This window comes from Eurosta solidaginis, chromosome 1 (assembly GCF_040869045.1).
Source record: "Eurosta solidaginis isolate ZX-2024a chromosome 1, ASM4086904v1, whole genome shotgun sequence".
In the NCBI taxonomy this organism is placed as follows: domain Eukaryota; kingdom Metazoa; phylum Arthropoda; class Insecta; order Diptera; family Tephritidae; genus Eurosta; species Eurosta solidaginis.
In genome coordinates this window covers 38,109,926-38,232,464 of record NC_090319.1, presented here as the reverse complement: position 1 = coordinate 38,232,464, position 122,539 = coordinate 38,109,926, and the positions used below count along the sequence as shown (strand labels likewise).

Sequence of the window (122,539 nt, the reverse complement as noted above, 5' to 3'; positions counted from 1 at the left end):
GGCCAGGACGCAATTGCTGTTGTGGCCTTGGGACTGGGCGCCCTTGGGCAAGCATTGGGGTACCCGGATGATTTGGTTTTGCGACCTGGCAACATGGCGCGATGAAACCCGTCGGGGGGTTGCCGTCGCGGAGACCAGAACATTTAGGAAAGTGGCACCACCCAAGGCAGGAGCTGCATTGGGCGGATGTCGCAAACCTATATATTCTGTGCTGGCAGACGGTGCAAACGGAGGCAGGGACTAAGAGTCTGTTTCCCTGACCTGCACGAATGCTGCCAGAAAAGAGGGGGGGAGAAGAAGACGGGGGCAGGGGCTGATGCTCAGCATTGCAACCAGCTCTACTACGAAGGTAGTAGTTATGAGTGGTATCAGCTGTTTGAGTTGTTGGCGCCGTGGGGCGCGAGCAGCAGCGGGTACTTGTTGTGGCTTGCTGAGCAGCGAAGCTGCTGGAAGGTAGTGGGGATACGCTTAGGCGTAGACTACGGGACGCCCTTGGGCGTGAGCAGCAAGGAGCCACAAAAGATTTATAAAAGTTACGTGGACGTCGGGTTTTGGGATCAAGCCCAGAACAACCTGTCCGATGCAACCATCCCTTGCACGAGACACACTGAACAGAGTATGACCGTCCTAAAAAGATTCTTTTCTGGCAAATGCAGCAAAACCATTTCTCATGACCGGGGTCAGGAGACGGACCCGGATTGGGTTCGATACCTTCCCGGAGTAAGAGAATATGTAGCAGTCCTGCTGCAAGGAGCTGCTGGGAGGATGACAATTTGTGGGAGGGACGAAACAAATTAAATGGGGTCACACTGAAATGACAGTCCTTGGTCGGGAAAAACCCCGAGTCGCTCCGGTACATAGAACCGACTGCCTTGGGAAGCGTAGTGCCATCGACGTGGATGTTCAACATGGTCGACGTCCATGTTGTAAATAAGGTCGCGAAGGATTTAGTCGGTGATAATGTCAGGTTTCGCGAGGCGAAAAAACTGGAGAGATCAAGGAGGTAGCCGTTTATTTTATTGCATAGCGCATCGATCTTTGGGCCTGGGCCTGTGACCATTATTGTGCAGTCATCGGCGTAGGAAACGATAGTAATTCCTTCTGGTGGCGAAGGTAGCTTAGATATGTAGAAATTAAACAAAAGTGGGGATAGGACACCACCCTGTGGCACCCCTTGTTTTATTCTTCTTGGTTTTGGTGTTTCATTTCTAAATTGCGCCGATGCCTGCCGACCACCCAGATAATTTGCGGTCCACCTTTTAAGACATGGGGGAAGGGTAGACCCTTCCAGGTCTTGCAGTAACGTGGCATGGCTGACCGTATCAAAATCTTTTGATAGGTCTAGCGCAACGAGTACTGTTCTATGGTGGGGGTTTTGATTTAAACCGAAATTTATCTGAGTGCTGATGGAATTTAGCGCGGTGATGGTGCTATGGAGTTTTCTGAAGCCATGCTTATGACAGGCTAGCTGCAAATTTTCTTTTAAGTAGGGGAGCAAAATGGCTTCAAGCGTCTTTGCTACTGGCGATAGGAGAGATATCGGGCGATATGACTCTCCTATGTTAGCTGGTTTCCCAGGCTTTAGTAGCGGGACCTTGGCCATTTTCCATTTTTCAGGTATGACAAAGGTGGAAAGAGACAGGTTGAAGACATGTGCTAAATATTTGAAACCCTCTTTCCCTAGACTTTTAAGCATCGGCATGGCTATGCCGTCTGGGCCTACTGCTTTGGATGGTTTAGCATGACCGATGGCATCCTCAACCTCTTTGGCGGTGATGGTAATTGGTGACGCGCTGAATTTATGTTTATGTGCGTGCCTGTTAGCCCTCCGTCTATCTTTGTCGACCGTAGAATGCATTATATATTGTCGGCAGAAAGCGCTCGCGCATTTTTTCGCATCCGACAGCACTTTATCGCCAAAGGCGATGGAAACTTTGTCATTATGCCTAGACGGATTCGATAGGGACTTTACGGTGGACCAAAGTTTACCTACACCGGCAGAGAGGTTACAACCGCTTAGGTGCTCCTCCCATTTCGCCCGCTTGATCCAGCTGTCTTATAAGGTCACGTTCTCTCGCTAAATTTGGGCCTCCGCCGGGAAGTGGGCCGAATTTCGGGAATTCTACCGGCGAGAATGAAACGTGCCGAGGCGGATTCAATTACCTTGCGGAGAGCACGCTCCCCTTGGTGGGCATCAGTCGGGATAGGGGGGGGGGGGGGGGGGGGGGCAGCAAAGCGTTTGTCTGTAAAGGATTTGTATTCGTCCCACTTTCCTTTTTTAAAGTTTATGAAAGTGCGTTTTTCTGTGACGATGAAGACGGCGGTACGCTCGAGCGAAATAAGTATAGGCAGGTGGTCGGATGCCAATGTTACCATCGGCTGCCAGTTGACGCAGTTTACGAGTTCTGCGCTCACGATTGAAATATCCGGCGAACTGTGACAGCTTCCTACCATACGTGTGGGGGCGTCTCCATTTATTGTGCAGAACGTCGTTTTTTCTATTTGATCCGCCAACATCTCACCCCTACTGTCCGCCGCAAGTTTGAACGCCATATATCGTGATGGGCATTGAAATCGCCTAAGATAATGCGATTGTTGCCAGTGAGTAAGGCGCTGATATTAAGGCGGTATCCACTGGGGCAACAGGTGGCAGGAGGGATGTATATGTTCATGATTTCTAGGTTTGCATCGCCTGACCGGACAGATAAGCCTTGACGTTCTAAGACTCTCCCTGCGGTGGATGCCGGGATCAAATATATGATATTGCACAGAGTGGTGTATGATAAATGCGAGGCCGCCTCCATTTCCGCTCTCGCGATATTTTCTGTGGACATTATAACCAGAACAGGTTTGCAGTGCAGATCTTGCTGATAGTTTAGTCTCTTGAATCGTAGCAATGCGGATGTTGTGCCGCTTCATGAAATCGACTATCTCCGTGATCTTCCCAGTTAATCCATTACAGTTTAACTGCAGAATTCTGAAGTGCATAGGGGGAGACGTCGCCACTCTGGGAGTAAGTGACGTGTGACTACGCCTGGGTTGTGGAAGGCTAGGACGCAACTGCTGTTGTGGCCCTGGGACTGGACGTCCTTGGGTAAGCATTGGGGTACCCGGTGTATATGGGTATGCGGCCTGGCAACATGGCGCAATGAAACGCGTCGAGGGGTTGCCGTCGCGGAAACCAGAACATCTAGGAAAGTGGCACCGTCCATGGAGCTGCATTGGGCGGATGTCGCAAACATATATATTTTGTGCTAGCAAACGGTGCAAAGGGAGGTAGGGACTAAGAGTCTGTTTCCCTGACCTACACAATTGCTGCCGGAAAAGAGGGGGGGGGGGGGGGAGAATACGGGGGCAGGGGCTGATGCTCGGCATTGTTCCCGACTCTACTACGGAGATTGTAGGTATGAGTGGGAGCAGCCGTATGAGTTGGGGCGCCGTGGGGCGCGAGCAGCAGCGGGTACTTGTTGTGCCGCAAAAGATTTATAGAAGTTACGTGGACGTTTGGTTTTGGGATCTAGCCCAGAACAACCTGTCCGATGCAACCATCCCATACACGAGACACACTGACAAGAGTATGACCGTCCTAAAAAGGTTCTTTTCCGGCAGCAAAACCATTTCTCCGGACCGGAGTCAGGAGACGGACCCGGATTGGGTTCGATAACTTCCCGGAGCAAGAGAATATGGAGCAGTCCCGCTGCAAGGAGCTGCTGGGAGGATGACAATTTGTGGGAGGAACGCTACAAATTAAAAGGGGTTACACTGAAATGGAAGTCCTTGGTCGGGAAAAATCCCGAGTCGCTCCGGTACATAGAACCGACGGCCTTGGGAAGCGAGGTATGCCTGTCGTAAGAGGTGACTAAAATACCAGATTCAAGGGGTTATGTAGCGCAACTCTTTCAGGTTGCCAGGGCAATATATAGCTTCTCCAAATCCAATTGTCAACCTCACCTGTCCGTGGCGAATCCTGTTTCGTTAACAAGCGAGGCTCTGCCGACCACGAACTCCTCATGGATCTAGGGGTGGGAGGGCGGTATGGCCAAGAAGGTCGCATTTGGTCATAACAAATCATTCTGGAGATGGTCGGGCTTGGTAGCGGAACGTACCGGATCTGCATTAAACTAAAGTAAAGTGCTTTAACCCTTAAAAAAACTTTTGAATACATTTTAATACTTTCCCGATCGAGTTGTTAGGCAAACTCCAAGCAAGCTGCTGCGTCGGACAAGTTTTAGCAGTCATGTTACCCGGGCATCAATTTCATGTTTCTACAAAATATTCTCAACTATAGTTTCATAGAAGAACGAATGCTAAGACTCCAGGAAGCTGAACCTACATTTCACTGCTAATTTTATCGATAGATCGATAACCGACCGGATCATTGCATAGGGCGAAATAATGCAATAAACGAAAGGCTCTATTGTAAGCAACAACTATGGTTGTCAGTGAACTTAGACAGGCGCTAAATGAGCGAGCTACGCTATGTACAACCTAAGGGCACCTGTCCATGACGACATTCCTGAGACTGTGATAAAAACGATCTACACAAAATAGCAATATACCATAGGATCGACACCAGCTCTATGTATTCCTTTGTCTACCTGTAACCATATCGAACTCACATTCACTGAACAGATGTACCCTACAGTCGCATCGGCTGTTGCTGTTGTAGTAGTAGTGGTACCCCTGCCATTTGGTCAAAAGCAACTTGGTGGAGGACTTCCCCTACTGGCAAATTCGGGTATAGTTCGTCAAAACTCGCCGTTGGTAATACGTGAAGGACTATACATTTTTCAGTGAACTTTTCTGTCGAATACTCTATTTGTGATATAAACCGTATTTCTAGCAATTTTTGAAAAGTGCGCAGTGCCCCCCGGGATTGTATTCGGGCCCAATTCTGGTATATTATCGAGAGTCTGGATTACTTTGAACAGTATCCGAATCATTTCGGTATTGTTTTCGGCTTCCATTCGGAGTCATATCGTCACTATCTCTAGATTATTTCGGGATTGTTTTCAGAATTCTTTTGATTTATTTCAGGATTGTTTTCGGGATCCTTTCGAAACTATTCCTGAACAATTTTTGGTTCATCTCCGGATCATTTTGGGATTGTTTTCTTGATAACATACCAAACGCACAGTTGAGTATTTTTGTACCACTCAACGATTTGGATTTTAACTCAAATGACTGAGCAAAATGTAATTCCGCTACAGTCACTCAACGTGTGTATTTGACTGCTTCTGCTTCTTTGACAGTGTTGGTTACGAATAAAATTTTTCCTCTTGATATTATAGTGAAGTGTAAAAAATATTTATAAAAATTCCTTTTTCTCAGAATTTAAGAATAATTATTTCGTCTCGCAGTTGGTTCAACTCGACGTTCATAAAACAAAATTTCATTCATTCAACTAACGGAAACATGTTTTCATAACGCCCAATAAATCGGCAGTGAGATTTTCTTAGGACACTTACTTGTTTCTCTCCCTAAATGACAGTTTTCCAGTGAGAGAAATAAATCTCTATAATAACACCTGGCAATTTTTATACTCAGCTGAGCAGAGCTCACAGAGTATATTAACTTTGTTCGCATAACTATACCCCGTAACGGCATAAACTAATCAAGATAGATATAGATTTCTATATATCAAAATGATCTGGGCGAAAAAAGAAATTCATTTTGCCATGTCCGTCCGTCCGTCCGTCCGTCTGTCCATAAACACGATAACTTGAGTAAATTTTGAGGTATCCTGATGAAATTTGGTATGTAGGTTCCTGGGCACTCGTCTCAGATCGCTATTTAAAAAGAACGAAATCGGACTATAACCACGCCCATTTTTTCGATATCGAAAATTTCGAAAAACCGGAAAAGTGCGATAAATTATTACCAAAGACGTATAAAGCGATAAAACTTGGTAGGTGGGTTGACCTTATGACGCATAATAGAAAATTAGTAAAATTTTGGACAATGGGCGTGGCAAGCTGTAATTTGGCAGTCCTTGAGGATATCATGATGAAATTTGCAGGAACGTTACTCCTATTACTATATGTGTGCTAAATAAAAATTTGCAAAATCGTATGACAAACACGCCCACTTAAAAAAAAAAATTTTAAGTCAAATTTTAACAAAAAATTTAATATCTTTACAGTATATAAGTAAATTATGTCAACATTTATCTCCAGTAATGATATGGTGCAACAAAATACAGAAATCAAAGAAAATTTCAAAATGGGCGTGGCTCCGCCCCTTTTCAGTTAATTTGTCTAGAATACTTTTAATGCCGTAAGTCGAACAAAAATTTACCAATCCTTGTGAAATTTGGTAAGGGAATAGTTTCTATGACGATAACGGTTGAAGCCACGCCCAGTTTTTATACACAGTCGAACGGCTGTCCTTCCGCTCGGCCGTTAACACGATAACTTGAACAAAAATCGATATATCTTTACTAAACTTCGTTTACGTACTTATCTGAACTCACTTTATCTTGGTAATAAAAATGGGCGAAATCGGACTATGGACACGCCCACTTTTTCGATATCGAAAATTTCGAAAAATAAAAAAAAATGCCATAATTCTATACCAAATACGAAAAAAGGGATGAAAAGTGGTGATTGGATTGGTTTTTGACGCAAAATATAACCTCAGAAAAAACTTTGTAAAATGGGTGTGACACCTACCATATTAAGTAGAAGAAAATTAAAAAAGTTCTGCAGGGCGAAATCAAAAGCCCTTGGAATCATGGTATTACATATGTATATAAATAAATTAGCGGTACCCGACAGATGATGTTCTTGGTCACCATGGTCCACATTTTGTTCGCTTGGGGCTATTTCCTTTTAAAATACACATTAACACCTTTTTCTTTTGATACCTATATCGTACAAACGCATTCTAGAGTCACCCCTGGTCCACCTTTATGGCGATACCCCTAAATGGCGTCCATCTATAGAACTATGGCCCACTCCCTTTTAATATACTCTTTAATACCTTCCATTTGATACCCATGTCATACAAATACATTCCAGGGTTACCCTAGGCTCATTTTCTTACATGGTTATTTTCCCTTAGTTTGTCTCCAAAGCTCTCAGCTGAGTATGTAATGATCGGTTACACCCCAACTTAGCCTTTCTTACTTGTTAAACGTTATAAACTCTCGGGTAACTTATATTTTGGATCCCTGCTTAATTTAGAGTACCATTTGTATCGAACACCTCACCCAATGTAAGGGCGTCCCTCATTTGGAGAGCAGCCACCTTCAACTTAATGGATATCCTAAATACCTTCCGTTTAATCTAGTTCGAAATACTCAATGTTGAGTGGTATATTATTTTTAAAACTTTTTATTACATATTAAAACCATTATTAAAAATAATTAAAAATACAAATATGATTATTTAAACGAGTAGGAAAAAGTAGTAGAGTAATTTCGAAAATTTACTAATTTTCTATTTTCTATGTACTTATTTAATATTTAAAGTAATGAACATATTTTTTTATATAGCAGATAATTGTAGTTTATAAATAAATATGTACATAGTTCAAGGGTAATAGTGATGTGCTGTTTCGAGCGTTTTTAGAATCGATTCTAATGCATTTGGTTACCGTTGTAGACAACTAAATCTCAGGCTCTTAATTTAATGCAATATACAAAATAAAATAAATAAATGTAAGACGCGATAACCTCCGAAGAGATCTAAAGCCGAGCTTCTCTTCCAATTTGCGTCGTGCTCCTATTTTTTTCCCTACAAATTGGCGGGGTGGGACCTACTTGTTTAATGCCGACTACGAACGGCATCTGCAAGGCGGATGAGTTTTCACTGAGAGCTTTTCATGACAGAAATACAATCGGAGTGCTTGTCAAACACTGCCGAGAGGCGACCCTGCTTAGAACAAATGTCTTCTAATTGAAAAGACTTGTTTCTAAAGTTTTTGATGTTGCATTTTCCGGGGCGTGAACCCCTGGATCTTCGGTGTGGTAGGCGGAGCACGCTACCATCACACCACGGCGGCCGCAATTGCAATATACAAACTGCAAATTGAAGCAGAAGTTGTGACTGTCGGCGGACTTAGTGAGAGGACGCAAAGTATGGATTTTCTCAGCTTCTCGTGATCATATGAGTTCCTAGTCCCATGGACATTAAGGGGAAACAAGAAGGGAGACAAACTCGCAAAGGCAGTGGTTTTGTTGCATGCATCATCCACCGACATCAAACAAAAGAGGCATACATATCAGATTCCAGGCTATAACTGTGTCCAACTGGTACTTATCGGACACCTGTAGGATATGCAAACACACATGTCTGACTCATGATAAAAGAGAGTAAAGAACCTGCTTAACGAGTCAAGAAAAAAAATTACTTAGAGAACGTACAAATACGATATTTGGGACCATTTGGAAAACTTAGATTTTTTCTTAGATTACTGCTGCAGTAATGTGGCAGTGATTCAAGCTCTATCAAGTACCCGCTAGTCCAAGCGAGAATTCGAATTGTATTAGAGTTCCACAAAAGATAGCGAAATGTGCCAATCTTTCACTGAGAAATGGATTGTGGTAGTCCTCCATACAAATAAAGAAATATGCTTGTTTTCAGCGCGTATAGTCAATCGTACTTCCTCCATGGAACCGAAGGTAGCATTTAAAATAGGAAGACTTCTTGAAGTGCCTTGAGGGACGGGATTACGCTTAAATTTTAAGGCCGACGTTTTTATACACAAGTACATACGACAGCTGGGCCAGATATCACATTAACGGCGTAGTTTCGGAACTGTTTTCAAAAACAAATTATCTCAGTTTTTGTTTTTTGAATAATGCGCTATTTAGTTGAAAACCACGGTTTTCCTTAGAATATGTTTTCGGAAAGGGCATTGTTTCGACAGAATGCTGAATCAGCGCGTTTTTTTTAAATAAGTTGTGAAAATAGGATGTTTTCAAACTGTCAGCTGAAATGGCCACTCCCCTGTCGACATCGTCGGCTAGGTCGAGTATCACCCTCTCTCGGTTTTTGCCACGAAAACGTTCTACTTTGTCGAAATTTTGAAGTAAGCCACATATTAAAATTTGTTTCTCTGAAGCACCCTGTTTCAGAAATTGAATAGTTTTTAAGGTAAGGTAGAAGGTTTTCGAGACATATTCTGAGATGAGACATTTTTTGAAAACAATTGGGATACTATGCTTTCGAACCGGCAGCCAAAACAGGGTAGCTTTCCACTCAGCTAACGAAATGTACGTATGCGTTGTTTATAAAGTGGAAGATCTCTTTTTTTTATTAATGTTAAAAATAAACAGTTAAATTATTTTCCGATGAACCCATTGTCTCCGTTGCAGATAAAAGATTTGAGCCGCCCACAGCGCTTCGATCGAAATTCGTTATTGATGCAACTCCTCGATGGGGACTTGGATTTGAAGCTTCCCAAGCTTGCTTCTTATTGTTGTTCTCTGCTTGATTTGAAAGCGAATCATTTTCGATTTCATCCTCCTCATACAACTGCCCATTCGCAGAGGCGCGTGAGACTATACCTGGAAGCATTACTAATCATAATTTTTGTCAACAATAATAGAATAAAACCCCATTTGGACTTACTTCTCACAGTCGCTGCATAACTTTCACGTTCACGATTCTCACCAACACCAACACGATCTTGTGCACGTTTAGCTTCGCGTTCTAAGTTCGTAGCCAACATTTTCGAGTTACTGCCAATGCTGACACCAGTAGCTTGATTGAGTCCACTACTGATGGGATTTGACATTGTTATATTACCGTCATGTTTCATATGAAGCACGGAAACACCACTTGCACCGCTCGTTACTATAGTGCCATTACCATTGCCCGAGAGCTTTTCATGTGTAACCAAGTTTGCAGATGACACCGTACTGTGGGCGTGGCTATGTACACGATTCCTTCCTAAAGGTGGGCTACCATTTTGTCCTTTACTCTTGGCGCGTAGTACGAAGCAGATAATAAATAATACAAAAATTATGAATATAAATATAACCATGGCTAAAGTGCCAATTAGGCTCGGCCTCCATGATGTTTGCGCAAGAGCGATGCCTTCCATTGTTACCGTAACAGGTACAGAGGTACTGCGTGGTGGTACACCGGAATCTGTAGCTATTGCTATTAAATGCACTGTAGACTCGTTAAGCGTTTGTAGCTGCTCTGGACGCATGTAGATGCTACCTTTAGAGTCGATTTCAAATAGGCCAGCATGTTGCCCTCGCAACGATAGCTCGAGCTTATCATTTCGATCGCCATCAGCTGCTTCGACTTTGCCAACCATAATGCCATCAAATGTATCCTTTTGTGAATGGATAGACTGTAAAAAAATAAAAATAAAATTAGGGAGTTCTAATACAGACCGTTGTTGTTGTTGTTGCAACCGTATAAACTACGGGAAGTAGGGTCTGCGGTATAATGTGCTTAATAAACAGATTTTACGAGCTGGCAGATCACAACATTGTTTCCAGGGGGAGGTATTAGTAGTAGTAGTTGTACATGATCGAACAAGCAGGAATGGCGTGGTTCGTCCTACGCGTGGGCCTGTAAAGTGTCGAAGATTGTGTGCAGGTCTTACGGCCTTAGACTAACAAAGTTACTATTATCACTAAAAAAAGGTGTCCCCCAGCGGGTTAGGGGGACAGAATATACCCGCGGTAGGTATGCCTGTCGTAAGAGGCGACTAAAATACCAGATTCAAGGGGCTGTGTAGCGCAACCCTTTCAGGTTGCCAGCGCAATATATAGCTTCTCCAAACCCAATTGTCAACCTCACCTATCCATGGCGAATCCTATTTCACTAACAGACTAGGCTCTGGTGACCCCAAGCTCCTCATGGAACTTAGGGGTGGGGAGGGAGGGATGGCCTGAAGGTTTAATGTGGCCACATAAATCGTTCCCGAGATGGTCGGGCTAGCACCTTAATGGTGCTGTGTTACCGAAGCGTACCGGATCTGTATCCGGCAAAGGACCATCACATCGATAACACTCCCCAAAGCCTTCGGGGAGAAACTTTATCGCTACAACAACAACAACGTGGTTCATCTCACGCGTGGGCCTGTAAAGTGTCGAAGATTGTGTGCAGGTCTTACGACCTTAGACTAACAAATTTATTATTATCAAAAAGAGCGAACTGAAGGTCCATGACTGGGCCTAAAAGCCCAGTGATTTTAAATTAGGTGTCGTCAGTGAAAGCAGATGTAGGAAGTAAGGTTTGCAGAAGGAAACGAACGAGCATGTTTTTCGCTCAGACTAAGACTCCAGCTATTAGAAGTCATACAGCTATCACGTCTAAAATCAGCAAATAGCATAGGTCCTAAAAAGCTTCTAGTATTTGTCAATGGGACGGAGTCAAGCAAACTTTTGGTAACTATGGGTATATTCAGTCTATGTGAGGTCCCTCGCGTACCGCCCAGTTAGGTTGAACTTACCTCAAATAAACTACCCGAAAGTTTCTTCTGGTGCTAGGGAACATTTTTTTGACCTCTCGAATTTTAGGATCAGTGGAGAGGCCGCACCCGATTGGCGCAAAAGGTGAAATTTTTTTGCACTTTCTCCTGGAACCAATTTAAGGTTTGACTGTCGCAGGGAAATAGGGGACTGCTTTTTGTGCTTGGGAAATACAAACTCAGGTTGTTAAACGAATGAAGAGTGCGATGTTTAGTTGTTCGAAGAAGACCCCTGCACTAACATCGCAGTTCATTTTGAACCTATCTGTGTAGAGTGAGATCATGTTCTCCTTAAAGTTCTTCTCCTCACAGGCAAGCTGGTTAAGGATATCAGGTATGTAGTGATTTTGGTGCCGGATAATTGCACGGAGATTAGAATACAATATCTTGTGTCGCAGCTGCAATCTTACACGGATCGAGTAAAAGGAAGAGCGCCTACTGTGCGATTGTCTAGCAGGCTGTCGAAGTTAAATGAAGTTTCATGGAAACCCTTTTTTCGAGAGCCTCCCAGAACTCAAAGCAGTTGGGCATGACAGGATTTCCATCGAAAGGGTGCTCGATAAACTTACCAAAAAAAACTGAACTGCAGTCGTCCCTAAAAAAGGGGCTCTTACGAAATCACATTGTAGCATCTATCCTTATGGCTGCTACCATCAGTTAGGAGCCTGATAATATTTCGAATCAATAAACTTAAGGAGGGAGACCCAAATTAAAAAAGAAACTAGTTCAGTTCTTATTTATGCGGAGCCATGTTTTGTCTAACAACTTACATGTGGGTTACAGTATCCATTTCGCACGAACTTTCTCAATGAAAACATGCTCGAGCAAGTTTTTATACGAAGCGGGTTTCAATCGGGGTTTCGGTTTAGTTCGCGGCGGCTAAAGGGTTTAACGTGGTTCCTTAATGGTACTTCTTACTAGAGCGTGTCGGATGTATATCCGGTAAATGCCCATCGACACCGATAAGACTTCCCAGAACCGATATCATCGTTAAAACAACAACAACAAAAACACCATGCACTAAGGTCTTTGAGAATGGGCGCGAACTTATTCGAGCCGAAGTGTGGAGCGCCCTCCCCACCTAACCTTACCTACTTTTGCATTCACACAATCTACTAGCATACCTATCAGAAGGTGGGTTAAATGCAAAAAGCATTAAATACTTACTCTTTTAGGTACTAAAAACTCATAATGCGTTTCTCGAAATCTGGGCTCCCAATCATTTACATCAATCACCTCCATTGTTATATCAGCTGTAATATTTGTCACACCATCTGTAGCCATTACTTGAAATTCATGTTTTGTCATTTTTTCATAATCCAATGGTTTTACCAAAATGACTTCGCCTAAAGAGCCCACGCTAAAGAATTTAGAGTTTATGGGATCTAATATTGTATATTTCAAATGTTTTCCTGGTTTATTGGTGGGCAGTGCTAGAATACGATTTCCTACTGCCATATCTTCGCGAATGCGCATATGAAACTTTTTCTGTACAAACGATAGAGTTGTGGTCAAATCACCATGCGTTCCACCTGGCCGTGTCAACATAACCGTAGTCAGTGCATAACGATCTGGATTGTCTATTTGTGTTGCTTTCACCACTAGCGTGACACCATTGACTAGATCTCCATAACTGATGGGTGTTAAAAGCGTGATAACACCACTATGAGGATGAATACGAAAATATTTAGCATCCTGTGATTGTACAATTGTATATTGAATTGGCGCACATATTCCCTCATCTTGATCGAGCGCTTTGATGGGTTCGGGCCGTAGCCTTAATTCACCTGTTCGACCATCGCTTGGAAGCTCACCCGTATAGGATTCATATTGAAATTTTGGATTTTGATCATCTGCATCTGTGATAACGACGCGTAGTGTTGTATCTGTGTATTTTGGCGGATTACCCTGATCTTGGGCTCTTAGTTTAATTGTGAAATTTTGCATTGTTTCGTAATCTAATGATTTCTTTAGTACTAAAGTGCCTTCTAATGGATTGAGGAATTGTACAAAGCCATAATATTGGCCAGGCAGTATTTGATATTCAACCGTAGAAAATGGACCCGGCTGATCGGCATCTTCCGCGTGTGCGCCTTGTAGTATGCGTGTGCCAGGTACAGTTACCTCGGAGAGTGTAAGCGTATAAGGTGCCCCAATCCAGATTGGAGCATTGTCATTGACATCAATTACGCGTACATTTACAGGTATCACAAAGCTCTGAAATGGAAATAAAAGAAATTATATGAACAAGAGTTAAGTAATGAAAATGTAAGTATACAAAACGTAGTGCCCTGATAGAATGAAATGTTCGGGAAGTTAAAGAAGCAAGCCACTTTTGCAGCAGCTGGTGTCTTATCTGGAGAGGCAAAACAAGCAAGTCTTTGTAAATGAAGTCAAGGCCAAGTACTCACTGTCATCCAAAAAAGAAAAACGCGTTCGCCGCTTGGAAACCACGTCGGATATAAATTTGAAGTTGTGAAGAGTTCGTCTATCTGGGAACAAGTCTTAACAGCGACAACAGCGTGTCAGCTTAGAAATCATATTGATATTAATTCTTGGCAAAAAGTGCTTCTTTGCACTGCGTAGCCAATTGAAAAGTAAATACTCTCTGGAGGGATATAAAGGTTTTCTATGGACACCCATATTTGGAAGCAGATGATAGGGGATAACTCCACTTAGTCGAGAGAGGCGGGCAGAAGAAGAATTTGCGTCAGTTATTGGCTTAACAAAACTAAATGCCTTTAAAGAAGCAACTGCCCCCCTATTCTGATAAAGAAAGAGGAGGTGTGGCCTCCTGGTGCTTTCTGATTTCAATATGTTAGGATCGGTAATATGACGAGGCATATATGTAAGACGCGAAAAACTCCGAAGAGATTTTAGGCCGAGCTTCTTTTCCAATTTGTGTCGTGCTCCTTGGAATTTCTCCTACAAATTGGCGCGACGGGATCTACTTGTTTTATGCCGACTCCGAGCGGCATCTGCAAGGCAGATGAGTTTTCACTGAGAGCTTTTCATGGCAGAAATACACTCGCAGTGCTTGCCAAACACTGATGAGGCGACCTAGCTTACAAAAATTTTCTTCTAATTGAAAAAACGTGTTTCTAAAATTTTGATGTTGCTCTGCTTGGGGCGTGAACCCATGATCTTCGGTGTGATAGGCGGAACACGATACCACGGCGGCCATATATAGATAATAAAAAAATATATGAAAGTACTCATATTGGAATAACGGGTTGCAATAGCTCCTAAGCTCAGAATATCGTAAGACTTTGAGCAGGCCACTTTCGACCAGTTGCTCAAGAAAACAGCCAATATTGACTCTGACACGAAGGTTTGATACACGGGTGGATGAAATAAATTTGAACGTTTCTAAATTAGTTATATTTTTGGGTTTTTTGAATTAGTTTTTTCCCTTTCTGAAAAACATTGGATTTTTCTGTATTAGATTTGAATATTTCTGGAATATATTTGACTTTATCTGGAACACATTTGAGCTTTTCTGAAATAAGGTAGAGGTATTCGAAAATACTATTGAAATATCTGAAATACATTTAAACAATTCTGAAAAATATTTGGAGAGTACGCCACCAACATACCACGGTGACCGCATTGGAGAAAAGCTCAAATGTATTTCAGAAAAAGTCAAAAGTATTTCAGATTTTCTATCTGAATGTCAGAAAATATTTGAGGGTTTTTGAAATACAGTTGAATAAGGTGTATTTTATATCATCTCTAAAGGGACTTCCGAAAGGTTTTTAGGAGTTGTTAAATGTCTTTTGCCGGATACTGATTCGATATGTTACGGAAAATTGCCCCATTAAGGTACTAGCATGACTCGGGAATGATTTGATATGGCTGGCTCATGTTTTTTTAGTAGGTACTACGATCTGGGTGGGGATCAGTGAGTTGCAATTATTCATCTTTTAAGGTTATTAGTGGACTAACCAAAAAATTAGTATTAGTGCGTATACAAACAAAGAATATCAAGCACTTATATCCGCTAACACACATTTACATAGTCATGCTTCGTAAAATGAATAACCGCTCATAAGCCACGGAGCCGTTCAGTACTCAATTGTTTTATTGAGCAAAAACACTAATTGGAATAAGTAAGACTAACAGAGCAATAAAATGAATAAAGTCATATCAGTCTTCTAACGCTAGCAACACAACGATACGAAACTAAACTGAATACAGCGCTAAAGAAAAACCGATAATAAACGAGGTACACATTGTGCACACGAAACCAACGTGCTACTGAGTTAAAGCGACTATGATTTCAGTTTATACTCAACAATATATGTATGAGACATATGTGACACGGGGCACTCGTATGTATTTCCTATTTTATGTGCTAATCACTCATAGCATTTTTCTGTACTTGACTAAGTACACATTTAGACACAATTTTTTGGCTCATGATTAAGTGCACTAATTTTTTAGTACTCAAAGCAGTTCTCTGGTGGGGATCCGTTTTAATTTTTGATGCACCCTTAAAATTTTTTGGGGATTGTGGGAATCTAAAAGTTTTTTGCCGCATGTGCGATACTCAATGCATTTTGTAATTGTATTTGACGTAAATTCTTAAGATAGCAAAAATGCGATTCCACTCAGGCAAATTCCATGAAATTTCGAATTGAAGCACGTCGGCTCCTACTTACAAACTTCATTTCATTTGCCCGTCAAGAAATTTATTACTAATGATAGGAGTTTTTAAATTTAATTTGGAATTTCAACAGTAAACATAAGAAGAGTCGTTGGACATTAACTGTGTTAATATACATATTATTTTAAATTATATCCACACATAACTATACACATACACGTATTTACAGTGAGACCTCGATATGAAGAATTTGATGGAACTACACTTTTGAACTGTTTTTCAGCATAGTTCGTATGAATCTCAAAAGTTATTTTTTGCCCATTTTATAAATATACGTTTTATTGAGGTTTCACTGTATATGAAAGGATTAGGTATTGTACAAATAAATGTTTATGCGATCGTTCTGCTAAATTAACTTTATTAAAACAATAAAAAAAACTACGTGCTTTCACTGCATTGTTTAGATTTTGGAGGAACAAAAAAAAAAAGTGAAACAATTTATAAAATTAAAAACTCAAAACATTGAACAGCTAGTCGTAGCTGTATTAAGCATCAAAGTTTGTAAGAGTGCCAACAGCCCATTCATTAATTGCTTGCATGTCGGTAAACTTATCACATACATATATACTTACTTATGTATGGAAGTGAGCTTAAGCTGGTAAGTAGCTGTGTTAGTAGGTACACATGTATGTATCCATACTCATACCTCACATATGTATGTGTAGGTGTGTTTAGGTTTGTACGATACCAAATGGTCGAGTAACAAATTTGCAATTGCGGTAAGTTATGGACTTTGAATTGAACGGATTTTGCCTTCTTACACGACCCAATGTTTGTAGGTTGTATTTATATTGTAACGAATTTAGGGAAATTCCGCTTATTTGAAACCTTCTGCTAACGTTCGAATCGCCAAACTGTTGAATAAATCACTCCAATATTCAGTATTGCAAACTGGTCTTTATTTAGATTACTTTGGGAGTATTACTTCACAATTATACTTCACAACCAATAACGTGTTTAAATCAAAAATGATTACTGATTCCTCAGCTTGCGCTGGTTTTATACTCTCCGTTGCTTCGTTCGCATATTTCTCCTAAGGTCTAGACGTTTCACCTTTTAGAACTCTTGTATCTCCTGCTTGGTAATTAGTTATATGTGTGCATGCGTTTTTGTAGTTTATAGCCATATGCGTGTGTATGTGTGAGTAACTACTTCGGCTGATGATTACATGTGTTTGTGAGATATCTCTTCGTTGCCTTGTATGTATGTGTGTAAATGATGATTGATCTGTTCATGTACACAAGAGTGGCAGCTTGCTTTATTGTTGTTCTGCCTTTATTTACCAACAACATAGTGATGTTAAAATTCGCCACAATATGTAACTAACACAGATGGGCACTTTCCATTATCACTAAAATAGGCACCTTACACATAAATTTGAGTGCGGAATGATAACTTCACTCAAAAATAAAATGGTAGTGCTTGTGAAAATGAATTTCAGTAAGCCTTAGTTGGTTACTGTAATGTTTACTGCACTCAAAAATCAATGTAATCTGCCCATGTATGACACATATTCGTGTCCCAACGGCTTTAACTCAGCCCGGTGGGAGGCACTTTAAGGTAACGAAATATCTGTTAGATATCTTCACGGACTACCTAAGACATCGGTATATAACGTACGAAACGATTCTCTGTCAAAGAAAGGATAAGATAACAAGCGGAGTAGCCAAGCCTCTAGAATGTTCCTTACGATAAACTTATTTTATTGAAAAAGCTGGAAAGCTCCTTGCCCATCGTTTTCGAACACAATGTGGCAGCTCAGATAACCGAATGACGATATCCCCACAAACAGGAGGATTCCACTATCATTAATATGAACTCAACGAAATAAGTATAAGAAAATTGCTCGCAGCAGCCTTGGGTTCTATGAACTCACACGGTGCAGACATTTGGGCGGATGCAATGAAAAACCGGAAACACTGAATAGGCCCCATTCAACGCTATGAATCGCCTCAGCTAACGGCACTGTTTCCGCAGAAGCTGCCGGGGTCATTGCTGGAACTATACCAGTATTTTTTTTTTCGCGGCCACCATGGTATGATGGTAGCCTGCTCCGCCTGCCACACCGTATGCATCAAAATTTTAGAAATAAATTTTTTCAATTAGGAGATTAGCGGGATCGCCCCTCGGCAGTGTTTGGCAATCGCTCCGGGTGTATTTCTGCCATGAAAAGCTCTCAGTGAAAACTTAGCTGCCTTGCAGATGCCGTTCGGAGTCGGCATAAAACATGTAGGTCCCTTCCGGCCAATTTGTATGGAAAATCAAGAGGAGCACGACGCAAATTGGAAGAGAAGCTCGGCCTTAGATCTCTTCGGAGGTTATCGCGCCTTACATTTATTTTTTTATTTAAGGAAAGAAAAGGAATGGGTTAAATATCCACAAAGCGATTAAAGATGTTGTTGGCATACAAGCACGAATAGTGGCGACGTTGGCAACAACAGTCGAACAGTAATGTTTCTGAAAAAAGGACCAAGGGATTAATTCTCGAATTGAGACCATGGTTGAAATGGTTACATGGAGTGATCGAAGTCTATTTAACAAAATTTTTAATCGGACTCGTTTAATTCCGCAAATCTCTGCACAGTATGAAAATGTTTTGAGTTTGAACGAGGTAACTTCACTTGAAAGCGAAGAAGGACACATGAGACAATCGGTTGAGGCGCTAGAGGTAATGCTTAGTGCAATCCATACGGAGAATTGTGTGGACTATGAAAGATTTGTTTTTAGGGCATAGCCCTTCAAAGGAGGAAGGCTTAAAAATAAGGGTGCAGAGCATAAAGCATTTCTCTTTGTTGGCGGAAAAAATTGCTTGATAAATTGAATTGAATTGAAATTAATCAGAATTTTGAACCCCCTACGGATACCAAAAGTACTATGGGTAAAAAAAATAATTCGCGAGGTATTCGGGCCCACAAGGAATTGGCATCGGAACGTGCCGGATTCTTATTCGGCAAAGGCTGCCCATATCTGTAACACTCCGCCTTACCTTCGGGGAGTATTTTTTGCGGTTACTGAAACAACAACAGGATCCGGAAAATTCTGCTTATTCTTACAAGTACAACCAAAAGTTGTTTTTGAGTTAAGCTAAGCTCGGCAAAGTTATAGACCTTAGCGGGGTATGGGGCTAAGAATATACACACCGTAAGACGTTTCTTTAGTAACATGCAATTTTAAGCCAGAGGCTAGAATGTTCGAAAGGTTAAAAAGATCATTCCAGTGGCAATTTGGTTAGTAATGAAGAGTACCTGACTCATATCGGGCGAAGGAACGTCCATATCCGTTTCACTCCTCTAAACCTTTTGGAAGTTTAAAAGTCAAATTAGTCAAGCAATTTAACCCATACGGTCCTTGTCACATTTTTTAATCTTGTTTCCCTTCTTCATGTTACTCAACTGGAATATTACGGGGATATCCATCCGTTGAATATTGTTACCATTAGGTTAGTTTGAACTGGCGAGTCGGTGCGGACCTCACATAGACTGCACGAGTATATAGTGTCACCATAAGTGTGCTCCACGACCAAACAGAAAAATCCCATCAAAAAGCAGGATAAATGTATGTTATAAAATATCTCCGTGCATCTTGCTATTTATAGATCCGATAGCTGTGTTGCCCTAATAGCAGAAGTCCTAGTCTGGCGAAATCAAGACACGAGCACAATCTGCCCTGTTTTCACCTGTACTCATTGATGGGCCCTAATTTGAAAGCATGTGACGTCAGAAGGCAGCGTCCAATTAAAATACGCATCATGAGGCTACAGTAATTTTTTTTATTGATAAAAGCAATCTTGTTAGTCTGAGTTTGTAAGATCTGCAATTGATCTTCTACACTTTGCAGTTCCGTGTTTGGTTTCATGCCTTTCCTGCTTGGTCGATCATATACAATTCTCGCCCAATCTGATTGGTGATTGATGAGCTAGTGCAGGGAATAAAAGCACAAAGGCTTTGTCGGCCAAGTCATGACACTCCGTCTAAGAAAGTACTTTAATCCAAACAGCAGTTTTGAAACAGAGGAAGTGGGAGACCACTACTTAGTTAGAAGAGGCAGATGAAGGAAGACTTGCCCTCCCAATCTGCGTCAGTTATCATGAGATAAGATTTCTTTTATATTTTCATAATTATTACACTTACCGGATCTGTCGATCGACGACGCGTACAAATAACATTTACATAAATTGATGATGGTCCGCCTACACCTTCTTTGTCCAATTCCACAGCTAATGATAGTTCTTTAGTTCCTGGTATTATCTCAATAGGCGCGTCTTTTTCACGCAATGACAAATCAATATCGCCTTCTTCTGTATCAGGATTTCCATTGATACGTAATGTTCCAATAATTGCACCAACTTTGAGATCTTCGTTAGCTAAGAAACTTTCTGCTGAGCCACCGCCTTCAAGATAGCAACGCGAATCCAAAATAGCACCATTCACAGCTGAAATTGTAAAAAAAAAAATTATACAAAGAAAACCTTAATTAATCAATTATAAATTTGTTGAATTAAAATGATTAAAAATAGGAAACGAACGTGGAAACAAATAAAAAATTCGAATATTGCAAGCCTATACCGCCAAATAACATGAACGATAAGTAATTTATCTTATACGAGAGAGTTTTTTACCTGGCTGTACTTGATGTGACATCTCGTGAAAAAAAACAACTTGCTAAATAACGAACACCCTAATGTGCTATATAAATGTAGATTTGTATGTAAATATATCAATTTCAAAATTAATTTGTGTATTTTTGCTGACATTAAACACAAATTAAGGCGTAGACAATATTGACAACTAAACAAGACAAAGTCGAAGTGGTCTACTGCTCAGATCTTAAATGCATATATGGCCAATTGCGAATGCAGTGATTCGAAACTCTCCTACGATATGCTCTACTAAACAAAGCTACTTCAATCTTTTCGAAAACTTCAACTTGCACTCAATTTTTTTGTGTTATTCATTGAATGCTTATTTGCTTTTTCGATCCACAAAATCAGTTACGCCACAATGAATGGGGGAATATTCTTTCATCATCTTTGCATATATTTACATTAGGGTTGTCTTTATATATTAATGTTTCGATTTATATCAGTGTCACCCTTGCAAACAATAATACCAAGGTAAAAATATCACAATTATCGTCCCGTTGGGCGAGGATTAAAGGGTGCCACATATGAATCAAAGTTAAGATTTCTCTATGAGACTAAACAAATTTTAATTAATCAATTTTGGTCCTGATCGGAACCGGTTAAGGCTTGTTGCACAGGGATTACAGTTCAGATTATTCTATGAAGACTCAATATATTAAAATATGAACTTTAACCACTGTGCGATACCTCTTAATCGATTCCAATCAGTACCAAAATTTATATGTGATAACTGTGTGTGTGTGTGTCTATTTTCGAACGTTAATTATTTATATACAGTAAATTTTTCAAACCGGTTATTTCATTTTAACTGGCTACTTTTATGGAACCGGTTTTTCGGAACAGCTAACATTTTCTGGACCTTTTTATTGTAACTGTGGAGTTATCTACTTTATTTAAATATACTTCATTTTTGTAAATTATTTTTTTAATTACTTTATTTTTGAATATTATTTCAAAAGGAAAATTTTAGTGTCAGTGTATTTATAAATTTTCAATGTTAATATTAATATTTTAAAATAAAAATAAATAAAATTTTAAAAAATATATAGTTGTGTTATCAACTATATAATGGCGATCCTAGCAACGGACCTAAATTTATCTAAGTCTGAAGACTTTTTAATATGACTTTCAAAGAAATTTTAAAAATTAAATTCGGTGCGTGTTCATACAACTAAAACAACCACTAAAATTTAAATAAAAGTGCTAATACTAAAAACTAAATTAAATTTTGTGAAATTTACAATTATTTGATTTATACCATGATGTAATAATAAAGGTGATGTCAACAACATAACTTCAATTTTCGGCAGCTCTAAATGCCAGTATTTACGTGTATTTCAAAAGTAATAAGTTTGGATTGCTTAATTTTTCGTACAAATTCTTCAAATAAATTAGTTTTCTGCAAAATTTTGTTTATATTCTGTTAGGGAATACAAAGTTACGTTAAGCTTTTTGGCTAAACAATTCTAGTAACGGCTTCGGTAGTATAGTAAAATCTACAAAGATCGTAGTAGAACTCAAAGGCAGTTCTGTATGATAGACAACCCTCTAAATTATGCATACCGAACTTGGCAGAATAAGGGAAAACGTCAACGGGATGAGAACACCTGAATATTAATTTCATCATAAATCATGATCACAATCTATTACAAACAAAAATCCAAATTAACAAGATAAAATAATACTAAGAACAATGTGTTTGTGCCATAATTTTAGTCATATTTAAAATAAAAGACATTTTTCATTATGGAAATGACATCCGATAGCAGTGATGAAGACTTACTTCCAACGAATTATCATTTGGTACGTTTCAAATGGATGCTATGGGTGGATTATTGCAAACATTGGAATAAACGTTAACAATTTCTATTTGTAATACTAATGCCTACGATTTTGAGTTTCATTATTATTCTTATGCCAGTCGAAATATTAGCGGAACATATTACAACTACAACGTATCCAACTTCTGATCTTCAAAAAGCATGGAGAAAATTACTATATATATTCAAAGACCGTCAAAATATACTTGAGGATTATTTTGGAACAATAAGTTTCTTCTATTAAAAATAAAAACATTCAAGCCCAATATCAATTTATGTTTTTAACTCCATCATCTACCTACCCTCAACTTTTGGTGAGCTATTTTGTTCAAAATTTAATTTTTTAATTTATTTAATAAATAGTACGTATTTTTTTAATAAAAGTTCGTTGTCTAAATCTTTCATTGAACCAATTTAAAAACAAAATGTTCAATTTATATTTTAATAAAAATCATTGATAAAATTATTAAATATATATAAAAGTGTAATTCATTTTTCTAAATTATAGTTTAATTACGTACATTTGAATTATTCTCCAGTTTATATTCAAGAATATTTCTCATCTACACATATAAGATATTTTACAACAACAGACATACAAACTCAGCAATACAATTAAATTCATATTCAATTCGAAAGTAACACAATACACTACAAAAAAAAAAAAAAAGAAATAACTTTGATTTTTAAAAATCAAACAAATTTCTACAATTTTAATAAAATAATAACAACAACTAAAAACAGGTAAGGAAGGCTAAGTTCGGTTGTAACCGAACATTACATACTCAGTTGAGAGATATGGAGACAAAATAAGGGAAAATCACCATGAAGGAAAATGAACCTAGGGTAATCCTGGAATGTGTTTGTATAACATGTGTATCAAATAGAAGGTATTAAAGAGTATTTTAAGAGGGAGTGAGCCATAGTTCTATGGGTGGACGCCTTTTCGAGATATCGCCATAAAGGTGGACCAGGGGTGACTCTAGAATTTGTTTGTACGATATGGGTATCAAATTAAAGGTTAATGAGGGTTTTAAAAGGTAGTGGTGTTAGTTGTATATGTGAAGGCGTTTTCGAGATATCGACCAAAATGAGGACCAGGGTGACCCAGAAAATCATCTGTCGGGTACCGCTAATTTATTTATATATGTAATACCACGAACAGTATTCCTGCCAAGATTCCAAAGGCTTTTCATTTCGCCTTGCAGAACTTTTTCATTTTCTTCTGCTTAATATGGTAGGTGTCACACCCATTTTACAAAGTTTTTTTCTAAAGTTATATTTTGCGTCAATAAACCAATCCAATTACCATGTTTCAGCCCTTTCTTCATGTTTGGTATAGAATTATGGCATTTTTTCATTTTTCCTAATTTTCGATATCGAAAAAGGGGGCGTGTTCATAGTCGGATTTCGGCCATCTTTATATCAATACAAAGTGAGTTGAGATAAGTACGTGAGCTGAGTTTAGTAAAGATATATCGATTTTTGCTCAAGTTATTCTGTTAACGGCCGAGCGGAAGGACAGACGGTCGACTGTGTATAAAAACTGGGCGTGGCTTTAACCGATTTCGGCCTTTTTCACAGAAAACAGTTAACGTCCTAGAATCTAAGCCCCTACCAAATTTCACAAGGATTGGTAAATTTTTGTTCGACTTATGGCATTAAAAGTATCCTAGACAAATTAAATGAAAAATGGTGGAGCCACGCCCATTTTGAAATATTCTTTTATTTTTGTATTTTGTTGAACCATATAATTACTGGAGTTGAATGTTGACATAATTTACGTATATAATGTAAAGATATTAACTTTTTTTTAAATTTGACTTTAAAAATAAATTTTTTTTTAAAGTGGGCGTGGTCGTTCTCCGATTTTGCTAATTTTTATTAGGCATATATATAGTAATAGAAGTAACGTTCCTGCCAAATTTCATCATGATATCTTCAACGACCTGCCAAATTACAGCTTGCAAAACTACTAAATTACTTTCTTTTAAAAGTGGGCGGTGCCACGCACACTGTCCAAAATTTTACTAATTTTCTATTCTGCGCCATAAGTTCAACTCACACACCAAGTTTCATCGCTTTATCCGTATTTGGTAATGAATTATCGCACTTTTTCGATTTTTCGAAAATTTCGATATCGAAAAAGTGATCGTGGTTATAGTCCGATATCGTTAATTTTAAATAGCGATCTGAGACGAGTGCCCAGGAACCTACATACTAAATTTCATCAAGATACCTCAAAATTTACTCAAGTTATCGTGTTAACGGACGGACGGACATGGCTCAATCAAATTTTGTTTCGATACTGATGATTTTGATATATGGAAGTCTATATCTATATCGATTCCTTTATTCCTGTACAAGCAACTGTTATCCAATCAAAGTTAATATACTCTGTGAGCTCTGCTCAACTGAGTATAATAAGCTATCATGTACATCAAATCATCAAAAGATTGGGTACTTACATCAATACTAACGTAAGCTTTTAACGCAATTAACACATAATTCAAATGTTTTTCAAACTATAACACAAAATTCTTACAGTACTTAATATACACTGTAAATTAATATTAAAAATTAAATTTTTCGTTTCACTGGAGGGGGAGTAAATGTGGAGTTATCTACTTTATTTAAATATACTTTATTTTTGTAAATTATTTTTTGAATTACTTTATTTTTGAATATAATTTCAAAAAGAAAATTTTAGTGTCAGTGTATTTATAAATTTTCAATGTTAATATTAATATTTTAAAAGAAAAATGAATAAAATTTTAAAAAATATATAGTTTTATTATCAGCTATATAGTAACCACTTACTATTGGAGCCATTTACTTTATGGTAACCGTTAACATGTTGAAACCGGTAACTTAACTGTAACCGTTTACTTTTCATTTTGTATTCGATTACCTTATTATCACCATTTTGTTTTTTAGAGACGGTTAATTTGTTGGAGGCCGTTACTTTTTTGTAACCGATTACCCGTTTTGGAACCGGTTGCTTTGTTGTTACCTTGTTTGAACCGGATACTTTGCTATAAACGTTTATTTTCTTAAATCGGTTAAGTTGTTTGAAGCGAATACCTTTTACTTTTTTGAAATCAGCAAGTTTTATCGGTTACTTTTTCGGTGCTGTACTCAATGGTATCGCATTTAAAGTAAATTTATGCTTGAATTGTCACGGTCGATAATACCTCTATTATCGTAGAATGATCTTAAAAACACCGTGGCGGCCAGCGTGGTGTGATGGTAGCGTGCTCCGCCTACCATACCGGATGCCCTGGGTTCAAACCCCGGGCAAAGCAACATCAAAAATTTTAGAAATAAGGTTTTTCAATTAGAAGAAAATTTTTCTAAGCGGGGTCGCCCCTCGGCAGTGTTTGGCAAGCGCTCCGGGTGCATTTCTGCCATGAAAGGCTCTCAGTGAAAACTCATCTGCCTTGTAGATGCCGTTCGGAGTCGGCATAAAATCACGTAGGTCCCGTCCGGCCAATTTGTAGGGAAAATCAAGAGGAGCACGACACAAATTGGAAGAGAAGCTCGGCCTTAGATCTCTTCGGAGGTTATCGCGCCTTATATTTATTTATTTTATTTTTTTATCTTAAAAACAATCTTTCTTCAACAGGTCCCGAAAAAATATAGAAATGTCCCAAACAGTAATCTCGAAGACAATAGCGAACTATTTTATTCTCGAAGCCTTTCCGAAGAGATTTATTATTGATCCTATGAATGGGTCGAAATCATTCCGAAAACAACTCGAACTTACATAACAGTCCCAAAGTCAATCCGAAAAGAGCCGAAACTTATATCGCAACAGAAAACATTCAAAAAACATACTGAAGAAGTCATAAAAAAAGATCTAAAAACTACAAGGTGCCTTCGAAGAGATTTAGGCCGAGCCTCTTTTTAATTTTTCTTGAAAAATTGGCTGGACACGACCTACATATTTTTTGCCGACTCGGAACGGCATTTGCAAGCATATCAATTTTCGCTGAGAAGCTTTTGGTACACTCGAAATGTTTTCCAACCCACTGCCATTGAGCAGCACTGGTTTGAAAATTTTGTACTAATTGAAAGGACTTGTTATACTCAGTTGAGCAGAGCTCATAGAGTATATTAACTTTGATTGGATAACGGTTGGTTGTACAGGTATAAAGGAATCGAGATAGATATAGACTTCCATATATCAAAATCATCAGTATCGAAAAAAAAATTGATTGAGCCATGTCCGTCCGTCCGTCCGTTAACACGATAACTTGAGTAAATTATGAGGTATCTTGATGAAATTTGGTATGTAGGTTCCTGGGCACTCATCACAGATCACTATTTAAAATGAACGATATCGGACTATAGCCACGCCCACTCTTTCGATATCGAAAATTACGAAAAATCGAAAGGGCGATAATTCATTACCAAAGACGGATAAAGCGATGAAACTTGGTAGGTGAGTTGAATTTATGACGCAGAATGGAAAATTTGTAAAATTTTGGACAATGGGCGTGGAACCGCCCACTTATAAACGAAGGTAATTTAGAAGTTTTGCAAGCTGTAATTTGTCAGTCGTTGAAGATATCATGATGAAATATGGCAGGAACGTTACTGCTATTTCTATATGTATGCTTAATAAAAATGAGCAAAATCGGAGAACGACCACGCCCACTTAAAAAAAAAAAAATTTAAAGTCAAATTTAAAAAAAAAAGTTAATATCTTTACAGAATATAAGTAAATTATGTCAACATTCAACCCCAGTAATGATATGGTGCAACAAAATACAAAAATAAAAGAAATTTTCAAAATGGGCGTGGCTGCGCCCTTTTTCATTTAATTTGTCTAGGATACTTTTAATGCCATAAGTCGAACAAAAATTTACCGATCCTTGTGAAATTTGGTAGGAGATTAGACTCTAGGACGATAACGGGTTTCTGTGAAAAAGGGCGAAATCGGTTGAAGCCACGCCGAGTTTTTATACACAGTCGACCGTCTGTCCTTCCGCTCGGCCGTTGACACGATAACTTGAGCAAAAATCGATATATCTTTACTAAACTCAGTTCACGTAATTATCTGAACTCACTTTGTATTGGTATCAAAAATGGCCGAAATCCGCCTATGACCACGCCCACTTTTTCGATATCGAAAATTACGAAAAATGAAAAAAATGCCATAATTCTATACCAAATACGAAAAAAGGGATGAAACATGGTAATTGGATTGGTTTTTTGACGCAAAATATAACTTTAGAAAAAAACTTTGTAAAATGGGTGTGCCACCTTCCATAATAAGGAAAATAAAATGAAAAAGTTCTGTAGGGCGAGATCAAAAGCCCTTGGAATCTTGGCAGGTATACTGTTCGTGGTATTACATATATAAATAAATTAGCGGTACCCGACAGATGATGGTCTGGGTCACCCTGGTCCACATTTTTGTCGATATCTCGAAAACGCCTTCACATATACAACTACCACCAATCCCTTTTAAAACCCTCATTAATACCTTTAATTTGATACCCATATCGTACGAACACATTATAGAGTCACCCCTGGCCCACCTTTATGGCGATATCTCGAAAAGGCGTCCACCTGTAGAACTAAGGCCCACTCCCTTTTAAAATACTCATTAATACCTCATTAACACTTCCGATATCGTACAAATTCTAGTCACCCCTGGTCCACCTTTATGGCGATATCTCGAAAAGGCGCCCCCCTATAGAACTAAGGCCCACTCCCTTTTAAAATACTCATTAACACCTTTCATTTGATACCCATATTGTACAAACACATTCTAGAGTCACCCCTGGTCCACCTTTATGGCGATATCTCGAAAAGAAGTCCACCTATAGAACTAAGGCCCACTCCCTTTTAAAATACTTATTAACACCTTTCATTTGATACCCATATTGTACAAACACATTCTAGAGTCACCCCTGGTCCACCTTTATGGCGATATCTCGAAAATAAGTCCACCTATAGAACTAAGGCCCACACCCTTTTAAAATACTCATAAACACCTTTAATTTGATACCCATATCGTACAAACATATTCTAGAGTCAGCCCTGGTCCACCATTATGGCTATATCCCTAAATGGCGTCCACATATAGAACCATGGCCCTCTTAAAATTCTCTTTAATACCATCCATTTGATACACATGCCATACAAACACATTCCAGGGTTCATTTTCCTACATGGTGATTTTCCCTTACTTTGTCTCCATAGTTCTCAACTGAGCATGTAATGTTCGGTTACACCCCAACTTAGCCTTCCTTACTTGATTTTTTTTTAAGAATAAGACTTTTTCCTATGCCTTGAACCCAGCACCATGGCGGGTTCACAAACTATTACTAAAATTATTAAAAAATATAGGCCCGAATATAATCCTAAAATTTTAACTGTCAATAAGAAGAAATAACCCCGAACTATCCCGACAGTTTTGTATCAAACTAAGCTGAAATTCCAGCAATACATATTTTCGGGTTTCTCGAACTTACGCAACCCCACACACAATCAAAATGACACCCGTCTTACTCGCACCTAACCAATACGAGACAAAAATACTATTTTATGTCGAAAAAAACGTCCATTTTTGAAGCATTTTACTCAATAATAACATCGTTTTGGATCCACATTCAGTATCAAGGAATGATTTTAAAGTCTGAAGCTAATATCACAGCGGCCTGGAGAGTCACAAACTTTTATGCACGTCAGTATCATCGTCGGTCTGATATAATTGCAGTCATATTTGTTTGGTTATCGGAAAGGCGTTTTCTATTTGCGCGCCTGCTCTTTTAAGTTCAATTGGAATTCAGTTTTCGTTGCGACCAAGGGAATATATGTGGTGCAGTCCCTTGTGTTGGTACCACTCTTGTAGAAATCGGCAGTATGGTTTGCTCAGATTCTAGTACCTTCGAGGAAATCACTGGCCACGCCAAACCTTCCCCGTTGCCTACTTTATTCATCTACTTTCGAAGAAGATGTTCGAAACTAACATTCCCACCTCACTTTACGAAAGGGCCTGCTAGGAGGTGATAGGCATCAGCCAAAGAGCTGCACTTCACTACCCTTTGCACCACAAATCCAAGGCGTATTGCAACATAAAGTAACTGTATACTCTTGTCTTATTCTCTATTAGGAAACTGCTAATTGTTACACATGTATGAAAATGTTTTATTATCTTCTTGCGCAGTTGTTCCTGCCTATGGCTTGTGCCGTTTTCGAATGTCATCTATGCGGACAATTGTTTTTTTTTTTTACAAAATGTTCTGTACGCCAGTAAAAATAGAAAAAGTTACATCAACTAAAAGGGTTAAAATAATTAATTGTTGCAGAAAATATTTAACCCAAAAAGTCGTCTGCTAAGAGTGTGAGCTGGCGGTACCTACATATAGCAGTGGTGCACAGCGGCGACAGAGTCTTCAAAGAGTATTTTCCCTTGCACATTTAAATAATTTCAGGTGTTAAAAAAAATCGGTTACACATAAATGTCAAAACAATTATAACGATGTTTTCTAACTTTTTGATGTGTAAACATCTTTGCTCACGGTATGGTTGAATGCTGAATGTAAGCGTTTATTGTAAGCGTAAGCGTAGTATGCTATAAGGCGGATATACGTAGAATGTAAATACAGGCGTAATGTGTGGTTTTGATATACTGTTTGAAGTACTACAGAATGTGTAAGCTTAGGCGTAATGTGTGGTGCTGTTATAGTGTTAAGGGTACTAGAGAATAATACAGAATGTAAGCGTAAGTGTGGGCACTACAACGTGGTAGAGCTGATATGAGCGAAATCAGACAGCAAATCAAGGCAAGACAAGGCAATAAAAGGGAAGGAAAAGAACGAAAAAGAATATAACGGCTATCAATTAGTTACCGACTTTTCATATATAAGTTATCGGTTAGTTATCGAAAAAATATCCATTGTGATTAATATGCAACCAAGTGATTAATATACAACCAAATAGCTGTAGATTTTTTATCGTTATCGGAGTGTTTGCAATTTGTTATCGGCGTCTCATCGAAAAGTTTTAGATAGATTAATAGATTTTGTTCGAAACGTCATCAATTTCTTATCGGTTTTTTATCAATTTACTGTCGGAAGCTTACGGATTATGTATTAAAATTTATTGATTTTTTGCCGAAAAGTTAACGATATGCTATGAAAAAGTTTTGGATTGCGATCGGGTTGTTCCCACTTTGTTATCGGTAAGAGATTTTCTTAATAGTTATCGAAAATCTATCTACCAAATCGTTAACTAAAGTTATATGTATATATATAGATAAAGCTATCGATTTGTTATCGAATTGTTATCGAGTTATCATCGAAGTGTTACCAATTTAATATTGATGCATATCGGTGGTAGTAAGCCAATAACGAACTGATAACAATTCGCTAACGATAAAAAACTGATAATAAAACAATAACTTGCCGCTATTGGTTGTTACCCACAAAAAACCAACGAAGCCTTTCTCAAAAACTACGAAATTATTGTTATTTTGTATTTCTGGAAAAGTTATATATGTTCCAGTTTTTAACTTAATCCCGTGGGTGAGCTATAGTTAATTGAAAAAACAATAATTTTCTAGACGTCCACCTGTATGTTTTCACATCGATCTTTACGAGTACGTGGTACTCACACTGTTTTAGTTAGTCGATAAGCGCTAGAACTTTGCGAACGAGTATGAAATTGGATCTATGACATATTAAGCTCTTACTGGTGCAGGGAAGAGGTACACATCTTTCTTAATCTATAACAGAAAACACGAAAAAATCTTTTTGGAAGGGACATACATAACTATGTCTGTGGAATTCTCAGAAGAAGAGTCAACCAAAAATTTAGGGGGCGTTTCGTAAAACAAGCCAACATAGACACCATCAGTACTTAGATTCCGATTCCGACATGTCAAAAACCCCGAATGGTTTTGACGTCCGATTCTAAAAGTTTATCTGTAAACATCTTCCTTTCAATTTGGCTCAGAAAAATCGATAATTTTTAACTAATTTTTTCACTTCATTTTCCTACTAATTCTCATTCAGTTACCAATTGGAACACTGATTTAAACGTTAAATAAATTATATCGTTTATATATAGTTTTGCACTCTGCGTCCTCTTTCGGTTCCTATTCCGCTTCCGGTAAACACACTTGCGTCAAATCACTTATATGTACATATATTTACTTGTATTGAAACATTTGTGCTTGTCTAACTACGTAAAAGCTGACTGGCTTCGGAGGTTCCTGTGTGCACCACTTCTTGATGGTTCAGAATCTTCTACTTTCTGGTTCTTGTTAATATTTATGTCTAAAAACATAGTTAAAGTAGAGTGGCTGATACTATGTTACTGTAATGTACGAACGTACGTGAATTAGTTCACTGTCGCAGATCACCTGGCGTTTACTACTAGCTAATAAGAATGATGACAGAGTAATAAGCGGTTGGTAATAAATTTCAAAACACTCACATGTATGTATATGTATATACAATTACTTCTTTTTTAGGCCAGAAAGCGATACATACGTAGATATAATTAAATATATCCATGATGCGAGTGTACCATGTAAGAGAGTTGTAGATTAGCGGGTCTAGTTATATAAACAAAGAGGTAAAAATATTCCTCCGAGGTTGGAATAATTAGCTTGTGAGAACTTGAAAAGCGAAACTTTTTTCCTTTTTTCATAGCTTGGAGAAATTGGGAGCATATTTTAAGGCCCTACAATTTGGTTTGCAGACAGAACTAACTACCTATGTGAAAACGACTTCAGAGCTCAAAATGAAACTTAAAAGACTCATTTTGTTTTGTTGACTTTTCTACAGGGTGTGTAATTGGTGTATATTGTATTGTAGCATCTTCAGTGTAATTTTTCTTTCGAACCAAAAGTGACACTGAAGATGGCATAACTCCGAAACCGGTTTGTGTCCAAATCAAATTTGACAAGAGATGAGGGAAAATCATTCCGAATACATCAGAAATTTAAAAGAGTTGTTTAGCTTTTCTTAACGAAAGTAATGATTTTTTATTATGATTAGTGATTTCAGCAATATTTAGAAGGATAAAAATACATTTATTTCGCGACCCTCTCAAAATAAGCCTCAAATATTGTAGTTGTTTTCGGGATAGTTTTGGGATTATTTTGGACCATTTTATGAAAATCTAAGATCGTCTTCGTCATAACTTCCGGACATTACAAGACAAATACGGAAAGGTTTTCGGTATAATTTCGATGCTTCGTAACTACTTCACGATGATTAAGAATTTTCCGGAAACTTTTTAGAACTATTCCTTATGGAATTACTATATGACTCTTAAAAACTCGGGGTTAAAAAAAAAAAACAAAATTATATACATACAAGGCGCGAAAATTTCGGTGCTTTGTTGGAACAGATTCAGGTCTGTTTTTAGAATAAGTTTCGAATAATTTTGAGACAGTTTTGGGATAGTATTTTTCAAGGATATTCTAAAGTGATTATTTCCGGTCTGTTTTTGGGAATTTCAGAATCATTTCGGGATAATTTCGGTATGGTTTTGGGATATTTCAAGAAATATTTCGCAATTGTTTCCAAAATACAAACGGGACGATTTTTCAATGGCGGAAGCAATGCTGTGGTGGTAGCGTGTGTTCCGCCGGCCGGTTTCAAGTTCCGGGCAAAGCAACATTTAGAGAACAGTTTTTTTTTTCAATTAGGAAAAAATTGCCTAAGCAGGGGAGGGGCGACCCTCGGCAGTAGTTTGCAAGCACTCCGAGTGTATTTCTGCCTTAAAAAGCATGAAACATGTAGGTCCCGTCTGAACGACGGAAATTATAAGAGAATCTCGGAGGTAAATCGCTCCAAGTATTAATTTCTTATTTAAATTTATTTTTTATAACCGGGTCATTTCAGAACTTTTTCGGAAATACTCCTGGGCTATTCAGCACCTCTATGTTATAATTTAAAATTTGTTTTCGGAATTCCATCGTAATCGTTTCGGGGTTGAGTTCGGGATAGTTTTGGAACTGAAGCAAGATTATTTGTGAATAGTTTATTGATTAATTTCGGAATTACTTCGGGATTGCGTCGGGATATTTTTGGAATAATTTCGGGATTTTTTTAAGGATGTTCGAAGATGATTATTTCGACACAATTTAAGGATAATTTGGGTCGCTGTCAAGAAAGTTTTAGAATTACCTAAGGATCATTTGGAAAAAATTATGGGTTTGAGGTAAGTGATAATTCATTGACTATCTCGAGATTGTTTCAAATAAAGTGACTTTTAAAGATTATTTTAGGTATAATTTCAGAAGTATCTTCCAACCATTATATGACTATCTCCGAAATATTGCCCAACTGTTTCTATTATCATATGTCGATTGTTTGGGATTACTTCGGAATTATTTCCGAATTCTTTTTGAATCAATCTGTATTGTTTTATGACTATTTCTACACTCTAGTTCTAAATCTAAGTATTTTGTTAAAAACTTACCATTGAATTTAGAAAACGTCAAAAGTACGCCAAAAAAATTAATTATCCATTGATAATTTATCCGCATTTTCCAATCCAACTAAGATCGAGTGCAATCACGGCAGTCATGAATTCATAAATATTTTGAAAAAAACAATCATCCAAAGAACACATTTTATTTACACATTCCAGTCGATGTAACGTAGCTTTATTTGCTGAATTAATTCGTTTGTGATAAATTGAATGTAAAATTTGCTAAAGTTCCATGTGAAAACTTTTTTTAAATGCATTTTTGAGCAATTGTTGATAAATTTTTACGCAAATATTAATTATTAACTATTTTCTTTTAATTAAATAGATTTGAATGTAGTAATTTCATAATTTTCACTTTTTCTCTCATTCATCTGCAATTTAAATTCAATTAATGCCCCTATTACCGTTTACAACTCAACTCTGGTTGGGTTGAAATTTCGCAATTTGGTATTACAGATTACAACTCAACCTGTCAAAAAAAAATTTCGGTTGAGTTGTCTAGCCTTACAACTTTTTGTGGCATTGCCGTTTACAACCTTGTGTTGGTGTAGTTGTCAAAGACGTCAAAATCTTACAACTGCTTACTAGCAGTTGTCTCATACAATTTTGCAGTTGTTTTGAAAAAAATGTTACGTTTTAGAAGACGGTTCACCACCTAATTTTTAACAAAAATTTTCAAGGTCAAAAGACACGTTTCGACCTCCGATTTAAGAATCCGAAAACAAAAATTGTAATTCTTTACGACAGCATGACACTGCTAATACGCGTCCAAAAATATCGAGAGAGGTTCCAAAAGACGCGTATTAATCTCGAGAACCGAAGGCGGAAAATAAACATTTTATCTCTGTCCGGAGATATTTTCAGTTGAAGTTGGCGATTTTCATGTGGTTGTTGTAATGTTGTTGTCTTTTTTCGGTTTGTGTTTAATATCTTTTGAACGAGTTAAAATTTGTATTTTCCGCCTTCGGATTATTAATACTGATGTCAAGACGCGTCGTTTAATACCTCTCTCGATATTTTTGGACACGTATTAGCAGTGTCATGCTGTCGTAAAGAATTACCACAAAAATTAATTCTAATAAAATCTAATTTCATGTGGTTGTTGTGTTTTGCCAGATTTTTTGTACACAGCAATGCAGAAAGGTGGTGGACCCAACCAGGATTATTTTTACGAATCGCGGCCAAAGGCCGCCAACGCAGAAAGATGTTCTGTGCAAAAAAACTGTGGACCGGGCCTCATATTTCGGACCCTCTCGGGCCATTTTGTGGGTCTTTGTAAATATCTTTCGAAAGAAATAAAATTTTCGCTTTCGAATCCTAAAAACGGAGATGGAAACCCGTCTTTTGATACCACCTTTGATAAGAGTTAGATGGTACACGGGCTTATAAAACGTTACCAAAAAAAAAAAACAAAAAATGTAAAGCCGGTAGTTAAACCTTTGTTAATCAAACAATAATCAACAATTTTGTACACATTTCTAGAAAAACCAACGTTTAAACGAATTACATTGAATAACTTTTTGACTTTATGTAGCGGCATTCCATAGTTGGACGAGGCTGGTCGCAGTTCGGATGCAGCCAAAATAGGTGAAATTATGCGAGTACCATTGATACTAATCCCTACTCCTGGGAATCCTATTTGAGTAAAATACAGTTTTTTCTGTTAGGGTTTTAATCTACTTCGCACAAATACGCTCCTCAATTATATCTAAAACCAGTCCAACACCAAAATCATTTCCACAGCATATTTGATAGCTGCCGTCAGCAAGGAATCGGATGTGGCGCATAATTTTAAAATACGAACGCGTATGCGGAAATGGTCCTTAATTTTGTTTAGCACTGAGTAAAATGCTTCCTTTCCAATCTGCAAAATAACTTCATATGAAGCTCATTATTTGCCACTTAAACATTTTCTTACTTGGTGCTTGGTAGTTCCAAGGGATCGGAATGATCACGCGAATGTTTTCCATATTCGCAACATGTCAATAACCAACATTTTCGCCATTATAAAATAGATTTCATATAACATTAATAAAAAAATCACATTTGAAAATGCTTAAATTTCTGCCACAAATTGATCAGCTGTTCATTTATCTGTCAAATCATCACTTTCTTAGCTTGGCAGCACCAATTCAACTTCAACTGAAATAAGTTGTAATTCGTAATACCAAACAGGAGTTGAGTTGTCTGAAAGTTGAGTTGTTTTAATTACAACCCAACCAAGTTGAGTTGTGTACCGTAATAGGCCCTTAATTTTTGATTTATTTTTCCACACCACACACATTCAAAACAAAATCAACTTTTTATTACTGCAATCGAGCTTGGTGGTCGTTGATTTTTTGACAATAAGTTTTTTAAATTTTTGAATCGAAACATTCTTTTTTAAAGTAATTTTTTCATTTTTCGAAATTAGAATAAGCATTTTCATACTTAAATTTCATTTTATCGCATGTCGATTACGCGAAAGTGTAAGGTAAGGTGTGTGGTAAGTTTTTCGAAAAAATATTTTGAAAAAAATTCTTTTATTTACGAAAAGTCGTGATTGAAAATCAATTTCCAAATAGTATATTTATCGATAATTGTACGATATTTTTATTACATTTTGGCAGGTGTTTGAAAAGATATTAGAAAAATAACAATTTTTATGAGGCACCCCAATGTGCATACAGTTGTGAACGCGAAAATAACGGCAATAATTATTGAAAAATTGTAACATATAATTTTATGAAGTTTTGTAGTTCAATTCATTTAGGTAGTACAACTTTGTCAAAATTCGCATGGATTTTGAAATGTTTTTTTCAGAAGTGTGTTTTACATTCTTTAGTGTTAAACTTCAAACAACGGTGACTGTACAGCCAATATCGCGCCAATCTACTACCAAAAACAGTCAATGCTCCATTTCGAATTTGGGCCATGTTTTTTTCTTTACTTTTAAAATAACTTCACTTTTAGGTACACATGGAACACATCCACACTTTAAGAAAATGTAATGACTTAAATCAAAGCTAGACTACCTCATACATATGAGGCATTCCATGCGAATTCATCCTACCAATGAATTTTTCAAAACGGATTTAACTGAATTTTGAAATTCTCTTTGTACCTCTTGCAAAAGGTTTCTTCTAGGAATGTGCGATTTATCAATTAAGCCAACAAGTTAATTATAGAAAATTTATCATTTATGATAAAAAATGGTTTATTTCTCTTATAATCACATTGTGATTACTTATAATATAACTAATTCGGTTACGTGATTAATATAAACAATCACAAACATATTAACCATCATTGACAGCAAGACCACATATCTGCGCTAATTAAACATTATTTGATTAATTAATCCTTTTGAACTAATCAAAAATATGATTATTTATATTTTTTTTAAGATTAGTTGCATATCCCTATATTCCTCTTCTTTTAATTTTTGTTGCCAACTAATCAAAATATATGAAGTTTTGAAAATTAATTGTTGTTTTTTGGCATAAAAAATTTGGATATGTTGGTTTTTATATCAAAGTTAAAAGAACTTGAAATATTGATCTGAAGATTGTGATTTTTTTTTATAAAGTTCATAAAAAAACCACAGGAATTATAAAAGTGGAACAATTTTTGAACAGTTATTGAAAAATATTTCTCCGGAAGGAAGAATTTTGCAGAAAGTACATGAAAAAACAGTTAATTGAAAAAGGCCTAAGTGAAAAAATTTTTCTCCAAGTGAAAATTAAAAAAAAAATCCTTAAAAATTTTAATCTAAAACATTTAAGGAAAGGTCATGGAAATGTATTTCGATGACTATTTAAAAAGTTTTCAAAAAATTCATAAAAAGGATATTTCAGCAAATTTATAAATAATATGAATTAAAAAGATTTGGAAAAAAGCAAATTTTTTTTGAACTCATTATTAGTTATTATAAAAAAATTTTTAAATCTCAAAAACTGAAATTTAGGAATAAATTTGAAGAAATGTCGTTTTTTATGATTTTTCAGATTTAATTAAGAAGATTTGGAAAAGACGAATTGTTCTAAGTTCGGTGAGATTTTGGGAAAAATTCAGAAAAGAACCATTTAATTCAAAAAAGATTCACGTATATATAGCTATTGTAAAAATTAAAAAAAAAAAAAATTAAATTTCATAAAAAATGATTTTTCAGTAAATTCATAAAAAAATATTTTTTAGTAAATTTATAAAAAAAAATTATAACAAAATTAAAAAAGAAAATGTGTTGTGAATTCGGCATGATTTCGCAGAAAATTCAAAAATAAAACAGAGCAATTTTTCGTAAAGTTATTAAAAGAAATTAAAAAAAAAATTTAAATAAAACGTGAAAGAAAATATAAAAAAAAGTCATCATAAGTACAGTTACAGTAATTTTTCAGAAACTTAAAAAATACATAAATTTTAATTAAAAAGATTGGAAAAACTAATTTTGTTTTGAATTATTTTCGTCATGATTTTTTCCGAAAATTCATTAAATAAAAATTGAGTTACAAAATAAATGACCTAAACCGAAAAATTTTTCACCAACTTACAAATGATTCAAGAAAATATAAAAGTTTAAAAAATTAAAAGGTATTTGGCTTGAAGACAAAATAAAAATAAAATCATAAAAACAGTTTTCTATGATGTAACAAAAGTATATCCTTAAAAAATAAATCGAAAAATATTTGAAATCAAAGTTTTTCCGAATTATTTTCGGCATTCTTTTTTCAGATATTTCATCAAAAAGTAAAAAAACCAAAAAAAAAAAACTCTCATCTTCCGATGACTTTTTGAAAAATGCGATATAAAAAATATTTCATGGTTTTTGAGAAAATTCATTAAAAACATAACAAAGTCGATAAATTTTCATCAAATAATAGAAAAAATTCGAAAAAATTTTAATTTTTGAAATTTGGTTTTTAGGAAAAGCAATGTTTTCTTGTACTTTTTATTTAGATAATTCAGCAAAAAACAAAGTATTGAAACACATTAAAAAATAAATAAATTTAAACGAACTCTTTTCGCCAAAATTTTTTCAAAGAATTTCATAACGAAACAGAAAATTAAGGAAAAGTTTATCAAATCGAATAATTTTATGAAAAAGATTAAAAAAATCAAAAAATTCATATCTTCCGATTAGCTGACAAACAAATTTTGAAAAAACATGGAAACCTTTTCCGAAGGTTACTCAAACGAAATTTCAGCAATATCGGTGTAGCGAAATCCACCGGTGGAATGAGTTGGCATGGAATGCGCCATATGCATGCTCGAAAGTATCACTAGGTACGCCACATATCCAAAAGACACATACAGACATATATATATCTAAGCTTAAAAGTATTTCAAACTGCACTTAAAAATGCCCACAACAAATTGAATAAAACTTATATATTACTGAAGTATGTACATATGTGTGTAAGTATATTATTTTTGGACACCTTTCAACAAACTCTTCCTTTGCATATATTTTAATAGTTTTGCACAATAATTCACCGAAAACCATTTGAAGTCGTTTGAACGTATTTGAAACTTTTTATGTCTGCACATATGTATGTATGTATGTATGTGTGTAAGAGTATAAAACTTTAGCATATTTCTTCTTCAGTTGTTAGTGGTTATTTCTTTTGTGGTTACAATTCTTTGCATGTTCATACATATATGTATGTATGTGTGTATATGTGTTTGTTTGTTGTATACATTTGAACTCAGGTTAACACTTATTGTACGTTGTCGTGACGAAAGCCATAGGGTGGCTTGACCGGAAGCCGGTAGTATTCACAAGAGTCATTCACCTGGAACACTTTGAACATTTAGTGGAGGCTTAAATAACACTGACCAAAGCGCGCCAATCAATTGTGACACACAAACTCTTTAATTTTTGTTATTGTAAATTTTTGAATAAAGCGTCACAGCGCTACCACCCGTCCTCATATTTTTAGTTTGTTGCATTCACTCACTACTTTTGGCCATAACAACAACTAACAATTTCGGTGAATAACAATTACAAGAAATGTTGTGTTTACTAATGCATTTTTTTAGTTTAGCACACATATATAAACGTAAATATATATAAACATATTTATTAACTTTTCGTTGCAAAAATGCATGTACATATGTAATGCATATTAAATAAATTTAGCTCACACAATACGCACTCATATTTAAAATTTATAAATTTTTTCTTATTATTTTAAATAAATTTTTGGTATATCATCACTTTAAAATTTATTTTTTTCGAATCATAAAGCTGTCGTTTTCACCGTTTACTAAGCGCACTTTAGTTACCGTTGTTATACCGTTGCTCAGAAAAGACAGACTGAATTCAAAGTATTTCAACTTAGCAGAGAATATCCCCTTGGATTTCAAAAATGGCTTGGCAGTTACGGCTGAATGCGTAAGCTTGTGTATGTATGCACATTGGGGTGTTTAACGAATAAACAATATTTTTAGTATAGCTCACTAGATTACGACTTCGGCTACGAACATACACGTATCTATGTTATTTTACGCTTTTACGGTAATACGCCTGCGCGCTAATATGTTTTTACGCCAGCGGTTACTTACGCTAGTTCACTTAGCGTTATGATGACTTTAACATGCTACGCTTTTACGCTTGCGCGTTTTACGCTCGTATGTTTATACCCTAGTCGTTTTATGGCTGAAATGCTTTTACACTAGTAAAAGGTAGTAGTTGAGCTACTACGCTTTTCCGCTTATACGCTTTTTCATTTTTATACTTTTTTATGCTTGAACTCTTTGGTATTGTAACGAATTTATGGAAATTCCGCTTATTTGCAACCTTCTGCTTACGTTCGTATCGCTAAACTGTTGAATAAAACACGTCAATATTCTGCATTACAAAATGGTCTTTATTATACTACTTTGAAAGTACTTCACAATTAAACTTCACTTCGCAACTGATAGCTTGCTTAAATCAAACTGATTACAGATTACTCAGCTTTCGCTGCTTTTATACTCTGTGCCCAAAATATCTAGACGTTTCTTCTGCTAGAATATTCTACTTGGTTACCAGCTATTCGCTACCAGCTATAAACTACAGATACACGTTTATAGCCTCTCGCATAGCCATATGCGCGTGTATATGTGAGTAATACTTTCACCGATGACTACATCTGTATGTGAGTTATCTCTTCGTTGCCTTGTATGTATGTGGGTAAATGATGATTAATGTGTTTATGTAGCTTGCTTAATGATTCTGTTATTGTGCTTTTATTTAATAACCTTAGAGATGGTAATATTCGTCACAGTATGAATTCACGCTATTACACAAGAAAACTTCCACGCCAGTGTAAATGTACGCCAACAACTCAAGCTTACACGCTTTTACGCTGTTAGATTTTGCGCTGGTACGCATACACGCTATTCGTTTTGTTGCTGAAACCATTATACGCTACTACGCTACTCGTTTTATTAGCGCCATGCTTTGGTGCTAGTTAACTTTTAAGCAAATACACTACGTGCATACGTTTTCACTTATACACTTTTTAAGCTTTTCCGTTAGTTTGAATTCAAGTTTTTGCACACTAGTGCGAATTTACGCTAGTAATTAAGACTTTCACGCTTTAACGATGTCACGCTAATACGTCCTTACGTTATGATGTTATATATTCTACTGCTACCATGCTTTGAAGCTAATATGAATTTTATATAATTACTGCAGCACACTAATGTACTAACATGTCAGTATAAGCGACGTTGTAGCAAGTAGGAAATTTTAAATGTTATTAAACAAGAAACATTTAACTTTTAGTGCTTATAACCCTCTAATACAGGGTGTCAAGCGCCACCCTCGCTAGTTCTTCCCCATTCAGATTTTTTAAGCTTGCAAAAATCGGTGAGTCAGAACATCCTCATGAAAAAACTTCCCTGCAGTCATCGAATGCTCGCGAAATAGCAAAATTAGGAAAACTCTAATCTAGATGTGAAATAGGTCAAAACGGCATCGGGAAATACTGAGGAGGAGCCAATGAATAGTAATCATTATCCGATTTTGGGGCTAGTAGCGCTGGGGTTGGTGATAAATACCAAAATCGTGTGATAGGTAGAAACTTTACTCGATTGGAATCATCGGGTCCAGATGGAGTATTTCTTGTCATGTAACAATTTTCGGGGAGAACGATCAAACAATGGCTGTAAATAATCTTTCATTGATGGACGAAGCAGAAACTTATAGAGTAGACGTCCCAATCAGATTAGGTGAGATTCCCCCAGCGTGTTAGGGGGTCGGAATATACCCGCGGTAGGTATGCCTGTCGTAAGAGGCGACTAAAATACCAGATTCAAAGGGTTGTATAGCGCAACCCTCTCAGGTTGCCAGCGCAATATATAGCTTCTCAAAACACAATTGTTACCTCACCGATCCTTAGCGATTCCTGTTTCATTAACGCCGAGGCTTTGGCGACCACGAACTCCTCATGGATTTAGAGGGTGGGATGGCGGGATGGCCAAGAAGGTCGCATGTGCTCATAACAAATCGTTTCCGAGATGATCGGGCTTGGTACCGGAACGTACCGGATCTGCATCTGGCAAAGGACCATCAATATCGATAACACTCCCCAAGGCCTTCGGGGAGTGTACTTATCGCTACAACAAGAACAAAAACTGGATTAGGTGAGATAAGATTAGTTAAGAGTTGCACATTAAAAGAACGATGTGGACCCGAGTCAAAAAGTATATGAATATGATAGCCATTTGAATACAAAAGTGTGTTTTATAACTAAGAAGGAAGGACTGCAAGCTCATGATGGACTTTTACAGAAGGCGCTGATTTTTGGCATTATACGTACATATATTAGGTCTGACCACTGACAGTAGATGTAAAAAGCGCAGGCTACGGGATGAAATGGCTGAGAACGTTTCGAGTTCTTGTTCGGCGCTAGTTAGAGCATAAGAAATTTCCAAACTAGAAGCAGCAAGTTGGTTGGGTCTTTCAAAAATGTTATGGTTTTTCTACAGAACAGAGTTTTTTTTTAAAAAAAAGCTGGTGGAGCTTTTCAGTTTGGCTATCGATCAAGATTTTAATAAAACTTTGGACGCATTTAGTTAGTACTAGGCCCTGAGGGCGGGTTAGTTTAACCTACCCTATTTCGATGATACTACAACATACGATTATACATATTGCAATGAATTTACTGCAATTCTTCTTATTTGCAACCTTCTGCTAATTTCGAATCACTAAACTGTTGAATAAATAACTCCAATATTGAATAATGCAATAATCGTCTTTATTAGACTACTTGAAAATAACATAATTCGCAACTGGTATCTTGATAAACGAAACCGATGTTCAAAATAATACTGCTATTGCTCGCTAGATAGCGTCTTAAATCCAACTGATTCTCGAGCCTCTACTGTTGCTGCCTCTTATAGAGTTTGGTTTCTTCGTTCACATTTCTAGGCGGTTCTGTTCTAGAATCTACTAGTTGGTTATCTACTATAATTATAACTACAGATGTACGTGTATAGCTCTCATATGCGCGTGTGTTTGTGAGTGACACTTTCACAATTATAATTGCATATCTCAGATAAAATATCTGCATGTGTTTGTGCGTTGCTTCTCCGCTGCGTGTACGTACATATGTGTAGATGGATTAGAGATGACAGTACCCCTTAGTGTTGCTAATATTCGTAACAATATCAACGCTGAAGTGGGCAAAAACGCTGTTGCAGAAGTTAGTTGAAGAACGCCCATTGTTTTTTTGTTTCTGTAGCGGAGAGGGTTTGAGGAGGCCTAACGCGTCTGTTGTGCTGGCAAATGGTTTAGACAAAGTTTTAGAAAATAGTGAACGGCTAACAAAGTTCTTTTGAAATTGATCTAAGAGCATAAGGTTCCATTTCCGGCAGGGAATACACACACCAACATAAACATGTATGTATGTATATATTTGGAGGAGTTGTTGTGCTTTATGCGAAAATCAACTGAACAGACAACAAACTCTTTCTATGAGCAAATTTTAGTTATTCCATTGTCACTCTGGTGATATAAACGTACATACATATCTACATGTATACATCTAAGCCTATAGATAGCTATGTATGTAGTACATTTCTATAAGCTTTTCAAAAAAACAACCTGTTTCACTTTTGCAGTTTTCACTTTCAGACTCAACAACATACGTAGATAACTTTAAGGATTCAAATTTAGTTTCATATACATATCTTCTATAAATTTTACGTTTAAGTCCTTTCTGAATTGTGGGAAAGGATTAAAGCTTCATATTTACCTTCTAAAATATATTAAATAGATTTTATTAGTTGAAATCGGAACATTTGCACATATATGGTTTTGCCAAGAGAGTGACGAAATGTATATACCTATGCGCATATATGATTTTTCAAATTTCTTTTAAATTTCGTCGTGGCCGAAGTTATTTTTTGTTCCTGTAGCTTGTGTGTATGTTTTTTGTTGGAAATGTTTCCACATAACTCCTCAAGCGTTTCAAAATTTTCTACACTTTTATTTGTTGTCTACAGTGGTTAATGAAGAAATAATTATCTATGCATGTGGGTAGGTATCATCATAATATGGTTTGTCTGTCTGTTGAAACGGCGCACGCGCGAATGTTTACCTCAACAACTTTTTGATAATGCACTTCAATTCTGCGTGTAGTGTAAGCTTGTTGTTAATATGTAGTAAAAAAAAATTAGATCTGCATACATACATACATGCTTACGCACATACTACATATGTACATACGTAAGTATAATGGCAAATATAAATAATAAAGGAAATTTAATTATACAAATACATTCATACGTACAAAATGGTAAATTACGCTGAATTAGTTTTAAAAAAGTAAAAAAAAAACACTAAATAAGAAAGAAATATAAAAAAAATTAAAGAGTAAAAAAATTAATTAAAAAATTATAACAAAAACAAAATAAAAAAGAAACACCAAAAAGTGAAAAAATTGTATAGAAGAAAACAAAAAATGTTTAAAAAAAATACGAAATTAAAAAACGGAGTACTAAAAATATAATATAATATGTATAAATATATAAAATAAATTAAAAGAAAAAAGATAAATATTTACAAAAGCCAAAATTAAAATAGGAATATGGAAAAGAACATAAACATAAATATATTAAAACAGAAAATATATAAAAACAGAAAAGATTTTTAAATATACTATAATAATATGAAAAAAATAATATAAAAGATAAAAAAAATGCAATGAAAAAAAAAACACAAAAGATGTAAAAATCTTAAAAGAATGTAAAAAAAATATTATAAAATAAAATGCAAAAAATAAAACTGTGTAAAGAAATATAGGAAAAAAGTTAAAATAAAAATTAAATAAGTAAGACAATAATAATACAAAAAAAAAAAAAAAAACATATAGAAAAACAATTTATATTAAAATATAAAAAAAAGATAATAAATCTGAAATTAAGTAAAACGAGAATATGCGAAAAATATAAAATATATTAACAAATAATGCAAAAAAAGTTTAAAATAAAATATAGATAAAATATAACAAAAACGACTAAATACAAAATAAAAATAAATCTTCGAGAATATAAAAAATAGAAAAAGAATACACGACAAAAAAATTTAAATAATGTAATTTAATTATACTATAATAATATGAAAAAAAATATAAAAAATTGAAAAATAAAATTAAAAAAATACAAAAGATTTAAAATAAAAACATCTTAAAAATATGTACAAAAAAATGTATAATAAAATAAAATGCAAAAATTAAAACCGGAAATGAATATAGAAAAAAATTTAAATAAAAATGAAATAGGTAAAACAATAATAATAAAAAAAAACAGATATAGAAAAAGAATTTATATTAAAATATAAAAAACGATAAAAAAACCTAAAATTAATTAAAACGAGAATATACGATATATTAAAAAATAATGCAAAAAAAAAAAAAAAAAAATATAAAAGTAAAAAAAGAAATACCAAAAAAAAGTTAAAAATAAAATATAACAAAAACGATTAAATGCAAAATAAAAAAAAATCTCCTAGAATATAAAAAATAGAAAAAGAATTCACAAAAAAATTTTAATTGCGTAATTTATATGCGCATATACAAAAGATTTAAAATAAAAAATTTTAAAAATACGTACAAAAAAATTATAATAAAACAAAATGTAAAAAATAAAACTGCGGAAAGGAATATAGAAAAAAAAATTTTAATAAAAATGAAATAGGTAAAGCAATAGTAATATAAAAAAATTATATAGAAAACAATTTCTATTACAATTAAAAGCTAAAAAAAACCCAAAATTAAGTGAAACGAGAATATACGAAAATATAAAAAAATCAATGAAAAAAAAAAATAAACAAAGAAATACCAAATAAAAGTAAAAAATAAAATATATTAAAAATGATTAAACACAAAATAAAAAAGAAATGGCCTAGAATATAAAAAATAGAAAAAGAATGCACAAAAAATGTAAACAATGTAACACTCAATGGTAAAAAAATGTTAAAAAGTTCAATACAAAAAAAAGTTAAATAAGGAATATGAGGCAAAAATTAAAGATAATTGAAAATAGTATAAGTTAAATTTAAAAAATTAAATGAAAAATAATAAAATAAAAACAACCTCGAAAACTGTAGTAAAATATTTTGGTAATTAAAAATAAAAAGAATATATGGAAAAATTTAAAATAAATTAAACATTTATACTAGAAACAAAATGTAAAAAAGTAAATAGAATAATGTACAACAAAAATAAATTCAAAATAAAATAAAAAAACGAAGAAGAAATATATCGTAAAATAAAAACTTTAATAAAAAAAAATAAACATGAAATAGGAAACGAACATACACAAAAAATAAATTGGTAGGTAGGTAGGTGAAATGGCTGCGACCCTGGTCGCCCAAGTAGCTATTTAAAGCCGTTTTGATGCCATGTAACTCGTCTAAAACCTACGGAATGTTGTTGTTAAATTAAGAATATTCGGGCTTGCTATCACATATAAACCTCTGAGGTCTCCAGAAACGGAGTTCCAAGGAACCTTGGTAGGGCTCTAGCTAGAGCCGGGCATTTACACATAAAGTGTACTACTGTCTCCCTGGCATTTGGATCTTTGCAGCTTCTGCAATAGTCGTTATACGGAATGCCCATCTTTTCCGCATGCATACCTGCCGCCCAATGACCGGTGCAGACTGCTATCAGTTTGCGTGTGTTGGCCCTGGATTTGTTCAGAAGACTTCTGGTCCTCTTTCTATCATAGTTTGGCCAAATAGATTTTGATATTGCACAGGTGGTGATGTTATTCCACTTTGTTTGTGTTTTCTTTAAGTAGAAGCTTTGGATATTCCCCTTGCTAAGGTTATGCCTACTTCGACACTGGTTAGTTCATCGCTCATCTCAGGCTTGCCAAATCGCGAGGATTTCTGCTTGAAACACGCTGCAGTGCGAGAGGAGTCTGAATTATGCAAACAAATCTAGGGACTCAGAGTAGACTCCGGCCCCCACTCCCGATTCCATCTTGGAGCCGTCAGTGTAGATTCGACGATCCTTAGGCCCGGGTTTCTTTTCCAATCGTTCCTGCTTGGAATGGCGGTATTTCTCAAACTTCAGTTTGCGAGGGTAGTAATCTGTCTCGGTACTACATGTACCATCTGGAAGTTTCTTTAGGATACTACTATGCCCTTGCTGAGTATCCTTCCAACACCCAGACTCTCTGAGTCTCAGTGCGGTTTGTGACGATGTACAAAGTATATGCAAGTCGATCGGAAGCAGGTGCAAAATGGGGTCTAAAGCAGCTGTGGGGCAAGTGCGTCCGGCCCCTATGGCACCAACACACGCAGTGCGCTGGACTTTTTGCAGGCTGGTGAGATTGTAGATCTTACTTAGAGCTTCCCACCAGACTATGGAACCATAGTTAAGCACCGGTCGCACCACCGCCTTGTACATCCAAAGTACCATGCTTGACTTGAGTCCCCATTTCTTACCAAACATTGATTTGCAGGCATAGATGCAGGCCTTCCGTACCCGCTCTTCAATGCATATTCTCCAATTCAACTTGCAGTCAATTGTTAGTTCCAGATACTTGGTACTCGATGACAGGGATAGTTGCTGGCCGTTTAAGAATGGTAGTCTGAAGGCAGGTGGCTTGTACTTCCTCGTAAAGGGAAGCAGGTCCGTCTTGTCGGGATTTTACCTAAGGCCATATCCCTGTGCCCACCTGCTGAGTTTAGCCAAGGCCCTTTCCATTATTTCGTTCATTACGGAGGGAAAGGACCAGAAACCAAGATCGCCACGTCGTCGGCATACGCCACGATCTTAACTTCTTTCTGAGTATTCTGCAGCATAATAGGTAGAATACCATTCACGCCCGGCGATTTATATGGAGAACAGCTTTCTATTGCCCAGGTAATTTTCTTCTCCGCTAAAAGGTTGTCTATGAGGCCAACAGGTACTTCCTGATGTGCCGTCTCTGTATCGCGTACTCCCTCTCCCGATCCATCCGGGAAGTGATCATCTACAAGGATGTTTAGAGTCTCAGCCGCGGATTCTGCCCATGTGCCATCGGCGCGCTTGACAAATGTGTTGTTTGAATGACTATTGGCAAGAATCTTTCCCGGCCTGGCTGAGTCCTTCGTGGACTGAATCGACACGCAGTGTTCCCGCCAGGAGCTTGATTTTGCTATCCATATGGCTTTCTTATACTCCCACAGAGCCGTCTTTTTGTTCCTCGAAATTGGATAGGCGACTTTAAAGGCAACCTGAAAACTTTTCTCCAGAGATCGGACTCGGTCGTCAAGACTGTCTGTAGATTGAATAGGCGTCCTACTTCTATGGAGCCTATCACTGACTATCTTGTCAAATAGGCTCCAGGACGTCCGTTTAGGGTTTCTGTGTGGCTGACTTATTTCTTTTTCCCAGTCTATGTTGAAAAGGATCAACCGGTGATCCGACAGGGAAAGTTTTTTCGACACCTCCCAGTTTCTTACCGTAAATTGGTAACAAATAATAAAAAAGAAAATAAAATAAAATGGGAGTTTGCAAAAAAAAAAATAACGCAATTAAAATAAAACATAATGAAGAAGAAGGGAACGCAAAGAGAAACAAGTTTATTTAACAAAGTTTTAGATGAAAAAAGTTAAATGGAAAAATTAATAAAATAAAAATTTTGAAACGAAGAAATTAGAGAATCAAAAAAAGTTTTAAACAACATGATGAAAATATAAAAAATGCAAATAATAAAAAACGTAAAAAAGTATACACAAAACAAAGCAAAAACAAAAGTAAATAACGAATATAAAGGTAAAAATTCAAAATAAAATTGAAAAGAAACAAAAAATAAATTTTTAAAAACAAAATATACCATAACAAAATTCACATAAAATAATATAAAAAACCAATTAACAAAAATAAAATTATAAAAAAATATTATAAAAAAATGTTAAATACATGAACAGTTAAAAGAAATAGACATACAAAAAAACAACAACTAATCGATTAAAAAAGCCAAACTAAAAAAAAAATAAAATAATATAAGAAAGTTACTTAAAAAAAATAATAATAATAACTCAAATAAAATAAAACATAATAAAGAAGTATACACAAATAGCATAACATATAATAAAAATAAAATGGGAATGCTGTATGCAAAAAATTTATAATACAAAAAATAAATCGAATGAAAAAAAAAAATAACTAGACTAAAAAATTTTGAAGTTTAAAAATAAAATGAAAATATTATATAAAAAAATTTAAATAATTGAATATAAAAAAGTACAAAAAAAATAAGTTAAAATCAAAATAAAAATGAAATGAAATACAAAAGGAATGTAAAAATAAGGAGAATAATGCTAATAAAATGAAAAATAATATGAAAAATATTAAGAACAAAAGTATTAATAATATAAGTAAGATCACCGAGAAACGATTGACCGAGACTAATAACCGCCTTTTACTTTGGGACGGGCAGTAACAATGTGTGTGCTGCGCACGCACCTTCCGCCTCCTTAATACATCTGGAACTGTGACAGTAATCGTTGGAGTTTTGATACACCCCGTAGTAGCGTGTGTCAAGTGAGAACCCTTACCAGGGATATAAGGACTATGAATCTTATTATGTATTGTACACAGAAAGCACATTTTTGGCCGAATTGTGCTTGCAAGGAGCCGAAAAGAGGCCACAGCATAGTTGGGGGTATTGAACCAAATTTTGATTGCATTACACTTTCATTAGCATTACACTAGTTATGTATGATTAAATGAACTTTCCATCGTCAAGGGTTAGGTTAAACGGAGTAGACCGAAAAATAAATTTTTCAACCTGACACCAATGAGCCTACTGCGATTCCCTAAACGGTTTTTAACCCTTGCTGTGGGTCAAATTATCTCGAGGAGTCAATAGGTTTTTCTATCGCCCTATCAAACCAAGGATACCACAGTAAGATCACCGAGAAACGATTGACTGAGAATAATAACCGCCTTTTACTTAGAGGCAGGCAGTAACAATGTGGGTGCTGCGCACCTTCCGCCCCCTCAATACATCTGGAACTGTGACAGTAATCGTTGGGGTTACGATATACTCCGTAGTGGCGTGTTTCAAGTGAGCACCCTTACCAGGGATATAAGGACTATGAATCTTATTATGAATTGCACATAGAAAGCACACTTTTGCCCGAATTTTGCTTGCAAGGAGCTGAAAAGATGTTATAGCATTAAGCTGGGTCGATTTATTAACCTATATCGCGCCATCGATTTTTCGATAGGTTTTGGGCTCAGGAAAAAAAAATTCCACTACGCATACCCAAAAAAATAATTTTCGAGCCTGCAAAATTTGAGTTTTTTGACTTTTTTTCTTTGATTTTTAAGGTTTTTTTCATGACCTACTTAAAAAATTTTCATTTGATTTTAAAATTTTCACGTATACCCTGTCCGACTCAAAAACTCCGCTAAAAACTTTGGCGATAACAGTTTTTCGAAAAAAAAAAAACATTTTCTGGGTTTTGAGGAGTGTTTTTGTGAAAAAATTTATTTTTCGCCATTTTTTTTTTAAGGTTTTCTTCAGAAACGTGCAAGTGTTGCCGATGAAAACGAATTTGTCTCATGGTTCCTATCCCACTTAAAATTATGCGATAAAAACGTTGGCATTAACAGTTTTAAAAAAAAAATTTTTTTTGGTTTTTGAGACTTGTTTTGGTCGAAATCGATTTTTTTCATTTTCAAGACTCCAAATCATTTTTTTGTATATGTTTCCGTTAGACCCACCAATAAGTATGCCAAAATGATCAGGGGACGAGCTGAGTTGATTTAGCCATGTCCGTCTGTCCGTTTGTTTGAACGCAAACTAGTCCCTCAATTTTTGCGATATCTTGATGAAATTTGGTAAGCAGGCATATTTTGATGGGGGATTTGACATCTGTCGGAATTGACCGGATCGGACCACTATAGCATATCGAGCCTTTACCGCCAAATTGGTGTAAGGGACAAATAATAAATTATACAGGGGGGTTTTTTTTAATTATCTCTGTTAATAAGCAAAGAATTTGAACTAAATTTTGTACACGGCCCTAGTTGTGCTCTAAGTACATAACGCAATCAATTTCAGTAGCTAAAATAAGTCGTAGTTGTGTTTTTTGTTACTTACATCAATTTCGCTGGCACATCAAAATAATCATAAGGTTTTTTCACATATAAACTTTTATTTCATTTAAAGAACGTTACAGTATATTTTATAAAATTAAGAATAGTTCATTAAACGTAATTTAAGCATATCAGGGACCGTAAATAACAATTGCTAGCCAAAATTAAACCAAAAATCCGAAATTCACAAATTAATTTATTATTTGTTATTTAAAACCTAAAATGTATCTTCCTCAGTCAGTTTCAGGTAACTCACCTGTAACTCATCTGTAATTGTTGCGCTTTGTTGCATATTTAAAAACTCATTGTGAAACTGTTTTGGTATAGCGCCTTTTTCGCAAAGTTTTTTTAAATAGTTAAACTTTTTTAAAGAAATTTTCAAGGGCTTATCATACAGAGAAAGGGGTCCTTCGTTTCTAATGGAAATATTGCGTTTGGATTGACGCATTGAAGCTAGAATGTATTCTTTTATCTGTGAGTTATTGCAGTATCCATGCTTTAAAGTCATAAGAGAGAAATCTTTTTGGAACATAGCAGATCGAAGAGAGTTAAATTCTATTTTGGTGAAGGTAGGGAAAGTTTTTCCAGTCTTTGAAATCGGAATATTCCATTATTATACACTCGTAATTTTTTGGCTTAGTTCTCGCATTGGAAATAACGGTATACCATTCGCTGGGAGCCCAAATATTTCTTTGGCGCGTAAATGACTCTATCCTACTATGAATAGAGTCGACTGGCATCATGGTATGGCCGGGTAACAGAAAGGTTATTTTTAGGGTTTTTATATTTGTACAGGATTTAAAAAAAAGCGAACATAGCAAGCATGGCTCTTTTTCGATTTTGTCGTGCACAACTGTCACAGTAAAGGCTAATATAATATAATAATAAAAAAGGCCTTTTTTATCAAGGAGTTTTAAGTACTTAAAAATTACTGTGCATATCTCATTACATCCCCGTTTTCCGTCCTTTTTGCCCCACAAAAAGCAATAACCATTTCTTGTAACACTTTCATAAATGCTTTCATTGTAGTAGGCGTATTTTCTCGAGTAAAACAAATTTACACTTTTTGAATGGGGCGTATTAAGAACCTTTTGTAAATCAAAGCTCGCACATAAGAATGAATAATTTGTTCGACCTTGCTCATTTAAAAATACTTGTTTTGACGTTTCTTTATCCTTAAAGTGCTTTTGAAATTCTTCAGTTTGCCTTAAAAGAATCTGAGTTTCACTGTCCGAGTTCTTAAATTTTTCACATAAAGCACATTTATATTTTTTGGGAAGCCAATGTGAAAGTCGGTATTAAAAATTTTTCTAAACACTCTTAAAGATAACTTAGATGATTCCTTACTAATGTGACTTAAATGACTTAAATAATACTTATACAGAGTTGATATGTTTTGGAATTCTGATGGTAAATAAAGTTTACTGCTTTTATTACGACAGTAATGTGAAGGTACAGCAGGCAACTGGGTAATAAAAGATTCCAAAAGTGCTACTTTATTTTCATCAGACTTATTGAGTGGTTTTAATTTTTTGTTAGCTTCTTTGGTTGTTTGTAGACACTGTGCATTATTTCTAGTATAGATTAGCATGTTTTGAGATACATTGAGAGTGTGAAGCAAAAACTTTTGGCATACTTTTGCTTTTATATTATTAAAACTTATTGTGTACTCAAAACTCCACTTCCTTTTACTACTTTCGGATTTTCTTCTTTTAATACACTTACGTGTCGTACATGAAAATATCCAGTCCCGCTGCCTTATTTTATTCCCCATACCCCAGAAGTGCTCGTTTATTGCCACACGATCTGATTCCGTAAATTTATCCGCACATGAGTTTCCACAATTTTTATTCAAACAGGGGTTCGGTTTAACGCCAGTGGAATCACTTTCACTATAGGGGACGAGAGCATGTATCTTTGGAAACTAAAGAAAACAACGATAAACTCATTTATTACTAAGCCCTAAATAGAAAGGTATAATTTTTCCTATTGCTTGCAGCCAAAATAATTACCTCTGGTTCAAAAGCTTCCATTATTCGCACAAAGAACTATTTATTATGTTATTTTATATATAACTTATCTCCGTGAAGCGCATTTAGTTTATTAGAATTAAATATTTTTTTCTGCAAGCAACAAAGCACACTAGATATTTTTGATGTAAGTAACAATGTGCGGTCATGGAAAAATATAAACAAAGTGTATTGCGTATTTACACCAAAATTGTTTCTGCTATAACTTTATAACGGTAAAACATAGAACTATGAAATTTTCGGAGATGACAGATCAGGACAAACACTATCGACTTCGATAATAAAAAAAAATCGATATTTTGTCCCTTACACCAATTCGGCGGTTAAAGCTCGATATACCTCCCACACAACCGATTGTTCAATAAGAGGGTTTTCGCCATTTCTGCCACATTTCTGCATTTTAACAGCTAGCAACATCAAATTTTACCACAAGCTTACGTATTGGGCATAGATGGTTGTCTGAAAAAATCGTCAAGATCGGACATATTTATAATATTGTAACGAATTTTCTGCAAATCTTATTTGCAATCCTCTGCTAAGTTCGAATCACTAAACTGTTGAATAAATAACTCCAATATTGAATAATGGAAAAATGGCCTTTATTAGAGTACTTCACAATAACACTTATACTTTGCTACTCGCTGGCTTAATAACCAAACTGATTGATAACTCAAATCAAACACTACTATTGGCCGCCAGATCGCGTGCTTAATCAATAACTCATTGATTGCTCAACTCAAACTGAATTACAGCGCCTCCACATCTGTTGCCTTTTATACCCTTTGGTTTCCTCGTTCGCATTCTTCCAGAATGTACTAGCATTGTCCATGAGCTCTCCAACTTCTCAGCTATATGCATGTGTTTGCGCATTGACTCTCCGCTGCTCGTATTCGTACATGGTACATATGTGTAGACGCAATTATTTATTCGTTTATTTAGATACATAAAGATTGAATTATTGATGTGAATGTTTGTAGTTTACAGTCTCTCGCGCGCACATAGGCGTATAAGTAAATGCATCTGTGTGTGACATCTCTCTGGGCTGCCTTATATATGTGTATACTTGATTTGATTATTAACGTAAATACTGCTTGGCATGGCCTTAGCATCGCCTTAGTGATGGTATAGCTTAGTGATGCTAATATCCGTGACACTGCCCTCCACCTAAGTCTGATCGTCCCGATCAGACAAATCTCCCGATCTAACTGCCGCTAGCATCTCCAAATGTACCACTCTTCTAACCCGTGGTTTCCCAGTGGTTTGTATGCGGTAGATGGTATCACTGATCTTCTTCACAACTTTGTACGGGCCTTCCCAACTGCACCGAAATTTAGCTGAAACACCTTTCCGCCGGTGAGGGCTGTTTAACAGTACCAAATCTCCCGCCAAGAAACCTTCCGAATTAAAGTTCTTGTCAGGCCAGTGTTTCATCTTACTACTCATTATCCTGGGCCGTTCCTTCACACTCTGTTGTTTGGTCAATGAACCACTTCGTAGAGCTTGCGCTGGACGAATTTTCTTTGCATAATCGGTATCGTTCCCACATTTTACAACAGTAGTGCGCTCCGGCTTGAAACTACCCTCGCATTCTTTCTCGGAAATTCGTTGCTTCGTTTTCCTGCGTCTTTTAGGTTTTGTCAATGCCAGTGTTTCTCTCGCAGGTACTTTTGATTTTGATTTATTTGACCCATTCGATCTATCAACCTTTACCTTTGAATTTCGTGGCCTTCGTCGAGTATTCTCCATCAGTACCCGATTACTGCTGAACCCTTTTTCCAAACTAAAGTTAAGTGGCACATCTTGGTTCTCATAACGCATCACCCTTCTCTGCATATCGATCTTGATGTCATGGTCAACCAAGAAATCCACTCCCAATATAACTTCATCAACAATCTCCGCCACAACAAATTTGTGTAGAACCATGACATATCACTTCTCCCTGAACTTGGTTATACTCGCCAGTGACCGTACGCAACTTTGCTCCAGGTAACGGTTTTACTCTCCTGTTGACCAAGTCAGATCGGATCAAGGAATGAGATGCGCCCGTATCTACAGTCAGTACTCGTTCTTTGCCATCCACATTCCCTCTGACGGTAAGACTGCTCGATTTTCTACCAATTTGCGACACAGATATCACAGGGCATTCAATAGCTGGATCTAGCTCTCTACCTCTTACTCGCTCTTGCTCATCTCCTCCAGCTTTGCGTTTACGCCCACCCACATTGTTGGAACTATTAAGGCCAAGATCGCAATGACGTGCAATGTGACCGGACTTCCCGCATTTGAAGCATTTGATAACTTTTTCACTCCGCTTTTGCGATCCTTTCAGCGCCTCCAATATTGCGTCTACCCACTCTGGCCTTTCTACTTCCACACGGCGTGCTTTGAAAACTGGCTTACACAGAAGCGACGCTGTTTCCTGAATCAGGGCTTGTGACACCGTTTCTGCGAATGTTGGCTTTGGGTTTGCGTATGTAGCCCGCTTCGTTTCCACATCTCGTATGCCATTTATGAAGCTCTGGATTTTTACCCTTTCAGTGTATTCCACGGGTGCGTCCGCATTCGCTAAATGTGCTAGCCTTTCAATATCCGACGCAAACTCTTGCAATGTTTCACCAGGCCTCTGGAAGCGGTTCAGCAACTCTATTTGAAATATCTGTTTCCTGTGTTCGCTTCCGTATCGCCGTTCTACAGCAGCCATCAATTCGTCATAACTGTTCCGTTCGTACTCTGGAATAGTCTGTAAGATTTCGGCAGCTGGTCCTTTCAATGCTATGAAGAGTGCGGCAACTTTATCTTCCACATTCCAGTTGTTCACTGCTGCGGTCTTCTCAAACTGTAGCTTAAAGACCTGGAAAGGAACAGAACCGTCAAAGGATGGTGTTTTTACCTTTGGATTACTCGCTGAAACTGCTGGACGATTTAATTGTAACTGCTCCATACGACCCTTCAAATCATCGACTTCTGCCTGAAATTGAGCGATTTTTGCATCCTGCGCTTCCAGCTTTGATGTTACCCTTGCTTCCTGTGCTTCTAACTGTGAAGACATTTGTGCCACCTGCAATGATAAGCGCTCCTCTTGTTCTTCCATCTTTGATGTTATGCGTGTCTCTTGCGATTCCAGTTGGGATGCCATATATGTCTTCTGTTCTTCCAATTGCGTTTCCATCTTGGATGTAATCTGTGTCGACATTTCTGACATTCGCGTTTCTTGTGCTTCAATCTTCGATGTTATTCGTGTCTCTTGGGATTCCATCTGTGATGACATATACGTTTTCTGTTCTTCCATCTTGGATGTTAAACGTGTCTCCTGCGATTCCAGCTGAGATGCCACTGTCGATGTTTGAGCAGTTATTGCAGCCAATATCATGTTCAAGTCTGTGCTGCTAACCGTCTGCGATGTTTCGTTTTTCTCTTCAATTTTCGTTGTCTCCTCGCCATCAAGATGAAAGACATACTCTTCCACATCAATTCCTTCTGCTTCCATTGCCTCTCGTAGCCGTGCCTGAAGTTCAAGTTTAACGCCACTTGTATTCAATCCACGGCTCTCCAACTCCTTCTTCAGTTGCTGGATCTTCAATTCACTGAACTTTGCCATGTCCTTGTTGTCCTCTGGAATTTATCCAACAATTCCTCTTCTGACACCAATCGTAACGAATTTTCTGCAAATCCTCTTATTTGCAATCCTCTGCTAAGTTCGAATCACTAAACTGTTGAATAAATAACTCCAATATTGAATAATGGCCTTTATTAAAGTACTTTACAATAACACTTATACTTTGCTACTCGCTGGCTTAAAAACCAAACTGATTGATAACTCAAATTAAACTCTACTATTCGCCGCCAGATCGCGTGCTTAATCAATAACTCATTGATTCCTCAACTCAAACTGAATTACAGCGCCTCTACATCTGTTGCCTTTTATACCCTTTGGTTTCCTCGTTCGCATTTTTCCAGAATGTACTAGCATTGTCCATGAGCTCTCAAACTTCTCAGCTATATGCATGTGTTTGCGCATTGACTCTCCGCTGCTCGTATTCGTACATGGTACATATGTGTAGACGCAATTATTTATTCGTTTATGTAGATACATAAAGATTGAATTATTGATGTGAATGTTTGTAGTTTACAGTCTCTCGCGCGCACATAGGCGTATAAGTAAATGCATCTGTGTGTGACATCTCTCTGGGCTGCCTTATATATGTGTATACTTGATTTGATTATTAACGTAAATACTGCTTGGCATGGCCTTAGCATCGCCTTAGTGATGGTATAGCTTAGTGATGCTAATATCCGTGACAATATATATCCCATACAACCGACTGTTCAGGTAAGAGGATTTTCATCATTTTTGTCGAAATCGATTTTTAGTCCGACGAAACGTATACGCGTGTAAAAAAACACGGCTAATATGAAAAATACCAGAAAGAAAAGTCATAATAAAATAAAATCTAAAAAGATGATTGAATGAACTTTCAATCCTCAAGGGTTAGGTTAAACGGAGTAGACTGAAAAATAAATTTTCCAGCCTGACACTCAGGCTACCAATGAGCCCACTGTGATTCCCTAAACGGTTTTTAACCTCTGCTGTGGGTCGAGGAGTCAATAAGTTTATCTATCGCCCTCTCAAGCCAATGTTACCACAGTAAGATCACTGAGAAACGGTTGACCGAGAATAATAACCGCCTTTTACTTAGGGCCGGGCAGTAACAATGTGGGTGCTGCGCATCACGATACACCCCGTAGTGGCGTGTGTCAAGTGAGAACCCTTACCAGTGATATAAGGCCTATGAATCTTATTATGTATTGCACATAGAAAGCACATTTGTCCGAATTGTGCTTGCAAAGCGCTAAAAAGAGGTCATAACATAGTTGGGGGTATTGCATCAAATTTTGATTGCATTACACTATGTACATAGTTATATTGGTAAAATTTGAGTGCGCATTATTTTTTTCCAAGCCTTTTTCTACTACGACAAAAAAATGTATTGCTGCCATTATATTTTTTCACTACGACTCGGCTGAGTAAAAAAAAAAATATATAAAATTATTATTACTGAAATGAGTGAAGAAAAATTTGTGTGCACTAAGCTGAAGCTGAAAATATTTTCGCTACCAGCTTTTAAACTTTAGTGAAGCATTTTTCAGTTTTACTACCACTATAACCCCCCAAGCGGTTAGGTGGCTTAGAATATACACGCGGCAGGTATGCTTGTCATAAGAGGCGACTAAAATACCCAAATGATTGGGGTTGTGTAGCGCAACCTTCAAGTGGTTGCTAACGCAATTTATAGCTTCTCCAGCCCAATTGTCAAGCTCACCTTCCCGTAGCGAATCGTGGCTCTTTAACATCCGAGGCTCTGGCGACCCCAAATTCCGCATGAAACTAGGGGTGGTGGCGGAATGGCCTAGATTGTTCAATGTGGTAATATAAAATCGTTCACAAGATGGACCGAACTACACCTTAATGTTAAAGGACCATTAACATCAATAACACTCCTCAAAACCTTCGGGGAGTGTCTTAATCACTACAACAACAAGTGATATATTGTGACGAATATGAGTGACACCAGGTGATACTCACATCCCTAGTCTGATGCTAAGTAAATGAAGTCACAACAACAATAAAGCAGACAGTCACTTGTATCTACATAAACGAATAAAACATTATGTCTACACATATGTACGTATACGCAGCAGAGAAGAGATGCTCCCAAAAGTATGCAATTGTAATTGTTGAAGTGTCGCTCACAAATACACGCATATGAGAAGCTATATACGTGCATCTGTAGTTATAATTATATGGCGGCAACTAAGTAAATTCTGGAAGCGCCTAGAAGATGCCACGAGGAAATCAAAGAGTACAAAAGCACCAGCGGTAGAGGTGCTATAATCAGTTTCGATTAAGACGATATCTAGCGAGCAATAGCAGTATTATTTTGAAAGTCAGTTTCATTTAAGCTATCAGTTTGGTTATTAAGCCAGCTAATTGCAAAGTATAAGTGTTATTGTGAAGAACTTTAATAAAGGCAATTTTTCCATTATTCAATATTGGAGTTATTTATTCAACAGTTTAGTGATACGAACTTAGCAAAAAGGCAAATAAGAGGATTTGCAAGCAAATTCGTTACAATATATTGCATTACCATTCAACTGTGAGTGAAGGCTGGTGCACTAACCCCAACTCTAGGTCATAGTTATGAAGCTACGGAATCATTTTCTGGAAGAACTATGTCTAGGTACCCATTTAAGCCAGCTAGTGATTTGCTAGGCCAATTGATTAAGAGGTCTTCTGTATTAGGTGATCGACTTTGCGATGTCATCTTTTGTACTTTCTGGGCCATCCCATCCAGAGCTTCGACTGCTAAATATGTGCCATATTTGTAACAATTCCTCCTGACTACAAAATATCGATCGGACAACGAGCAACAAAACGGGCGCATAAATACAGTAAACCCATGACATTGCAATCACGACCACAGTAGTCCACGAAATATTAATAATCCGAAACCGGAAAATACAAATTTTAACTCGTTTAAAAGATATTAACGGAAAACCGAAAAATAACCCGGGGGTCCCTCCGAAACCGGGGGTGGGATCTATAGTATTTTTGCGCAGAACACCTTTCTGCATTAGCGGCCTTCGGCCGCGCTTATAAAAATTTACCCTGGGTGGGTCCAACACCGGGTTGGAGACCAAAACTATATCCGCGCAAAACACTTTTACATACATTTTTTTTTGTGGGTACAACAAAATCATCAAAATTACAACCACATGAAAATTTTCAATTTTGTTTGCAAATATCTCAGGAAGGAAATAAAATTTTTAATTTCCGCTTTCGGATTCGTTATCCTGGGTTCATAACGCGTCTTTTGACACTTCTCCCGATATTTTTGAATGAGTAAAAAATTACCATAACTCCATAACTTTTACTTGCACACTTGCATGCTCAATCCATGCCTGCCATACCAAGTATGTACATATATTAAAATAAAAAGAACTTACCTAAATTAAGGGTGGGGATTGAACCAGCCTTTAAATACTTTGAAGATCTGGAACTTTCGTCGAAATGAAGGTTGCAGACAAATGAGTTCTGGCGAGGAAGTTCTGCATCATTTGGGATGTGGAGATTATCCCTCCACCTTTGCTCCTCCTCCTTACGCCGGGGAAAAGAAAAAAACGAACGTTTTTGAATGTACTATTAATAGTACAACCGCGAACACGACATTTCCGAATTTTTGGCATTTTTAAATTAGTTTGTTTAAACAAAAGAAAAACAGAATTTAGCAAAAAGCAAAATCGACTGAATCAAATTTTCACTTCAAAAGATGGCCGTTGGAAATTCATAGTTATTTTCTCGCATTTTTTGTTTTGCTTCTGTTATTCTGTATTCGTTATTAGTTTGCATTTTATGGATGTGGCTATGGAACACTTGATGTCGCCATGCTCGCTTTCATATCAGGTGTGAAAAACAACAGAACAGTTTGTACTCATATACAGCGCCCGCTAGATGGCATCGAATTGTCAGTCTGTTCGTTTGTTTAATTCCATTTACGGATAACAGCAATTCTCGATAGGTGCCGCGGTCAGCATTATGCTGGGCATCGTATTGTAGACAGAAACATGAAAGATAATTCGAATTATTACCCAATAAGAATCCAAGTGAAGCTCATGCAAACTTGCCATTTCCTATTGACGTCAATTGCATCTTAAAATAGTGTTAAAATAAAATCGAAAAAAAATTTAAGAAATTGCTAACAAATTGCACGAGTAATAAATCGCCTGCTTAAAATGTACATATCTAAAACTAAAAATTAAATATGCTTAAAGTGAATAAATTAGTCTACTCAAAAAATTATAGGTTATGGATATGGCGGAAAACCAAATACCAATTGGTTGGCTATGGTAATCGATATTGAATAGCATAAGATTGGTTAAAGTAGCTCTTTTATATGGACATGGTTATGTCACGATTTACTGGGCTCTAAAGGAACATAGGTAGGCAGCCCGCTTGCATGAAAGCCTCTACAAACCTCAGTAAACCCATAAGCTGAGTATTGTGAGGGGACCAGGAACCGATTTATAAGAAAAAAAAATTTTTTTGATGGTTCTAATGCGGAGAAAAGAGTGCAATGGATGGTGGAACGGAGAAACAGGAAAATAAATACAGGGGTGGGTGTAAAATATGTGTAAAATGGAACCCTTGGAACTTCTTTGAAATAATGCAGTTACCCCAAGGACAACGCCAATCCGGTCAATTAAAAAAAAAGTGAAAATAAATAAGAAAAAAAAAAAAAAAAAAAAACTAGTTCAGGGGTGGAAAAAAATCTGAGTATTTTTTCGAATTAATTTTGGAAAAATGGGCAGTGTCGTGTTTCCTACTAGGACATGGTCAAGTTCTTTATATTTCTGCTAATATTTGAAGCTGCTATCGAATATTTGGATCAGAGATCTTAATCATGAGAAGATTTGGATGAGAGAGGAGCGGAAAAGTGAAATTGAGGGAATGGAAAAGACGGCGGAATAATAAAAATAACTTGGCGTTGTATATCTCTTATAAGATTTTGGCCGAGCTTCTCTTCCCATTTGCGTGAGGCTCCTGTTTTATTTTTCCTACAAATTGTAAAGCATATGTAGGGCAGATACATTTTGGGTGACGAGCTTTTCGTAGCAGAAATGCACTCGAAGAGTTTACAAAACCACAGCCGAAGGGCGATTCATTTAGAAAATGTTATCTTAAGTATTTCGATGTGTGTAATACGGGAGCCGTCTATGGAAACAGAGGAAGAGAGCAGCCTCCGCATTGCTGGGAGGGCCAGCTGGAAAGCGATTTAAATTCGATTTGACACTGATGATGGAACTATGCCGAAACCGATTTAAATTCCTTGATGACTGTCGTGTGACCAATTTACGCCAGTTAACCCAACGAAGAAGCGAGTAGCGCGTCTTATTGGACGACCATAACCGTTTAAACGGTTAAGCGCCAATTAAGTAAGTAATGCGAGAGCACGCTATCTCCACACTACGGCGTCCACCAGGATTGGAAGAGGAGAGAAAAATGGAAGATAAAATAGAAAAGAGCTGAAGAGCTTTAAAAAAATTAAAGAAAAAAAAAATTTTTTTTTTCAAATAAGCTTTTATTATTGGTTAATAAAATTAACTAAAAAGTAGAAAATAAATTGACTGTAAAGAAATATAACACTTTATAAGTTCATTGTAACCTTTAACGATAATTAGGCTTCTTCGTCTGCCACAAAAAAATTCCATATTTTACATAATTATATAGTTTTAACATTAAAACTTTACACCTAAATTATAAAAACTTACAGTTTATATCACAGTCCTAATTGTTCTTATAAAAAACGTGTTAAATTTTGATGCTATTGTAATGAATTTCAGGGAAATTCCGCTTATTCCAAATCTTCTGCTAACGTTCGAATCACTAAACTGTTGAATAAATAACTCCAATATTCAATAATGCAAAAATGGTCTTTATTAGACTACTTGAAAGTACTTCACAATAACACTTCACAACCAATAGCGTGATTAAATCAAACTGATTGCCCATGCTTCAGCTGGTGCTGCTTTTATACTCTTCGGTTTCCTCGTCGGCATACTTCTAGGCGTTTCTCCTTCTGGAATTTACTACTTGTTTACCAGCTATAAACTCACCAGCTATAAACAACAGATGCACGTTTATAGCTTCTCATATGCGCGTGTATATGTTAGTTATACTTCGACCGATGAATGCATACTTTTGTGAGCATCTCAGATATATGCATGTGTTTGTGCTCTCCGCTGCTTGTATGGACATACGTATAGACATAATGATTGACTTGTTGATGTGCATACAAGTCACTGCTTAGTATTGGCTTAGAGATGATAGTATCCCTTAGCGTTGCTAATATTCGTCACAATATACATATTTACTTATTTTAGCGGAGATGCAATTGAGTTAATAAAACACACTTTTCGTCGTCCACAATCAATTTATCTTTCATAACCGGAAGTCGACCATCTTATTCTTCTTCTTCTTTTGTATATCCTTTTACAGAGTTGCCTTAATCTTCAATATCGTACATTTCTTAATCTAATAACGTACCTAATCTAATACAATTCGCTATTTTTTCAGAGTTACCATCTTACAAACTTAATTAGCGATATCTCGAAAAATAACAGATTCATGACAATATTTTAAGAAGAAATATGTAGGTCAAAAAAGTTCTTAAATAATGTACCTACTCATAATTATGATTTAAAAAAGGCGTGGCAGTGATCAAATCCCGCCCATTTTTTGGTCAGAGTTTTAAGGGGCGGGGGGGGGGGGGGGGAGGGGAGTCCCAGATTTGGTTGATTTTTGGCCGCAGAACATGGTCATTTAAGCCATAGTACAGTCGTCGGTTTGCGAATTCAAATCTTCATAGCCTGTTTTTCGATATTTGATTTTTAAATTTAAGTCGTTCTTTACGTAAATCAACGGAAACAATAATAAAATCGCCTTTGTCACTTTCGCACCATGAACATTATTTATTTAGTTTTATTAATCGCCTGATAAGCAATAACTGTTATTGATATGAACTTTTTAAAATATGTAGGTAAATAATGGAATTTTTTTTGTTGCTTAGAATCACATTTTATATTGCAAGATAACAACAAAAACTAAAAAGAATTAAATACAATTTGGTATTCAATGCACTTAATTTTGTGTTTATCAATAATTAAGAATTCATTTAAATGGGGTCTAGACATTGGTTCATCGTCCAAAAAGTAAGTAAAGTACGTTGTTGTTTTCTTTTTGAGCAAATATTTACTAGAATTTGCTGCGCATCTTCGATTTGTTGAACAAAAAACGTTTGTCATTAAGCCTCATTTCCCATTATCAATCCGCCTGAATTGTAAATAGTGGACTGTTATTTAGATTTAAATTCTTTTTTTTACACATTTCTTTGTTTCAAAATAGATAATCCGTTTTTGTTTTGCATGTAGCCATTAGTAGATACTTAAAAAGACATTAAAGATGTGTGAAACAAAGGCGTTCCAAGGTCAATGCTTAACCCGTTCGCAATACATAAAAAACGCATAAATTTTAAATATGAATAAAGGAAGTACATACCTGTTTTCTATTCGTGTCCCTGAAATGTGTGAATTTCGTTGAATTTGGTATAACATTCATAATTCAGATTAGTTGAAATTAGTTTGTATAACCAGTAGTGTTAGCTCATGAACAGCTACACAAAAGTCCGCAAACTTATTACGGTCTGCTACTTTGGACAAGGTAGCCAATTGAAAATTAAAGTCCCTTTCGGGAAACGAAAATCATGCTCTACAAGTCATTTATCGTACCCGTCGAAGCATGGGCAAGTTTCCTTGGACTCCCGTTAGAGGATATTGATGACAATTTGTGTTCGGTCGCACCTATTAAGTGGGTAGAAGCACTGCTACAACAATAACAACAACATGAAGCGGCTCTGGAAGTGTATGAGAAAAACGGTCTTCGAAAGATATGCGGACCTGTACGCGTTGTCGACGGTGAGTGTCGAAGAATATTCCAAGACGAGTTGTACAAGCTTTACGCAGACGTCAACATAGTCCATCGAATTAAAATGCAGCGGCTACGCTAGCTAGGCCATGTTATACGTATGTAAGTGATGATTCGGCTAAGAAAGTACTTTTATCGGAACCCGCTTATGGAAGCAGAGGAAGAGGGCGGCCTCCACTCCGCTGGAAGGAACAGGTGGAGAACGATTTAAATTCTCTTGGTCTGACCATTTGACACCATGTTGGACGGCCATATTGGTGCGGACTTAAGTTTTACAAAAAACAAAAAAACTAAACTAACTAAAACCTAATAGCAAGTAAGGAAGTCTAAGTTCTGGTAAAACCGAACATTACATACCCACCTGTACATGCTGTTGTTGTTTGTTTTGTGTGCTTAATAGTGTTACAAGGCTGCGCAATAATACATATAGATATGGTTCCATTCTGAACTAATTTTTTTTCAAGTTATGGCTCCCGAGACATAGAAAATTGCTTAGTCATAAAAGAGGCGGTGCCATGCCCATTTTTTAAATTTGAAGTTTTTCCTATTTATTGTTATAAATCTACTTGGGAAATGGAATACCATTGATATAAAGCTCTTTTTTTGCAAAGATATAGCTTATTTCGGCGGCCACCGTGGTGTGATGGTAGCGTGCTCCGCCTACCACACCGGATGCCCTGGGTTCAAACCCCGGGCAAAGCAACATCAAAAATTTTAGAAATAAGGTTTTTCAATTAGAAGAAAATTTTTCTAAGCGGGGTCGCCCCTCGGCAGTGTTTGGCAAGCGCTCCGGGTGTATTTCTGCCATGAAAAGCTCTCAGTGAAAACTCATCTGCCTTGCAGATACCGTTCGGGGTCGGCATAAAATCATGTAGGTCCCGTCCGGCCAATTTGTAGGGAAAATCAAGAGAAGCACGACGCAAATTGGAAGAGAAGCTCGGCCTTAGATCTCTTCGGAGGTTATCGCGCCTTATATTTATTTTTATTTTTATTTTTTATAGCTTATTTCATTCGTCGACGACCCTTTTAAAAATCTTTTATATAAAAGTAGTCGTGGTCCTTCACCGATTTCGTAAATTTTTCTTCAAAGCATTCTTTATTGTAAAGGCAACCTCTCTGCCGAATTTTATTACAATAGGTTTAACGATTTTTGAATTATGATTAATTATATTTGTAAAATTGATTTTATCACAAGTGGGCGGTGCCACGTCCATTTAAAATTTTTTTTTCAAATTTTTATCAAGAGTCAATATCAGTCCACATGTCAAATTTCAACATTCTAGGTGTGTTATTTACTAAATAATCAGTTTTTTTGTGTTTTCCAAAATGTTATACATATAAAAAGTGGGCGTGGTTATCATCCGATTTCGCTCATTTTCAATACCAATCTATTCTGGGTCCAGATAGGCTCGTATATCTCAATATTTACTCAAGTTATCGTGTTAGCGGACAGACGGACGAACGGACGATCCAACGGACGGATGGACATGGCTCAATCAAATTTTTTTTCAATACTGATGATTTTGATATATGGAAGTCTATGTCTATCTCGATTCCTTTATACCTGTACAACCAACCGTTATCCAATCAAAGTTATAATACCCTGTGTACAAGTACAGCTGGGTATAAAAATTAAAATAATAAATATTTTTCAGTATTGATTTCTATTGTGAATTGAGAAAAATTGACTAAATTTCCTTTTTCTAACTTATTAACTCAAATCTGTGACTTGCCACGAAGCGATTAGCTTTGCACGATCAGTTGTATAAGATATATATTATAGAGAGATCATATATTAGCGATTTGGGACGCAACTGAAATATTTACGAAATTGATTGGTGACACCTTGAATTAAAGCGAAAGCGCTCCCGGGAAGCGCGACAACTCCAAAGGATACATGTTTTTTAGTCCCCGGACACGCAGTTGTACCGCAAAGGCGGCAATTAAGTGTGCTGCATTAGGCATCCCCAGTCAAAAAACCACCCCGGAGTAATTTTTCTGACAAAGAAACAAAAGCACACACAGCCAAGATACAGGTCCAGGTTAACATACACAATAAGCAAAGTATGGGCTTTCTACTTGGCTCTTACTTCTGTTCCCTGAGAACGTTATAACCAAGCAATGAGATAAAATTTTCCATTATTCAAGGGTTTGCCTGCGCAATTTATTCTTCAATCCAATTGGCAATCTGACGTTACCATGGCGAAGCCTATTTCTATAGCAGGCGAGACACTGGCGACCCCAAGTTTCTCATGGAACTAGGGTTCCCGAGGACCATTAACATCGATAACGCTCACCAAAACCTTTCGGGAGTGACTGGAACACCTACAACAACAGCATCATATTTTTCCTCAGCCCCTGGAGGCATTATAGGAAGTCCAACTGGTACGATAAGATATGTCGCAGAGCGTAGGTAGGTTTATAAAGCTCTTGTGTTTGGAAATGTCAGTTTAAATAGCCCTATATACGTTTTGTGATTTTTATGAATAAAAGGGTAAATATATTGCTAGCAGAAAATAAACGTAACTCACAATTTTCCATGGAATGCTTGGTATATGCACATATAAAAAGTGGCTAAATTCATATAAAAACTGATTATGAAAATATTTAATTAAGTACGTAAGGAAGTTTATATAGTTAATTTGTAAAATATATATATATATGTACATATGTATATACAGCATACATAAATGAAATAAAATGCATTAAAGTTAAAGAGAAAAAGTAAGGAAGGGCAAATTCGGGTGTAAGCGAACATTACATACTCAGCTGAGAGCTTTGGAGACAAAATTGTCTTTTTCATGGATACATACAAATGGTAATACTAAAAAGTGGAGCAGCTTGCCTTTGCTATATTTCTTCAGCTATCAATTCCCTTTATTTGAATATTTTTTTAAATATGAAAATCTGGTTTAATTTCTTTCTAATTTCTTTATAATATTTTTTTAAATCACCCCTGAAATATTTTCGAAGCGCTCTTAATTATGAGTCCGAAGTTGTAGACCAAGGGTGACGTTTTTTGGAACGATTTTCCTTCATCCTTTGTCAAATAAGGGAAAATCACCATGTACGAAAATGAACCTAGAGTAACCCTGGAACGTATTTGTATGACATGGGTATCAAATGAAAGGTGTTAATGATTATTTTAAAAGGGAGTGGCTCTTAGTTCTATAGGTGGACGCCTTTTAGAGATATCGGCAAAAAGGTGGACCATTTAATAATTTATTTATATATCGTCCGTCCAATGCCAAAATCACGAATGTGCATATTTGATGTGTTGAGAAAAACGCGTAAGACATTGTTAAAAACAGAGATTTAGTTAATGGAGATTTAATTTTGTATTTTTCAACCACTATTGGAAGGTTTACTTTTGTAAACCACTAAGTAATGTTAATTGAAAAATGAGTTTAAAAATTTTTTTTCAAAAAAATGAACTTTTTTTGTTTTGGCTTTTACAAAATTTGACATATATAATATTTCGTTTAAACAAAAATGGCACATTCGTGACTTTGGCATTGTACCGACGATATGTAATACCACGAATAGTATTCCTGCCATGATTCCAAGGGCTTTTCATTTCGCTCTGCAGAACTTTTTCATTTTCTTCTACTTAATATGGTAGATGTTACACCCATTTTACAAAGATTTTTCTAAAGTTATATTTTGCGTCAAAAAACCACTCCAAAACCAATCCAATTACCATGTTTCATCCCTTTTTTCGTATTTGGTATAGACCTATGGCATTTTTTTCATTTTTCGAAATTTTCGATATCGAAAAAGTGGGCGTGGTCATAGTCGGTTTTCGCCCATTTTTAATACCAAGATAAAGGGAGTTCAGATAAGCACGTGAAGTAAGTTTATTAAAGATATTTCGATTTTTGCACAAGTTATCGTGTTAACGGCCAAGCGGAAGGACAGACGGTTGACTGTGTATAAAAACTGGGCGTGGCTTCAACCGATTTCGCCCATTTTCACAGAAAACAGTTAACGTCATAGAAGCTATGCCCTTGCCAAATTTCACAAGGATTGGTAAATTTTTGCTCGACTTATGGCATTAAAAGTATTCTAGACAACTTAAATGAAAAGGGCGGAGCCACGCCCATTTTGAAGTTTTCTTTTATTTTTGTATTTTGTTGCATCATATCATTACTGGAGTTGAATGTTGACATAATTTACTTATATACTGTAAAGATATTCTATTTTTTGTTAAAATTTGACTTAAATTTTTTTTTTTAAAGTGTTCCTCATCCGATTTTGCTAATTTTTATTTAGAACACATATAGTACTAGGAATAACGTTTTTGGCAAATTTCATCATTACGTTTTCAACGACTGCCAAATTACAGCTTGCAAAACTTTTAAATTACCTTCTTTTGAAAGTGACCGGTGCCACGCCCACAGTCCAAAATTTTACTAATTTTCTGTTCTATGTCATAAGGTCAACTTACCTAACAAGTTTCATCGCTTCATCCATCTTTGATAATGAATTATCGTAATTTTTCGGTTTTTCGAAATTTTCGATATCGAAAAAGTGGGCGTGGTTATAGGCCGATTGCGTTTATTTTAAATAGCGATCTGAGATGAGTGCCCGTGAACTTACATACCAAATTTCATTAAGATACCTCAAAATTTACTCAAGTTATCGTGTTCACGGACAGACGGACGGACGAACATGGCTAAATGAATTTCTTTTTTCGCCCAGATTATTTTGATATATAGAAGTCTATATTTATCTCGATTAGTTTATGCCGTTACGGGGTACCGTTATGCGAACAAAATTAATATACTCTGTGAGCTCTGCTCAGCTGAGTATAAAAAAGCCTAATTGATGGCGCTTGAACGATTGAAAAACAGGGGTGCTTGAACACATTTACATAGTATATGTATATGTATGTATGTAGATATGTATTTACAGTCATACATAATTCAGCTATACAAAACACAACAAACGATGAGGTTTTTTGGGCATAATTTTTTGTGCATTCTCATCCCCATTTGATTTGTTTAAACCACCCTTGTTTTCATAATGTTTTTCGGCAATTCGCTCAAACCTTTTTGTTATTTACCACCCACCACCCGACTTTCAACATAGGTATGAACGTGCATTCAATTTTTGTTTTATGTATATATGTATGTGTGTATTAATGTATATAGGATTGTTAATATTGATACATACATATGAACAACCATACAAAGGTATCCGAATTTGTGTTGCCATTTTGATTATGGTTTTTGGTTTATGGATGGCCAGTTTTTGAACGGCGATGAAATTTTAAATAAAAAAATAACTAAGTGCACTATGCAACAATTTCGGTGCCACAGGCTGTAGGCGGTATGATTTCAACTCAGGATGCAAGGCATCATTACTGGGAGGAGAATTTTTCTAAAATATTTTACCTCTATTCGACTCTCCCAAAAACTTGACTTAAAACTAGCTTTTTATGAAAATGCGAATGGTTTAAAATACTTAAACAAAATAATTTTTATTAAGGCGTCACCTGGCTCCGTTAACTGCAATGAGTCAAGTTATGGCACTCAAAGGCCACCCTTCATAGCACCACAGTCGAGGTCGGAGCCCTGATTGCGCTTGGCTATTTGTGTAAGTATAAAACACGGATCTTCGTTCTTCACCACAATTGCGTTCTCATTGCGTATGCGAAAGGGCAATCATTTTAAATATTTGGAGACCCATGGCATAAAATTCTCAAATCGTAGAAGCACTGAATAGAATTCTATCAACGGCATTCTTATTCGCGAAGAATTTCATTTGGAAGACACCATAGTTTCGGGAAGGTTGAACTTATGGCTTTCATCGGGCTGCTAAGTGAAAACCCCATCCGTGAACGAACCACTCACAAGTTGCGCCTCAGTCCATTCTATTCTCGAAAGACTAAAGGTGTTGAATCTTGCCCAGAGGGCAGTTTTCGGCGCACAATAGTATGGCATGCCTGTCGTAAGTGGCGACTAAAATAACAATTTGATTCAACTGGTTTTGTAGCGTAACCCTCTCAAAGGGTTGCCAGCGCAATATATAGATTATCCAACCCAATTGTCAACCTCACCTACCCGTGGCGAATACTGTTTCATTAACAGCAGAGGCTCTAGCGACCCCGAACTCGTGATGGATGTAGGAGGTAGGAGAGCGGCTTGGCCTAGATCACAGGACCACCAACATCGATAACACTCCCCAAGGCCTTCGAGAAGTTGGTGGAAGCCGAAGAGAAGTTGGTAAATAAATTCAACCAGGAAGCCTAGACTTATAAAATAACCACCATTATATCGATGGTTCCAGCAAAGCCCTCGTTTAATCCCCTGTTGGATACCTAGATAAACAGACACATCAAATTATATTCCCGGAACCCCTCCATTTTGTATTTCCATCAAATGAAAAGCTGCTTATGTTAACGGGCCCTTACAAGAATAATTTTGCGTTGCGGACAGTAGCCCCATGGAATCGTCTCCCGAATGTACAGCTCAATCAGGTGAAGAGAATGAAGAGCATTAAAGTTAAGTGAGAATAATGCCATATGGCTTCCCGCAAGACCATGACAGTGCGAATAATTGCCTGCAACGTAGTTGTGCAGCCCCGAAATCAGGAAAATGATTGCCTATCAGAAGATTTAATGATTCCCCGCTACTTATCGCCCAGTCACCATTCACATCCCCAAATACTCTGTAAGGGCAGGATTCCTCGAGAGAATTTCCAGACTCGTTTACATCATTCACGTTTTCACAAAAGCTTCTACATGACCCCGCTTCGCATTCCTGCTATCCCAATTGTATTTCTCTAATCCATGCTCTAATAAAGAACCGTCAACTGGAAGCTCTTGAGATAATCCTTTCGCCATGGGGGTCTAACTTTCCCCTAATAAGTTTTCAAAGGGCAGCACTTTTTAAAGCGCTATAGCTTGTGGGGGTAAAACTTTTTCACGAGAACGTCTACTGCTCCTCTATCGTCTATCGTTCCTCCAAATTCCCACAATACAGTTACCGGTTCATGCTTTCAGTACTTCTAAAAGACATCCCACTAGGGCCTACTTCATTAACTGAATAAAACGGTAATCTAAGTGCTAGGAAATAACCTTTCACCCCGATACTTAATTCTTCAGTTCCCTACCAACCATAGTAAGCTCCTCAACCTTCTCCCTCATATAAAGCTGCTGAAATGGAAAATAAATTTTGCAGCTCAAATGAGAACAACAACAAAGGAGGGTGCAACACTCGCTGAGTCGACGATAAACGTCCCAATTCGTTTGCGAGAAAACAAAAGGAGACAGGAGTTGCATATGATCCATCAAGCAGGAAAGGCGTGGACAAAAGTGTGAGGCTGTAAAATTTCTAAGATCATGTGCAAAGCCTACGATATTAGATTCACAAAGTGGCTTATATCTCTGTAGAGAAAAGACTTAAGGCTCACAATAGGCATACTGACTGGCGTCACATGCTTATAAGTTAGGTCTCGTCAGTAACATTAGCTGCAGGAAGAAACGGTTGAGCACGTTCTGTGTTCGTGTCATGCGCTCGACGGGCCAAGGCTCCAGCTATTAGAGGCGGCAGAGTTGCTCGAGGCAGCAATTAAGCTGGGTCTTAGAAAACTGCTAGTATTTGCCAAGAGGACGGCATTTCTCTATAACATATGTCCTGGCACCTGATTGGGGTTCATCCGTTTGGTCGTCAAACAAATTCTGGTAACACTATGGACACATTCAGTCTATGTGAGGACTTTATTGACTGGCCAGTTCAACCTTACAAAGTTGTTACCACCTCCTTTATTTCCAAAACGGTGAGTGATCTCCCAGGCTCGTCCTTATATGCTTCGATGTTTAAAAATGAGAGCAATTCTTTCTTTATAACTGAAATTCGTTTTGAACATTGCCAACCAACGCGCCATTATTCCTTTTTTTTTAGACGTATACTCAGCCATCCCTGTGAGGGACTTATACATACATACATATGTATATACCTATGGACACACATACGTATAAAGCTTTCTATACAGAAATGTCGCGAATTTTTTTTAGTCAAATTATTATTTCCTTTATTTTTCGTTATTCATACTTTTTCCCCCCAATAAACATTCCTTTTTATGAAGTTCTTTTATCAGCTGCTACATATTCAAAGCCTAAAATGCTTATCTCCCACTCCTTTGTCTGTGATGGGAGTTGGACATACACAAACTACAAAAGCATAAGTAAAATGGGACATAAAAGCCGGTGATGAATTTTAGTATCATATTTTCGGTTTAATGTTTTATTACGCATATTTTTGCGTGAACCATATTGGGGTTTTGTTATTTCCGCAATATTTTTATTTTTGTTTGCCGTCAGCTAAATAACAAATACATATGAGAAAGTAGAAATGTTCCATATGAAGTTAGTGACCATGTAGTGAAATTAACTGGCTCTAATGTTTGCCTTGTGACTCAAGCAAACCAGTCACAGGTTTGGATTTAATTTGGCAGACCGCTAGCTGATAGGGGCGTTACGAAAAAATTATGAGAGTGAAATGTATGCCCCTATTACGGTTTACAACTCAACTTAGTTGGGTTGTAATTAAAACAACTCAACTTTAATGCGGCAGTTACCCACCGACGTGTGCCGCACGTACGGACGTTTGTCGTACGAAGCCCGTTTGACCGAACTTTCAAGCCCGTAGGAATCAATGTGTGCGTCTGTGTACATGTACATAACATATTTGTGTGTGTATTGTTTACAACAAAGCACTGTTGCCATTGGCCAGTTTGCATGCATGCTTATGGATACATCAACTTTTTCCAATTTAATTTTTGATATTGTAAAAGGCCGGAATACATATTAAATAAGTATAAATAGAATACATATTTATAATCAGGACTTTTACATAATTATTTCGAATTATTTTCACAATTTTTCAAACTTTAATTAGGTGTTTTTGCATAAAATTGCAAACGGTCAAAAATTAGCGCACAAAAGTTTAGTATGCAACTCTGTCTAGTGAGAGGGCGATCAGCTGACACGTTCTTACGGAAAAAATCAAAATTGTTTTGATTTCTACGTTCCGGGCTACGTACGTACGGGCGTTGCACGTCGGTGAGTTTTCGTTTACATCGCACACTCATAAGATAGGTCGTGTCAGCTGACACGTTTTTGGTACGTACGTTCGTGAGTAACTGCCGCATAAGACAACTCAACTCCTGTTTGGTATTACGAATTACAAGTTATTTCAGTTGAAGTTGAATTGATGTTGCCAACCCAAAAAAGTAATGATTTGACAGATAAATGAACATCTGTAGCGCTATTCGCTAACTTTTAACGTATCTACATACGAAATTTTTAACATAAACACATTCGTTTGTTATATCACACATGCGATTCATTAACTTAGTTTTAACCAGGCATGCTTAACCAACGAAACGATATCATTTCGTTACGATAATCAACGTCAATAAACGAAACGAAGTCATTTCGTTTCGTTTATTAACGTTAAGATCGTCAAATTAACGAAATGATTTCGTTTCGTTTTCTGCCATATCAAAACGAAATCAAATCGTTTATGTTGATTATTAATTTCAAACTATGCTGGCAAAGCTGATTGATGGCGGAGTCATTAAAGGTGAAAGCATTAGCCAAGCTGATTGCAACTTTTCTCATGAATTTTGACAGTACGAACATTTCTCAGAGTATTTTTGACATTACCACCAACGAATTACACAAACAAATTACATAGAGTTTGTGTGTGTATGTGCGCTCGTTGTTGCCACCTTATGGCTTCACCATGGCTATAGCATTGCCAGCACAATTCAAGCATAAAGTATCACGTTTTCGTTAACGTTTTTAACCTTAACGAAAGCTTTTCGTTTCGGTTAAAAACGAGATACAATTTATCTTGATAATTTCTTTATCGATAATATTTCGAAGTGTTTCAACGGAAACGGTGGAAATTTTTTGATAAACGATTAGCTTAACGTTAAGGTGCATCCCTGGTTTTAACAACACTTGTTAACTATCATTTCGATGTGGCAATGCTGGTAGTGAAATGTCAAAATTTACGAAAAGTTCAAAAAGGAATCGAAAAAAAAAACAATAAATTTTTTGTACGCGCCAATAATTTTATGCAGCTATTTTAGCAAAGGGAAGTATTTTTGATATATATTTTATATTTAGACCATTTACTGCTTTTATTTCTCATTTTATATTTCAGAATGGCACCAAAAACTGCATCATCCACAAAACGAAGCCGAGCAACAGCAGAGCAGATAAGAATGATGGTGGACCTGCTTGAAGAGGTCCCTGGGTTAGCGTCCGGCAGATTCCAACGGATGCACGGCAAGTTGGAGCAGCACAAGCAGTGGAACAAGCTAGCGGGCAAGCTAGCGGGCAAGCTCAACGCCGTTGGAGGAGCTTCACAGAGTGCAGAGCAATGGCTTACGGTAAGTACTGATGAAAAAAGGTGGTAAATTTTAGGGTTCTGAAAATCCGTTTTTAATTAACTTCCCGGTGACCTAGGGACTCCAAAATCGCCACATAGTTTGGGGCGTAGTTATACTACAACTTGTAGAAAATAAAATTGAGTTAGGTGATGCAGGGACCGAGACATCTAGAAAATTAGTTTTCCTATAATATATGTTTCCTGTGGGATATACTATATGTTTTAGTGATGTGATGCCCAGAGTTCAAATAAAAAAAAAATAAGGTTCACCCTAATAGTTCATACTTTTTTACAGGTCTGGCGCGATCTAAAAAATCGCACGAGCAATCGAGTGAATGACATAAATAACCAGCGGGCCCAAACGGGAAATAGTTCGATCTCGGTGGCGCCTTTGACCGATACAGAGAAGCGCATCGTGGAGCTAATTGGGGACCGATATGTTGAAGGCGCAGGCATATGTAGGGACAGTGTGCCTATGGATGAGGTCAGTATATAGTTGTACAGCTATACCTATTATCATTATTAACTTATTGATGCATTCTATTTTAAATTTTTAGGAAATGTATTTGGTGATAGAGGAGGATGAAGGAGCAGTGGAGTACCTTGAGGAGCTAGATGCCAGTAGCGAGGTGCAATCCCAAGGCGAGGGTGAAGAGCAGCCAACCACATCTTCTGCTGCCATTGTAGTAACGAAAAGATGTGCTGAAACCACCCCTACAACACCTGCAATTCACCCTAGAACTCCCACAACCACCCAAAGTACTTCTGCACAAACTCCTTGCAGGTCCTCGAGAACGAAATTCAACGACGAGGAGGTCGAGCTCCAAAACAGGTTTTTGGCGATTGCTGAGAAACAGGCAGATATTATGAGGGTAAGAAATAATTGAAAGTTCAATATATTTTACAATATATAAAATCCATAGTTAAATTAAAAAATGCCAACAGTGTCCTTACAAATTTAAAATATAAACTTTCTCATCCTCTAGATGCTGGCCGAAAACCAAATAAAGTTGGCTGAAAATCAAGAAAGGCAGACGGAGGCAACGTTTGCAATGGCCAAGGCAATTGAAATAATGGGAAAAGGGTTGGAAGTTTGTGCCGAAGCTTTTTTATTAAATAAAATGTTATTAAATATTTTTTTAAATAAAATGTAATTTTGCACAAACCAAACGAAAGTAAACAATGATTTAAAAGCTTACACAAAATCTGCGTTAAAATAACACATGCCAAATCGACTACGTTAAATTATCGGATTTGGAGTTGGCAAAAAGTTAGTGAATCGAAAAAGTGTTAAAATTTATGTTAAGCTAATTTAACATCTCCAAATGTTGTTAAAAAAGTTAGTGAATAGCGCTACTGATCAATTTGTTGGGGAAGTTCAAGGATTTGCAAAAGTGATTTTTTTAGTAATAGCAAAATTATATCAAATAAATAATATTAAATTTATTTTATAACGACGAAAATTTTGGTGACAAAATTGACATGTTGCGAAAACGGAAAAAAATTCGCATGGTTACTCCTAGTTGTTTTGCAGATTTGTAAGTTATTTTTGGTTAAGTGAGGAAGAATAATGCTCGAGGGATGGTTGTACCCCTATTTTAAAACTACACTCCTTGCTGACGGCAGCTATTAAAAATGCTGTGGAAATGATTTTAGTGTTGGACTGGACAACATCTACAGTTAATAAAGAGGTTTTAGATATTGAGGAGTGTCTAAGTTTGGCGATTCGACGGGCGAATAGTTGTTTTGTTATTATATTATTTCTTTTTTTTTGTGGACTGTATATTATGTTATTATTTTTAGAGAGAGGTCGCTATGCACCTGTTACACCTTGTATTTAATCATTGGGGGCGAGCACTGGGGGCTCCAAGGTATTGGCTGCGGGTTGAGCCACCATGTTTTGCTTTGAAAAACCCCGCTTTGGGATAAAAAATTAAACTATGTATTTAGAATATTTCACTAACCAGTAGAGAATTACAAGCACACTCAATGGCTAATGAAACAAACGAACGAAAAATGTTCATAGTTTAAGTCACTTAAACAAGGAGCATATTTGTTCGAAGTGGATTAAAACCCATATGACTCCAGGACTCCAGAACAAAGCGCTACAAAAACTGCATTTTACCCTAAAACAGGATTCCCAGGAGTAGTGGGTAGTGGGTAGTATCTGTAATATAATTTCACCTATTTTGGCTGCATCCGAGTTTCGCCCTGCCTCGTCCTACTTCGGGATGTCACTCCAGAAGGTCAATGTAATCCTTGGTTGAAAACTTGTTTTTTCTATAAATGTGTACAAAATTGCTGATTATAAAGTTTAAATTAATTTTAAGAAAGGCTTAATTACTCGTTTTCAATTTTTTTTTCGGCAACGTTTTACAAGAAGGTGACTCATCTAATTTTTTTCAAAAAGTATCAAAGGTGGTATCAAAAGATACGTTTCGACATCCGTTTAAAGAATCCGAAAGCAGAAATTGAAGATTTTATTTTTATCGAAAGATATTTACAAAAACCCATAAAATGGCCCCGAGAGGGTCCGGAAAATTGAGGCCCGATCCATAGTTTTTTTTGCACAGATCACCTTTCTGGGTTGGGGGCCTTCGGCCGCGATTTATAAAAATAACCCTGGGTGGGTCCAACATCTTTCTGCATTGGTGTGTACAAAAAATATAACAACCACAAGAAAATTTGAACCGAAATGATATGACAGAAATGAATTTTTTAATTTTTGCTTTCGTATTCTAAAAACGGAGGTCGAAAGGTGTCTTTTGATACCAATTTTGAAATTTTTTGTTGAAAATTAGGTGGTGAACCGTCTTGTAACACGTTACCTTTTTTCCAAACAACTGCAAAATTGTACCAGACAACTGCTAGTAATCAGTTGTCAGATTCTGATGTCTTTGACAACTACACCAACACAAAGTTGTAAACGGTAATGCCACAAAAAGTTGTAAGACTAGACAACTTCAACCGACATTTTTTTGACAGGTTGAGTTGTAATCTGTAATACCAAATTGCAAAATTTCAACTGAAACAGAGTTGAGTTGTAAACGGTAATAGCGGCATTAAAAAAATGTGACACAAAAGACACAGTGCAATTCGTGTATATTTTTGCTGTGAGTTGTACGAGCGAACTTGCTTTGGGTGGGATGCATGATGAAATTAATATTCAGGTGTTCTCATCCCGTTGACGTTTTCCCTTATTCTGACAAGCTCGCCATGCATATTTAAGAGGGTTGTCTATCATACATAACTGCCTTTGAATTCTACTACGAGGGGAGTAGATTTTCCTATACAATCAGAGAAAAAATCGTTCTAAAACGAACGAAACAAGTTCAAAATTTAGAACATTCGTTGACAAAAGTCTGTTAAGTACGTTTTTTCTTAACTCATGACCGATGGGATTGTTTTAAGAACAGTTTTTCCAAACACACCGTTCGTATTTTATGACGAGTTTGGTATTGATGTGCGAACCTTCTGTGCTCATTTCAAGCACTACTTGGGCTTCATTTAAGATTTTTCGTTCTCACGCTTCGAGAACGATTTATGGACGATTTAACATTTTTCGGTTTCAATTCATAGCTTGTGACAAATGTTGTATTTAACTTTGTTATGCAAACGAATTGTACCGTTTCTTTTTTCTTGAACTTAATTTAAGAACATCGTTCTCATTAATAAAAAAATTGTTCATATTTTAAGACCAGCTGTTCTCTTTTCAAGAAAATGGTGTAAGTTCAAGAACAAGGTTGATGTTTTAAGAAGAGGTCGTTCGCTTTTCAAGAACAAAAAAGTAAGAACATGAAAAGTTTGAATTGAGTCCGGTGGTGCTGGATTTTAGAACGGCGTTTTTCTCTGAGTGTACGTTTAGAAATATAATAACCATATAAGAAGCTATCTGAAATTTTAAGACAAAAATATTTACGTAATCTTATATTCCCCAAAGGAATATAGAAACAATTTTGAAGAAAACTGTTTTTTTTTTGAGGAAATTTGTACGAAAAATTAAGCAATCTAAACTTAATACTTTCGTAATACAAGAAAATACCGGCAAATAGAGCTGCCGAAAAAGTGAGGTTATGTTGCTGACATCACCTTTATTATTGCATTATGGGTGGTATGTATGTCTATGGATGTACATATGTATTTATTCGAAAAAAGCCAATTCTCATGAAATTTTATGAGTATATTGAGTAGGCTTAAGAATCAGAGCTTATGGAATGGAGAGGTGGGCATCTCTTAACTAAACCAATATTATCTCTTAAGGAGATTATATATGTACATAGCTCGAGACCCAAGTTACCTGAGATAATTAGTTCTACGAAACTTTATGTTACAACTAAAATAAGTCTTCTAGAGTTCTTTAAAAGCTATACATATTTGTTATGATACCACGTCGTGGTTATTTGTTGTGTGGCGATAAAGACACTGGCCTAAGCTGTCGTGGAGTACTATCGATATTAATAGTCCTTTGCCAAATGTAAAACGGGCAAGCTATGGAAACAGCTTCTAACATACTTACCTGCCTAAATTAGCAATGATTGGATATGACTACAATAAAGTCTGCTCCTTTCTTCCGCTAGGAATATGAGGTCGCCAGTGCCGCTACTGGTAAAAATGTGTGCGTATACATACATAGGTACATGAAGTCATCGGTCTGCCGTCTTTCACTGTAATTCTATGAATTTTCTTACTACACATGTTTCGCAGATCTTGTATTTTGGTTCTATCATCGTTGGTCAAGAGCTATTTTCTTAAATCTGCGGTATAGATCTTTTTCTCCAGGCGACGCCTCTATTTGGTTATCTGAGAGATAGTGCACATTTCTCCAGATACTGTCAATCTCAGAGGTGCTGGTGGGAGAATTTGATTCCGTTTTCAAATTTAAGCCAATATGCAAAGAGGGCAGGCCTCTTACAAAAAATCGCATGCCAGGGAATTGATAGTTTTAGTTAGTATTTTTCCCTACTTCCGTACCTTCTTGGAGGAAATCTCGCTTTAAAGATCTTGCGAAGTTTAGAGCGAGGTATAAACCTGGTTAGATTACCAACCAATCGAAATATTTAATCTTCGATAAGAGATTGATTGCAGTATCGTTAAAAGTAGTCGAAATTATGATATTTCTATTTATTTACGAGTTAGTACAAGTCTGTAGTTCTGGACTAGTTCTAAACTATTTTATATTCTGACTAGTCAGATGCCTCAGAGCAGGCCAGTTTTGTGTGGGTATGTATTTATAGCTTTTATCTGACGTCGGCACTTAATATCCTTCAAATATGTAAGTATTTATTTACGTATATTCATATGTATATGCTTTGTATGAATGGGTATGCACTCATATGTGTACACCTACTTATGAAAAACATATCTTCGCCATATAAAACATATGGCGAATATTTCCAATTATGTTTTTGCCATTTTAGTGAAGTTTTAATACAGTAACTATCGCACTTTAGTTATTTCAGTTTTTGGAATCTATTTTTAGTACAAGCAGCACTCCAAGTCCAAATTTAGGAAGATAAACGATATGATACGGTTATTCGGATACACTACTTTAACGCTGTGCCCAGGAATTTCAAATAATACTAATTTTATATACCACTAGAATTCAAAATAGAATCACTCTTGTCAACAAGAGCAAACTTTAGACTGAGTAGGCAATTGAAAAGTCTTCTCTCGACGAACACAATTCATGTTCTATAAGTCTCTCATCATACCCGTCCTGATATACGACACGTTATAAGGGGGGAATAAGGTCGAGGCGAACATGTTATTGAAAGTTCTACGATCTGCTTCCAGAATGCTCACAGGCGCTACTAGTTGACGCCCTTCAAAGGCTTCCATCATCAAGAAAACGGCATTTCATGGTGCTCTTAGACTTTTGGAATAACCAAATACACGAACGTGAGCGTATTCTACGTAATATCAGTGTTATCATAACAAAAATGGACTGTAAATCTCCACAAGGACGGATATAAAAAGGTTGGCGGAGTAGGAGTCTTTGCAACACTCCCGGCCAAGTCCATATCTATGCGCTTTCTAGACTCAGCGAAAGGTTAATGTTAGAAGAATGAACGAATGTTAACGGCTCTAAAATTTTCCAAGGGAGTTTATACATCATTAGATGATAAAGAAGATACTGGTGTAACGTAAAACTTAGGCAATATGCCAAAGCGGGTAAAGGCGCAATGTGAGCATGTCTGTCGAGCGACTGAAAGCCACAAACCGGAAGGTTCGAGGGGCCAAAAAAAAAGTCATTCCGAACGCAGTCGGCCTAATTCCAGAAGATCCTAGCTGTTGTTGTTGTAACGATAAGGGCACTCTCCGAAGGTTTTGGCGCTTGGGGTCGCCAGAGCTTCGCCTGCTAAATGTGTGTATTTGCTTCGCGTAGGCGAGTTTGACAATTGGGTAGCGGAAGATATGAACTGCGCTTATCAACCCCTTGAATTCTAGTAGATGCTATTATTAGAGCGTTTCGAATCCATATGCCGCAAAGAACTGCACATATTTGCAACATAACTCTTAAACATCGGGGAGTATTTTATTTATATAATTCGGTCAAATGGACAACCAATTCTTACTGACTGTGAGAGCGGAACAATTTAGAACGCATTCAAAGAGTCTGCTAAGGAGGCTAATTGTCATTTAGGAGGACATCACAATGTTATAACCGACCAGTATAAGAGGAATGGTAAGATTTTCAATTGAAAACGAATAGTCAAGCCTGGATCCTAGTAGTGAAACATAAAGCGCTTTCAAAGTGTATGGATAGGAGAAGGAAGTGATATTCCGCTGGATAAAGCGTAATATAGACAATAATTTCGAGTTAATGTAGTTGATATGGGTCTAAAAACTAAGTTTCGTATCAATATAAACGCACAAATCCTTGAATTTAGAAGTCAATGTAAGAATTGCCCACAGAAATGTAATATGGCTACGGTTGCACTATGAGTAAAGACATGCAAGGTCGACTTAAAAGAGAGTCATCCTCATCTCGAGTTATCCCGGTATATCTTAAGGTCATCAGCATAAAGCAGGAATTTGGAGCATTGATATCATTAATAAATATTATGATTAACAAGGGTCCCAAGAAGCTACCTTAAGCATTTTGCTTGTTAAACCTGTGTTAGCCCCTTAAAGTATGCTTCTATCTTATTTATATGAAGCTTCAAATTTCTGAGTATTGTTATGCCAATAGTAGTTTTAGGTTGATTTAGGTGGTGGTTGCCCTGGTAGCGGAAGTTCACTTGGATATCATGAAGGCTCCTTGTCATACCATATAAAATAACGGTGACGTAGGTATAGCTAATTAAACAAATTATATAAATGCTTCGTAGTTCCAAGTGACTCGTGACCAAAATAATTTCGTCTAGTTCTAGCAAAAGCTGGGCAATCAAGCATAAAGTGACTCGATGATTCGACCTCTCATCCTCCATACAGCTGCAGCAGTCAATTGAGACGTACCGCATGGACTCCCATTGGGCAATGCGCTATCAAAACCCCAATGACCATTGAAAATTGAGCCTTAGTCACCCCAATCATTTCGGCAGACCTCTTGCCATCCACTTCCGGCCAGAAGGATCTTGCTACTCTCTAAGAGGTGGTATCTGCCAAACGCTTTCTGAGCAGCACACTGATCGCTCTTATATGGAGTTGGTGGCCAAATATACTTCCAGTAGAGATATCAACGTGAAACTTTGGTCACGGCTTTACAAATATGTGAGAATTATTTTTTCATAAAATTGGTGTGGGTGATACCTGCATACCAACCCCCAACAACCCACTTTCACCGCATGCATACAAAAAGTAAGTAGATTGTGGGGGGAAAAGCGGTAAGATGTGTCTATCAAAAACACAATGTTTAATAGGATTTACTAAAGTAATTAAAGTTATTAAAAGATCTTGCATACATAACAATAACAAAACAACGAACACACACAAAAGTTTACATTTGCATATCGTGGACTGGATAAATTAATGTCGTATGTTACATGTGAGTACATATGACATACGACAATAATTTATCAGGGTGACGCTATCAGAAAACTGTCGCAAAACATAGTTAGTGGCAGAAAATGGCAGCTGATATTAACAATTTAGAATCTTAAAACTTCGACTAATAATCTATATATGTGACCCGACCTATGAACAGGTGGCTTATGACTCAAAAAAGAAATTGCGAGAAACAGCTGTTAAAGATGCATTTCTTCAGTTTCTTAGTAGCTTTCTTCTTTTTTGAGTCATAAGCCACCTTTTCATATGCCGGGTCACATATATAAAATTCAAATTATGTATGTACAACCAAATTTGCACAACATACTAGAAACCTTCCAAGGATGGTCATAGGCTAAAAATAATATCGATATATAAAAGGGGCGTGATACCTTCCATGCAAAATGAATATTTGGTACTACATAACTCTAAAGGTATTCATGCTAGAACATTGGAATTCAGTAAGGGGTTATATGAGGTCAGTCCCGCGTGGCACCTCCCATATAAGTGGAATTTATCGTACTGCATATCTCTGGATGTAGTAATGGTAGGATAATGAAAATTGGTAAGGAGCTATTTGAGGTTAAGTCCTAACACCTCCAGCAATATGTAGAATTTGGGAAAAGGGGGCGCGGCACCTTCCCTACTAATGGGATTTTTAGGACTATGGATGCCGTACAAAATTAGATTATTATAACTAAAGTTTGACTACAGAGTTGTTTGGCTGTTATTCCTTTTGGTTGTTTAGTAATCTTCCGCCATTAAAGTATTTTTGTTAACTTCAGTATAACCACATCTTCTATCTATATATATAAAATTAAAATAATGTATGTTTGTATGTAGGTATAAATCGAGTTGCGCCCTAAACGGATCGGCTGATCACAACTAAATTTGAATCACCCACTAGAAACCTTTCAAAGATGGTCATAGGCTTAACATAACTTCAATATAAAGTAAGGGAGTGGCACCTATCATACAAAAGGAATGTTTGATACAGCATAACTCTTAAAATATTCCTAGAACATTGAAATCCAGTAAAGAGTTAAATTGGATCTAACACCACTAAGAAAATAAAGGGGTGAGTAAGAAGGGGCGTGGCATCTCCGATACAAATGGAATAATGAAAATTGGTAAGGAGCTATATGACGTTAAGTCCTAAGTGGAACTGAAAAAAAAAAACAAGACAAATGGGACTTTCAGAACTATGGCTGCCTTAAAAACTTAGGTTATTTTAACACGTAAAGTTTGATTGCAGAGTTGGGTTTGGCTGTTATTCCTTTAATATTCTGTTATGTTACCTTTACGGTTGGTATTTTGGAAACGCATGGAGGAACCGGAAAAAACATTTCTGTTTAGTTTGATATTAATTGATGTAATTTTAAGGTGTATTGACCATCCCAAAGGTGGTGCTTTCCTGTTACTTGCTGGAACAGCCGCAGTTGAAGTAAATGCGTGCTTTTTCGCCTATAGACGGCTTTACGTACAAAAATTTACTCTCTTTAGAAATATGAGAGGGCATTTTGGCGGAAATACTTCAGCAGCAGCTTTTGCTAACCAACTTCTTGAAATTAATTTTGGCAAAATTCCTATTTCTTTACTAACAGATTTGATTTCTTTTCCTGCAAGTTTTTGAGAAATTATGATATCACCTGAAGCTTTAATAGCGAATGTTTCTTCCAAATATTGAATCTATCTTTACAAACTATAAATGGCTTTGAGAAAGGGCATTTTAGGCACCTCATTCTAATAACACAGTCGTGGAAGAGTCCCAAGCTGTGCATATCCGATAGAGTTTATTAGCTCTTTTGAGCCATCAGTAACATCTCCTCATCGATTGATCCTTAAAAAAAGGGCCCATAATGTTATAATATTTATGCTTCGTTATTTCGCTTCCCCACGCTTATGTAGTGGGAAGGACAAAGCTTTTTATCACAAAACTTTTACGAATGTCATTGAAACAATTCATTTTATCGGAAAATTTCATAAACAAAAAAGTTTAAAAACCAAGGATTCCAGTGATACCGATAGATTTGTCTTTTTAATTTTAAATGCCTCAAATTTCCTATTCAATGAAGCAATTTTTAATTTTATAATTTTTTTTATAATTTGGGAAAAATTTAAACAACGTGACATCAGGACGGACAAGGCGACAGCTGTTTCGATTATACCTTGTTAATCTCTTCAAAGCTTTTTCTTCAGGGAGTGGTTGAACCATCGTAGGAGTGCGAGTTCAAATCCCACTCCCGGGAGAAAATGCTTTTAAAAGATTTAAAAAAGGTATAATCGAAACAGCTGTCGCCTTGTCCGTCCTGATGTCACGTTGTTTAAAATGTTCCCAAATTATAAAACAAAGTAAATACCTTTGACGTTAATATTAATTTCTATTTATTTCAATACAATGATATTTTTTATATATTTTAAATAGCTTAAACTTGCACTTTATTTTTAACTTGCTCACACTGCAAAAACCACCAATACCATAACCTCAGTTTTGAAGCTATTCTTAAAGAGTACAGTTCGAATACAACAAAAACAAATATACATATTAAAAGGCTCTTCTAATAAGAGATACTAACGACACATTTGGTGACAAACTTTTCACTTCGATTTTTTTAATTTTGGCCTATGAAACCGCCCACTGTGCAATGTTGTGTCGATACAATTTTCATTTGAAAAAAAAAAAAAAATGATTTAATGCCTGTTACTTTTGAATATTTTCACAGTTGATAATTAAGTAAAATGTGTGACCCGATGTCAGATTTTCTTATTGTTTTTTTTTTTTTATAGCCAAACCGATTTTGCTCTCATTTCATATAAGCATATACCAGTTACATATGAGCAAAGATATGTGTGTATGTATGTATGTATGAGAACCTACATAAATATATGTCAGGGTCAATCACGTTAATGTTTAGTTAACATAAAAGCAGAAAAAATAGCAAATATTTTTAATACAGTTAAAATTGCTCGAAAAGCCTTACAATTTACGCAGCTTCAGCAAACTGTCATCAGCATAACAATAGAATCGTAAATACATACATACACACACAAATATACATACCTACATAGATTTGCGAAGAAACAATAAAAATTACAAAAAGTAATAAATTTAAAATCGGAGCGCCAGTCAAACGGACCATCTCAACCAGATATTCTAGCACTAAGTATGTATGTAAGTATGTATGTTGCGGCGGCTGTGACCGTTGACCATTTACCATTCAGATTATCAACCGTTAATTTTCACCCCTAAATATGGGATTTTCTTTTGCAGCTTCTTAAGCGTGACCCCTGAGAATGTGTGTATGGATATAGCAGCACATCACATACATATTTACATACATACATATCTACACAAAAAGTAAAATAAATGTTGTAAATTTATTGAAAGAATCATTTGGATTTTTTCTTTTTATATTTAATTTCCCGCTTTTGTTTGTAATCTCGGCGCTACGAACGGCTGACCCCGATTTCGCAGCAATTGGTGCGAACTTTGCGGAAATTCACAAAAAAAGGTCACACAATTTTTGTTGTATGTATTATTGTTTGTTGTATAGTTGACAAGGGGTCATGCACCCAATGCACTCATGCACGAACCCATTCGCATTGGCGGTTGACCAATTGCTGCATTTGTACCTCTCCTCTCTCGTCCAAGTTGTTGACCAATTCAGATGAACCCTAAGTGTGTCTGTGTGGCCTTTGGCTTTTGCTTTAGATTCCGTGCAAAATGTTGTCAATAATTTCAATTTTTAAATGTAATCAAAAGTATTGAATTCTTTGCATATGGCTGTGTGTGTGTGTGTATGTATGAACACAAAATTTTTTGCATTAAATTTTTGGTAATTTTTCACAGAAATCCTCACCGCAGGGTCACTTTATATTTGGTGTGATATTGGAAGTATTGTTACATTTAAGGATTAGCGTGAAAATACAAATGCAACCAATCAAGAAAAGTGCAGATATTATTGCATTGATCTGTATATCACATTTATGTAATACCTTCTTGTACTTAATCGTTTGGCGCGCAAAAGTCCCTCCAATATGCATCTGAATCAAAAGCATTTATTCGTTTGAATGCGATATGTGACAAAATAGCTTAACTACATACATACATACAGATATACATATGTACATATGTATATGTAACATAATAAAACTATGAATCACGTAGCATAATCGACAGTTAATGAGAAAGATTACACAGGACGGACATGTCTTGTAACTAGGCGGTTATAATAACACAGGCCGACAACCTCTCAGACCCAGAAGCCGGACTATATATTTTCGAAAGATTTTGAACGATGAATCGAAATCTGGCCTCAAAATTACCCTATCAGCTCTGGTTTTCCAGATATCCTAACATAAAAGTGCGAAAAACACCGTTTTTGCCCATATTTGAGGTTATGTAGCCTTGCAAATGTTTTCTTTCACCAAAATTAAAGAATGGCAACTTTAAATACAAGTATTCTTCTTTCAAGTGTAATTTTTTTTCGCTGAGATATCGCATTTTGAAATTTTCATTTTTTTTTTATGGTGTGGTAGGGGTGGTTTCCAGGGGTTAGGGCTGTGTGACTTAGTACCCGAGGGTTAGACAGTGTAGGGATGTGGTGAGTTATGGTGTGAGACACAATTTTAAGAAAAATAAGACTCAATTCAAGAAAATTAGTAATCGACTATATCATGTCTATGTTATCTCAATCGATTTTCAGATGTAGGAAAATTTAGAAACATGAAAATTTCAAAATGCGATATCTCAGCAAAAAAAAAACGATTTTGAGCAAATTCAGCGCCATTTGAAAGAAGAAGACTTGTATTTAAAGATGCCATCCTTAAGTTTTGGTAAAAAAAACATCTGCAAGTCTACATAGCCTCAAATATGGGGAAAAACGGTGTTTTTTTTTTTGCTCTTTTAAGTTAGGATATTTGGATTCAGCGCATCATAAGCCTTCGGAAATATATAGTATAGTTTCTGGGTCTGAATGTTGATTAAATTTTGTCGGCCTGTGTAATGGAACGATTTTCGTCCACAAGGGTTTCGCCAAAAAATCCTCCTGGTTGTTGTTCTTGTTGTAGATAAGGACACACCCTGAAGGCCTTGGGCAGTGTTATCGATGTTGATGGTCCGTTGCCGAATGCAGATCCGGTACGTTCCAGTAACAAGCATCATTAACGCACCAGCCAGAACAGCTCGGTAACGATTTAGTATGACCATATGAAACCCTCTAGGTCATCCCCCCCTCGCACCCCCTACATCCATAAGGAACTTGAGGTCGCCACAGCATTGGCTGTTAATGAAACAGGATTCGCCATGGGTAGATGAGGTTGACAGTTGGGTTGGAGAAGCTATATTTTGCGCTGGCAACACCTTGAAAGGGTTGCGCTACACAACCCCTCAAATCAATTTGGTATTTTAGTGGCCTCTTACGACAAGCATACCTTCCGCGGGTATATTCTAAGCCCCCTAACCCGCTGGGGGTAAGAAATCCTACTAAGGTACGTTGGTTGATTGCTGTGCCGCCGAATACCAAAGATCCAAACTCAAGCAGCGCATGATACTTGACACAGATTTCTCCTGGAACCTTTTGCTGTTGTTTTAGTGTCGCTAGTCTGTACTCCGTCCGATACCATTTAATGCGGTTAACAAATCCGCTGATATCTTTTAAAGAGAATTTAGCTACTTCCTCAAGTTCCGTCAGTATATAACTATCCATAGTTAGAAACCTTATGTGCGTTAGAGCTAGGCATTCACACAGATAATGGGCGAATGTTTCTTTGCTTTCCCCCTCGCCACAGCCTTTGCAAATGCTGTTAAAAGCGGACCCCGTTCTCTTAACATGCAGTCCAAGTGGCCAGTGTTCCGCGATTGTGGCACTGATCATATTCAGTAGGCCCTCTGCTCTCCTATCATGTATCGTTATTCGGCCAGGTATGCTTTGTTATCTTGCAGATGTCCGGGTATACCAGTTGGAGACTGGTAGTTATTTGAATTCGCTATGTATGCTTCATTTGATATGATACTGTAACAAGCACCATTAAAATGCTAGCCCAACCATCTCGGGAACGATTTTATGACCACATTAAAACGTCTAGCCCATACCGCCTCCCCAACTCTAGTTCCATGAGGGACTCACCGGAACCTCGCCTGCTAAATATGGAAAAGACGCTGCAGTTAGGTGGTTAGGGGGTTAGAATATACCCACCGTAGGTATGCCTGTCGTAAGAGGCAACTAAAATACCAAATAGATTCAAGAGGTTGTGTAGCGAAGCCCTTTCAAGGGGTTGCCAGCGCAATCTATAGCTTCTCAAACCCAATTGTCAAACTCACCTATCCATGGCGAATCGTGTTTCATTAACAGCCGAGGCTCTGGCGCCCCGAACTCCGCATGGATATCGGGGGTGGGAGGGCGGAATGCCTTAGAAGGTCGCATGTGTTCATAACAAATCGTTCCCGAGATGGTCGGGCTTGGTACTGGAACGTACCGGCTCTGCATCCGGCAAAGGACCATCAATATCGATAACACCTCCCAGGCCTTCGGGGAGTGTCCTTATCGCTACAACAACAACAACAACAACGCTGCAGTGATCAGTCAACTTGAACTTACTGCTTACATTTAGCTCTTCACAAAAGCACGAGTATGACTATCAACAGCAAGGATAGACATAAGTGTTTTAAAATTGAAACCCTTTTCCGCGTAGTCAATTTTTGGAATACCGCTATAGTTTATATTTTAAACCAAATTTGTTTTCGTAACATATGTGGTACCAAAAGCTGTCACATTTAAGCTCAAACTACTAACCGTGTAAGTTACTGGTGTCTGGTGGAACACGGCCAGCAAACTTAAGACGATAGCAGTCGGCTGCCAAGGTCTATGGTCATTTGTAGTTATGTAAAAATGCTTTTTATAAATTTAATAGACACATTTTTTGTCGAGTGACCACTCCACACGAGTGATCAGTCCAGTAGCTACTTAAAAAAATGAAAATAGAATTATACAGATAACTCATAATCCTATTTTCTTTTCAAGAGTCAAAGGTGCAGATGCGGTAAAACAAATAAATAACAAAATAACAAAAAAATTGTATACTTAAATATACTCGCATATCTTCAGCGTCTTCATCTTCTTCAACTGCACATTAAAGCCCCGTCGCATGAGCAGTTTTTCATATAGATGCGTTTAACTCAATCTTATGCATTATGAGTAGATTGTAAGTATTTTTATGGAGAAAGGTAGATTCAGCGACACTCGCGCCATCTGACATGAAAAAGTAGCCAACTTGCAACTTTTGCTGCAAGAAAAGCATAAGAGGAAGAATTTGACATTTGCTTTGGATAAGGGTGTTGGCACACTTTGCAAGTGAAATTATTTTTTCCACTCCTTGCTAACTTTTCTAACATTTTTCGCAATAAAAGCTGCAATATAACGAACTAATACGACGCAAAATATGTTAGCAAGTATTTTTATTGTTTTAGGAGAATGTTTATAACAGTTCTTCGCGACATTTTGTTTGTGTATGGGCAAGGCGGTCACCGTGGTGTGATGGTTGCGTGCTCCGCCTACCACACCTTATGTCCTGGGTTCACACCCCTGGAAAAGCAACATCAAAATTTTAGAAACAAGGTTTTTCAATTAGAAGAAAATTTTTCTAAGCGGGGTCGCCCCTCGGCAATGTTTGGCAAGCGCTCCGAGTGTATTTCTGCCATGAAAAGCTCTCAGTGAAAACTCATCTGCCTTGCAGATTCCGGTAAGAGTCGGCATAAAACATGTAGGTCCCGTCCGGCCAATTTGTAGGGGAAATCAAGGGGAGCACGACGCAAATTAGAAGAGAAGCTCGGCCTTAGATCTCTTCGGAGGTTATCGCGCCTTAAATTTATTTTTTTTTTTATGGGCAAGGCGAAATAAACTTCAATTGCCAAGTCTGAAGTTCCTTCATATTTATAACTGGAACATCTTGGTTGATTGTGGCGATGTTACTGAAATGCATAACAATGCGTTGAACGCATCTATATGAAAAATTTCGTTGTGTCTCGGCCATTACTTGCAATTTTATTTTGGCGCACGCTTATTTGCTTGTCTTCGAAGTTGATCCATTGAAATGAGAAGATTTTGCGGATAAAATACTCACCGTTGTAAGTGTAAAGCAGTACTTATATAATATGTACAAACATATTCGCATGTTACATAAATGAGGCATGTTGTGGTTCAGAGTTAAGAGGTTTGAAGATAAAGATATTCAAATTTTCTTTCAATTCAGTGATTATGTTTTAAAGTAAGTTGAAGTTGAAATGTTCTTTAAGAGATTTCACGCTTCCATGATTTAACTATATCAACAAAAGATATCTGTTGTGAATGTATCGGAGTGTAGTTTGCTATCTTTTTTTTTTTTTTTTCTTTGATTCTTTAATAATCGTTTTGGCGACTCTTTCTATCAAACGTAGTCACTAACTTTAAAGAAATTTTTCTGGTAAATTACTTTTTTTTGGAAAACTTTTGAATTAAAAGGTTATAAACCCTGGCGTTTTGAAAATTTGTGTATACTGTTAACCTTTAGTTGAGTCAAGGGAACTATTTCGCGAAATAAGAGTGCTAAGGAAAGAAAGCCATTGCCGCAAAGAAAAATTGCTTTGAATAACTGTAGTGATTTTTCACAAAGAAGTCAAACCGAAAATGTTGTTATTGTAGCGATAAGGACACTCCCTGAAGGTCTTGGGAAGTGTTATCGATATTGATGGTCCTTTTCCGGATGCAAATCCGGTACGTTGCGGTAAGAAGCACCATAAGGTACTAGCCCAACCATCTCGGGAACGATTTGGTATGACCACATGCAACCTTCTACGCCATTCCGCCCTACCAACCCCTACATCCATCAGGAGTTCGGGGTCACCAGAGCCTTGGCTGTCAATGAAACAGGATTCGCCATGGTTACACTGAAAGAAAAATACTGGTAAAATCAACCGAAATACGGGTCAATTCAACAGAAATTTCTGTAAATTTTTATCCATCGTAACAAGATGTTGAATCAACTGCGCACAAATCGTTGATCCGCAATTGACCCTTTTAGTAGTCAAATGAACAAAAAAGTTGTAAATAAATGTAAGGCGCGATAACCTCCGAAGAGATTTTAGGCCGAGCTTCTTTTCCAAATTGCGTCGTGCTCCTCTTGATTTTCCCTACAAATTGGCCGGACGGAACTTACATGTTTTATGCGGACTCCGAACGGCATCTGCAGCAAGGCAGATGAATTTTTACTGAGAGCTTTTCATGGCAGAAATACACTCGGTGTGCTTGCCAAACACTTCCGAGGGGCGACCCCGCTTAGAAAAAATTTTTTCTAATTGAAAACCCTTATTTCTAATATTTGCTGTTACTTTGCGCGGGGTGCGAACCCAGGGCATACGGTGTGGCACCCGGAGCACGCTACCATCACACCACGGTGGCACTTACTAATCGTACATCAATTGGGCTACATCAAATTCAGGCCTGTTCTGGATTCCGATTCCGATCAATTTTTTCGGAATCGAAATGGATTGGTGTTCTCAATTTCGATTCCGACCAAAAATTATCGGTTTGAAAAGTATTGCCTCTGAGCAGTCGGAATGAAAATTAATTGGCAGATTATACACAAATGTTGCGATATTTGTCTTTCAAATAATTTTTTTTAAATTCTTCATTTTATTTGGAAGAGTTGTGTGTATTTTTTGTTTAAATTTGAATTAAATTGGCATAATAAATCTTTCTTTAAAAACTTCTATCAAGAAATCTATTAGGCAAACAAATCGATGCTGATCGAAATGAAGTCGACCTGTTCTGAATTCCGATCCAGCGCATTTTTACGATTCGCACGCACAATAGCACGTATTCTTGCGTCTGCGCATCAAAAACCATATCTGCAGGCATTTTTTAATTAAAATAAAATTTTATGATACTTAAACCAAAACACATAAACAAAAACAGCTGATTAAACTGGTTACCGAATCGGAATGAAAACGATTCGAAATCGACTTCGAAACGATTTTTTACAATCGGAATTGAGAACACCAAATAGAAACCGAGTCGAAATCAATGTCGTTTTACTTTTCATTCCGAGTCGGAATTCAGAACAGGCCTGATTATTATTAATTTGTTTTATTAAACACACTTCCACCAAATTTTATATTTTATAATTTATAGTTCTGAACTTTGCTTTGCAAATATAAATGAAAATAGTAGTCACAAAACTGATTCTCAACTCTTTCAGTTGCAGCTCAGCTCATTCTCTATTTCTTCTCTCACATGTAGAGTTGCCACACTTGATTGTTTCGAACAAAACTTGTAGTATAAATGTTTGACGTAACATTTTAAAAAGAGAACTTGTAAGTTATAGAAAAGTAAAGAATCCACGCAGGAAGGTAATTCACTACTGTAGTAACTTTACATGTAATTCGGCAAGTTTAATTTTCGTAACACTTTAAGTTGAAACGATTCCAAAACAACTAAAACTTTTATGTTGTCGGAAACATCAACATTAAAAAAGGATGTTCTTTATTATCTTATTAAATTCGTTCGCGTGAGTGAAAATTCGTAAAAACTTGAACAAAATGTTACTAACTTTGGAAAAATCCTGTTCGTTCAAACAAAACTTTTGCAACAAGAGGTCGCAATTTTGCATTTCGCTTGGACGAGAAGTTCCAAAATTGTACCCGATAGATAGGTGTCCCGGTATCTCATAATTTTTGCACAGTAAATTCAAAAAAGGGTTTTTTGTTTTGTATTGATAACTGCAAAACTAGCTTTTTGTTGTTTTCCCAATTTGTGTTTTTTTTCGATTTGATGGCTTTCTTATTTTGGTGTTTTTTTTTTAACAAGTGGCACCATCGCCATAAGTACAAAGTAGAGAGCACAATGATACCCCCAGCGGGTAAGGGGGTCAGAATATACCCGTGGTAGGTATGCCTGTCGTAAGAGGCGACTAAAATACCAGATCCAAGGGGTGTGTAGCGCAACCCTTCAGGTCGCCAGCGAAATATATAGCTTCTCCAAACACAATTTTCAACCTCACATATCCGCGGCGAATCCTGTTTCACTAGCAGACGAGGCTCTGGCGACCCCAAGCTCCTCATAGAACTTGGGGGTGGGGAGGGAGGGGATGGCCTGAAGGTTTAATGTGGCCACATAAATCGTTCCCGAGATGGTCGGGCTAGCACCTTAATGGTGCTGTGGTACCGGAGCGTACCGGATCTGTATCCGGAAAAGGACCATCATATCGATAACACTCCCCAAAGCCCTCGGGGAGCAACCTTATCGCTACAACAAACACAAAAGCAGCGTATAATTCTCTTTGAAATTTGCTCATGTATTGACAGTTGATCGCCGTTGAAATGACCTGTAGGATCAGTTGTGTTAACAGAAAAATCAGTTAGATTGATCAGGAATCTGTCAATTTTACAGAATTTTGTTAACTTAACAGCGACAATTTCTCTTCTGTTGAAATGACTAAACTAATTTGTTCGTTTGACAAAGAACTCGGTCGAATTAACCATAATTCGATCAATTTCACCGAATCTCCGTTAAGTCAAGAACAACAGAACCGATTTGTTGATTTTACTAGCACCCTTTCTTTCAGTGTAGGTGAGGTTGACAGCAATTGGGTTGGAGAAGCTATTTACTGCGCTGGCATTCCCTTGAGAGGGTTGCGCTACACAACCCCTCAAATCAATTTGGTATTTTAGTCGCCTTTTACGACAAGAATACCTGCCGCTTGTATATTCGAAGGCCCATAACTCTCTGGGTGGTTATTGTGGTAGTGGAACTGAAAGTATCTTCGGAGGTTGTCCCGCCTTACATTTTTTTTGTTTATTATACTCAGTTGGGCAGAGCTCACAGAGTATATTAAGTTTGATTGGATAACGGTTGGTTGTACAGGTATAAAGGAATCGAGATAGATATAGACTTCCATATATCAAAATCATCAGGATCGAAAAAAAATTTGATTGAGCCATGTCCGTCCGTTCGTCCGTCCGTCCGTCCGTCCGTTAACACGATAACTTGAGTAAATTTTGAGGTATCTTGATGAAATTTGGTATGTAGGTTCCTGAGCAGTCATCTCAGATCGCTATTTAAAATGAACGATATCGGACTATAACCACACTCACTTTTTCGATATCGAAAATTTCGAAAAACCGAAAAAGTGCGATAATTCATTACCAAAGACAGATAAAGCGATGAAACTTGGTAGGTGGGTTGGACTTATGACGCAGAATAGAAAATTAGTAAAATTTTGGACAATGGGCGTGGCACCGCCCACTTTTAAAAGAAGGTAATTTAAAACTTTTGCAAGCTGTAATTTGGCAGTCGTTGAAGATATCATGATGAAATTTGGCAGGAACGTTACTCCTATTACTATATGTACGCTTAATAAAAATTAGCAAAATCGGAGAAGGACCACGCCCACTTTAAAAAAAAAAATTTTTTTAAAGTAAAATTTTAACAAAAAATTTAATATCTTTACAGTATATAAGTAAATTATGTCAACATTCAACTCCAGTAATGATATAGTGCAAGAAAATACAAAAATAAAAGAAAATTTCAAAATGGGCGTGGCTCCACCCTTTTTCATTTAATTTGTCTAGGATACTTTTAACGTCATATGTCGAACAAAAATTAACCAATCCTTTTGAAATTTGGTAGGGGCATAGATTTTATGACGATAACTGTTTTCTGTGAAAATGGGCGAACTCGGTTGAAGCCACGCCCAGTTTTTATACACAGTCGTACGTCTGTCCTTCCGCATGGCCCTTAACACCATAACTTGAGCAAAACTCGACATATCTTTACTGAACTTAGTTCACATACTTATCTGAACTCACTTTATTTTGGTATAAAAAATGAACGAAATCCGACTATGACCACGCCCACTTCTTCGATATCGAAAATTACGAAAAATGAAAAAAAAAATGCCATAATTCTATACCAAATACTAAAAAAGGGATGAAACATGGTAATTGGATTGGTTTATTGACGCGAAATATAACCTTAGAAAAAACTTTGTAAAATGGTTGTGACACCTACCATATTAAGTAGAAGAAAATGAAGAAGTTCTGCAGTGCGAAATAAAAAACCCTTGAAATCTTGGCAGGTATTACATATATAAATAAATTAGCGGTATCCAACAGATGATGTTTTGGGTCACCCTGGTCCACATTTTGGTCGATATCTGGAAAACGCCTTCACATATACAACTAAGGGCCACTCCCTTTTAGAACCCCCATTAATACCTTTAATTTGATACCCATCACGTACAAACACATTCTAGAGTCACCCCTGGTCCGCCTTTATGGCGATATCTCGAAAAGGCATCCACATATAGAACTAAGCCCCACGCCCTTTTAAAATACTCATTAACACCTTTCATTTGATACCCATATCGTACAAACAAAGTCTAAGTTGCGACACCTCGAAAAGGCGTCCACCTATAGAACTAACGCCTACTCCCTTTTAAAATACTCATTAGCACCTTTCTTTTGATACCCATATTGTACAAACGCATTCTAGAGTCACCCCTGGTCCACCTTTATGGCGATATCTCGAAAAGGCGACCACCTATACAACTACCACCACTCCCTTTTAAAACCCTCATTAATACCTTTAATTTTATACCCATATCGTAAAAACGCTTTCTAGAGTCACCCCTGGTCCATCTTTATGGCGATATCTCTGAAAAGGCGACCACCTATACAACTACCACCACTCCCTTTTAAAACCCTCATTAATACCTTTAATTTGATACCCATATCGTACAAACAAATTCTAGGGTCACCCCTGGTCAACCTTTATGGCGATATCTCGAAACGGCGTCTACCTATGGAACTAAGGATCACTTCCTTTAAAATACTCATTAACACCTTTCTTTTGATACCCATATCGTGCAAAAAAATTCTAGAGTCAACCCTGATTCACCTTTATGGCGATATTCCTTAATGGCGTCCACCTATAGAACTATGGCCCACTCCTTTTTAAAATACTCTTTAATACCTTCCATTTGATACATTTGTCATACAAACACATTCCCTCGGTTCATTTTCCTACATGGTTATTTTCCCTTATGTTGTCACCATAGCTCTCAACTGAGTATGTAATGTTCGGTTACACCCGAACTTAACCTTCTTTACTTGTTCTTAAATAAAATATACCAGATCTATAATATGAAACAAAACAGCTTTAACATGAAATTGTCATTGGGGTTGACCAATTGCCACCGTATAGAGACTAAAGTGACAGACCTGGCATGGGTAAAAAGATCTGAACTTTCTAACAAGATCGCGGGGAAACAACACTATATTGAAAGACTTGAGAAAAGGGCTGCCCATTAGGGTGGGTCGATTTATGAACCGATATCGCGCCATCAATTTTTCGATAGGATTTGGGCTGAGGAAAAAAAGTTCGACTACGCATACCAAAAAAATAATTTTCGAGTGTGCGTAATTTTATTTTTTTTAATTTTTTTTACTATGGTTTTTAAGTTTTTTTCATGACCTACTAAAAAAATTCATTTGATTTATGAGGTGGGTTTGGTCAAAGGCTGAGGTATGCTCAAGTCAATCCAGAGTCGGATGGAGGTCCCACTTCCCCCACCTAAATAAATACACAGTAAATTAGTGTTTTTATTTCGAACACACACACACACGCGGCTCTCAGGCTAAAATATCCACAACCTTGAATCCAGGAGAGAGGGAGAGAGATGTTCACTAGGTAGTGTCGCTGACAATATAGTGTAACCCAAGGACGACGGCTCTCAACAGATAGAGGGAGATAGAGTGCTAGCTAAGCGGTGGCTGAGATGGTGAAGACGACGGTGGCTCTCGCTAAGGGGTGCTAACGGCGGTAGTAATGACGGCGGTAGTTAGGATCACGCCCGAAGAGAGATTACTGGGTGACGGTGGCTCTCACCAAATAGCTATGATGACGGTGGTGGCTAGACTGCGGGATGGGATGTCCAAGGATCGGGATGGCGATGATGTTGTACCTACGGCGAAGTGTGCCTGGTGTGTTCCGGCCAATCATTTTATTCATAGGTAACTATGAACACATTGGGAATTATGCTCGCATTGTCGCGCACAGCGCGCTACGAATGAAAATTCCCAAGCATTGTGCGTTCACCATCGCTGGCTTGCTTTGTGCTTGCGCGATGGTTGTTGGGCCGGTATGTATGTATATATGTATGTCGGTACATACACTACTAGGGGTGGGCAGTAAATGGAAAATATGATGTTAGGGGTGGGCGCAAAATAGGAAATAGATATTGTGGCGTAGCATTTGCTACGTTACAGATTGTAAAATTTTCATGTATACTCTGTCCGACCCAAAAATGTCCGCTAAAAACGTTGGCTATAACATATATATATATTTTGGGTTTTGGGGAGTGTTTTGGTCGAAAAATTAACCCCCTTCGACATTTTTTAAGGGTTTTTTCAGCATACATGCATTTATTTTCAAGGCTCCAAATAATTTTTTATGTATTTATTAAAAATTCGTGGTGGGAATGTTTTAAATTTTTTTTGTTAAAATAACGTGTAATTTAAATTTTGTTTTGTTAAGATGCATAAGGAACACAATATGTACAAAAGAGGATCATCATCATGAAGAAATGTAGAGCACAATGAGGGCGAAGTAGAAGAAGCATCAACCCCAGCACCGCCGTTAGTTAACTTGCATTCTCATAATGTGGAACTATTTGGTCCATCAAGCGATCTAGATGAACTTTCTTTGCCAACTGCATTCGATATTCTAAAGTTTTACTTTTTTTTAGCCCATCAGAACAGAAAGACAAATAAAATGTTCACATACAAGCAGGCATGCTTAACGAACGAAACGATATCATTTCGTTACGATAATCAACGTTAATAAACGAAACGAAGTCACTTCGTTTCGTTTATTAACGTTAAGATCGTCAAATTAACGTTAATTTGACGTTCTTAACGTTAATAAACGAAACGAAATGACTTCGTTTCGTTTATTAGCGTTGATTATCGTAACGAAATGATATCGTTTCGTTCGTTAAGCATGCCTGCATACAAGACATTCACACCAAACGTTTACGATAAACTTAAAGCAATTTTGAGCAAACTGAATATCGATTTATTGGATAAAAGAGCCGTCACAAAAAAACTACATGCAATACTTGACAAATGCAAGGAACTTTTTTTCCTGAGCCCAAATCGTATCGAACAATCGATCACACTCTTTCTCTGCTTCCGTAGACGGGTTCCGATAAAAATACTTCCTTAGCCTGAATATCTTCTTTCATTCGCATAACATGGCGTAGGCAGCGTAGACGCTGCGTTTTAATTCGCTGGACTGTTTTGATGTCTGCCTAAAGATCTTAGAGCTTATCATTAAATCTTTACCGGTACTCGCCGCCATCAATACGTAGAGCTCCGTAAATATTTCGAAGAACTTTTCTCTGGAGCACTCCCAGAGCTACCTCAGCTGATGTTTTCATGGTCTATGCTTCTGCGCCACAGCATGAGTTAGGAATTGCACGCTTTTATAGAATATTGTTCCAGAGCGGTTAAGTTCTGCAGCTAGTATAATTTTCTCCAGCATCAAATTAAAGAAATCGCACGATAGGGGGTCGCCCTGTCTGAAACCTTGTTTAGTTGCGGACGGCTCGGGGAGGTGCTTCCCAATTTTGACAGAGCTTAATTGCGGCAACATAGATTGCGTAATCGGGCTCATCATACCTGGCGCATCGATGTCTCTATTTTCGTCATTTAGTTGAGCAGAGAAATGTTCTCTCCTTAATCTAAGTATTCTCTAGATATCGGTTACCAGGTCGCTGTTTTTGTTCTTCCAGGAGTTTCCCTCGGACTTAAAACCTTTCGTTTGTCGTCGAATTTTTTGGTGAAATTTTGCGTGTGTTATTCTTGGTGGTGGCTAGCAGCTCAATCTGCTCGCACTCACGTCTTTCTGTCGCTGCTTTTTTTCCTGTAAAGGCATCTCGCTTCCCCTTTCAACTCGCGGTAGCGTTCCCACATTCTTCTTGTTGCGCTCGCTTTTAACGTAGCGTTGTAGGCAGCGTCTTTTGTTTCGATTGCAACGCGGCATTCTTCATCGTACCAGTTGTTCTTCCGTGGTCGCTGGTAACCATTATTTTCTCGGCGACGGTACGAAGTACTTTAGAGAAATATTCGCACTGCTTCTGTATTCCGTTGGGTTGACTTTTGCTCTCGGAGAGCAGGTGGGAGAGTCGAATTGTAAAATCATTGGCAGACTGTTGCGATTGTAGCCAGCTATCCTTGTGCTTTTTATTCCTTGTGTTTAGCCGCGCGGAGGAGGGCGTGTATTTTGGCTGCACATATATACTGATGGCTCCAAACTGGATAATAATGTGGGTAGCGGTGTCTTTGCACCTCAACTAGGGTGGCATCTATCCTTTAGCCTACCTGGTCATTGCAGCGTCTTTCAGGCGGCGGAGGTGGCTGCTATTAAGGAGGCCGTTGAGCACCTGAGAAAGGCTGTTCACGGCTATAACCAAATTTGTATTTACTCTGACAGCCAGGCTGCACTAAAAACATTTGGATCGGTCGCATGTGAGTCCTGGACAGTACAGAAGTGCCGCAAATCTTTCAACGTGATCACTATGCAAACTTCCCTAAGTATATATGGGTGCCTGGACACTCGTATAAAGCGGGCGATGAGATGGCTGACGAACTTGCAAGAGAGGGCATATCAGAGCATGCCGCTCGCTACCTGTAGGCTCACTTTAAAAGGGATTTTCCTTAGGGAAGCGGGTGTGAGATGGACCAATTTTGAATCCTGCTACCACACTAAGCTCGTGTGGCTTCAATAGGACACGAGACGCACGAGAAGTCTCCTTCTTCTTGGAAGGGGGGGGGGGGGAGGGGCATATCTCTGGTGGTTGGATTTATAACTGGCCACATAGCAATCGGCTGGGTGCTCCCTATAATAATTAATGCAAGAGCTGAAAAGGCGAAGAGGAGGTAGAAATAGTTAAGCATTTTCTATGCGATAGTTCTGCGCGTTTTCACAAGAGGAAGAAATCTCTGGGATCACCCTTCTTTGACGATATTTGTGATCTGGTGATCCACGTGGCATCACAACGGGACCTTTATGGGCCTAAGTGCACATGTGCTCGCCCCTGTGGCCATTCTAACTGAACCTAATGTTGCGATTTCTTTGAAATTGATTATTTAGGCAGGTTAACCTTACATAAGCTCTTTGGATCGTGCGCACATCTAAACAACAATTTAACACTTTAATTTTTTACCGAGAATAGGCTCTGGAAATACGAAAAATATCCTTTGGTTTTATTAGGGAGACAGTCAGTTTCTCAGGTTTTTTTTTATTACTTCCTTTCGTTTGAATGTTTGAATGTTCCGCTTTTCATACAAATCTTGCAATCGATTTTTAAGTAACTTCTCATTGAGCTACAAACGTGAAACTTTACACATAGATTAGAACACCGTGACAAAGCAAAAAAAGGAAAAATCCGTTAGGTGGCGCACTGATCGAAATAATTAGATAAGAATTTGAAAATTTTTCAAACCAGCTTTTAAGTAACTTCTCGATGAGCTAGAGATTTGAAATTTCAAACTTAATTCAGAGGTCGATGGCAGACGATGACGCGATACAAAAAGATTCGCTAGGGGGCGCACGGGAAGAGATATTTAGCAAAATCGTACGAAACGGAGGGAATTTTGGAATTGATTTTTATGTAAGTTCTCATTGAGCTACAACTGTAAAACTTTACAGATAGGATAAGACGCCGAGAAAATTTAAGAAAAAGAGGAAAAAATTCCGTTAGGTGGCGTACGGATCGAAATATTTAGATAAGAATTTGGAAATTTGGTGTTTTGAGATCAATTTTAAAGTAATTTCTCATTGAGCTACAAACATGAAACCTCAGAAAAAGGTCAAGACACCATGACAAAGGAAAAAAAGAGAAAAAATTCCGTTAGGTGGCGCACGGATCGAAAAAATTAGATAAAAATTAGGAAATTTGAAACCGGGTTTAAGTAACTTCTCGATGAGCTAGAGGTTAAAAATTTAGGGCTTAATTCAGAGGTCGATGACAGCCGATGACACAATACAAAACGTTTCGCTAGGGTGCGCACGGACTGAGATATTTAGAAAAATCAAACGGAACGGAGGGAATTTTGGGATTGTTTTTTATGTAAGTTCTCATGGAGCTACATGCGTAAAACTTAACAGATAGGTTAAGACACTGAGAAAATGTAAGAAAAGGAGAAAATAAAAATAAAATAAAATAAATTTAAGCACTTCCTTTATATAAATGGACAAAAATCAGCTAAAAATGTCTCCTTATATAAAGATATATTCTTGCTAAACTTTGATTTTTAAATTTTGATATAGAAATTGCAAAAATTGTCCATTTATATAAAGGAAGTGGTAAACATTTTTTAATTTAAATTTTATTTTTTAGATCCATATATGAGTGCGATATTTGTTTTTAAACATTTTTGTTGTTGTAGCAGTGCTTCGCCCCATTCAATAGGTGCGAACGATCACAAATTGTCATCAACGTCCTCTAAGGGAAGCCCAAGGAAACCTTGCAGTTTCAACAGGGGTGGACCATAGTGAGAGGAGTGGTAGAGGTGTTGGTTCCACATTACATTGAAGAGATGGTTGGTCTCATGTGGGGACACATTTTAAACATTCATATCCTTCTATGTATAAAAATATGTAAATATTTACATATGTAGGTATGATTTGGATAGTATTTAAAGAGTATGGTATGTATGTATGTATATATTATTTTCATACATATGCGCATATACTATTATTTGAACATATGTAAGTTTTACGAAAGAACGAGCGTGTACCTAACTTTACGCTTATTTAATGCAAGGCTAAAACCGAAATCTTAAAAACTAATCCTTGTCTAGAAAAATGCAAATTACTACTTTGAAAAATACGAAAACAAATAAAAATATCCTTTTACATTTCGAAAGATGTTTCCCAGAAGCGCAGTAAGGGATTAAGTAAACCATTTATGGTGGCAAAACGAATTTATGAAAAAATAACACCAAAAACTAGAGCGCTTAGCGAATTGTCTTTTTCTACCTTGAATGGTTGGACAATGGACTTACGAGGTATGAAGTTCGAGTGAAAAGCATTTTTGCATCGGTTCTATTGCTCTACTTTTCATTATGCCTTTAATTATCGGGTGCAAGAAATGTGAAATGATAGCGTGAAGGTCGAGTTATTTGTGCGTTTGTTACGCGATTGTAAACACATACAAATGTAAGGATTATATACACACATACAAACATATCTACCTTCTTATGCATAGATGTATGATGACTTAGAGCATCGGCGTGCGTCAAGCGGCGACATGTTGGCACATTTGACCGAGGATAATAATTATAATGCAACAGGTAATTTGCTGAGCTCATGAGTTCGTTATACAAAAGATATGCCTGGCAAATTTTTGCATATCTTATTATGTATACATATTTGTTGTGTATGTGCGGCATCGTATTTAAACCGCCAAACTCTGGTTGTCGCACAGATTTAACTTAGCTTATCATAGTTTATTGCTTTAATATTTCTATGGGAAAGTGAGTTTTTGCATACATTTTTGCGGGGGCGTGGCAAAGTGTAAAGTAGTGTCAGAGCATGCACGTTTTCTTATAACATGAATATATGCGATTTTGAAAGAACTCTAACAGTAAGACTATACTTAGTTTATTTGCTGCATTCGTTGTAAGAATGGAAGTGCTTACCCAGCAAAAAATTTTGTAAGTGATTTTAAGAAATAAAGAATGCGGTGACAGCGTCTCTTGCTCTCATGAGAGGTGTAACTTTAAATAAAGTAATACTAGTCTATATAATAGTAAAAGTCCACAGATCCAGCATGATAAGCATAAGCGGGGCTCTAAGAACAACGCCTAGCGAAGCTCTTCAGGTCATTATTGACATCCTTCCATTGGATCTAGCTGGTTATCGAGCGGCGGCAACGTCAGCCCTGCGTCTAAGGGAGTTGTCGTGTTGGAACAACAAGACCACATGACACTCAAATATACTAAACAAATACAGTTTTCTTCCTCCTAGAACGGATTGCTGTGCGCCATAACCAACTTTAAGATAAACATCCCCACCAGGGATGACTGGACGGAGTCGGATAAGTGCCTTGCTATTGGCAGCAGCATTTCCATATACACGGACGGCTCCAAGGTAAACGGTAGAGTTGGAGGTGGAGTATATTCGAGGGACATTGACCTCCAGCACTCCTTTAGACCACCCGACCACTGCAGTGTATTCCAGGGAGAAGTTGCAGCCATAATGGGAGCCGCAGTTAGGACAGCGACAGCCAAGCTGCCATAAAATCAATTCTGAACGAGCACTAAACTGTCGCCGATCTCTTCAAGGGATGGCTCAACAGAACCGTGTACACCTCACTTGGGTCCCTGGACATAGGGACATCGAGGGAAACTGCATTGCAGATGAACTCGCTAGGCAGGGTACAACCAGGCAGGTTCTTCCTGGACAAGAACGCTTTGGTATACCCCTGTCCACATGCAAGCTAATGCTAAAAGAGCACATCCACCGCCAAGCTGACGAAAGATGGCTACAAACACCTCGGTGTCGAACATCAAAAGAAACCTGGCCTAAATGGGATCCTAAACGATCCCGTAACGTGTATAACCTAGGAAGGGATACAATTTCCACACTTGTGGGGGCACTAACTGGTCATTGTCTCATAGGTAGGCTAGCAGAAAGGTTAGGAGCGCCTTATCGTCGATGCTGTAGGAGTTGTAAAGAGGATGAGGGGGAGGAAACGGTGGTTCACCCCATTTGCAATTGCCCAGCACTATGCGGAGCACGGCAGCGCTTTCTGGGTGCTCCATTTCTTGATAATCTTAGCCAGGTTGTGGAGCATGACGTCAAGGACCTGGTAGCTTTCGTCAGGTCCTCAAAATGGTTCGAAGAGGAAAGGCAACGGTGTATTTTCGTGGTATCACAACGGGCCTAATATTACTGGCCTAAGTGTGCCCTCGGGCAGCCACCTCAACCTAACCTAACCTAACCATATAATATTTTGGTTTCAGGCCAATGGTGGCGATATTCGTCCTAAAAGGTAGTTAAACTTGTGAAAACGAATCCCTCTACAGGAATGAGCCCTTGTGATGCAGCAGCTATGAAGTATGTACTGAAATTATCTCTTTAAACAATGCTGAAATGATATATATAATCATCACAAAGCAGTCTGGAAATGATTCTGAAAACCACATCAAAATTGTTTAGAGTATAGTGAAGACGAAAATAATTTCTTCATGATACTTAAATAGTTCCAAATTATTCCAGAAACCGTCTTAGTATTATTCCAACCAAATCTCGTATGGATCGTGAATACAATCTCGAAAGGAAAAGTATCTTAAGTATTGGAAGAAATAGCTTTGTATCGAAATCCTGAAAAAAGTACAAATCCCGAAATGTTACCGAAACGTTCTTGAGATGAGTGCAATAAGATCACGAAAAGAAATTTTGAAATTGTACCAAATAAATCTTGGAATGATTGAAATTATTCCAAAAACCTACCGAGAAGAGGCAAAGTTGAACTGGCAACATTGAACGGGCAAGTTTGAAACTGGATCAATGTTATAAAACAACTCCGTCCTCTTGAATACAGTCGTGAACTATGCCGACCGCCGTGGTATGATAGTAGCATGCTCCATCTACCACACCGAAGATCCTGGGTTAATGTCCCAACGTTTTTCAATTAGAACATTTTTCTAAGCGGGGTCGCCCCTCGGCAGTGTTTGGCAAGCACTCCGAGTGTATTTCTGCCATGAAAAGCTCTCAGTGAAAACTCATCTGCCTTGCCGTTCGGAGTCGCCATACAATGAGTAGGTCCCGTCCCGCCAATTTGTAGGAAAAATTTAAAAGGAGCACGACGCAAATTGGAAGAGAAGCTCGCCCTGAAATCTCTTCGGATGTTAACGCGCCTTACATTATTTATTTTATGCCGAAAATAATTTCTAAACGATTCGAAAATAGTCCGGAATTAAGCACTAAACAGTCTTTAAATGATCCCAAAAAGACGGAGCAAAAAATTCGGATCTATGCTATAAAATTACTCAGTTCACTTAAGAAATACTAGACCTATTCTACTTGCTGCTTTTAGTAAAACTAACGAAATTATCCCGAAATAGTGTTAAATTGAGTCTGAACACTCCGGAAATTTTACTGAAAGAAACTTGGAATGGCTGAAATGATTCCGAAAATAGTCCCAAAAAAATTCCCAAAAAATTCCATCTTAGTTTTCAACCCATCACTGGTCTGTCATAATAGTATCTATACGTTCGCAATCGGTTCCCAGCAAAGACACGAGCTGATTAAACTTGCCAGCCTCTTCCATACCGCGCGAAAGTAGCCTAAGTGAAGATCGGAAGTGAGTTACTAAATTTCCATGTTGATGTTCATGTTATAAGCTTCATGACATAGGGCGATACATTTTTGGGGTTATTAGGGTAAATTCGCTAGTAATCGGATATTACCTTCTTAAATGACCCCAATAAGATTATGAAAAATTCGGGGATTGAACATGGTGAGGCCTTTCCGACTATAATCACTCTTGAAGCGATCCGCTGTCGGAAAGGCTCCGTTTCAAAAAGGCCCAATATACCACAGTCTGCCAATCATCTCATGAGGCAGCTTCCAGTTATCGACCAGTCAGCGACCTCCCGCTGCCCTCTTGTGAAGCGGAGTAGTGCAGATACAAAGAGCCAAGTCGCTCAGCCACATAATCAGACACTTTGGAGCTCTCCGGCTATTGAACCGGTTGTCCGAAAGCCACAACAGAGTTAACTTTACCAAAAACAAATTGTTTCGGGTTTACGAGAATTGTTTCGTCGGATTATTATCATATGACTTTTTTCATTTCTTATCGGCTTGTCGTCGAGTAACAGATGTTTTCATCGATTTTATATTAAAGTTTAACGGTGTTTGTTTCATATCAAAACCGATGAGCCTCGATAACAAATCGATAATACGCCGCTATTGATAACACTCAGAAGAGGAATCGATGACTTTCGATATCAAATCAATAGCTTTTGATACAAATCGATTACTTTTGAAAAACAAATTGATAACTTTTGGATTCGATTGCACGCTGATATGATAACACTATAGTAATCAATCGATAACTTTTTAGATAACATATCGATACATCTTCAATGATAAATCTATAATATAGCGATAGCGTTTTGATAACAAATCGATAACTTTTTGAAATCAACAACTTTTCGACAAATAATGGATAACATTTCACTAACAAACTGATAACTCGTCGATACAAAATCTGTAACTGATTGATTACCCATGTTATTGATAGCAAATCTATAACACTCAAATCTATAAGACTACGATTACGCTTACATTTATATTCTGGATTCCCCCATACGGTGAGCAAAGATGCTTACACATAAAGGAAAGTTTCTGACTAAAAGAGTATGTATGTCCGATTACTGCAGCTTATACCCTATACTCACATCCACACATACATATGCAGTATGCAACTTGCGAACCAAAAACAACCAAAATACTATTGTCACGCAATTCAATCTTCATTATTTTCAAGATTCTACGCTTCTAAACATTATTGCACGTTTGTATGTATGTATTTGTATGGCCATAAAGCGACAAGCATTGGCAAAACAATTCCAACAAAAAAATATTAAATAGAAAGAAGACCCTCAAAGGACACGCTCTATATATTAAATGAAAATACTATTACTGGTTACTATATTTCTTTAAACGAAAAACAAGTAGACAGACAATGGATTTAGGGTTTTAAAGTGTTTATTTATTTAGTGCGCGGATATTAACAAGACGTTCACACACACACACACACATGCGCACAAATGGAATATGTAAATGCGTACTACGTCTGCTGTAGATGTTCATACAGACAGTTTCCCGTTTTTTAACAATTCATAGAAAATTACTTCTGTGAATTCTTTTCATCCACCTATTTAAAAAAAAGAAGACATTTTTGTGCAAATTAGTTTCTTAAATTTTTTTTTACGTTTAACCCTTTCACTCACCCATTTAATGGTACCTAAACACATACAAAGCACAAAAGATGACCCTGCACCCTGGTGAATACCCATTTGTTGGTGCTGGTGTTTACATATAAATATGTTTCTTATATTTATGGTTTCTTTGTGGCTTTATATTCTTTATTCTTCGGCGGTTGAACTATGGCAAAACGATTTTAACCCTTTAAGATGTTGATGGTTGTGTTTTTCCTAGAAAAATAAATTAAACTGCTTTATAGGTAAATATGGTAAACAATGGAGCTGAGCATTTATTGTGCCTAAATAATATTTTAAGGATTTGAACTTGTAAAAATTTTAACAAAAAACAAAATTTTTGTTGTTATATCGGCCTACTGATTTTAAGATCGCGGGTTCGAATCGAGCTCAAGGCCTAACAATAATTTTTTATCATTATTATTATGATAATTTTTTTCTTAATTGAAAAAATTTTTAAATTAGAATAGAAGAAAGAAAAATTTTTTTTTTAGACAACTGCCAAAGCTCGTTGTATAGATCCATTTCGGGAACTGCTAAATTCCTTCATCGGCAACGTTTATTGTTAGGCCTTGAGCTCGATTCGAACCCGCGATCTTAAAATCAGTAGGCCGATATAACAACAAAAATTGTTAATACATCCCAGAGCACGGGGAAAAAAGTGTCAATAAAATATGACACTATGGCAGCATTGCCAACAAACAAGTCCAATTTTCACAGCCATTCTGCAACAGATGTCGCAGTGTTGTGAATATCAATTGGCACGAACCAGAATAGAAGTAGGATTAATGAAGACAAACAAAAAACCGCTGTGGTGGCTGAATGGTTATAGCAGCGGAGCCTAAACGTTGCCGATGAAGGAATTTAGCAGTTCCCGAAATGGATCTATACAACGAGCTTTGGCAGTTGTCTAAAAAAAAATTTTTTCTTTCTTCTATTCTAATTAAAAAATTTTTTCAATTAAGAAAAAAATTATCATAATAATAATGATAAAAAATTATTGTTAGGCCTTGAGCTCGATTCGAACCCAAAAAACAAAATTATTCAGATAAAGAACACAACTGGAAAAGGCTGTAGGCATGCCAAAAAGCTGCATTCAGAACTACTACGTTGTTGTTGTAGCAGTGCTTCGTCCCATCCAATAGGTGTGACCGATCAAAAATTGTCATCAATGTCCTCTAACGGCAAACTTGCTGTCTCAGCAGGGGTGGACGATAGTGAGAGGGGTGTTAGAGGCGTTTGTTCTATATTATAATTGAAGAGATGGTTGGTGTCATGTGGGGACACATTGCAAGCAGGTCATACATATATTATGTAGGTCGGGGTTGATTCTGGATAGGTAAGAGTTTAATCTGTTAGAGTCGAAGTTGAGCTAGAGTGACGCGCGTTTCCCTAGGGAGAGTGCGTTCCTCTCCTGCGAGTTCTGGGTATTTTTCTTTAAGAACTGGATTCGCCGGGCAATTCCTGACATAGAGGTCCGACGCCTCTTTGTGGATATCACTGAGGACCTGCTTGTGCTTTTTTGCTTCATACGGCTGTATTCTCAGGTGCCGTATTTCCTCATAATGCTTTCAGAGATGACCCCTTAATCAGATGTCTGTTGGGATGCCCAGAATTCTGGGTATTCAACAGAAACTGTGTGCGTGACGGCGGTGTGACACATTCCAGTTGAAAAGGTTGGCCGCGTTCCTTAATTGTGGCAATACAAGTCTGAAATTACAGAAGGGTTTTGTTAGACACTTTTTGAAATTTGAGCGATTATATAAACAAAGAACTACTATACGATGTGTTCTTATGACCCCTGAACATCATTTACATTGTGAGGCAAATGAGCTGAACATTAAAAAGGATAACGAAATGCTGCACAAACAGCTTTTACGTAGTTTTCACAAACTGAGACATCCTAGCAAACGCTATGATGAGAACCGGCGCCGCAGCCGTTTGATCCAGATAAGCATAAGAAGACCCCAAGCCTAATCCACGCGAAATCGTTAGGTACCAGCGTCCTGTGAACTCCGTTATTAATACACATTATCCACGCCTTACAGAGAAGAAAGCAAATTACGAAGGGAGACAGGAGCGACCCATGCCCAATTTTGTTCTTGATACTGTAACATGTAAGTAATGTACATATGTACTGCATGTGATGTTAACCCACATGACACCAACAACCTTTTCAACTAACAGCAACTTCCCTATGGTCCACCCCTTTCGAAATCGCTAGCTTCCCCCTCCTGCTAGTTGGACTTCCGTTAGAGGACTTTGTTGATAATTTGTGAGTGGTCGCACCTATTGGCGAAGCACTGTCAACACAACAACAACTTTTTGGAGCCTTTTAAATTTGTAAACTTTAATACATAGTAGAGTACAACCAATATGTCTGGGGTTGATAAGCGCAATACAAGGCTTTATAGCTTCAAAGCTTTCGCAATCGAATCATCAATCTCACCTACGCGAGGGGAATCCTGTTACAAATATGAATGTATCACCTACACATATGAAGCAGACGAGGCTCTGGCAATCCCAAATTCCTCATGGAACTAGGGTGTGGGACGGTATGGCCTGTATGGCTTAATATGGATATATTAATCGCTCACGAGGTTGTTGGGCTAGTATACCTCAATGGGAGGGACACTCCCATAGTGTAATGGAGTAAAAACGCCTGAAGAAGTACTTATATACATTAAAAGCCTCCATATACAGCAATATGCTGAAGGGCCAATATATCTAAATAAAGGTCGCAGTGCATTGAGGCCTAATAATAATAATAATATGCCTCCTTCGATAGTCACTCATAACCATACATCTTCTGGGGAACTTTTCTCTCGAACATTCCAAGCGCCATCTCATCTTCTAACGACACCTTTCATGATTCCGAACCATACATCAGGACAGGTATGGTGAGTGACTTGTAGCGAATAATTTTTACCCGCTGAGAGAGTATGTTATTCAATTTTCTACTCAATCTAAAACAGTACTTGTTGGCAGTTATTCTTCGTTTGATTTTGAAGCTTACATTGCTTTCACTCTTAACAATGGTTCCGAGATATAGGAAGTTCTTCACAGTATCGAATTTATATCTGTCAACGGTGACGTGACAGCAAGTACTTAATTTTGGCCTCAGCTATACCTTGTTGTTGTTGTTTTAGCAGTGCATCGTCCCATCCAATAGGCGCGACCGATCACAAATTCTCATAAATATCCTTTAACGGGAGTCCAAGAAAACTTGCAGTTTCAACAAGGGTGGATCATAGCGACAGCTACCCATTCATCACCTTTTCTGCCCCGCTCCTCTTGCCCAAAGAAGACAGAACTTTCGGCTCATTTATTTAGGCTCATAATATCAATATCATCAGTATACGTTAGCAAATGTACGTTCTTATAATAGATTGTGCCATCAGTGCTTGGTTCTGCGGCTAGAATTATCTTTTCCAGGACGGGAGTTCTGTTATGTAAAACGGTGAAGTGAAAAAAAAATTGTCGTATATTTTAAACAAATTTTATTTAAAATGTTTCATTTAATCACTCACAGAACTGGAACTGCCCGCTCAGCCTAGGGTTAAAGAAATCGAGCCAAAAAGAGTCGCCCAGTTTGAACACCCTTTGTTTTCGAATGGCTCCTTGCGGAGCTGGTGGTGCCAAGGCATATGCAGAACAGTGATTCAAAGGATATTAACATATGGAGAGCTCTTGTCTGCTGAAAGCGCTTGACAAAAGAGCAACAAACATAGGGATGGGAAGGAGCAAATGCTAACAAGTCCGAAAATGTTAGGAGTCTTGATGCCAACATAAGTAATAGTGTAGTGGTTGGCCGCAAAAGGGGCTCTTTGATTAAGAGAATCCAACATACGGAAATCAACACAATTTGGTCACATGACGAAATTAGATTTCTTGGCAAGGGGACGATTAACGTGATCATAACTGACCTAGCGTACATCATATCACGGCAGTTGTTCATTTCCAGGTGCAGAACATACCATATCTAAGATATCCTTCAAGTGACGAATGGGAGGAAGGCCTCGACAGTGATAGTGCCTTTGTAAATTATACGGACGGCTCGAAAATGATATTGGGAATTGGAGCTGGAATGTAAAGACATTAGAATCCAACGTGATAAAGTCGGATTTCGTGTGGAGGTGTTGCTGGGTCGATAAGGCATCTCAATGTCTCCATTCGCTGAGTCCCTCGGCACAATAAAATGGGTTGGCTAGGTAAAGTTGCGAAATGACATAAGCGAGGCGAACAACTCCGTACGACTACCGCTCGTGGAAAATCAAGGAATATAAAATTACGGTAAAAAACTTGCTGTAGACTCACTGAGTGCACCATGGACAATAATGTCTGCGAGTGTAAATGTAGGAAATCCCCATGCACGCTTTGTGGCTTGGTTTGGTTTGTCAACAAAAAAAAAAAACTAATAAAGTTGTGTTTTCCACAATTTTAGGTAGACAAAAGCAGTTATCTTGATTCCGTATCTGTGCTTCGAAGGGGCTCCTAGAGCCACACTAGAGATGGAAAGCTGGCGCAAGGGTACCCGAATGGCGGACGAAGCGATACACGTGTACGCCGATGGTTCCAAAGTATTTGAAGGAGTAGGGTCTGCGGTATGCTGTGCTGATCCGGAAATAAACAGATCCTACAAGTTGCCAGATCACAGTAGCAGTAGTAGTAGCCGTAACCAAAGCAGTAGCAACACGGGAAAATAGCTGCAATTAAGGCAATAATAACAATAATAATCTAAAAGTGTGTTAGAGTGTAAGCAGTCTCTGCCAAGAATCGGGAGAGGGTGAAGCATATATATATATTGGGTCCCAGGGCATGTGGGAATAGTTGGGAATGAAAAGCGGATGAAATAGCTTAAATGGGCGCATGCCTCGAAGCTTGCTCCGTAGATGTTCCAATTAGATTGGGTGAGATTAACAGGAGACGAGAGCCACACCTGATAGACCAAGCCAAGCGGAAAAGTCATAGACCCAAGCGCCAACCAAGGGGTTGCAAAGTGTCGAAGATCATGTGTAGATCATACAACCTTTGACTAACAAATTTACTCCGATCATTAAAAATAGAGCAATGTAGACTCATGAAGGCTATTCTGACTGGACCGTGCTTTCTGGCGTCACATTCCTTTAAGTTAGGCTTGGTCAGTGATACCAGATGTAGAAAGTACGGGTTGGGAGAGAAAAGACGATTTATGCTGTTCTTGTTGCTGTAGCAGTGCTTCGCCCCATCCAATAGGTGCGACCGATCGCATATTTTCATCAATATCCTTTAACGAAAGTCCAAGGAAACTTGCTGTCTCAACAGGGGTGGATCATAACGAGAGGGGTATTAGAGGCGTTGGTTCCACAATACAGTTAAGGTGATGGGTTGGTGTCATGTGGGGACACATTACAAGCAGGACATATTTTTTGTATATAGGGATTGATTCTGGATAGGTAAGAGTTTAACTTGTTACAGTACCCAGATCGAAATTGAGCTAGAGTGACGCGCGTTTCCTTCTGCTAGTTTTGGGTATGGCTCTTTGAGAACAGGATTCACCGGGCAATTCCTGGCATAGAGGTCTGACCAATCGTAATCTCACCTATGCGTGTTTGTGAATTTTACTGAGGACCTGCTTTTGCTTTTTAGCTTCATACGGCTGTGTTTTCAGGTGCCGTATTTCCTCATAATTCTTACGGAGATGACTCCTGGGCGGTGTAGGCTCATCAATCAGATGCCTATTGGAATGCCCAGGTTTCTGGGTATTCAACAGGAACTGTTTGGTTAGCATTTCATTTCTCTACCTGATGGGGAGTATTCTTGCCTTATTATGTACATGGCGTTCTGGGGAAATAAGAAGATAGCCGTGACGGTTCTGAGGGCGGTGTTTTGGCAGGCCTGTAGCTTCTTCCAGTGAGTAGTATTTAAGCTTGGCGACCATATCGGGGACGCGTAGTAAGCAATCGGTTGGTCAATTGCTTCGTAAGTGGTAATGAGCGTTTCTTTATCTTTACCCCAAGTACCGCCAGCAAGAAATTTGCGAATTTTATTGCGACTCTGGATTTCCGGTACGTTTAGTGCTCGTGCCCTGTGCTTGCCAGGCAAAGACTCCACCTATTAGCAGTGATATAGCTGTCAGATCTAGAAGCAGCAAGTATCATAGGTCCTACAAAGCTTCTTGTATATGCCAACAGGGCGGAATTATTTTATAACTTAGTTTCTGGTTTTTGATAGGGGTTTTCATTTTCAACTTCTGGTAATACTACGGACTCATTCAGTCTATGTGAGGTCCTTATGGACCGGCCAGTTCAACCAAACCTTTCCTGGTTATACAAACATTACAGCTTTAAAAAAAGTTTTGTGTCACGAAATAGGGATAACTGGCGTAACCTGTTACATAATCCACTAGAAGGCTATGCGCTATGATGATGTTGGGCCTATAATTAATGGGAGCTAAGTCATTAATTTAAATTTTCTAATCTTAACGTATTTATGTATGTATGTATGTATGTATGCATCTTAATTCAACAAGGAAAACAATCTAATATCGATCTTCATATTATCGTCATTCCTCATTAAGACAAATTTTATCAGCTCTTCTATCGCTCCCAATCAAATTGCTATGTTTCCTGATAACATTTGAATAAAGAATTCTAGCTACATACATACATACATACATAATGGGCCAATAATATATAAAACTATATAAAAGTAATTTTATTTATTCCAAATAATGAAAAAGAAATGCATTAAATTTATTTCCAAAATGGTTCCAAATACATAAAGAAGTATGCCAAATTTTCTTTTTTGTATCTAAACATATACATACATATTTACGTATATATTTACTTGTATACACAAATCTTAATGTACGTATGGATGTAGTTTTACATGAATGCATTAGCAAAAAATAATTATTATATTAGCGAAATTATGGAAACCAACAGAGTGGCTGGAAAAGGGTAATCAAATAACACAGAGAGAGAGAAAGAGAGACATTTGTTTGGAGCACGCTCCTAACTGAACGCATTTCTGTAAAGGAGAGCACAAATAATTATTTACACAGACAGTAAGATTCACACACTCACACATTGATAAGCAGGAAAATGCAATATCTGTAAAACGAATAGGAAATGTTAAAAGAATATAGAAAGTTATCAGTGCAATAGAAAATAGAGAGTACAGTGTGTGATTTTGCATTTGCATTAACACACATTTTTTTCATCAAACAGGGTTTGAGAAATGTTTGGCGATAGGAAAGATAAAGGTAATTAATTTCTCATCTGCTTTATACAATTGTTTTTGTTATTGATACTAGCGAAAAATTGCAATGTTTACAAACAGCGACGGTTACTAGGACATGTTTCTGAATTTCACTTCTTTATCAGCTAGCTTTTCGGGAGCTGTGTATTTAACCGTGTGTCCGTAGACTAAAAAACAGCCCCGTTTTGGAACCGTCGCCCACCCCGGTACCACTTTAACATTTAACATTTATTTATTAACATATATATTCATACTGACACAACAATTTTGAAAAAATTATTTAACAGTGCCAGTCAGGTGTGATACAATAAGGTATTCTGATAATTAAAAATACTTAACATAAAAAAGGGGAGAAGTAAGAAAATGAGAAATAGGGATACATTATAAAATGAAACACAAAGGGAGAAAAAAAATGAGGTATAAATATTTTGAAGAAATGAAATATAATATGTAAAAATTCACATTCAATAATATAGAAGGTATTAAAATAGAGTTGTTGTGGTTAACAATCATTGTAAAAACTAAACACTTTATTTGTAAATTGCAGTGTATTAGTAATAATCTTTAAACTAATTGGAAGTGAGTTCCAAAGACGTACCGCGTAGATGAAAAATTGACGTTCAGATGTCAGAGTTTTGTGTCTAGTGTAAATAAGCAGTGCCGACCTTGACGATTGAAGAAACTGAAGCCTCTGGTATAAATAGTTTGGTTCCTGCGTATCAATAACCTTATGTATGAACAACACTGTTCTGAATTTTAACAAATTTTCAAAAGAAATATTTAACAACTTTACGGCATACGCAGACACATGGTCAAGTCGTTTTAGCTTAAATACGTATCTGGCAATGTTGTTATAAACAACATTAAGCTTAGTTTTACATACAGAGTCGCAATTAGCATAAATCTCACAGCCCATACAGTAGCGTAGGTATTAAGTACGCTTTTGCAAGAAGAAGTCTAATACTGTTTTCACACAGAAACTTAATGATCTCATTTCACCTGCTAAGGAAATCGTAATTTTTTTGCTTTCACACAGAAGTAATTGCTCGATTAGTATGAAGGATGAGACAGACAATCATGGCGGAACGACACAAGGTGGGAGCATGGTGACATACCTACAAACAAAAAAATTTCTTGTACTTGTAAATTCGATGGACAAATGTCAAAATCGTAGTTGATGTATTAAATCAAATAAAAAAGGTTATAATCAGCTGTTCGATGCGGCCACCTTGTATCGTTCCGCCATGCAGACAATGACATTTACTTTGACAAATGACATTTTTAAGCACTGAACACACCAAAAACTAAGAAGCGGAACGCGGCCAACAGAGTTGCATTTTGCTTTTGACTTCATTAGGCATTCGATTAGCTAATAATGAAATAATTATAGATTCGAATTTTGTAGGGAAGATTGAGCTCAATAAGCGTCTTAATGTAGAAAACTGCCTTTATTATTCAATAAGCCGTCTGTGTGAAATTAGTATAATGTGTAAAGGAGTGAAATACTGTGTTAGCCATAGTATACGAAGCATTCCATACACGCTACCTACTCTACTAATGATATGATTATTCCATGTCAGAGTTTGATTAAATACCAAACCAAAGGTTTTTCGCTGAGTCAACATATTCAATAACTGCACCGTCTAGCATTACCTTGTCTAAGTTTCGTGTATCGAAGGCTTTTCTGCGAATGACAATACATTTAGATTTGGCAGGATTAATTGATAAACCATTTGCAGATGCCCATGCACTTACATTCGTCAATTCAGAGTTAATATCATTAATACACATTCCAACACGATCAAGAGGACAGCACACATATAGTTGAACATCATCAGCATAAATATGAACATTACAATATCTTAGCGCATTAGGCAAGTCATTAACATACAACACAAACAACAAAGGGCCCAGGATTGAACCTTGCGGAACACCCCTGAGTACAGGTACAAAATTAGACTTATTGCCACCAACATACACAGCCTGATATCTCTACACGAGGTAGGAACTAATGAAAGCAGTGGCACGAGAAGAGAAATTAAAAAGATTTTGTAGCTTGCGACATAGAATCTCATGATCAACTGAGTCAAACGCCTTGGAATGATCGAGTAGAGTTAGAAAAGCAAGATTATTACCATCAATTTCCATCCTAATGCTTTCTATGACATCCAACAGAGCCGAAATGCTACTTCGCTTCGGTCTGAAACCGGACTGACGGTCTGTTAGAAGTCTGTTATCATGCACATATGACATTATTTGCTTATGAAGGATACGCTCAACAACTTTATACAAAAATGGTAGAATAGCAATGGTCCTGTACTCGTTATTTTTCTTATGTACAGGAATGATTTTAGCAATTTTCCAGCACCTGGGGAATACACAGGTCGTTAGTATGGAGTTAACTAGATGGGTCACATGTGACAGAATCTTTGGCAATATAATTTTTAGAAACTTCGCGCTCGTTCCATCAAAGCCAGTAGCGTTTGACTTCACGGAGAGTATGGCTTGCACAGTATCACAGTCATCAACACACATAAATTCAAGAGGACTGGCACCAACATTTACACATTCACAGTAGTTGTCAAGACTAACACGAGGGTTTGATACAGGCAAACTAGCAAAATTAACGGTAATAATAATAATTTCATCTAAGTCAGAGTGAACAGGTAGGCTTTCTTTGGGTTTTCCCACGCCAATCGCCCTTATGGTATTCCAGGTTTGCCGCGAGTTCATTGCCAGGCTAAACTTTTCATCATAAAACAAACTTTTCGCTCTTTTAATTGCTTTGGCAGCAGTAATTCGAGCCGATTTAAATTGGTTATACATATCTGCAGTACGGTACCTTTTCCACCGCGAGTATGCTTTATTACGCACATTGATTAAATGTTTAATGTTAGCATTAAACCAAGTCCTACTGCACCGATTGACTACCTTAGTTTTTATAGGGACATAATAGTCGAAAAGTCAGTTGATTTTGTCCTGCAGAATTTTTGTTTTATCTTCAACATATGTGAAACTCCGGATGAGACTCCACTCCACCAACTCCACTGCAGCAGTAAGCGACTCATAATCAATTCGATTAAAATCACGATAAGTCACGGACACAGGTCTTTTGGTTGACTGGAAGTCGTAAATCTTGAAAATTAAATCATGCTTTGAGAAAATTGAAGCAGACAATTGGTTATAGTGGAGGGTTTTTTGGAGGTCACTGACAAAGAATAAATCAAGGAGAGTGCTATTAGTACGAGTGAAGTGAGTAGGAGAAGAGGTGTTTGTCGGATATAGTCCAAGAGATTCCATACTTAGTTTTAAACTCTTATCCTCAAGCAAATTGCTGTTGAAATCACCGGCAATTATGATATTACTGTAGTTGCCTAGTAGTGATTGAAAGAATTCGGTGAAATCCATAAAATTCACCTGCCGATTGGGTCGGTATACACATCCAATAAGAAGCTTATTATGATTAGAAACTATTTCAACAAACACATATTCAACAGGATCACCTTCACTAGAAACACAACTTAATCTACAGGACAAGATTTCCTTTACATAAATCGAAACACCACCACCATGTCCATTGCGATCAGCTCTGTAAAGTTTGTAACCATTTACTTTCACCAAACTCTCACTATGGCGTGAGGTAAACCAAGTCTCAGAAACACAAAGAACGTCGACTACCGAATCTTCAAAAAGGTATCTAAATTCGTCAATCTTTTTAAATAAACTTTGAGCATTTATATGAATTATATTAAGCCCGCAACATAGTATAAGTAGAGTATTTGGAACTCCTAACATTAGAAGAGGACATAGTCATTAAAAGGACTTAAAAAAAGAAACATTAAATTTACATTGCTATGCAACTCAAACAAAATGTAGTATATACTTAACGAATAAAATATGGGGGTAAAGTATGAACAAAAAGAAGAAATGAATACGGCTACATAGAAAATATATAAAAAATATTTATTGATGAGATTTGTCAAGCTCCTGGTGATCGTCGCAAGTGTTCCTCTCAACACGAAAGGAACGGTCCCTGTCCGGATTACTTCAGGGTGGCGTTCCATATTTCTCATTTTTTAAGAGCCTACTGTTGTCCCTGCGTCCAGTTTCCCGCTATTTGGTCTGAGTGTCGATTTAATCGCCATTACTTCGCCTGCGCATTTCTCTGCGCTCCCTCTCAGCATACATCAGACGTGTCATGACTATAAATGCCATTTTGGTCACTGTAGTCCAACTCTCTTTCCTGTTGCACATTTGTGATACTAAACTGCTCGTGGTAGGTTCCTCCCCAAAAACTCCATGCAAGGCGAGTCTTTCCTCGTGGAAACGGGGGCAGTGGAACATGATGTGTTTTGGGTTTTCTAACTCCGTGGTACACATTGGGCAAAGAGGATCTTCCTCTGTCCTACACTTTCAAAAATACTCTTTGAAACCGCCATGCCCACTCAGTATCTGTGTGAGATGGTAGTTCAGTTCGCCGTGCTTCCGCTCCTCCCATTGAGCTACGTTTCAAACTAGCGTGAAGGTCCAACACCCTTTACTCGAGGCCTCCCACCTTTCTTGCCACTTAGCTATTGTTTGTGTCCTTGCTCTTTTCTTGGCTTCTTCAGATGGTCGCTCGATATAGTGTTATACAGATCGGCCATTTCGCTTTCCAGTAAGTCCACTGGGATTTTCCGGGTTAGAACCAGGATCACGTCGTCTGCCTTTATCCACTCAGCCATATGAATTCCACGCTGCTCGCATTGCAATTGGTTTCTATTCCTTTTGTTGCTATTTCTTTATTCACGATTTAGGTAAATACTAACTCTATATGGTTTTTAATCCTAATTGTGTGGAATATTTATAGGCGCACTTAAGAGCTTAGTAACATTGGATTTTTATAGTATTGCTTTTATTATGAATGTCGGAAATATCGAGTTCAATACTCAGCTCCTGAAAAGCTAGCTGATGACGAGGTGAAATTCAGAAACACGTCCTCGTAACCATCGCCATTTGTAAACTTCGCATTTTTTCGGGTCCTTAATTTCCAAGTAATTTGGGTAAAAACGTACAATAGATACAAACTCATGTGAATATTTCCTGTTGCTTATTTATGAAGTCAGTAGTAAATGTTCCAACTACTAGGAATGCTCTCAAAATATAACATTTCACACCGAATATTATACTTACGAATGCAAGCGGTAAGATGAGTACATTTGACGTAGCGTTCTAGCGCAATATATAGCTTCTCCAACCCAATAGTCAAACTCACCTACCCGTGGCGAATCCTGTTTCTTTAACAGCCGATGCTCTGGCGACTCCAAGTTCCTCATGGTTTAGAGGTTGGGAACTGGAACTTTCCAGCATTGAAATAATTTAGGAAACAGCTGTCAATACTGTGCCAGTTGATTTGAAAATCTAAATTGTTTATTTCTGCTAAGAAAATAACAACAATACGGGAAATTTAGTATTTTTGATGCGTTTTCACGCTTAATAAGAACAGAGGTCAATTAGGGTATGCGGTAAGTACCTATCCGCAGGTAGCAGTTCAACAAAATGCAGTGGCTACGCCTTATAAGGCTTTTTTTTCTTACATAGTGGAACACGTGCACAATGACCTTTACCACAATCTCGAATTCAATATTGTGATGTTGGTACACCTCCAATAACTTCTTTAGGCCCATTAGTGCACTTGGCTGCCAAATATGTTCAGGTTGCGGTCCATATTTGAGAAGGGACCAATTCTTGTGTCACCAACATCAGCTTGAACAAAATTGAGCTCATCATCACGTACATTCGATTGGACCTTAATCGCCCAGGGATCATCGCTCTATAATCTATGGTTTACTTAAATTGAATGGACAAGAGCCATTTATTTGCATGGTATGTATACAATATTGAAAAATCATTATTTTTATTTTTGAAATTTAACATTTGAATTTAGGTTGAAAAATATGCTCATAAAAATTCTAAATTTTTATTTTGCTCTGCCTTACCGACGGTGATTTAGGCTTTTTCTCTATTTATGTAGAAATATGGGTCAACTCGCACACAGCCTTAATTGCTTGACATGTAAATTTTAACTCAATATTCCCTACAAAATACAAACTCAAAATTAGATCATTATAGCTTTATGCCTTATGTAGTCAAAAATCGAGTCGTTGCAAACATTTTTGGTGCGATTGTCTTTAAAGTCAAGGAGGAATCGGCTGATGTTCAATTTAACTTTTTATTGCAAAAAACGCTACTGGCGGGTGTTCGTTTAGATGCAAATGGCCCTGTGTGAAAAGAAAAAAATTATTATTTCCTTAAATAAAATTGTGATCCTATTTAGTTTCTGGTTAAAATTTCTATTACCTTGACCATTTTCGCAACAAAACAGGGCCCATATCGTGTTATACGATCCGTGACCGAACTCAATGTTTCAAATCGCAATAGCACTGAAATTGTGTTTGGTATTGAGGTGCATGTACTTAATGGATTAATAATGTATTATCATTTTCACGAGAAAGTTGACAGATTCATTTTTATCGTTTAAGTGAAATTGGTTTTTGATACTTGGGCCCGTATCGTGTTATATGCTCACGTGAAAATGATGATAAGTTATGGATCTAAAAAGTACTGGTAGCCACCATTTCACATATTTCCCTAATCCGATTGCACATTTCAGAGCTATTGCGATTTAAAAAATTTATTTCGACCATGG

General features: G+C 37.2%; 1 protein-coding gene and 1 long non-coding RNA gene across 5 annotated transcripts; one reads left to right on the top strand and one right to left on the bottom strand.

The window, feature by feature from the left end:
• Positions 1-7,318: 7,318 nt before the first annotated feature.
• Cad96Cb (protocadherin Fat 4-like Cad96Ca) lies at positions 7,319-108,641 on the bottom strand. 4 transcript variants are annotated; one of them, XM_067787137.1, is made up of 7 exons: positions 35,946-36,280; positions 35,520-35,891; positions 34,016-34,337; positions 20,233-20,534; positions 12,604-13,653; positions 9,576-10,308; positions 7,319-9,523 (listed from the first exon to the last, which is right to left on the bottom strand). In XM_067787137.1, exons 3-7 carry the CDS (start codon positions 34,080-34,082, stop codon positions 9,267-9,269), a joined length of 2,409 nt encoding a protein of 802 aa, XP_067643238.1. In that variant the 5' UTR covers positions 34,083-34,337; positions 35,520-35,891; positions 35,946-36,280; the 3' UTR covers positions 7,319-9,266. The 4 variants fall into 4 exon arrangements, with proteins under 4 accessions (XP_067643238.1, XP_067643234.1, XP_067643247.1 ...); XM_067787133.1 differs by lacking the exons at positions 35,520-35,891; positions 35,946-36,280 and adding an exon at positions 40,162-40,291 and having other exon boundaries at positions 34,016-34,398; XM_067787146.1 differs by lacking the exons at positions 35,520-35,891; positions 35,946-36,280 and adding an exon at positions 40,162-40,291 and having other exon boundaries at positions 7,319-9,511; positions 34,016-34,398.
• LOC137252027 (uncharacterized) lies at positions 34,423-36,284 on the top strand. The gene is made up of 2 exons (XR_010953429.1): positions 34,423-35,170; positions 35,215-36,284. It is a non-coding gene; the product is annotated as an uncharacterized lncRNA (long non-coding RNA).
• Positions 108,642-122,539: the final 13,898 nt, after the last annotated feature.

Coding starts and splice junctions, on each gene's coding strand:
- Cad96Cb (XM_067787133.1), bottom strand. CDS start 34,082: ATGCGGATAAATTATCAATGGATAATTAATTTTTTTGGCGTACTTTTG. Junction 13,654..20,232: donor GTCGTCGATCGACAGATCCG/GTAAGTGTAATA, acceptor TTTCCATTTCAG/AGCTTTGTGATACCTGTAAA. Junction 9,524..9,575: donor TTATGCAGCGACTGTGAGAA/GTAAGTCCAAAT, acceptor AATTATGATTAG/TAATGCTTCCAGGTATAGTC.